General features: G+C 38.2%; 6 protein-coding genes across 9 annotated transcripts in view; 2 read left to right on the forward strand and 4 right to left on the reverse strand.

Annotated features, from left to right (window-relative positions):
- Positions 1-4,366: 4,366 nt before the first annotated feature.
- cpne9 (copine family member IX) lies at positions 4,367-49,295 on the reverse strand. Its single transcript, XM_056257941.1, has 21 exons — positions 48,750-49,295; positions 42,003-42,043; positions 38,190-38,236; positions 35,556-35,659; positions 35,429-35,468; positions 35,288-35,290; positions 34,770-34,846; positions 23,507-23,570; positions 18,378-18,481; positions 15,928-16,032; positions 14,415-14,456; positions 14,149-14,224; positions 13,488-13,541; positions 13,322-13,383; positions 8,988-9,034; positions 8,663-8,844; positions 8,277-8,404; positions 5,881-5,983; positions 5,726-5,783; positions 5,566-5,639; positions 4,367-4,886 (listed from the first exon to the last, which is right to left on the reverse strand). Exons 1-21 carry the CDS (start codon positions 48,824-48,826, stop codon positions 4,704-4,706), a joined length of 1,671 nt encoding a protein of 556 aa, XP_056113916.1. The 5' UTR covers positions 48,827-49,295; the 3' UTR covers positions 4,367-4,703.
- A 2,697-nt stretch (positions 49,296-51,992) lies between these two features.
- Positions 51,993-95,809, reverse strand: cmtr1 (cap methyltransferase 1). Of its 2 annotated transcripts, none has more exons than XM_056257942.1 (24): positions 95,645-95,809; positions 90,475-90,607; positions 90,227-90,378; positions 89,971-90,129; positions 89,801-89,893; positions 89,457-89,528; positions 89,241-89,335; positions 89,100-89,172; positions 88,816-89,014; positions 87,522-87,640; positions 87,336-87,432; positions 85,809-85,941; positions 57,520-57,699; positions 57,351-57,407; positions 57,182-57,239; positions 56,925-56,993; positions 56,013-56,144; positions 55,745-55,870; positions 55,481-55,572; positions 54,826-54,894; positions 54,419-54,466; positions 54,142-54,254; positions 53,935-54,043; positions 51,993-52,530 (listed from the first exon to the last, which is right to left on the reverse strand). In XM_056257942.1, the coding sequence occupies exons 1-24, from the start codon at positions 95,792-95,794 to the stop codon at positions 52,395-52,397; spliced, it is 2,664 nt and encodes an 887-aa protein (XP_056113917.1). In that variant the 5' UTR covers positions 95,795-95,809; the 3' UTR covers positions 51,993-52,394. The 2 variants fall into 2 exon arrangements, with proteins under 2 accessions (XP_056113917.1, XP_056113918.1); XM_056257943.1 differs by lacking the exon at positions 95,645-95,809 and adding an exon at positions 91,902-92,076.
- Positions 95,810-101,385: 5,576 nt separating this feature from the next.
- Positions 101,386-116,905, forward strand: si:ch211-225h24.2 (uncharacterized protein LOC564539 homolog). The gene is made up of 4 exons (XM_056257964.1): positions 101,386-101,704; positions 108,043-108,090; positions 112,355-112,470; positions 116,238-116,905. The coding sequence occupies exons 1-4, from the start codon at positions 101,618-101,620 to the stop codon at positions 116,668-116,670; spliced, it is 684 nt and encodes a 227-aa protein (XP_056113939.1). The 5' UTR covers positions 101,386-101,617; the 3' UTR covers positions 116,671-116,905.
- A 4,872-nt stretch (positions 116,906-121,777) lies between these two features.
- On the reverse strand, positions 121,778-133,848 carry fbxo25 (F-box protein 25). 2 transcript variants are annotated; one of them, XM_056257962.1, is made up of 11 exons: positions 133,739-133,848; positions 133,246-133,394; positions 132,305-132,408; positions 131,225-131,274; positions 130,991-131,083; positions 129,962-130,055; positions 129,627-129,811; positions 128,103-128,285; positions 126,582-126,725; positions 125,792-125,818; positions 121,778-122,715 (listed from the first exon to the last, which is right to left on the reverse strand). In XM_056257962.1, exons 2-11 carry the CDS (start codon positions 133,371-133,373, stop codon positions 122,626-122,628), a joined length of 1,098 nt encoding a protein of 365 aa, XP_056113937.1. In that variant the 5' UTR covers positions 133,374-133,394; positions 133,739-133,848; the 3' UTR covers positions 121,778-122,625. The 2 variants fall into 2 exon arrangements, with proteins under 2 accessions (XP_056113937.1, XP_056113938.1); XM_056257963.1 differs by lacking the exon at positions 125,792-125,818.
- Positions 133,849-136,865: 3,017 nt separating this feature from the next.
- fam110c (family with sequence similarity 110 member C) lies at positions 136,866-140,307 on the reverse strand. The gene is given in 3 exon segments (XM_056257884.1): positions 136,866-137,876; positions 137,879-138,007; positions 140,301-140,307. Coding segments are annotated over 3 exon segments (1,092 nt in total). The 3' UTR covers positions 136,866-136,920.
- A 1,585-nt stretch (positions 140,308-141,892) lies between these two features.
- The window catches only part of acp1 (acid phosphatase 1), a 19,544-nt gene continuing 17,257 nt past the window's right edge, over positions 141,893-144,179 (forward strand). The window contains exons 1-3 of one of the 2 annotated variants that reach the window (XM_056257966.1): positions 141,893-141,972; positions 142,910-142,983; positions 143,562-143,675. In XM_056257966.1, the coding sequence (XP_056113941.1) occupies positions 141,930-141,972; positions 142,910-142,983; positions 143,562-143,675 (231 nt within the window). In that variant the 5' untranslated portion in view covers positions 141,893-141,929. Of the gene's footprint in view, positions 141,973-142,909; positions 142,984-143,561; positions 143,676-143,727; positions 143,842-144,179 lie in introns of both variants that reach the window. The other variant, XM_056257967.1, reaches the window with a different exon arrangement.

The raw sequence follows: 144,179 nt of genomic DNA on the forward strand, positions 1-144,179 counted from the left end.
CCTATGACCGTTTAAAAACGCAGTACAATGCTAAATAAATAAATGTAAACTATCATACTGTGCTTCGGTGTTTGTTAAGGCTGTTTATGCTTTAGTACAGCTGCTTTGTCATGTTCTCACCTTTCACCAGAGGTGGGAGTAAGTCACACATGTGCAAGTCACAAGCAAGTCTCAAGTCTTAACCTTCGAGTCTCAAGCAAGTCCAAGTAAATTTTTTATAAAAGCAAGCAAGTCAAGTCAAGTCACTGCCTTATGTCAAGCAAGTCAAGTCAAGTCGTAGCTTGGGTCACAAGTCACTGGCAAGTCATACAAACGTTTGATGATTTCACTGAATTTATATATTAAAATGAGTTAAAACTACATAAGTTGTGGACTATGCATGGTTTTATTTGCAGCATATATATTTTTAAATATGCATTTCCACATACAGCTGAGTGGTTACTACAATAAAAATCTAAAAAATAAAAAATAAATACAATTTCAAACTATAGGCCTATAGCCTAAAATGTAAATGTAACTGAAATTAGGCCAACATTAAAGCATGAAAAAATAAATATGCCTCAAACATTGCAGAAGACCATTAAAAGGTATTAAACAATTCACAATTCAAGTATAATGGTTCCTATGCCACCAAATGGCATTCTTCAAACTGGCATCCCCTTTATATAATGGCGGTGTATAACAGCCGTTGGCATTTAGCCTATTATGAAGTTAAAACCGCCAATAGGTGGCGCCAAATCACCGTCTTAATGTACGAGTCATAGAAGCAGTCAACTGATTTGTTCAAAATGACAGATTCGTTCTGGAACTAAGCAACTAGGTCACTGAATCACAAATACGCATAACTCTTTCTGTGGCTTGTTTGGAACTATTGTCATTGGAGAAATAGAGCAAAAACAGAAAATATTTGGAATATTATGTCTAAAATGTCACATCACAATATTCACTCTTTGTTTACTGAACTGTTTTATAAAATCATCACATTTGCAATCGCGCCAATAATCTGGAAATATTTTTTTATATATGTTATAATTATGAAAATAACTCATACTAGGGCCATTTTTCCACCACATTTTGAATTTTGGGTGCATATTAATTCTGCTGGCCTTTTTTTTGCCCCCTGATAACATTAAGAGAAACATAAACGACAAAACTAACAGTTTTCTATATTGTTTTTCGTCATTGGAAAGAACAACATTTTTGGCTTTAAAGCATGATTTAAAAAGAAATGTGGCAAATGTTATACAAAACATACACCATCATTAATTATCATTTGAATATTGACAACATTAAGCTACATTTGAAAACATAATTGTGTATAAAGAGGCATGCTGTTTTGACCAATATTATTCTCTCTAGATTTAAAGATAGTCAAATTAACTATAACAAACAGGTTAAACAAGCCATAGCTTACTTTTAGACGTGGTGAATGAAGTTCGACTGTTCGAGGTTGTGATGGTCGTCCGATATCCCTTGCCAGTTATTATGCGTACAACAAATCTTCTTGCATGAATATGGTCATTTTCTAGTGTTTATATCCAAAAAGATACGATGCAGGGAGATGTTTTTGTATTTAGCGCGCTCACCGCGATGTAGGCTATTTTTGGGCTTGTGCAGCGTCACGCAATCGCGCAGAATCTGATGACTGACGTCAATGGTTCCGTTGCTTTCATTTTGTTTATCAATGGATGTTGCGATGATTTATATAAAAATGTATATCAAGTCATTCTCGAGTCATACAGTTCAAGTCAAGTCAAGTCTCAAGTCATTGGATCTCAAGTCAAAGTCAAGTCGAGTCATTTTCTTAATTTAGTCAAGCAAGTCTCAAGTCCTTAAATTTGCGACTCGAGTCTGACTCGAGTCAAGTCATGTGACTCGAGTCCCCCATCTCTGCCTTTCACCTCTGCAAACTGTGACATATCCATCCCTTCCTACACACACGCAACTAGAAGGAAAAAAAAAAGTTCAGCATATATTCGCCACCAGATGCCAGTCAAGAGTCAAAGAACTACATTAGAATCCCAAAACAATGAATAGACGGCAAATAGAATTGAACAGAGACTTTACTGTTCTTCTCGATTACTTGGATTAAGTTGGTGTGAATATTGTTGGGGACAAAGACATTTCAGTCATCATTTACTCACCATAATCTCATTCCAAATCTGCTTGACATTATTTCTTGTGTGGAACACAAAAGGAGAAATTCTGAAGAATGTCCTAGTTCCCCATTTCCATGCAATTACACACCTATCCATCCATTCATCCATCCATCCATCCTGTGAATAAGCATGATAAACGCTTCAGAAGTCATCACAGGACATTCATGCTTTATTAAAAACACAACAAAGAGATATAAAACAAACATCTTTGCCTCACACATGTCGATATACAATCTTGGCAGGAATGTTTTACATGGTAGCACTTTGGCACAAGCAGCTGTGTTTACTATAGCTGTCTTTACTATGAAACAAATATCATTCAAATCTACAGTTTAGCAACAGTTAGAACATTTCCGATAGATTACTGTATATATAAATATGGAGAAAACGGTATTCAACATTAAAGTATCTGAGCAATATTTTGATCACAGCAACAAAGATCATGGAGGAAATACAAACATAAATTGATGTCGAATGTTATTGCACTATTTATTATGTACAGCAGAATGAAAGGATGGAAAAAATAAAGCTCCAAACTTGCCAAACATTCAATGAGTCTACAATCATTTTTTGAATGGAATTTGAAACATGGCAGTGTATGCAAGGGTGAACCTCACGAAAAATGTCAAGAAACATCCAGGTCATGCGTCTACTCCAAATTCAAAAGAAAGGGGGGGAAAAGCCTATTTCTAGGAAAATTGCTTTTTATTTTGAATTGAGACATTATTTTCATGACAGTTAGGAGCATCTTTATTTCATTATCAATACGGCAAAGAAAAATGAACAACTGAAATTAGGCACGATATTAAATACTATTATTTTTTTTTACTATTAAAACAATTAAAACTTATTCATTTTCATGTTATGGTCGATAACCGATAAATGGCTGATATTAAAGTTCTAAATTCTAAAAAATAGAAATAAAACATTATATTAGATACTTAATATATATTATATTATAGATACTACAAGTCATTTTAGGCATCAAAACATTGTAAACAATTATAAAGTACATTATGAAAAAATGGATTTTTAGAGATTTGCTGATGATTACATTTAACAGTGTTATTAACATTTAGTGTTTAAATGATGTTTTTAAAAAATATAACTTTAGGTAAGCATTAAAAACAATAAAGGTAAACCAATAACTGATATATAGTATAGTGCATCCATAATTTAAATTGTAAAGTATTTTTAAAGTGCAATAGTAAGTGTCGGTAATGGTAGCATTCATTACCCCAAAAAAATAATAATTGGGTTCTGGGCAATCATGTCATAAAAATAATGTAACGATGCATGACGTCTTAATGGTCGATTTGGGGTAAAATATGACCCAGGCATTTCTCCATGAGATTCACCTGTAAAATCCACCTTTGTCCCAGCAGCTTCATTTAAAGAAATCCCTATCTCTTTCTGTCGTTCTGCTGATCACCTGATTTATCTTTGTCACGCCATCCGTCTGCACACTTCCTGTGCCCATTAACCTCTGCTGATTACACTCTGGATATTTCTTCCCTCAATCTTCCTCTCTCTGGTTGAATTGCACTGATTGGCACCTCAGTTTCTCCAGGTAATTAGCTGCATCCACTCGAGATGTGCGGAAGACTCCGAGTGCGCCGGTGTTCCCGCACAGGCATCTGTTTTTATGCTTATTAGCTTCTTTCATAATCGGGCACAAATTAGAAAATATTTACACACTCAAAAGTGTGCCAGCGCAACTAGTTCAGCCAGTGAGAAAATGAAATATATATATATATATTTTGGCCCAAGAATCTACGTGAAATACAAAGATGATGTGTGATGTTAAAGGTGACCTGTGCATGCGTGTTTGGGTATTACGGCGTACAGCACAGCCTGCCAACCACTTGCTCGCTCTGTCCCTCGAGTGTGAGACTCTGTGTAAATTTCATTAAGAAATGTCCAGATGATGTTTCAAGACAAAATATAGAAGAAAAAACTAAATATGATATTTTACATACAGTAAGTGAAGTCTGTTTTAAGGCAAAAAAAAAAAAATCTGCATAGTGACAATCTTCAAATTCTTATTATTCTACTCATAATTGCATTTATAAATGTACTATACAAGTATTTATTTAGGGTGACAAGATTTAGGAATGAGAAAATAACGTCTCAATGCAACAAATCTCAATTTATATTGTCTCAATTTATTTTATGTAATTTATATGAATTGTATTTTATGTCAAATTTTATGTATATTTGATTGTTTTCTCATCTTTAGATTTTTGGGTGAAACATGACCCAGACATTTCTTTTTAGGAAACTCACCCACTTTTTACGTCCACATCTTCCATTCCAGGCAAGCAAAAACTGCTTTGAATGATCACTGGCTGATTATAAAGTATTACACCACACACTTACATTAACGTGTTCCTGATTTCAGTTGATTATTATTGTAACTACATAATGTGCTACTGCTAACCTATGTGGAAAGTAAAAATGTGCATCCCCAGAGACGGAGCCGGGGGGGTTCAGACGTGAACATAGAGCTGTGTTTGAAGGAGAGGATAAAAAACTGCTCTGGGATCAGAGGTGGACGTTTATCTGTGGCGTAGGAGAGGGGGAGAGGGCTGGTCTGGGTTCAACGCCTCTGCTCTTCATGAACGACAGCAGCTGGTCAGGGATCTCGGCCAGGACATCTTTAGCCAGTCGGGCCATGCTGAGCACCTGGTTCCCGGATCGGTCGATGTAGTCCCGGAACGGTACAAACTAAACAGAGATACAGAGATGAATCTCATGAAAAATGTCTTTCTGACTTTACTAAAGAAAAAAAAAAAGAGGTAAAAATAATAAATAAAATATATTATATAATTTAATATGATATTTAACAATCATACATATTTAACAAGTATAAATAAAAAATATAAATAGATATCATAATAATAATTAATCTAAAATATCTAATAAATAAAATAATTCTAAAAAGATAAATAATTTCACAATTTTTTTTTTTTTTAATTTATCTCTAAAGCTTTAAACAGTTATGGGACACCAAAGTGTGCCATATTTGTGGAAAGTGTCACATATCAAAACCACTTATTCTTTATTATGGTAACACTTTACAAGGTTCCATTTGTTAGCTACATTACTTAACATGAACTAATGATGAAAACATTTCTAAAGCATCTTATATTAATCTTAGTTGAAGTTAATTTCCATATTTACTAATCCATTATTAAAATCAAAAGTTGTATCTGTTAATATTTTATTGGACCTGAGCTAACATGAACTAACAATCAACAGTTGTAATGACGTTGTTATTATTATTTAGCCTGACATGATTTAAATTATTCAAATGAGAAAAATGTATAATGTTAAATTTTCTCAGGGCCAAATAGACTTTTTCAATGATGAATATTAATAATCTCGAATAGGTAACATTATGTACCTGGACAATGTCTCTCTCAGCAACACGTCCCCTGGAGGACACCCTAACCTCATCTCCATCCAACTCCTCCATAGCTGTTACATTAACAAGAGAATAGTTACATCACATATCTTATTCTTGTTTTGAGACCATCTCTGTTTTTGCAGGGCCATAATCTCACCATCAAATTCAGCAGGGCCGACTCCCACGATTATGATTGACATGGGCAGGGATGCCGCCTGAAAAAAAGGAGAGGTAGTATTTATATTGGCCCTGCTAAAAAGATTATTGTATTTACAGAACATCATGAAGGTCTAACAAGCAAAAATGACTCACGGTGACCACGGCTTCTCTAGTCTGCACCATGTCGGAAATGACACCGTCTGTGATGATCAGCAACACAAAGTACTGAGAGCCATCTGTCACCTCTGATGCGCACCTGAGGATTTACAGTACAGTTAGACTTAAGAGCATCTATATTCAAAAAAAAAAAATTACTTCTCAGAAACTAAAAATGCTTCCAGGGAAAAGGATTTAATATATCTGGCTGCAATAAAACAAGTGCACTGCTACGCGGTTGCTATGGTATTATGGGTGATTGCAAACTGGACCAAGTCAAAACAAGGATCTATGATATTCTGATTCCTTGAAATGGGTTTGAGTTACGCACACACACAAATACTATAATACTTATTGATAATACTTATTCATACTTAATCATTTGGATATTATGATTTTTGTGTTATAGCATATCACTGGACATTTCCGATGAAATCCTCCTTATTTTATCTAAGCCCTTTTCTCAGCTTTTTTTTTATTTTTTATTAAATCTGTCTGTTCCTTACAGTCCATTGACCCTAATAACCACCTCCAGATATTGTCTCATTCACGACACGCAAGAAGTGGCGAGCCCAGAGAGGAGACTCACACCATGTTGAAAAGTTGACCACTTCAGCAGCGGGCGATCAATATCTGCCTCTTAAAGCACATCTGCCGTTCTGAGAGTTTGATTTTCTTTAGATTGAGAGATTTAACTGGATCTGAAGAAGCCTTGAAACTGACAAGGGCAATTAAAAGCTTCTTCACATGTGTGTGAAAGGTTCAGGTTTTTTGTCATGTTGTGTGTGATGACCGGTGTACTGATATGACACGATATACACTACCGTTCAAAAGTTTGGGGTCAGTGAGAATTTTATTTTTTATTTTTTGGAGGAAAGAAATCAATACTTTTATTTATCAAGGACAGTAAAGACATTTATAATGTTACAAAAGATTCTATTTCAAACAAATGCTGTTCTTTTGAACTTCCTATTCATCAAAGAATCCTAAAAAAAAAAAAAAAAAATGTACAACTGACAGACCAACAACTGTTTCAACATTGATAATAATAATAAATGTTTCTTGAGCATCAAATCCATATTATACTGATTTGTAAAGGATCATTTGACACTGAAGACACTGACACTGGTGATGCTGAAAATTCAGCTTTGATCACAGGAATAAATTACACTTTACTATATATTCACACAGAAAACAGCTGATTTACACTGGAATAATATTTAATACTATAACTGATTTTTGTTGTATTTTTAATCAAATAAGCGCAGCCATGGTTAGCAGAAGAGAATTCTTTTAAAAGTATTTAAAATCGTACCGAGCCCAAACTTTTGAACGGTAGTGTACGTGACATTTGAAGCAGACCAGAGATTAAGTTTTCAACTGAAACCCAACATTCGTCTTCTGTGGCAAGTTTAAAGAATACTAATTATCCATGTTTTTCTGCTTTATAATATCATGGTTTGATGACATAAATCACCCTTATTGTGTCATGACTTTCTGTGCAAAACATTTTTAATAAATGATCAAAATTTAAATTATTCATGCATGTTTCATGACTGAAATGTTTCATGTTAGACTTAATATAATTATTAAATTAATGTTCTGTAAATGTCATATAAATGTTTGTTTTTTTATTACTATTAATAATAATAATAATAATAATAAGTAGTATTAGTATATTCTATATAATAATATATAATATTTTGTATAATACTTTTAATACTATTTTTGTTAAATATTGGCTTTCACTATGAATAAATTCAACAATTGTCACTCAACCACTATCTGACCCTTAGAATTAAACGGCTTGTTTTTGCTACTGTACTTTTGACACTACATGTAAATGACCTCTGTTGTAAAAGGCTAACCTCTTCGTATTTGAAATAGTTTAAACTTTCATTCATCCCATTACATTTAAACGTAAAATGTTATGGTGCTCATGGCTTCACATCACAATAACACTGATTTTTAAATGACCCATTTTTGTAGCTCAGTTTCAATAAATAATCGGTGACTGGAGAGGCCGCTTTGAACGCTGCTTGCATAGTGCATCAAAGTCCCTTATTCCAAGCAAGCAAGAAAAATCCTGTTTTCCATGATAGGTCCCTTTTAAAAAGTTTCTGCGTGGTAAACATCAGACCTCGGCTGCATCTGAGCAGCAGGTACACTGTGTGAAGTGTTAGTCAAGCACAGGATTCTGGAGGAGTCTTCGGAGAGCGTGTGTGCGCGTAAGTGCATTTGTGTGGAGTGAGAGGACAGGCTTTAGAGTGAATAACAAGTGGATAGCGACAGGAAGGAGTTCACCTCACAGGGGAGACAGAAAAAAGACCAGGGCAGAGAGACAGAAAGAGAGCTCAACCTCGTGTCAATTGCAGGAGGACTGTTTAGCTTACTGTGCCACCTGGTTGATGACAGGGGCAAAGTTGGTGGGGCCGTAGAGCTGCACTTTACGAAGACAGTCATAGTACGCCTCCAGCACGCCTTCGATGCCGACGCAGTTTGCATTCCCACAGTCGGAGTTCTACGAGGTCAGAATACACATGCATTGGAGAGAACCTCCACAAGTTCATATATAATACATGAGGATGTGTGCAGTGTATAGAAGAAGGAAAAAAACATTTTGTGTTCCATCAAAGGAAAAATAAGTCATACCGGTTTGGAACGACGTGAGTGTAAGTAAATGATTTTCATCTGAATTTTCACTAATCTTTAACCATCCAACATTACTGTGGAGTTGTGTGTGCGTTTTAATGATGGCTCTTTTTGAGCCGTTACTCACCAGGGGAAAAGCATGAGAGATCTTGCCATCAGGAGGGAGTTTAGCTCCAAAGCCATAGGCAGGGAAGAGTTTGTCACTGTCATAATCCTGGACGATCTCCCCTACGGCTTTAAGGGCCATGGCGTACGCGTTCAGCTGATACGGGTTCATGTAGTGGAGCGATGTCGGCTGTGATGGGTTTCCTGCATTCAGGTATCAATCAATACAAGTTTAGACACAAGTGCAAAGACATTGAGGCCAAATTCTAAATCTAAAATGGACATGTGACCTTTGCATGCCACACAAACACAAATGGTTGCATTTCAGTCAATGGAGATGGTCTTACCATTAGAGGCGGTGAAGTCTATTGCTACAGTGAAGTTCAGCTGTGTTCTGTTTTAACATTAAAGAGTCACAGTCAAAAGATGTAACCAATGCAGTATACAATCATATGGGTACTTGACATGATTTGCTAATTTACATGTTTCAAAATTTCGGGGTCAGTAAGAGATTAATACTTTTATTCAGCAAGGGTGGATTCAATTTATCATGGCAGTAAAGACATCATCAAAAAAAATCATTCAAAAAAATTCTATTCATCAAAGAATCTTGACATTAATTATAATACCAAATGTTTCTTGAGCAGCAAATCAGCATATTAGAATGATTTCTGAAGGATCATGTGACACTGAAGACTGGAGTAATGATGCTGGAAACTCAGCTTTGCATCACAGGAATAAATTACATGTTAAAAAATTTAACTACACAGTTATTAAATTGTAGCAATAATTTACAATATTTTATAAAAGCACCAAATAAAAGCAGCCTTGGTGAGCAAAAGAGACTTGACCACTAGTGAAAATGCTTATTTTTTCATATTACAAATATTAGCTAGTTAGAGCTGTGAGAGTGAACCTCACTCTCCGGCCTCAAGAGGCGCACTGGAGACTGATGCTGGAGGCTGCAGTCTTTAGCATCCTTTTTAGTGTGCCTGCTTCCCATGCCTCCCATGCCGGATCGAAACACGCTCAGATGTGTGTTTCTCGAATGCATTGTTAACCAACTATGGTCGCAAGTTCCATCGTTATCAGCATAATTCAACGAGTCGATGTTTCCCAAAACCATTTTCCATTGCATAAACATCCGCAAACAGCATCGCAAAGTTGTGTGGTTGGAACGACAGCTCTGGCCCTGTGGTTAGAAGCATAGTTTCTTGTTTGCATGACATGCGGATTTAAGTCCTTATCTGCCCCATTTCTGCCTGACGCACCTCTCCCAGTGCCACAGAGATGGCTGTAGGGTCATCAGCCGGGGACCACCCTTCACTAATGTTTCGCTCCTTTAATCCCGGAACATCTCAAGGTGGCGGCACAGCGAGAAGGGACGTATCCCAACCGCCCCCTGCAGCCAGCTCTAGGATCCTTGCTTTCCCCATGCTCTAATCCTTCCTTCGACGCTAAAGCCAAAAGCCCCCTTGTTCTGCCTCCTCTGCTAGGAGTTTTGATAGCCTAGTGACTACAGAAATCGCTGGGTAGATGTTCCAGTGTAGCCTCTACAACCCACTTCCAGCTAAATAAGCAAGCTGACATCCAGTACAATTCTATGGGCTCTATCTTGCACCCGGCGCAAATGAGTTTGTACACTGACGCATGTATCATTCCTATTTTGCACCCGCGCAAAGCGGACTTTTCCCTCCACAGACGCACGTCGGTAAACTAGGAAATGAACTTGCGCTCCCTGGGCGGATCGGCGCAAAAAGGAGGCGTGTTTCGGCGCAAACATTCCCTAGTACTATTTTGCAGTTCCAGAAAACAATTCCGCCACTGACCAGAAAAAACCTAGTCTAAAGTCAGTGGTGCGCTGCGCGTTGTTCATAATGCTATTTTAAGCGCGCATGCTTGGCCATAATGTAGCGGGTGCACAACGCGCATACACTTTGATTCTCTCATCAACACGGATGCAGCAGTTTTTATTTTTGCAAATCATACATTATAACAAGGAAATATATTACCACACGAGGGAAATCATTGTGGTGTCCATGAAGATGTGAAAAAATAGGCATAAATCTAGCTTACACATTTACCCAAATTTTTCAGGCAAATTGTAGTAATGACGGATCAGACCTGTTTGCCCAATAGTGGCAAGACACATATGTATATAAGGACATCTGACAAATTAGTTTGTCCGTCAAGAACCAGAAAAAAAAAATCTGAAGACTGCGAAATCACCTTTACCATAATGTAAGTACATTAAAAACCTTACTCTTTAACTTACCAGTTAAGTTGAGCTTTCTCATATTTTTTTCTATTGATTTGGGTGGGTTTGTCCCATCCCCAATGTCAATTCTATTTCTTTTATGGCCCTGACGAGGACATCGATCTCCTCGGCTGTGAACCGCTCCTTGCGCGCGCCTGGTAAATGCTCCATAATAATAGCAATCCGCCATGCAACATGCGCACCTGCTCTTAAAGGGAATGTGAGATGACGCTCTGATTGGTTTATTTCACGTTACGCCCAAACCACACCTATGAATAATGAAGCTACTTCAGACCAACCCCTTTTAGATTTGCGCCAGGCGCAAGAGGCATTTATCCCGCAGGGAAAATAGCAACAGCGCCGGGATCCGCCCACAAAGTTACTTGCGCTTTGACACTTGCGTTTCAGATCGTTAAAATAGGGCCCTATATCTTTAATTTCGAATATACACAAATTTCATTTACGTCTTTTAGTCTGTCAAGAGATTTAAAGCAGCGCGTTATGCTACATGCTCTAGTACGTAAGAACGAGCCTATGATTGAATCTGGATATGAAGCTAAATAACTGAGAAAAATTTTAATTTCACAACTGATAGTTAAGCAGCGAGTCCCCCTTTTGTTTTAATAACAGCAGCAGTTGAGCTGACATGAACAAAACCTGATCCATATTATCCATGCTTCGAAGGAAGCAAGACATCTGACCTTTAGTACAAAGGAGTTCACATGCTCTATGTCACACATTTGATTAGTAACCTAGAAATAGTCCAGAATCCAAATATTACAGTTTTTCTGAATTGCTAAAACACATTTCTCGAAACCATCACCCGCTTTCTCAAAACCTTCAACACAAAACCAAATCTTCAAACTATATTCAGAGAACATCTGACTCAGATTCAGCCTTGACAACACTCTCCACACCTGGCTCTTTCTCGTCGTCCTCCTCTTTCTCCACCTCTTACACATACTTTTCCTCCTCTCCTTTTCAGATTGTTTCCATCTATTGTTCGTATCAACATTCAGTGCATCTGTGCACTCTGAACTGGCTTATTTTGCACAGTTGAGTTGATCACATCATTAGAAATAAGTGTGAACAGTTGAGTCGATGTGTGTAAACGATGACAACTGTGTTTTAGTTGCATTTAACTTTTTCCTGCCTGTGTTTAGCGTTTTGCAACACAAGTGCATCACAGTGCGATATGTGAGTGAGAATGTGTTTAGGGTTTTGCAAAAAAGAGTACATGAGATTTGCAAGTGGTGTCTAACTGCCTGAACTTGTTGAAGGATTTACAAAAAGAGTTATTTATTCAACAAATTGGTTTAGGCTATGTTGAGAATTTGGTTCAGAGAATACGGTTTAGTGTTTTAACAATTCAGAAAAACTGTACATGGATTTCCATTCATTTAATTCATTTCTTTGTTTTAAAATGTTTAAAATATTAATACTTTATTTCCATGATTAAATTCAATAGATTTTCAATGTGGACTCTTTTAACTTTTGGATGCCACATATATACAAATTTATAATAGACAAAAGCAATTATATAAATGAATATTTATATTGCTAATTAAAGTACACTACTTAAACTTACATTTCTATGACGCAAAATTCTGAGCAAGTTATCAAAATGCTTCTAACCTGGACATATCAAATGAATAAATAAATAAATATTCTTGTTTTTTTTAAATATACTGTACATAATGTTTTTTTTTTATCAAGTCAATGCATAATTAAAGGTTTAGTTGTAATTAAAAGGCAAGCATATGGTATGACATACTGGTATACTGAATCATTGCCTTGATTCAATTGTTTTGAAATGAGTATGTGATGTTTGCTTTAGCAAAAATGTACATTTTTATTAGAGCTGTCAATTGATTCAAAATGGGCTCTCCCCTTATTTTTTGCTATCTGCTCTCAGTAAGCATGGATTGGTGATGCAGTTTTCCTTTATAAAACATGAAGGTTTTACTTCAAGCTTGAATGGCTCTCCAGTTATGGAATTTAAGGGACATTGTGTGTATTTTTAGCATTTTATTTTAAATAATCACATTAAATTAACGTCAAATTGACAGCCTTAATTTTTTTTTTTTTTTGATAGCCTTAAACTATTTGCCTATTACTGGGATACATGGCACAAAAAAACGTATATTCCTATAGTGCATTTCATTAATATTTGTATCAGTATTCAACACACATGCTGGTAATGCCTGAAAAAAAAATTATGGTAACTAAACTGTCCTGAAAGCACAATGACAATAAGATCCACTTCTAGTTTATTGGTATTGTCTCGAATGCAAGATATTCAGATTGACTAACTATAATTCCACAAATGGTTTACATGCATGCCCGATACAGCTGCTCTCTAACCAGTTAATCTGCATCTTTCTCCAGACTAATTTATCCAGGGACTTTTTAAGGGGCACTCACCCGCCCCGAATGAAGTCCACAAATGTGTACTCTGATTCCACTTTGAAGGACAAAAGTGTTACCTAGAGAGAATGAAAAAAAGAAAGAGAGAGGATAGATAATGGAAGTCATTATGAAAATAAATCAGAAGAGGAGAGCGCTTGACAGGTAATTCATTCACACGTACCGTGCCAGAGTTGACGTATTTCTTTTTCCGGCCTTTCTTCTTAGGATTCAGAACCTGAAAGAAACAAAAAGACACCCATCAAGCATGGCTAAAAAAAAAATATGACATATTACTGAAGTGTCCTCATATGTTTGTTTGTTTTCTTTTATGATTCATGAAAATTTTTTGGCACTTTCATGAATACGGCCCACGTTGTTGTCCCATTACTTTTTAAGAGGCATTAGAGGAACATGTTTAGAACTATTAGATAAAATATTATCTAACAAAAAATTACCCTGACATGATAAGTAGCTAGTTTTCAACACATTAAATGTCTGTATTCCTCCTCTTAGCCTGTCTTCACCTTTTCGGTTGTATCTAACAATAAAAATCCTACAACGATGACAACATTTTGATAATCAATTGAAATTATATTCAAATCACTCTTTTTTGTTATTAAAACAATATTTAGCTGTGTCCCACATTTTCAGCACAGCCCTGTTACTGCATAATATACATAAACAATTAAAAACAAAAAATGCTTATTTATTTATTATATTATTTTTTACTATTTATGTTTTTTAAACCAGTCAAAATAACTAAAATGTGTCAAAGCGTTGTGTTTTACCAGAACTCAGAAATCGATTAATCAAAATTAATTTGTCAAAAATGATGTTTTTACCTCATAAACATTGAATTGGCTCTGTCCACGAGACAGCTCTCTATAGCTGGTTGTAAACTCGCCGATGAAGTCATGACTGAAGAAAAATGAAAGCGTTTACTCATCTGAGGAATAGTTAATGAACATTGCATGAGCATGCAGAGAAGAAATTATTTTGGCTAATGAAAATTTGACTTGAGTTATTCTTGTTATGCAGGGTAATTTGTGTTCGTAAACAGAATATTTACTACCCACAAGGGGAACACAAGCCATGAAGAACAACGTACCTTCCATCTCTGTCCCAGTCATAAACATCAATCTTCACTGTTCTGGAGAGATCACAAACAAATCAAACCTCACAGCAAGTCAATATCTAAAAGCAGACATCCTGAATTTTCTCAAAAGGTCAGAGTATAACGGGAGCCTGGTGAGTCCACAGAGCCAGTCCAAAATAACACCAGCACCGGCCGCTGTCTCACTCCAGCTGACTGCTGGGATTATTCCCACTGCCACAGTGACACAGCTGCCTGTTTCCACAGCTCACGGAACCAGCGGTGCTTGTTTCAACACCTCAGAGCTCAGTACACAAGTCTGAGGGATGCTTTAAAGGTGCAACAAAAAACATATTCCGTTCAAAAATCATAGACTCCTATCAAATAAGGTCAAAGATTATTTAAAAGTTGGGGACATTGATACAAAGGTACTGGCTCTCAGAATGCACCCAATAATCTAATGCATGAAATCATACTGATCTTTACTCATATCATATATTTACTGTATTAGGGCTGTCAAAATTATGCACCAACAAAAATGTAAATATGCTTAATGCTGTTTTTTCTAATTGTTATTCTTATGAAGACTTCAGATGCCCTAACACCTGTGAAGGGAGAACGCCAGCTCCTGCAAGGACTTCCGATGAAGCAAGATCTGAATCAACATGCACCAATGCTACATTTTTCTATATATCCTAATCATTTGTTAACAAACATGTATTCATTACTTCAATGAGCTCTTTGTTTCTGCCTTAACATTAATACATTGTTTAAATTAATATATTATTGGCTAACTGTGTGATTTGTATACATAGGACACAGTCACCTCTGATAACAGATCACTCTAAATTGTAATGTAGACATGCATTTTCTGTAAAGCTGCTTTGAAACGATATATACTGTTTTGTGAAAAGAGCTATACAAAACAAATAAATGTGAATTGAATTGAAAATGTGAATTATTTTTTAACAATGTTAGTGCATTTATCCAATGTGGTATTATATATCGTTCTGTTCTGTGTGATTTCAACAATCTGTACTTCTCATTAAATGAAGAAAGACATTCTGTATGGATAAAATATTTGTTAATCGAACCCAGATGGAAAGTTAAACTAAAGTAATAAAGAATTATTTGGGTGGTGAAACAAACAAGTGATCCAAAAATGAGTGGAGGAACAATGCACATGAAAAAAACATCTAAATGTCTATAAAGTGGAAAAAGTATAAGGTTTTAGAATTGAATGCGTTCAGTTTTTTATGCAGCTGTATCTGGGCAAAGAGCACACAAATTAGATATTATTAAAAAGGAACTAAATGTGTTGACTAGGAAAAACATTATGAGTTTTATTACAATGAAATATTTAATTGAAAGCCAAAACATTTTTATACAGGAATATGTACATGTTTAGTGAAATGAGTGAATATTTAATAACCAGACATGTATTAAGACATGTTTTTGTTTTCACATCATCTTAAAGTAGCCATGCAGCAGGGGTTATACTCTTCGTAACGGTTTTAAAGAGCCTCACCTGTCATAGTCTCCATTACAGAGAGCTCGCACTGGGATGGTGAAGGGCTGCCACACAGGGTTCAAAGTATTCTTTACCACCTCTGTTTTGTGACAGATAGTGAACCTACAAAAGAGCCAAATCAAAAAGGAAATCTTATTTAAAGGCTTGCTATGACAGCTGTATGGTTTTCTTTGAAGGAATATGTTTGAAAATGAATACCAACCAACTACAGGGCAGCATCAATACAAGTGGTTAACATCAAGAGCAGCTCATGGTGGGCATGAAGAGCCTCTTGGGATTCACAAAACTACCATCCATAACCCTCTGTTATCAGTCAATTGAGCTAACACTTAGGGATCATTTTGTGTTTTATGGGTTTTTATGTTCAGTCTGAAAACATTAAGCTAACACCATGTCCTAAGCTGGCATGAAATTATGAAGAAAGAAGTGAGAAATCTTTGTTTTTACCATGTTCCTTCTAGAACAGTTTCCTAAAAAGATGCAACCTTATGTTCTGTTTTGCTGTTTATTAATCGCGCAATATGTTCTGATTGGTTTCGCTTTAAACATGATTTAACTGTCAATGACAACAACAAAAAATGCATGGGAGGCAGTGCCTCCTCAAAAAAATAGGATGAGAAAATAGTTTTTTTGTAAAGTAACACTGTCCAACAGCGACACAAGTAGGTAAAGTTCCAGTGGGAGTCCGCATCTCTCTTGCCTCCCCTGAGCCCATTGACTTTTCACAGACCCCCTAAAGCGTGTGGAAGGTTTAGTGGGGGGTAATTGAGAATGAATGACGGAAAGTCATGCGAGAGGAGGCAATACCTCCATTGTGCTATGATTGGATGTGATTGGTTATGATTGGCTATGATTGGTTCACACGATAAATCCCGCCTCTTGTTTACGTGCATGTTCGCGAATCAGTCTGAATGATCAAAATGATGGTGTTAATGGGAAGACTAATTAAAAAGTAAGTAAACAATTCAGCCACTTAGATACCACTGTTTTGTGTCACGTCAAAATCAAACTCGGAATGGCCTGAAAACATGATGAAAGTGTTTTTTTTGTGTGTGCAATCAGCTTGGTGAAATTAAAGACAAATCTTCGTGTCCGTTACCAGTGTTTACCGAGCATGATGACTGATGATCCGAAAATATGTTGACTATTAAGAAAAACAGCTGAATGTCAGTTTACAAATAAAATATATTGCCTTTAAATTGTTGCTGCCTTTAGTTATTATTTTGGAATAAATGTAAAAATGCTCAAAAGAATAACTTGATGAGATTTATACAAACCACTGCACGCCACTGATATACACCCAAAAGTCTGCAAATTCTGTCATCATTTACCCATTTACAGTGAAATTAATTTACAATGAAAGTCAATTGGGACACACCAAAGTACTTCTAAATATCTTCTTCTGTAGTCCGCAGAAGAAATTAAGTTATACAGGTTTGGAATGATAATGGTGATTATATGATGACAGAATTTTTTTTTTACCTGATATGACCCTTACAATGACTTTTGTTAGTGTAATATAATATAGTTGTTTGGCTGATCATTTTTACGGGAATGGCCATAACCAGGGTTTGGAAATTAGTAAGGTCTGGGGTATTTTGTCAACCTTATATGGGTACCTTTTAATTGGGTACACACTCTCCATTCTGTCTGTTTTGGGGGGATAGACTATCTAAGTAATTTTATTATTTGATTATTATCCATGCAACAATTCTTATTACTGTAATAGTTTTCATTAACAAGCATTTCTATACGGATGATAAGTAATAAGAACATTTTCTTAGCATGACTTTGTGAAAGGTTAACTACTAAACTGAATGGAATAGCATAGCCTTCTTCATGGCCAGTGTTTGCATATTTGGCATATTTCATTATGTAACATACTTGTTCTACAGATCTGTGTACTGCTGTTAACTTGGCTGCTTATACAGTATAAAGTCGAAATCGGTGCGACCTGACTAGAGAAAACAGAGGGGAAAAGGCTGTTGACTTCCCTTTGGGACAAATAGTTAGGGAAAACTTCAACACCCATAATGCACTGGTTATGTTGCAGTCGATGGCCACTCCCACCAGTCTGCTATGGATACACTTACCAGAGTCAAATACCGCCTTGCTCTAGTAGGAAATACTTCTTTGCAAACTTTTAGACATAATGGTGTCGACATGTATTGTTCCCAGGTGCAAGAATTCAAAGAGTAAACTTTTAGCGGGAATGAGTTACTTTTGGTTTCCAGTGAAGGATGCGGAAAGTTATAAGTAGTGGCTAAAGGCTGCAAAGAATCATAAATATAAAATCTGAAAAACATCTGTGTTTGTAGCCAACATTTCAAACTGCATGACCATGGACACAATGTTTTAGGCCAAACGGGGGTGGAAAACTGAAAAAAAAATGATGTTCATTAGTAATAGGAAGCACATTGAATACTCCTTTAAGCACTCATACTCACGTGCCATCTTCATTGCTGCGGTAAAACACCAGGAAGGGGTCGGACTTCCCGAAGAAATCCTTTTTATCCAACTTGTTAGCACAGAGTTGCATGGTTGCAATGTCCTGTTATAAAAAACTTTGATTACTTTGGGATAGATGGGAATAGAATATTCCTAGAGCAGGGCTCAACATAAAAAAAAAATCCCCACTGGCCCCCAGGGCCAGTAGATCAGAGTTTTACTGGCCCCTTCTATATTTTTACTGGCCCTGAAAGAAATAGAATGAAAAGCACTTTTCCATTAAACTGTATTTATTGTATACATTAGGATTAATTTTTCTTGGCCCCTCACAATGACAGTAAACTAATTATTACATTACATGAGTGATGAGTTACATAGGCTATATTTTCTATATTATAAAACATAGGCCTACTTGTAGGTTTAAAATTCCACATATGGCACATTTATTGTCTCCAACAACAAATATTTTAGCAATATGTATCTTTTAGTCAGAATTATTGCGCTACTCTTCTATTGTGCTCGTCTGTTAGGCGCGCGCGTGCTGTTACCAGTTATTTTTAAGTGCTTAATATAAGCTTGTGTCATGTTTAGGACAAATTGTACTATGTTGTTTCACTGCAGGAGCTCACACTGCGTACTCCGCTATTTTTCAGATGTGCTCGTATCAAACTACTGTATCGATATAAACAGTATTGCCTCATTCCATATCGTTTAAAAAAAATCGATATATTGTACAAACTCGATTTACCGGCCCAGCCCTATATGAATGTCCTCTTTCTCGTATCAGCCTAGTTCTTTGACATTTTAACACGTTATTACCTGAAGTAACATTGACACTCTTCGCGCCACTGTATATGATTGCTGTTTGTTTTGCTGATGGCCATTCACTGGCCCGCGCGGGCCAGTGACTGGCCAATCAACTAGCCCGACATACTCATTTACGGGCCCCGGGCCATCGGGCCATTGCTTATGTCGAGCCCTGCCTAGAGCTACCAAAAACAAACAAGGTGCACAAACAAGAAAACAAAGCACATGCACTCCTGACTCTGAGTCTTCGATACTAGCACTATTATATCCAACAATGCATTTTAATTGCTGGCCTCAGTTAACATCTCTCCAGAGCAGGAGTTCAGGATACAACAAAGACAAAATACTAGGACAAGAAATCCATTCCACAGAGAGGACACACTTGTGTTAGAGGAGAACAGCAATTGATTCATACATAGTAATGTTGAGCGGAGGTCTCCAGTGTTTAGCTATTTATTGGTGCTGTTCTCTTCAGAATACCAGATCTCTGGGGAGACCCTCAGGACCAGGAGGGAAGTCACACATGCAACAGATTTAATTGGATCTTGATAGAGAGAGAGAGAGAGAGAGAGAGAGAGAGAGAGAGAGAGAGAGAGAGAGAGTCTAGGGAGCACTCAAGGAACTACGGTCTGTGTGACACACTGGACAGACAGCTCATCTGCCTTTTAAAACGGCCCATCCCTCTTGGGGAGGAAGAAGCTGTATTTGAGGTGAACTGTCACGGCTTTCTGCCAAACACTCCCTGTAGTTACATACTATTTCAAGGACACAGAGGGACGAAATTGTATATATATACATAATTTGAGCCATCTGAAATTATATTTATGTGGTTTTATGGACTGGCCCAAGGCACTAACAGACAAATTGTGAGTGGAATGACTGAAAAGACAAAGGGAAGGGACAAAATAGTGAGCCAAATGCTGCACTTGGCATGATTTTGCGGTCTTGCATTGATCATTGTAAGTCTTCAAGGGACATCTTAGCAATGGACATCTTAGCTTTTCAGCAATGTATATGCCAGAATTAGCCCAAAGGCTATTTTTCATCTGCTGTCCCCCATCAGGTCATCACAGTACAAAGTGACGCAGCTAAACATTGAAATTGAATACGATACAACACAATTTAAAAGACGCCACAGTTTTCAGCAACATATTATAAAAGACACCACAGTTAGCAGACAGGGCATCTAGTACGGCGGACACACACATATACACAGTAAAGTGCTATTCTATGTACATTAAGTACATTTTAATTATGTTAAAGTACTATTTAATGCAGTATGCTAGATCTGGTATGGAATACATACATATAGGCTACTTAAACAATACAACAGTGAACAAACCCATACACATAAAATACAACAAAGACCGCTAGTGGTCACCAATTTGATGTGTATAGAGCCATTGTTTGAGTTGATTCTTAAAGCTGAGGTAAGTCGGACATTCTCTCACGGCAGCCGGTAACTTTTTCCAGATCTCTGACCCCTTAATTGATAATACATATTGTCCAAATGTTGTACGTCTGTAAGGCACCATACAATCACCGCTCGTGGATGCCCTGGTTACAGTTCTTCCACCACCCGTTATTTTCTATTTAATATATTAACTTAGTGGGGGTGGGGCAAGTCCATGTAGGATCATCTTATATATAGCACAGGCATATTTGAACTTCAGAAAATTTTCCAAACTTAGCAGGTTATATTTCTGCAGTATTAGGCAGTGATGATATGAGAGCGGTTTTCTATCAAAGATTTTTAAAGCTCGTTTGAAAAGTGACTTGGTTTGAGTGTTGCGGCGTTTGTGAGTGACCAGTTTGTAAAACAATATTCAATATGAGAAAGGATCATGGAATGAAGAAACATTCTGGCTGCTTTGCATGAGAGTGATGGTCTAATATATCTAAAGTTAGCAAGATTAAAATTAACAGTTTTTGAGAGCCTTTTGATATGATTTTTAAAGGACAGTGTGGGATCTAATTCAATGCCAAGGTATTTGAATTCGTTTACAATCTGTAGTTCTTCTTTTTTTAAGATTATATTTGAGTGTGTCATTTCAATCAGCCGCTTAGAAAACATTATACAAACAGTTTTTTTAGGCTTCAATAGTAGACATGATTTTGTGAGCCATTCCTGTACACGGATCAGTGCAGATGTAAGAGATTGAGAGGCTTCTTGAACAGTTTTGGCATGTGTAAAAATGACTGCGTCGACTGCATAAATTAAAATATTGATGTTTTGGCATACTGTAGGCAGGTCATTGATGTATAAGGAGAACAGAATTGGTGCGAGTATGGAGCCTTGAGGGACTCCTACTGGACATTCGAGGTGAGGAGATTTAATATTGTCGACAGAGACACAGTACATTCTGTTGGTTAAGTACGAGTTCATCCAGCTGATGGCTTGTTCGGAATTGAAGTTTGTTAATCTAGACAGGAGTATTTGATGATTGACAGAATCAAAAGCCCTTTTCAGATGCAGAAAAACAGCACCAACAACAGAATGAGTGTCTAACGAATGTTTGACCTTTTCAATAAAGACATTAACAACTGTTTCAGTTGAGTGATGGGCATGAAAGACAAATTGAATGGGATGCAGAGGGGAGCCACATTTATTTAGATGCTTTATTGATTGTTTTGCTATCCATTTTTCAATAACTTTAGATATAACAGGAAGAATACTGATTGGTCTATAACACATCTGTTTAGCTATGCATTTACTGAATGAGCACTGTGCCACTGTTCGTCCGACTATTTTTACTGTATTTTATTTTATTTTTTATTCTAAACTGTTTTAATTATTCTTATTTCTTTTGATTATTTTAATTTCTTCTATGTAAAGCACTTTGAATTACCATTGTGTATGTAATGTGCTATATTAATAAACTTGCCTTGCCTATAATTATTGATATGTAATCTGTTCCCTGATTTAAAAATTGGTGTAATCGTGGCCACCTTCCAATCTGGTGGAACAACAGACTGTTTAATTGATAGATTAATCATATGTGTAATAGGGCATACTAAAGACTCTTTGTGCAGTTTAATGAAATTTGTGTCCAATCCAAACTCATCCTTAGCTTTGGAATTATTCAATTCATCAATGATAGAGGCCACATCTGGTTCTGTAATTTCTTCTATCATAAATATAGGCTGTGTGTAGTTAACAGGAGAAGAAACACTTTCAGATGGGGTGAATAATTGAGATATTTCTTGAACAGAATTTTTGAAAAACGAGTTATACTCAGACGCCAGGATGAGGGGATCTTTCACCAATACACTGCCGTTCAAAAGTTTGGGGTCGGTAAAATAACTTCTACTTTAATATATGTTAAAATGTAATTTATTCCTGTGATGCAAAGCTGAATTTTCAGTATAATTACTCTAGTCTTCATTCTTATATGCTGATTTGCTGCTCAAGAAACATTTCTTATTATTATCAATGTTGAAAACAGTTGTGCTGCTTAATATTTGTTTGTGGAAACCATAATATATTTTTTAGGATTCTTTGATGAATAGAAAGTTCAAAAGAACAGAGAAGACTTAAAATAGAAATCTTTTGTAAACTTATAAATGTATTTACTGTCACTTTTGATCAATTTAATGTATCTTTGCAGAAAACTTACTGACCCCAAACAGTGTATACTGTACAGTATGTCAATTCTAATTTCTGTAAAAACATATATTTACTCTATTTTTATTTAAAATGAACATACAGTAAAATAAAGTGCAACAAATATGATGTATAAATACTTTAATATATAAAACACTACTTTTTTTTTAAATATATATTTTGTAATGCAAAACAAATCATAATGGTTTTTGTTTATATATATTTAAAATCAACACACAGTAAATTAAAGCGCAAAAAAATACTTCCATGATGTATAAATATATCACATAAAATATATTTACATTTATTTATATTTTTTTCTAAGCAGTAATGTGAATTAGGGAAGGAAATGTGCTCATTACCATATCAATGTTGTAATGACAACAAAACAAATCTTAATGGTACTACAAGCTTCCTTTCCATTTTTTTGTCTTCGGATTTTAAGATGAAATATGTCACGTAATGAAATATAATGCATTATTGACAGGTTTCATAAGATTCACAGAGATGCTTCTTCATGAGTGACTAGAGAAATCCATAATGGATTAACTTGGAAAATCTAGATATCATTTTGCTTTTTCTGTCTCTCAGTACCTAACATTAGCAAAAAAAAAGGCACTTCACCTCTGATATTTAAATACAATGCTTTAGGCATTCAGGTTGATGAAAGACAGTAGACGATGTGTGTGTGTGCATGTGCGTTAGTTTTGTACTGACCCGGCAATTGCTGAGTTCCTCAGCTGTGAAGATAATGTTCCCGCATTTCTTCCCTGGAATGCCCCTGAGAAAAGATAGATAAATGCTTTTAAACTTTCAATAAAATGTGGGCTAACGGTTTAAAGACAAGAGTTCAAGTAAAACCCTCGTGAAGACTGGCAGAGTTATAAGCACTCTGCGAGCCCACTCAAAATCAGGACAAATAAGACGACTCCATTTTTGTGTGCTTTTCACAGAGTTGCTGGAGCGCTTTTTGCTGCTAAGAGCTTTCTGTGGAACAATTCGATTGCACTGGCGGTAATGGTGGGCCACTTCAGGCGCTGAATAGCCCACATCGAACCTCTGAAAAGAACATGATTCATCTGAAAAGAGGGAAAGTGTAGGGAATGAGGGGGGAAAGGTGATGAGGGTTAGCTAGAAAAAAAGATTAAAGGCTGAGGGTGAGGACTGAAAGACTGTTTGAGGGAAAGTAGAGAGATTCTGTGAGGGAAAGTGATGGAACATTATAAACACAAAGACACACACTGTACGCACATTGATTTTGGATCTTAATACATGAAGTTCGCAAACTAATTAATTTAAACTGACAAACTTCTGAGTGAAAGAGGATATTTAATGATTTTTTTTTTTTGATTTTATCTATAAATTGACTGGTTTGTGAAAACTAAGCACTGAAAAATAAATGGGTTTGGTGATGTTGACTGAAGAGGAAAGTCATTTCAGAGGTAGAGAAAGTTTTAATATTACACTTTGATGAAAGACATTTTTTTTCTTTAGAATAGCATGCAGCGATGAATCGTTCAAAATTTTCGTTCAATAGAGTCAATTTTGATTTCATGCTGACTCTAAGTGGAGATGATGCACAAAAACGATCCGATAGCATATACTGTAGTCTGGGTAGTCTACAGTATATTTGTCATAAAATTATAAAATGAGATGATTGAATGCAGCTCCAAAGATCTGTCTCCATGGCCACAGACTCTCTTTCATCAATTTAAAACCCCATTCTGTGGTCTCATGTCATCTTTGCATTTAATTGGCTAAAACGGGATTCCCATGGGAACACATACCACCGCAACAGCTGAGTGGCAGGTTAGTCTGATACTTTAGTACAGCCTTTGACCCTCTATCTATTCACACATACACACTTGCATAAACTCACAATGGTACACACACATTGACCTCCTGACCACCTGCAGGGAAGAAATCCAGTTAAAGCTCAATGATGCCAAATAGAAATTTCGACTGAAGGACATGTTAGTCAGGCAAGCGTCCCACCACGCTTCTCATCTCCCCCCTCCTGAGACACATGTCAGATCTAGACATGCAGGTAAGACTCAGTGAGGCAGATCTGCCATGGAGAAGGCTAGAGGTGGCATGGAGGCTGAAAATGACTCTTGCAGTGGGAAGTGTTTTATCAAGTTATCTCCAGTTGGCTGAGCTGTAATGAATGCAATTATATAATAGTTTTTAAAAATACATTGCTGTATATTACTTTCTTGAAAATGTAGCAGTGCATTGTGAAGCAATAAAAAAAAGAACACCAAGAGTGCAACTCTAAAAAAAGGGTGCCTTTTGTTTCCCTAATTAATGTGTAAGTAATGAGATTAGTAATGAGATTAGGTGCCAGCAGCCATATCACCCTGTAGCCCAAGACTGGTTGCCCACTGAAGCTAAGCAGGACTTTGCCTGGTTAGTACCTGGTTGGGAGACTCCTGGGAAAACTAGGTTGCTGCTGGAAGAGGTGTTATTGAGGCCAGCAGGGGGCGCTCGCCCTGTGGTCTGTGTGGGTCCTAAAACCCCAGTATAGTGATGGGGACACTATACTGTCAAAGAGCACCGTCCTTCAGATGAGACGTTAAAACCGAGGCCCTGTAGTCATTAAAAATCCCAGGATGTCCTTTGAAAGAGTAGGGGTGTAACCCCGGCATCCTGGCCAAATTTGCCTCTTGGCCTCTGTCCATCATGGCCTCCTAATCATCCCCATATATACTCATTGGCTTCATCACTCTGTCTCCTCTCCACCAATAAGCTGGTGTGTAGTGGGCGTTCTGGCACAATATGGCTGCCTTCAGTAGCGGAGTGGCAATCGGGAGAGTCGGGAGTTTTCCCGGTGGGCCGGTAGTGTTTCGAGGCCGCGAGGGCCGGTCTGATAAAATGTATTCATTGCAAGTTCGCCATGCGCACTTGGGGCCAAAGCGAGGGGAAGAAAACATTTTTTTTTTTCATTTTCTATAACGGAGCGTATATTTGCACTAAGTGCCAGTCCCTGAACTGTCCCTGAACTGATTATGGTTGATTTTATGCACGATTCGCCATTTTACAAGGTACCCACTGAATCCACGCATGAAGTGTCTCCCGGTGAATCAGCGCTTCACGCGTGCTCCGCCGAGCCTGCGCCTCACGTGAGCCCTGCAGAGTCCAGTGAGTCAAGTGAACCGAATCCCGAGTCAAGTGAACCGAATCCCGAGTCAAGTGAACCGTCAAGTGAACCGAATCCCGAGTCAAGTGAACCGAATCCCGAGTCGAGCGTGCCAGGTACCGAGCCAAGTGAGTCAAGCGCCGAGTCAAGTGCATCTTCCAGTGAATCAAGTGCATCGTCCAGTGAATCAAGTGCATCGTCCAGTGAATCAAGTGCATCGTCCAGTGCATCGTCCAGTGAATCAAGTGCATCGTCCAGTGCATCGAGTGCCGAGTCAAGTGCATCGAGTGAATCAAGCCCTGTGACGCGCCGCCGCAGGAGGAGGAGGAGGACTCGTTCGGCTCGCCAGGCTCCGGTGAGCGTACCCAGACTCCTCGCCCTGCCGGCCCCGCCTCTGCGCCTCGCCCTGCCGGCCCCGTCTCTCAAGCTCCATGAGACTGTCCCAGAGCTTCACGTCATCCACGACAAGCCAGAGTTTCACGACAGCCTTGACGATCTTGTTCTTCACGAACATACAGTCCCAGAGCCCTTGTCAGTCCCAGAGCCCTGTCAGTCCCAGAGCCGTGTCAGTCCCAGAGCCCTTGTCAGTCCCAGAGCCCTTGTCAGTTCCTGAACCGGTTCTTGTTCCAGCCCATGTCCCCGTAGGTTCCTCCAAGTATTTTTTTTTGGGGGGGGGGGGGGGGGGGGGGGGGCAGTAGGCTCCACGAGGGGACCATGAATCTTGTGCTGCTATGGTCTCCCGAGGGGTCTTCTCTGCCATGGCTGCCCGAGAGGTCTTCACACCCAGGGAAGCCTGAGGGGGCTCCACCCTGGCCTTAGTCTCGTCCTGCTCCGCCCTGGCCTTCGTCTCGTCCTGCTCTGCCCTGGCCTTCGTCTCATCCTGCTCCACCCTGGCCTTCGTCTCATCCTGCTCCGCCCTGGTCACCGGCCGAGTCTGGTCCGCCCAAGCCCGCCTGGGCTACTTCCTGGTCCCGTTCCCCTGCACGGGCCTGGCCCTCCATCCCAGCCCCCGGTGACCTCCCCCAAGAGCTCTTAGGAGCGTCTGGAAGCCGCTCCTTTGAGGGGGGGCTATGTGATGATCTGCGGCTGGAGTGCCCGCTTGAGCCTCTGGGGGGCACTCCTTCCTAGCTTATTATTTCCAATTATGTTTTACCCTGAACTGATTATGGTTGATTTTATGCACCTGTGTTTTATTATCTTGTTTAGCACACCTGTCTTAAGCCTGAGTTATCCCTGTGTCCTTGGCGAAGTCTTGTTTTGCCCAGCAGACATTTCCAAGTATCCCTGAGAGTTTCCAAGTATCCTTGGATTTCCTGGTTCCCTGATCTTTGCCTGTTCTTCTGGTCTCCGAGTGTTTGTCTGCTGCCTGCCTCGACCTCAGCCTGTTAACGACCACGAGTTCTGGATTGCCCCTTTAATTCCTTGTTTGCCTATGTCTTTTGTCAGCTCTTCTTTGTGTTTAAATAAAGTGCTGCAAATGGATGCTGGCCTTTGACTCCTCGTTACAGAAATGTAGGCTAAAATATACTTTTGAAATATTCATTTTCATTTATATAGTACATTTATAGGCTAAATGGATTTTACGTCATAGGAATAATTATATAAATAATTATTACATTATTATAATAATTGTTTGGCATCCTAAAACATCATCGATAATGTAATGCAGACTGAGACTGTCATAACTAAAACTAAAACTAAAAACAACCATTTATGAACTTTACTCCAGCATAGTACAACAAAGTTACTTTTAAATCAGTAATACTGTAAATGCCATATTAAAATGTCCCTGGACAAAATATACATTTGGCCTGCCTAAGAGGGGACCTACAAGACATTGTGCCCAGGGGCCTCTTAATCCGGCCCTGCCGGCGACGAGGGCCGGTGGTCTACGAAATTTCCCGGTAGATTTTTTGGTCCCACTCCGCCCCTGGCTGCCATCGCATCATCCAGGTGGATGCAGCACATTGGTGGAGGTTGAGGAGATTCCCACCTTCCATGTGAATCGCTTTGAGTGCAGAGAAAAAAGCGCTATTTAAATGTAACGAATTATTATTATTATTAGCTGATGCCAACTTTGATTATGTGCCATTAAACATTTTTATAAACACACAAACAAAAATATAGTAACTTTCTTATATATTATATATTAAAACAAAGGATGCGTTAAATTGGTCAAAAGTGACAGTAAATGCTTTTACATAGTTACAAAAGTTATTCTTTTGAATTTTTTATTCATTAAAGAATCCTGAACAAAATCTATCATGGTTTCTACAAAAATATTAAGCAGCAGCACAACTGTCTTGAACATTGATAATAATATTTCTTGAGCACCAAATCAGCATATTCAAATGATTTCTGAAGGATCATGTGACACTGAAGACGGGAGTAATGATGCTGAAAATTATCACAGGAACAAATTACAGTTACAACATTAATGTTTTACTGTATTTTTGATCAAATTAATGCAGCTTTGGAAAAAAAATAGAAAAAAGAAAATTTTAATTAGAAAACAATTCATTTAAACCGTAATGATATTTCACAACATTAATGTTTTTACTGTATTTTTGATTAAATAAATGCAGTTTTGGTAAGAGACTTGTATATATATATATATATATATATATATATATATATATACAACTATATATATTTCAGTGGCAGAGGACTGTAAAACTGTAAAACACTATTACGATCAACCATGTTACTTTTGGAAAAGTATTATCACAACAAATAGAAAATAAATTTCGAAAGTAGTTTCAAAATATAACAGCTTCATAAAATGACCCAAGATAACAAATGCAACATCCAAAGTAGAGAACAAACAATACCGTACTGAAAAACACAAGCTACTTAGGGGAGTTTGGGAGTCCAAGGACACCACTAGAGGATTTTTTTGCTGCACAAGTACAAAGACCAAGTAGGAGAGGGTTCAGCTTGTCTGAAGAGTTCACGTCTTGCCCCAGGCATCAACTCTTGCTCAAGGTCACACGTGGCTCATCATAACCGTAGACTCTCTCATTACTCAGTACCAACCAATGTATAACTCAAGACAGCTGTCAGTGTCACTCTCTGCATTCAATTTCCTGCTGCTATGGAAACAACTTATAAAGGTGAGCCGAGGAGGTTTTCAATCCCAACTTCTGCTGAAAAAGAGGGCTTCATCACTGCTATAGAACACAAGAGAACAGGAAGTGCCACTAGTGTAAGTATACTGGAGCCTCCAGAGAGGAAAAGAATGAGATAAAAAAAAAAAATTTTGATTGACAGGAGGGAAATGAATGAGGGAATAAATTAATAACATTTAATGAATGACATTTAACATTTCAAGAAGAAATGTCTTTGGATTAAGAGTTATTGCACTCAAATACCTTGCTTTCATTTAAACCACATTGTGAAAATAAACTATTCATGGTCACAGGCGAAGAATACACTCTTTTCCAGCTGGGCTGTCACCTCTCTAACACAGCATATCTGACAGACAGAACAATAGCTTCTCAAGATTTTATCGGAGAGCTTCAAACCCCCCCCACCACCCATTTTACTGTGCCAGTGCCAAAAACATCCTCCCTGCATGTTTAATCAGAGTCCTCGGCAGACAGGATAAATCCGGGCGCCATTAGAACCGAGACGCTGAGTTCCTCTTACAGGACACAGACACAGACATGTCACAAACGCATCTTAAAAAACACAAAAATATCATTCCACTTCAAATTAGTAATAGCTGACAAACGTGAAACTGTACCCACATATCAATTGTATTCACATTTTACATCAATATACCAAGTGCTTACAGCGTGTGTCAGAAATGCACACAGTGCTATGAACAATAACAATGGCGTGACTCCTTATCCTTTGGAAGTGCATGCAAAGTGGATTTGCTTCCACAGCTCAGAAAACAACATCTTCTCGACATGTTAACAACACTAACTAAATGGAATCATAAATTATACTTTAACTAGATTTTTACATTTTCTACGTAAAATTTGACTGTGCTTACCCATGTTAAATTTGCCACCACAATGGCTTGAACTCGCTCCCAGTGTTTTGAACGGTTTCTTCATTGTTGCTAAATGGTTGCTATGTGGTCCAAGTCAAAAGAGCAAGACTATGATATTCTAGTCTCTAGATAGATGCAACTGGAGTATTGGATTTTTCTCTATTTTATCATTCAACAGACAAAAATAAGTTACTTAGAAAAGTAATAAAACGCCTCTCCATAACAATCTCATCAATCTAAACTCTTATTTATGGCACAAACAGTACAGCAAAACTTATAATACTTACATTTATTGGTTTGTTCATAGAGCATATACTGTTAATTATTTACTGAACATCAGTGTATTTTATCATATTGCTGTTATTGCTTCGTGTCATGAATAAAAATGGCCCTCAACTGTAAAAAAAAACAGTACAATGCACAGCCTCTTGGGGCTTATTACTTTAATTTGTCATACAGCTCTTCAACGGGCATGTAAATGTGACAAAATCATGCAGCTAAGCTTTGTTGTTCATGTACATAAAATGGTATCATCAATATAATGGTGCCTCATAAAGGTGAATTACATGAATTTTAAAATACTCGAGCTTCTAAAAATACAGTTCGAGAGACCAGCACGCTGTGTTGCTGAAGTACGCTGCAGGTTCAGCCGTGGGAACAGACTGTAGAGAATGAGTAAGCCGGCCAATTAGGCAATGATGGTGGGGATTTAGTGAGCATGCATTAACTGTAGGAGAGATACTGTTCGGTCAGGGCAGGTTAATAGCTGTCAAAAATGCCCTGCTCCAAACAGCACTCAAAACACAGATTGTAGAAGTGCATATCAGAGCAATTAAGCAGCAGATAAATGTCTGTCGGAAAGTAAGTATTGTAGCGAAATGCAAATATATTCTGTATCTGAAGTGCCGGATCCAGATAAGGACGGTGATCATGTGACCGTTAACTCGATTATGCATAATGAATTTTAAAGGCCACACTGTGTTTACAGGTCTCTGGCTTACGGATTCGGCGCACACACCTCTGGCGCAGGAGTCAGGAACTGTGCTTAAGTTCTAAGCCCATGGTTCCCTGACTGAGCCCTCCTAATAAGCCAGAGATTCATTTGAAGGTCAAACGCAACAGCTGTGTCCACAGATAAAAAGATCTTGAGATACGCTTAAACTCACCCACTAAAATAGCATCACCAGAAAACAAAGTAAACAGAGATATTCATGTGATTTGGGACTTGTTTTAACTTATATGGGGATTTCAACCAGAAATGCAAATTCTGTCATGCATTTCTTTCTTCTGCAGAAGAGATTTTGAACTGTACTTTCATTGTACTTAAAAAATATATATATTCTACATATAATACATATACAAGTTTAGACTGACATGGGGTTGAGTGCATTATGTTTGGATGAACAATCCCTTTAAGCTGCTAAAAATATGAGCAAATTGATCTGGGTGCACTAAGTTTGAATATGCAAATGTAGAGAGGAATATTTTTGGGAGTGACGACTTTGTGTGGCTTTGAATATACAGTAGTGCAAAATTTACATGGGCTATTCTTAGAATATATAATTTTGTGTTCCACCAAAAAAATAGTCATACAGTTCTAAAGCAACATTAGGGTGAATAATTCAAGACAGAATTGTAATTTTTAAGTGAACTATTTATCTACTCACAGTTATTGGTAGCACTGTACAGTAAGGTCATTTGTTAACATTAGTTAATGCATTAGTTAACGAACTAATTATGAGCAATATATTTTATACAGCATTATTGAACTTTTAACAACTAATATTAACAGATACCACTTTTGATTTTTGAAAACTGATATTTTCACTACAGAACAGATGTCTCAAAGTGTGTAGAGTACCAAAAATATAATTGTTTTCCACGCAAAAATCCATTTCAGCTACTGATGTCTGTGATAGCCATCATCAGTACACTGACTGTGGTGTGTTTGGCAGTTTATCTGGACACACTTCACCCTCATACATCTCAGTGTAAGCCTGTGACAGCGCTGCTACTATGATGAATGTCTCCAACACTGAGGGTATTTTCACAGAAAATGTCATGCTTTCTTTTTAGCTAATTAGAACCTCAGTTTGTGTGTGCGCACGTGTGGCGGGGGTAGAGAGTTAAATTGTGAATTGTGTATGAAATAGATTGATCGAGTGTGTATAAAAACACATGGGCGTAACATTAGGTAATTTGTTTTTCAGCAGTGACCAATGACAAATTACCCACCTTCTGATGGAGTAATTCTTCCTACCTGCGTGGCGAGACATCTTTTTGGAGCTTATTTGAAATATTTTCAATACTCATACATAGCAAACAGATTGCATTCTGCGAAAATTTAAAGCCCTGAGCCGAAATATTGACACCCAGTCCTGTTATTGTGCACCATTTTACATTCTCTCATCTCAAATATTCCTGGACCAAAACCAGGTTGTCTATAAATATTTTGCTCAGCCTGACAGTATATGGCTCTCTTCTTTCCACGCACATTTTCTCCACAAATCCACCACGCTCACATGTGGAAATGAGGCCGGAGAAAAATCAAGCCCGAAGGGCCCCGAATGTGTGGCGGAACCTCAAATCCCCATCTCTGAGCATCCTGTGGCATCTCTTATCCTTAGGACTCCCTTGGCCTTATCTTGCGAAAACAGAGGGAATTAGATGTATTTGCCCAAATGCAGTGCTATGTAATTGAAAAGCCACTAGTCTTGGTGGGTTGCCATAGAAACCAGCAGGTAATAGAGTAGTACCTCTTCCTCCACACTTCCACCCCAGTGTGTTACAGTATCTGCCCACTAGCTCTTTAGAGAGACGGGCTGACCTACTAAAATATGCCTATTGCCGCCAACCTTTTTCCTAATCCTCTGCTCGCCACTTGCACAGCACAGCAGAAAGCGTGACACAAAGGCCAAAAGGAGATGGCCCATTTAGTGTTTTTTGCCCCATGCCGTGTCACCATCAGACGCATTTGCAAAAAGCTCGCTGTCTACCATGCTGTGATACAGAGCGCGTGCACAGCGACCGCCGTGTTCTTCGAGGAAGAAAATCAGCTGTTAGAGAGGACTTACAAACTATTTTTCATGTCATTCAGGGGTTTAGTCACACAGTCTAGCCATATCTTCAATATTTTTTTATTTTGCTTGTTAAAGTGGCTTAAAAAAGCTTATAATATTCCGATTATTAAGGAAAAGCATGTGAATTTCACATGTGAACGCACTAATCACATGTTTTTGCTTCATATGTCATCCATTATTGTTGTTAACTAAAATTAAAACTGTTATAATCGTTTAGGTCATTGAAATAAAGCTAATTTAATTTTATTACATGAAAAACCTAAACTTTGAAATGTTCCCTTGGCAACTAACTGAAATAAATAAGTTGAAGTACTAAAATTACTAAAACTAAAACTGAAATAATAGAATTATTTAAAAAATAAAATCTAAATAAAATTAAAATAAAATAAAACTGCAAATATAAAAATAAAATCCAATTTAAAATATTAATAAATATTATAATAGTTCATAAATAATGCAAAAATTACTATGATTTCATCAAATTCTGTTTTAAAAAAGATTTTAATGTGTGTGTGTGTGTGTGTGTGTGTGTGTGTGTGTGTGTGTGTGTGTGTGTGTGCGTGCGTGCGTGCGTGCGTGCGTGCGTGCGTGCGCGTGTGTTTGTTTGTGTGTGTACTCTTGTTTTTATTACATTGAGAGGACCAAATGTCCCCACAAGAATAGTAAAACGTGAAATCACCTACATTGTGAGGACTAGCCAATGGTCCCCACAAGGGAAATTGATTAATGAACATACTAAATGATGTTTTTTAGAAAATGTAAAAGAGCAGAAAGTTTTCTGTGATGGGTAGGTTTAGGGGTAGGGTTAGTGTAAGGGGACAGAATATACAGTTTGTACAGTATAAAAACCATTACGTCTATGGAGAGTCCCCACAAAGATAGTGGACCAGACATGTGTGTGTGTGTGTGTGTGTGTGTGTGTGTGTGTGTGTGTGTGTGTGTGTGTGTGTGTGTGTGTGTGTGTGTGGCTGACAGGGTTGATGAATTTATATTTACCATAATTATTTAAAAAATCAATATTATTTTGACATTTTAAAATTAACCTAAAAAATGTAAACTAAATAATGCTAAAATGACTGCATTTGAGGATTTTCTGAAAATCGCATGTAATTTACAAAATCATATGATTCTGTAAAAATTCATGTGGTTCTTCCATAAGGCCAAATGCAAGCGCAAATCCCTTTGAAGGCATCATCCAGACATCCTATTTTGTGCAGCTGAAATAGATCATTGATGTGACCCAGATATGCTGGACAGTGGCAGCCTGTATCTTAGCATTAAAATGCCACAGTCTCTAGATACAGAGTGCCATCCTTCCTCAAGTCGTAGCTTAATTAGTTTCCCTTTTTAACCCCCCGCCAAAGCTTTGGGATCTATTCGCATGCAGAACTGCTCTGGATTGATATAGAAGGTTTGCTTTTGAGAGACCCCAAACAAGCACCTCGACCGCGGTTAAAAGCATCGATTTTCGAAGTGGCGTTTTTCAAAGAGCTAGAGACCGTAAAAGGATTTTGATCCACGAGCTGCTCGAAAAAGACCAATTTATAAAGCCTTTTCTCTTATAATCGTGGTGAGAGGACTTGCTATATAAATGAGCTCAGCTGGACCATGTGGGCTAGATGAACTTATGTCTTCCATGTGGTTAAATCTGCGGCCTGAATAGAGACCCCATAGGATTTGGAGAATTTTTACAGCACTGTTTCCATGGTACTATATCTTCTTCAACGTCGTATCAAGGGTGAAAAATAATCAAAGACTTACGAAAGCACCCGCTCGAGTCTTGACCCAGAGGACCCAATAATCTCTCCTAGAGTGCAGAAAGTCTGGCCGAGGAAGGACTGTGAGAGACAAAACAATGAAGGTACATCACAGTTATGTGGGTTCCCTGCTCCACAGACACAACTCAGCAGTGACAGTCCTGTCTGGAAAATCTCAGAAAGATGGTATGAGGACTCACCTTGGATACTGTATGTCACTGAGTATTAAGACAGGTGAGGCCTGGCTGATGAAACTCTAAGCAATGGAAGGGGTGAATCAATGACATGGAAATGCATACAAAAAAGCGAGCAAAAAAAAAAAACAGGACGAGACTTTGAGAACTACGACAGACTGTTTCATGCAGTTTTAAAAGGACACAGAGGGACTGGGCTTTGAACATGACAACACTTTTTCTTTTTCAAAGAATGAGAACTGAAAAACAAATCACATTCCCTTTGTAACTATTTCTGACATGACGGAAAACAAGCAATGGATAAATCACACTCATTTACAGCTTGTACCTTCTGTTGTCCATATCCATCGTAGCAGAAAAGAGATCAAATCAACAGAGTAAAACTTGTGGGCTATCGTATAAGCATCGTGGTTCTTGTCTATTCATTAGAATGCAGGAAACGGCATGTGAGACATTAAAGTTTGCTTACATGTTTTGAGATGTTTGAGCTTCTTGAATCCACATTGTATCTGTGTCAAATGAGCAAAAGATTGAAAATATTATCAAGGGATTTTTTTTCCGAAACTAAGGGCAGAAAAGTTCCGTCATCCACTTACACGTCAAACCGAAGGTTCTGCTTTTCTTCGAAGAAGTAATCCAAGACAAACTTCCTTACAAAGTCTGGGTTTAGAGTGTTGTCAATCACTTCTGTTCGGCCAAACTAAACAAGAATAAAAGATGCATCATTAGATAAAAAATGTTCATGGCAAGATAATGAAACAACATCTTTAGAATCAAACTACTGTAATATTGCAAAGTATTGTCTATCTATCCATCTATCTATAACATCATTTCACCTTCCCAAGTACAAACATGTTGCATAAAGGTCATTCTCTAAAAATTGGGTACAACAGGTCTTGAATCATTTTTTACCACCCAAAAATATTAGTGAAAGAACATGCTTAATCTTGTCAGAATGTCAAACTAAATATTCTCATGTTTATTTTTTGTTGTTGTGTGTGTATGCAATTATATTTCTAACCCTGTTGCAGTTGAATGCAGTTTAAAACCCTGAATTGTGTCATTTTGTTATATTATTAGAAAAAAAGTAAATGTTTAAAGAGTACTTATTTTATGATAATTAAAAACAAAAACAGAATGGCTTGTTTACTTTGTAAAAAAAATCTTGTTTACATTAAAGAAGAATATATATTTTGCCATTTATAAACACCACTATTCCACCATTGAAACATGACGGTTGAGATGAATAGAACAGAACACCGTAAATGAAGTTAATATTATTCACTCATCATCATGTAAAATCTGCACAGAAGGAATCACTGATGTGCCAAAGCATAATAACAGTTGCTATGATCATATTTTCATGATCAGAAGCAAAATCAGCCCTCAGACTTCCCTTCTCTCCGCAGACTCAACAGCAGCCTGAGCTCTGCATGAATGTGGGGCAGGAATAGCAGCTCAGTGTGAGCTCGTACAGCTTCCTGCCAACGTACACATCCCTGAAGCAATCAGACAGTGATTCCCATTGGGCAGGAGTCCTCGGCGGAGCTCACCGACGGCACAGAGTAATGAACTATTGATTCCTAACTCAGATTCAGACCCAAGATCATGTTCTCAACACCCCAGACACATAATCCCACCTATCAACTTAGTATCCACGCTTTCCATTATCTGCTCCTGGAGAAGTTCCTGGAGCCGATCGGTCCTTGACTAAAGGTTCAGTGACCGCTGGTCGCTGCATTATCTGTTTAGGGGAGCTGGCTGTTTATAATGCAGTTGCTATGCTTGCTTTTGGAGGTAGGCTACTTGTAATGTGAGTGGGCTGGGCACTTGAGTGTTGATATGCATGCGGAGAAAGCCACTGGTCCAGATACACGCTAGCTATTTAAAAGTACAGTGAATATTTCATGATGCCATCTGGAGAGCGAGATATCTCTAGAGAAGTCCAGAGCGCTCGCTGCATTCCTCGAGTTTTCAATGGCAAACTACTGTTTTTTTAGACTGGTGATTCTTTGAACAAAAAATAGTTGCATTACAATTCTGCCAAAAGGGTCGTCTTAGGATGATTTTAAAACATTGAGAAGCAATCTAAAAATCACACTGAACTGTCTTTTTTTTATCATTATTTTATAAAAACTTATTTTGCAAACTGTCCATTAAGCAAGGCATAATAATTTCTGTAATTTCTACTCCATTGTATGAATTTTCAAACTTTATTATTTCCATCGAGTTGAATTTTCTTCTTTGGTAAATTCAAAGTGCGTCAAAAAATGAAAAAGTGCGAATTTAAATTGTTTTGTTTTTTTAAAGCAGACTTAAGTGCTTATGTGGCTAAACAAACTATGTTCACAAATTTCTCCCAGAATTAGATTATCTTTCACATTTTTAAAAAAAATTCTTATACTGACCAAGGCTGCATTTATTTGATCAAAAATAAAGACAAAAAACTGCAATATTGTGAATTATTTTATTATTGTGAAATATTTTAAAATACAATTTATTCCTGTGATGCAAAATCAGCATCATAACTCCAGGCTTCAGTGTCACATAATCCTTCAGAAATCATTATAATATGCTGATTTGCTGCTAATGAAGCATTCTTATTGTTATTATGTAGAAAACAGTTGTGCTGCTTAATATATTTGTGGAAACCACGATACAGGTTTTTAAGGATTCTTTGATTAATAGAAAGTTCAAAAGAAAAGTATTTATTTTAAATAGAGATCTTTGTAACATTAAAAATGTATTTACTGTCACATTTGATCACTTTATTGTGTCCTTGCTTTATAAAAGTAAAATCCAATTTAGTAGATAGGCCTAGTAGTAATATTGAATGTTTGCATGTTTGTTAGGTTCTGTAAGTTTATGGATACTGTTTCTAAAAGAAACGGTCTCATGAGATTTATCTGGAAGGCAAATAATAGAATGCACATCATAAAAAGAAAAGAAAAACAGAGCATCCACACAAGCGCAGATAAGAGGAGGATGGAGGAGAATATCGACTGATAGACACAGCAATCTGATAATAAACCGAATTGAAAGAAAATAAAAAATGGTGGATACAAAAGTACAACAACGAATCACATCAATAAAACTGTAAATTGTGTCCTGATTGTAGCTTGTGTAGTCGTGGCCAATGGACCATGTTAATTGATAATACAGTTTTTCAAGAGGCTAAAACACAGCATGCTGAGAACTATGTTCTGTTCATGTATAAAAAGCATACTAACCTCTCTCCACTCTTTAGTACCAATTCCTTGAACATACAACACAACCACTGTGAAGAGAAAATGGAAAAATAATGGTCAAACACAGAAAGAAACAATCAATAAATAGATAAAAACACTTGCAACCTGTGCACAGTCTGTTTCCTTAAATGAAACTAATGGAGGTGCTTCACTGAGAGCTTCATCCTACCATCTAATTAGAAAATGGCTTGGAGAAGTGCCTACTTCATGGGATGTGACCAGTATGGAGTATTAGTCCCAAATCCAGGCCCTTTAAGTGGAAGTGTGCAGCAGCATGTGTGAGATCTAATTCATCAATAACTTCACTGACTCATTCAAGAGGAGTCCAAACAGGATATACCCTGACCAACAAACAGACTGCAGCTCTATGGGTGGTCATTTGAGTAGATGTCAGAAATGACTTGACAGGACACCATTCAGTCCAGCAAGATCTTGAGGAATACAAAAATGGCACAAAAAAAGGACTCGTCCCTTGCTCTACAATCTGCTGACAGACTTCATTCTCAGAGAAACTGTGATATTTGTGTCTAAATTGGATGGATGGATGGATGGATGGATGGATGGATGGATGGATGGATGGATGGATGGATGGATGGATGGATGGATGGATGGATGGATGGATGGATGGATGGATGGATGGATGGATGGATGGATGGATGGATGGATGGATGGATGGATGGATGGATGGATGGATGGATGGATGGATGGATGGATGGATGGATGGATGGATGGATGGATGGATGGATGGATGGATGGATGGATGGATGGATGGTAACCATTCACATAACTTCGGAAATGACTGTCTATCTATTTTGCATTACTAAATTAGGTCAAATAATGTAAACAAGTTCCGTATTCTGTTAATTATGTCAGTTAACACTCATTCCACCCCAATGGATTTTTTTCCCCTGAGAATAGCCCTGGAATTTAATCACTCTGAAATAAGCCCAAAATAACATTTCTTGTTTTACATGATGCAAATGTTACTCGAAACAAGGCATTATTATGAATGCATCTCTCTGTTGCACTGAACAAGATTAGACTGACCGCATTCATTATTTTCAACTCCTCGAAAAATCTGCAGTAACAACACTGGGGCGGCGATTTCACATAAATTACATGGAACAATCATCAGAGCACAAAAAACATTTCAGGAAGAGTAGAGACACCTATTCAGGTATGACCTTTGCCAGATCAACCGAGGAACTGATTTAAAATAAATCTCAGTGCAAATTATGGCAACTCAGATGTCATTCAAGCGTTTGATTGCTGTGAGCATTAGGGTGAAGGATTAATAAATGTTATAATTCGGGATTCTCTGACTAAGGCAGGTTTAAAAAGGCAAGTTGAAATAAGAGTTTTTTTCTCCTTTTTCAACTTTCCTTCCAAAGTAGTCCCTTTGATTTGTCTTGAAAAAGCAGAGGGGGGAAAAAGATATGTCCTAGGGGTACAACACTTTCAGCAATGGCCTCACATGCCAAATAGCCATGAATAACTCATCCGAAACCTTCACACTTGTTTTCAAGGCAACAGAAAAATAATTCATGTGAATAGCATTCACAGCTACGCTATTGACATCAGTTGGGAAGAGAAAATGCTTCGTGTTTCTGCTCAGTGGTTGGCCCTCTGAGAAAAAAAAAAAACTCTGAATAATGCAATATTAAAATACGGCCACGTTTATATTATCATGCAGGACGACCATTTTATTACCCTTAAGAATAGTAAATACAACTCAGTCAGAATTATTAGGCTATATGCTCATTAGTCAATCAAGAAGGTTTAAATGAATATGTAAATGCAGAATTTTAAATGCTAGCTATATTAAAGATTTTTGCATGCAGTCTTTTGAGCCAAATTTGAAATAAAATAGCTTCCTAAATACTGGGCAGTAAACAATGTGTTCTGTCTATTATTTCAAACAAATAGTACGAACACATATCGCAGTAATTAAACCTAATTTAATCCATAATGGATAATTAAATCCAATTTTGTGTAAACTTTGAATTTAATAATCAGTCATGGAAGGGATTTTAAATATAGACTGATATAATATATATATTTAAGCAATAAGGTTCGAGAGGCTGTATCGTGAATAAGTCACCTTATTGCCTGCAACCCCCTCAGCCGTGACTTATTCACGATACAGCACTAGCCTCGAGTACCTTATTGCTTTTATAAAACGTTTACCACACAATAAAAATATTAAAGTAAAAAAAAAAATTTATTAGTGCAACTTTCATGAAGTAAAATCACTAAAAGCCTTCCTTCCGCTAGAAAAAAAATAGTCCCTGACCGTGAACAGCAACAACGTTCCAATGTGTAATATGCATGAAAGCTCAAATAAAAACAACATAGGAACCGGTCTCAAACATTGTTTCATTTTTTTTTACAACACAGAATGTAATATTTCCTCACACAAATATAGCTTATCTCTCAGCACGAGACAATTAACGTTCATTTTCCGTTTATTCCGTTAATTTCTCTCTGCACTTATAAATAAACCTTACTAAATATTTACAAAAATAAAAACACAAGGGCACATATTTTGATAGGTAGCCTATTTTAGCTATTTTATTAATGTTATTAATTTAGTTGCTAGAATGCTGCCTAACAAGAGATACATTTTTTTTATTGTTTATTTAAATTTATTTGAACATCTCTGTTTATGTTGATATGGGTGGTTGCTACGGGTGTTGCGCAGTGATAAATAGAACCGCGTTGGGTGAAGCGGTCATAGCCGTGTTTTATCATGAATAACGTTAAAGCACAGCTATTGACCAATCAGAATCAATGATTGGAACTAACCATTTTATAAATATAAACAGTGTCTGAAATCGAATACTTCCCTATTATATAATATGCGAAAAAACAGTATGCCAAAAGAGTAGTATGTCTGAAATACACAGTATTCGAAAAACGTAGGCACAAAGTACCCGGACGACCTACTAGTTCTGCCGTGATTCTGGAGTGCACATTCATGGGCTGCGGCTGAAAACTTAAAAATGCTTTGAGTCATGTAAGCTTCACTTCCTGTCTCCTAACACCGTGTCCTAACCAGACGCCATGCGATAAGATTCCAGCGACAAATAATTTGTCTGTCCACACTAGACGCGACACGACTGCGAGATGCGTCAAAATCACTCAAAACCCACAGCCAATCAGAACAGCGTGTGGGCGGAGTCTTGCGGCAAGTGCACAGCACCAGAGAGTAATCTTGACGCACTCGCAAGAAAATGGATAAGTAGGCGACATAATCAAATTCACAAATATTACACCATTTAAACGCATTCAACCAGATTGCTTTCATAGAGGTTTTTCGAACGCATTCGACCACATGAGTGTTTACAAATGTAAACATTATGGGAAGCGGGCTAGCCAGACGGCATTTAAAAACGGCCGAAGACAAAAAAAAACGTACCAAGCACAATGTTCTCTCACGATTCCTGATTTCTAACACTCACTCACATCGTTCGACGTGGTCTTGTGGCTGTCAGAGCAGAAACGAAACCTGCTGCTCTCTGTATGTTTTTCCGTCATCTTCTTTCACATTCATATGTAAATTGCTTGAGCTTATTTCGCCCATTAGATCGAAAGATCTGAAAAAGCCCCTACATTTACCCGCCCATAGACCCTCCCTTTGAAGAAATCAGGACAGAAGTGGTTGAAAGTGGACAAAAGAGACAGATTAAAACACCAGGTGTAAACAGGAATGTGTCTCCCTAGTCTACTTGTGATCAGATCGACCAAAACGCATCTTCATACCAGGTGTAAACAAGGCCTAAGGTCAAGACTCACCTGGTGCTGACCTTGAGAATGTGTCGACATCCAGCAAACTCCTGGAGAAACAGAAAAACAGAGATGCTAAAGCACAAAACAGACGACAAAATAATTGCTGGCAATAAAAAGCCAAGAAAACCAATCTAGATGATCATTTTTGTACTGTTTTATTGAACAGATGGTTGCACAGAAAAAAAAAGCAGCTTCTATGTTTGTCCCATATGAACAAAGAGACTCATTGATGCTCAGGTCAGAGCAGGCTTGAATTTCCTCCTGCCGAACATCAATAATGACGGTCATGAACATCAAAATGAGTCAACATTAAAATCAAAATTGACCCCTATTTACATTATTATTCTTTTTAAGAATACAGTTTCCTTGTATTGAGTGTATTAAGTGATTGACATGATAGATACATAAATAACACACTTTTAAGACATTTTAAAGAAAATGCATTATCATCAACATAACGAACGATTGCTTTTTTAATGCATGTTCGTGGTAATGCATGATTCATTGAGCATGTAATTCTAAAGAAAAATGTTTGTCTTCATAATCTTTTACCAAAATGTAATAACTTGCTCTTACTTTAGCCACTTGACTTCATACATAAAAGCCAGCTTTCACAATCTTATCAATTCTCACATGATAAAAATCGAGTCTCATCCGACATTTTTCACATTGCGTATCTTGTTTTAATTCAAAATGCAGCACACTACAGAAGTTAAATGGGTTGTGAAAAGCATTTCACATTGACCTTATCTCTGTCAACTAAAAGATATTTCAACAAGGACTATTGATTTAAAGTAATGTTTCATAACTGCTCCGATGGCAACAACATCTATTTAAGGTTTGAGTTTCCATCCATCAGTCTGTTATTGGTCTCTGACGGTGCCTTTAAATTTAAAGACCAGACTGTTTAAGACAGGCATGATGGATGACCAGTAACAGGAACCCATAGATATTCTCTCAAAGGAGAATTGTGTTTGTGGAATAAATAGATAGAGGAATAGAAGAAAAGGCTAGGGAAGTACAGCAGAGAGCGCATTAATCCATCCGACCGAGCAGAGAATCGATTCCATCTCTAGTCTGCAGGATGCGGCTCTGAGCAACAGGAGGTATTGCCTGACATCTGGTGTGACGCCAGCTGTGACGTTTTAAGCCCGAATAAACGGGTCCTGAAGCTCTGGCATCTCAACAGGGAGCGCTTTCACGTGCGCCATACTGAGGGGGATCCCTTGACATACCGTGTGGCTTGGGTTATGGGGTTTTAGGTGACGACCTTGATCAGAATAACACCGGAATAACATACTTCTTTATGGTTGGGCATATTAGCCGACAGTCTCGACACACATCACATTAGCTGAACACATGAACTTGGACGTAATACAATCACCAAGAAATTCAGCAACCTCCAAATCAGGTTATGACGATCAGCTGATACATAATTCAAAGTTTGACACATGCAAAAAGAGCCCGGTAGACCTATATCTGTATCCTGCTCACTTCGTTTTAAACAAGACCTCGTGAAAACTAAACTCAAAGGAAAACAGACTGACAGTATACAGTACAGCATTTTTCTTTCAGATGCTGCCAGGTTTGAGTCATGCGTTAAATTAAATATACAGAGGAAATTCCTTTGCTTCTCGAAATATGATCCCAAAGATTTACAAGCTTACAAGTTTACAAATTTATAAGGAATTTACAAGCTTTCCCTGACAAACACAACAGATCCTTTAAGATCTCCGGGTCTGAGAGTCTTAAACGCATTCCCTCTGGTTTCCATCCAGACTTTTCCTTATCGAGTGACACAACGGCATCTGCTGCAATCTGTGTTGACAGTGACAAACAACCTTGATGAATTGGCTTCCCTTGTGAACAGCTTCCACAATTTGCCAGCATTATGCAGTGACAGAAAGACACTCTTTCACTAACTTGTTGCTGTGCAGAGTTCATAAAAGATTAAAGTTTCCCTTTGGAGTTTTGCATACTACTCAAAGCCATCAAAAATCTAATTGCTGTTTGCTTTCCATGGTAATTCCAAGATAGAAGCACAGTCAGTTAGTATGCATAACACTAATTAAACATGGACAATGTATGTGGAAACCAAGCGTGCCGCACAAGCCCTGAAAAGTGAAGCCAAAACGTCTCGATGGCCCCCCGGTGGCCGGTCCTAGCATAGGTCATAAACCCCGCCTCCCCATGTTATTCAACGGCATGTGAGACCAACTAAACAATTAAATTACACTTCAAATATCGTTTTTCCAAATATGGTTTCTGTCATTTACTGTATTTTTTATCACGCTGATGTAATTTCAAGTGTTTGTTATTTTATGCGGTGGTGTGACGTCATGATTGACAGCTGTGATTGACAGGTTCTCTGAGCGAAGTAGTCACTGAAGCACCAACAGACTTTTTTTCGGGATCTTCGGAGGACTGAGGAGATTGGAGCTTTAAATTTAATATATAAATTTCTATAATGAATTTTTTTTAAAGCGCCGAAGCGTGTGCTTGCGATTGAGTCTGCGAGAGTGAGGGCGGGGCCTTGATTTCGCGGCTTTACTTCCTGCTCACTACTCCGCAGGTCTGGTCCCGAAATTGCTACTGCGCAGACTCAAGTTCCAAGATGTCAGCGCCATATCGGGATACTGGCGGCTTCAGTTCTGCCCAAAGGAAGAGAGCGAAGGGGCGTCGTCCATCTTTTTTTTACAGTCTATGGTGGAAACCAAAAACAAAGGGTTGAGTGATGCTAAAAATTCACAGGGTGCGGGATACATTTTTAGGCAGCGGCTATTTGCACTAAGTGCAAATAGCAACTAGATATTTTCTTAATGATAAATGCTATTTACACGAAGTACAAATAGCGATAGATTCTATTCACATGGTGTAAAAATAGCAGTATTTTCTTTGCAATAAGGGTAAATAGTAGTTAGATGCTATTTATACTTATAAATTGTGGCAGATACTATTTGCACTTCAGTTTTGTTGTACATTAACGGTATGGAATAATAACAGTGTAAATGATTATATTTATTACAATTATTAAATTGATGCCGCCTTATTGGGACAATACAGCCCTCCCTACACCTACCCCTAACCCTAACAGATAAACACTTTAATATTAAACACGCGGTAAACACTTTATTTCCACTTTTTTCCACATTTTCTTCATTTTTATTGAAAATAAATGCCTTTCCGATCTGATGTATGGAGCCCCGCATATAACATGCACGAAAAAAAGTAAATCGTGCGCACTATTTACTATTTCATTCCCTCGATTTGCTATATCATGCGTACGATTTACTAATTTGTTCCCTCGATTTATAAATCGTGCGCATGATATAGCAAATCAAGGGAACGAATTAGTAGCTAAATTACGAGCACGATTTATAAATCAAGGGAACGAATTAGTAAATAGTCTGCACAATTTAGGAAATCGAGGGAACAAAATAGTAAATTGCATGATTTAGCCTACTATTTTTTTCCTGCATGTCATGTGCGGGGCTCCGTAGATATGTGATGGGACAAGGAGTAGAGCGAAGAAAAAAAAAGGGAAAAAAAAAAGCAAAAGGCGGATTCGAACTTCAGTCAATTTGCATCAAAACTTTCTGCCATGCACCTCACCCCTACACTATTGCTACTGTTGACAATCTAGCGCCTTCCATAATTTTGTCTGGGCCAACCAGTGGGCGAAGTTAGTGTAAATAGCCTCTGCCAACAAGGTGGGATATTTGCACTTAGTGTAAATAGACACTCCGAAATTTTTATGAGTGGGCTTTCTCATTCCTAAGTGTTTTGAGGTCGTCGCAAAAAGTATTTTAATTGAAACTCCACCCTGTAATCATAATAAAAGTTGTTGTTTTTTTTACTGCCTGTAGTGTTTATTACATCTGAAAACTGCAGTGAATTTTATGTATAGGTATGTTTTTGCAAAAAGGAAATTGCAAAAATTTAGGCGAGCCTAGGTTGTAAAATTAAAGCTGCAGTCCGCAGTTTTTCCTCTGTCGCCATCTCTGTTCAAAATCTGCAATTGCAGTTCTTTGTGGAATTATCAACTTTACGTGAGTTGTACTTCAACACGGCACAGCACGGATGAACACAATGTTTGAGGAGAGTGTGCAGCTGTCAGTCACCGCGCCGGTGTGGATACTGTCATTCAGAATCACAGATTATTGTTTTTGGAAGTATGACCAACATAATAATTTTCACCGTAAAATGTCATCTGAACAAGTAACATCCACTTTTGTTCTGCTTTTGACATTGCAGTATATTGCGCTGATTAAATCTAAAAATCGCTTATCATATCACGCAAAACCGTGCAAATTATACTTTGTTCTCAAATTGTTAATGTTAACAACGTCAGCATTTCGTGACTACTAATGTCCTTCCGATATTATCCTTGATTTCGCATGGTTCCGGTTGCAGTCTCTTTTTTTCTGTAGCCACTCCGAAGTCCGAACGAAGTCTTTTGCATTTTACAACGGGTGAATCTGTTGTCACTGGGTGATTGTCGTTTGAACCTTTCTGGATCCGCCATCAAATTGATAAGTTTAATTATATCAAGTGCTGTGAGAAAAGGCTATAAATCTCCACCTCCAGCATCCTCACTCACAATATAGCCTACTAGCCGAGACTCCTTCTTTATGTGTACAGATGTGACGTAATGACGCAAAGACATGCTCGAATCTCCCGCGGAAATCCACCAGTGCCACTGGTATTAAAAACATTATTACAAGCTTACCGCTTTGAATCGAGCTACGGCAAGCAGACAGTTTTGAACACTGGCTGGTTATGTATTTTCTCAAATATGTATTTTGGATCATTTTTAACCCAAAAAAAGCTACGGACTGCAGCTTTAATTATTTTACCCAAAATGAAAACCCTCATCATTTCCTCTCAATTTATTTTCAACCATTTATGAAATTCAACTATTTCACTTACTTTCATTGTCCATAAAATTAAGGAAAGTGGGGTCTAAAACAACACTGGACACTACTGACTTTCAATGTTTGGATGAAAAAAAAATCACATTATGCAGAAGTCATACAGGTTTGGAACAACATGAAGCGGAGTCAATTCTGACAGAATTTTAATTTTTTGGTGAACTATCCCTTTTAAGACTTCACTTAGAATCTGAACATGACACTTTTATACTTTCAGCCATGTAATGTATTAAGTCCACAAACTCATAGCCATTTGTACCCTGTCCTGCTACACTTTTTTTTTTACCACAGAGATGTCATGCCACGAGGCGCTGCCTCAAAGGGAAGCAGAAACCCACTGGGCACTTAGAAGAAGCGCATATTTCATTGCTGTATTTCATTTTTCATAAGTCCTGATCTGTTGCATTCATATCCCAGCAGGCCACAATGAAATATGTACCATGAGGAACCACTTGCTCCATTTTCTTGCCCCCGTCTTCCACCTCAGCCAAATTACTGCTGAAGGCTCAGCGGGCAAAGCCTGACGGCCACAGATGTGTCTCATGTATAAAGAGACCTCCCTAGGATATCTGGGCAAGCAGTGTCTGAAGTGAAGGCTTTATGCAAACACACAGACAGCATCAGCAGTCAACACATTCATTATTCAGGAAAGAGTCTGTGCTGTTGTTTGTTGCCAGTGGTGTCTGTCCAACAAGGAGAAAACGGTCCAGAGGGACACAGTGAGGGAAGAGGTCAGCCAGGCATTACAAAAAATGTTGACCTTTATAAACACAGATTGAACTGTGTTTGATTAAGTTATTATTTATAAAAAGCAACACATAATAAGCATGTTGAGTAATGCAAAATACTCAAAACATGCAGCTAAACATAATCCTTTCTTAAAGACTTCATTTTTATGTCAAAAGTATAGGTTATCATGTGTGTGAAACACAAATAGACATTAAAAATAAAATAAGACTGAAAGACATAGCCTAATAATCAACATAATAATATCTAACTCCTTCCAGACATCACGTACGAACAAGAAAATGGTCGAACGCACCTACGATGCCCAAAAAATGCTGTCTAGGCAGGGAACTCATTAGATTTTGAGACACAAACTGCAAGTCATGAATGCTAATAGACAACATCATAAAAGATATGCGATTCCCCCACAACCCTTACAAAAAAAGTACCATGGTACTGTGATGCTGTCAAAAACAATGTAGCCAAAAATGATAGATGGACCAAATGTAAAAGTTAATGACATGGATATAATTTTTTACTGACCACTATTCTGAATATTATGAAGACTTATCCCACAGATTTGTTATGCAAAAAGTACCAAAAAGTATCATGGTACTATTTTTTTCTTTCTTTCTTCTCAACATGTTACTGCCGTGTTTTTGGACATGTACGTACCACGATATTACCATCTAATACCACCACTGACTGTACCACTGTACTGCCACAGTACTGTTTTGTAAGGATATGGTTGTTGGTGCCCCAAATACCATGGTTCTTCTGACCATATTCATGTGCCATGGTATTTATAGCCTACGCAACTCCACTTCGCCCCAAGCAAGAGTGATGCTGGTCTCATAGATGCACAGACTGCCCAAAATTTTTCCAATTGTTCATTTTTTGTTGACTCGTTAATCGACTGTATTTGTATTAAGACGGTTAGTTTAAAGGCACCTTCTAAATGACTACATACAATAGTTTATATTTTTCCCAATTAACAAAAATATATCGGGAAGAAAGCCAGAAGATAAAAGACACGATGCTTTTAATACTCAATCACTGAATTGTGAACATTAACAATAACAATTTTCGCTCTTACCTGCACGAGACGGTGATTTCTATTTTGGTGGCAGGTACGCTGCTGTTTAACGGATCAAACTCCCCGATCGATGCCATTGCAGCTCCTCGGGAGTTTGAGATAAGTCTTCAAATGACTCCAAAATCTGGGTCTCACTCGTCTCTGGCGTCACACGTGTAATATAACCCACCAAACTGGCGCATAAATGTGTCTTTACTTACAATTTGGGCAGAGCGAACATCATCGGTCCGTTTGAGTCTGACCCGCTCGCGCACCTGAGGAGGAGAACGCGCGCGCTTGATCGGCAGGTAGAGTCTGACTGGACCTCCTCTCGTCCTTCCTCAGCGCGGACACTCCGACTCCGCTTTGAAAACTTAAATTGAAAACATCAATTTTTAATAGTACAGAAGCCATTCAATATTTAAGAGATGTGGTGTCAAATATGGATCTGAAACCTTTGGGGACGTTTAATCTATTGATGTGGGGAAACGATTTTCAAACATCCAGTTTCCCAAACGCCCACGGCTTTTAAAATCCGCTTGATCCGTGGTAAACGTCGATGTTCCGCAGTATAAATAGCAAAAATACTCAAGTATTTCCCCATCACATTCCAACAAAAAAAGAGTAATGAATCTGCTGATAAATCGGAAAGCACTAAATGCCTTTATCTCAAAATCTAGTGAGCTGCCTACACAAAATAGCGTGTTTGGCCATCTGATGTTCGATTTAATCGTCTTAAAGCATCTTTATGATGCTCATATATTGCTGATATCTACTATTAACAAAAAAGTATCAAAAATATTCTTTAAGGTACCTTAGTATTATGGTAGCCTACACGAGAATGGTAATCATTCGCTGTACAAATTAGCACCTTTGTATTCAAAATATAGTGACCTGCCTAAATAACATTGTCTTAACGCACATGATGCTCTTAAGTGCTACAATAACAAACAAAAAAAGTACTATTCATACTATTACACGAAAATAGTAACTATCCACTTTATCAAAACTATATTAAATCACGTTTTTTTAATAAGCAGAATTGTATATTAATAAATAGGATAGGCTATTGTTTTGGTGATAAATCAGAAACTATGTTGGTTCCGTCTTAAAATCTAGTGAACTGCCTATTTAGACAGCAATTTTTTTGCATCAAGTTGCCCAAAAATGCCTAAACTTGTTTTAAATTAAATAAAAAATGGAATGGCAAATTAAAAATTAGGTAATCTTTCAGTAGACAATATTACCATATGCTATCATTACCATGCCTGCTACAGTACTTTTTTGTTAGGAAAAATGTACTTAACATAAAGCCATTCAAACTTTCAAAATGTGAAATTCAAAAGAGCCATGGTATATTTTTTTCTGTCCTTTCTTTTGTAATTGAATCCCCTTTGGACAATTTGATTTGAGTTTCCAGCCACCTTCGAAGTGACCAGACTTTTAACCTAAATGTTAATAAAACTCTAGTGCCCTACGGGAAGATAGAATAGTGTTATATCTTCTGGACACTTTCCCTAACGGCTAGTGATGGGCAGTATTGCTGCGGCGCTTCTCAATTGCTTTCGGGAGATGGCACATTGAACCTCTTGGCCAAGAAAGAAAGTGAAAGAGAGAGTGTGAATGGGGACAGGGGGTAGGGAGGTGGGGAGAGGGGGTGGGGAGGTGGGGAGGGGGGGTGGGGGGCAGAGTTTGCATACGTTCCCATCTGGTTACCCAGCCAGCGAGCGAGCCCTCGGATGAGAGGAACCTCTCTAATGGAACCCATCTACAGGGAAATTTAATTGTCCTTTGAGGTGAATCTCTGCTTAGCTTTCCAGTCACAAACTCAAAGCAAGAGATGGATAGGAAAACAGGGTGTGGGAAACTCTCATTACACCTGCATACAAAAGACTGCCTGTGTCCCGCCGTCCTTGAGATGCCAGAAACCTACAGCTTCGGAGAAGAAATAAGAATACACAACAAGCTGCACAATATGCTCATTAGTGATGTGTCAGTCACAGTGACAGTTCATGTATTGTTGTTCTAGAGGAGCAAAATACAGATATAAAATCATATTGAATATAAGACATGACAAAATAAATTAGACCTGCCATAAGGATGTTCCATCATTCCCTCCTCCTACATCGCAGTCCCCTAGGGTTCAGAATTTGAACAAACTCCTAAGCCTGAAGTATTGAACTTTGTCATGAAAATACAATCAGACAGGTGGCCGGTAAAACCGGCAAAAAGAACAACAAATAAAATCCCATGGAATTACATTAAATGAGGGAAATATCTAGAGACCGGAATACCAGCTACACCATAACAACCAAAAAGCAATACACCATTAGAACCCATAATATAGCTACACCATTCTGAAGGTGACTTTTGCAAGAGCAACACTCACTTTTCCTTCAGAAAAATCTAGTTCTCTTCTGGCGTTTGTAAGTTTTCATTGTTCAAACACTTCATCAGACAGTCTGTTCTTCCAGATTGTGTGGATTCTCAATGCAAGCAGAAACAAATGGAGCGTCTTATCAGCAGAGGACGCAGCTCCAAATCTTCTGTCACAGATTCCTTTTCATACAATGCAGAATGAAATCAAATGTTACGTACTTGGTCTTCAAGATTTTGTCGCAAACTTTGTCGAATTTTATCTCCTAATATTTACTAAAGTGGCACACATTTACATGAGTGGAAAAGCAGAAGTAATTGTAAATAAAAAAAATAAAAAAAAAATAAAAAAAAGCTTTTCTATATAACAAGGCTTCATGCACACACACATTCAAGTTGGCATGAAATAAAAATTCACCCTGTCTATTTCCTAAATGCATGTTAAAGATCTTATTGTGAACAATTGATCTGTGCATGTTTAATTTAAAAACACTAAGTTGACAAAATATAGACATTTATCAAATACTATGATTATATTTCACATTCATCTGCCTCGTCTTTAGTGTAACACCCACATCTTAAAATCCAATCAATGAAAAGAAACTAGACTCCGCCCTTCATTTTAATCTTCGATAAATGTGCATCACAATACAGAAGAAAAATATTCCGTTTCATTGCGACTGTAAACCCAAGCGAGACGAATAATCAAGCGGCCCAATGGTACTTAAGGAATACACTTCCTCAGTGGTTTAATGTATTTATGATCACAAACAGACTTAAAATTGAAATGCTTTTCCAAAACCACCATGGTAAGTAATAGCCAGTCGAATCTTTTTAAACATTAAATCAAAAATAGGAAAACAAGGCAACAGTCCAACACATGCACACACAGAGCGAATGCAAGCTTTCATGCTGGTTTACATGGTTATCTTCTGGTTTGAAATTATGCAATAGAATCTGTAGCTACACATCTGACCGATTAGTGGAGGAATAATTAATGGGAGGAAGCAGGTTTTGAAGTTTGGGAGAAAAACATGTGGACAAGGAAAAGGCATCTAAGTTTTTCCTCTAAAGATAATGGACACACAGACAGATACACACCACTGAGCACCAAGACGCCCTGCCTAACACAAAGGGCTGTTTTTCGAGAGAGCCTTGAAGAGTGAAGAAACTGAGTTTGAAGGTTTCTCAGTGAAAGCTACAGTGCCCCCTGGTGGCGAGGAGAATGTACAGCCTATGCTATGTCCCTTAGTGTGGCATGACAGTGTGACTGTGACATGTACGTGTTTTTTATTGTTGACAGTGCTGATGGATAAAGGAGAGAACGTCGTCTTTAGACAGTTTGTCGGGGTTGATCCGTGTCTGGGAGTCGTGAACTCGGACGCCTTCCTCCCAAGCCCAAAACAGCCGGTCTTTATGACATGCACTGAAACAGAACAACAGAGAGAAACAAATGAAAAATACGATTTTATGATTGAGAAACATCTATTAAACTTCAGTTCAAATACTTTTATTCAGCAAGGATGCATTAAATTGATCAAAAGTGACAGTAAAGACTTTGAAATTCTATTCCAAATAAAAAGAATCTTGAAAATAGTATCACAGAAATATCAAGCAATTGCTTTCAACAAAATAATAAGACATGTTTTTTGAGCAGCAAATCAGCATATTAGAATGATTTCACAATAATAATACTACTTGTAGAGTATTTTTGATGAAATAAGGGCAGCCTTGAGACTTCACCATTAAAAAACATTACCAATCACCAACTTTTGAACATTAGTGTATGTATTTAATTTAACATTAATTATTTAATTATTAACATTAAATATTAAAGGAATGTTAAGCTCTAATGACTGCATCTGTTGTGTCAGAGAATTACCAGAGAATTTTGACAAGAAAAAACTGTTTACAGTAATGCTCTAACAATAGAAACCTGAGTGGTGCAGGTATGAGGTCAGAAGCCAGAAGACTAATTCGCCGCTCGAAATCCTTCAAGATTTTCCTATTGGGTTTTATAATGGGTTTTTGGGGGGGGGGGGGGGGTTCGGTTTCATACGATTTGTGTGTAAAATAAAGTCTGTGGTAAACATAACTTGACTATACTTTGACTTTTGGTTGTAGAAAAGTAATTTACACCCATAGGGAAACCCAGAATTTTGAAGCGGTTATGTTTTGAAAACGTATGTTTCTAATAAGTAACAAGGTAAGGCAGCTTGGGGTGTGAGTGTTTGCAGTTAATGTTGTAGAAAGTTATGTTTACCACAGGCTTTATTTTACTCATAAATTGAAAAACCCCATAGGAAAATCTTGAAGAAACTAGTGGCAAATTATTCTTCTAGGTTCTGACGTCATACCTACACCACTCTGAGCAAGATTTTGCATGAGACTAGTGTGATAAAATCATTAACCGAACTTGTTATAAGTTAAACTCAATTTCAAAACTGTCATGACCCTGTAAAAGCAGTTGTCATGATGACAAATATAATACAAGCATTACATTGGTAAGATGTACCGATGTAAGTCCCAGTGCTAAAAGAAAAACCCGGAACACTCCTTTGATAAAACTGCAGAGCAATAACCAACCAAACAGTATCTAAGAAAAATGCAACACGAATAGAAAAAGGCATTAAAAAGGATGTTGAGGGTTTAGAGGGAAGCTCCTTTATTTGAAGGTCAGATGCTACATAAAAACTAGAAATATTTGTGCAACATCCTCATGAAAATTCAGACTATGTAATGGAATTTTCCTGCTAAGGGCTTCAATCCAAAACCGGGTGCCAGTGTAGTGCCAGTTAAGCAGGATTACTTCATACACTTTAATACTTACTGGAACGGTGCCACAGAACCAGGAGGCAGTGCATAAGTCGATTCTTTGGTCTGTTTATTGTAGAAAAACTTTCTTTTAGAACTTTTGCTGAATGCCATGGTCCATGGATCTGTCACAAAGAAAAAGAGAAAATAATAATAATGATAAATTCATCTTTAACAAGGCACTCCACTTATATTATCCTGTTGCTCCATCCCTCTCTCTTACCATTGACAGTTTTGATGATGTAAAGGCCGCTGGGAAGGAAGTGACGGTCATCTCTGCCTGTGTACGAAAGTCTTGGCATCCCTCCTGAGCTCTTGGTTACCTTCATTTCCAACCTGAAGGGAAAAAAAGACAATGAGTGCGTGTATATGTATATGTATATGATATATATATATATATATAAATATATATACACACACACAGTATATGGGTGTATATATATATATATATATATATATATATAAATCGACATGTATGTGATTGATGTGGTGGAACACACCTCACAAAGATCTTCTCCATCTCCTCTAATCTATAGACTTCCTTAACTCTAATAAATGAAAGAGAGAGAGAGAGAGAGAGAGAGAGAGAGAGAGAGAGAGAGAGAGAGAGAGAGAGAGAGAGAGAGAGAGAGAGAGAGAGAGAGAGAGAGAGAGAGAGAGAGAGAGAGAGAGAGAGAGAGAGAGAGAGAGAGAGAGAGAGAATGAATGAATGAATGAGGCTGAAACAGCAAGCATACTGATTTGCAATATCATCATAAACATGAAAGATCCTGTCTAGGCTCTAGTAAAACACAGTATCTTCATTAATTTTACATACTGCACCCTCCGGTGTTCATAGGACTTCCTGGCCCCCAGGGTTGTCACTGACATGGCAATTAGAACAACCGCAAAGAGAAAGGAATATTACCGGATCGGGTTCATGTCTGGCCTGCTGGGTTTGGAGACAGCTTTCACAAATTTCTCAGCCATCTGGATTCTGCAATTTTTTAATATATATATATATATATATATATATATATATATATTATAAATATAAACACAGATTATCAGTCAGGTTTGCATTTAGATCATAATAAATCCTAATCAACAGCAATCAAATTGATTTGTGAGGTCAAAATGAGTGATCATGGACTACTGATATTGGTCAATCATATCTCTAAAACAGCATTTTCTATAAAGCTGCTATCAAACAATGTATTATGAAAAGCGTGCAAGGGCTATCTAGAGGGCAAGATAGCCAATAGGCAATATAATGCTAATAATATATATAAACATATTATAAGAATATAATAATTGGAATGTTAGCAAGCAATACATACAAAAATTGCTGCCATTAAATTGACATTTATTTGAAGTAATCCTGAATTATAGCAATGTATTAAAATCAATACAGCAATGAACAGCAATACTGTTTACATATCAGGAACTATATATTTTGATTGCACTTTATAAACTTGCCCAATAAAATAACTTTTTAATGAAAATGTCCCACATATTTTTATTTTGTATTAAGTGTAATGATTTCTACATGGAATAATTTAGGAATGGGTTCTGCAAAAGACCTCGGGTTGAAGTGCTGATCTCTGACGTCAGTGCCGTTGAGAACAAGAGCATCGAGAATGTGCACGGCATTGATCCTTCGCTGGGCTTTTCCCTGTAAGAACATATACAACAACTTAATATATAACTTCTTACTAATATCCACGTATCATTATTTTACTGGAATGACATAAGAGCTCCTTCCTCTTCCACTAATCATTTAAAGCTGTTATTCAACACTGTTCTCTCTACTCCCACTTATAATTAAAGGGATTCTCTCTGTTCACCTCTCCCTTCAGCTCCTGAACGATCTCTACACTCAGTAATGTGTCTCTGGGCAGCTCCAGTTTGAAGTTCTCCAGCTTCTTCCAGCGTAACGGGGCTTTGCCGTCCCACGTGTAGATCTGAGATCTCTGCATACAGAAACAGTGTAGGTTTTTCACCCTTTAAGCAATATATAGCGATGTATGACTAAACCACAATAAATATAGCTTATATAACATATAAATACAGCTTATATTATATAAATATCATATACAAAGATATATTCCTTACCCCAAGTCCCAGGAGAAAGAGTTGTTCTCCTCCTCCCACAATACACCTGTAGTCCAGTACGTGCTGCAGTTTATCCAGATTTCCTGAGTTCAGTGCAGTTGGTCTAGAATTAAAACTGTCCATTTCTGACCCCTGAGATAAAAAGACAATAAGCATAGAGAAACATTTACATTTTTTATATATATATTTTAAAAAAACTACTACATACAACTTTAAGTCCTCACAAGGACATATACATTAATAACAAAAAATACATATATATATATATTTTTTTAAATATTCAAAGCAATTACAATTAAAATAAATCTTTGTGCATTACATATATGAACTGTATTTGGCTACAAAATCTTTCAATGACATTAAAAAAACAATATTAAAAAACGTAATTATTTGTGCAAAACATATAAAATGTATTTTAAAAATACTAGTAAATCTCACAATGACATAAAAATAAATAAAGCTTAGAAAAAAATAAAAAACAACAACAAATAATATTTTGCACAAAGAAAAAAAAAAACGTTTATTTTTTTAACTAATTAAAAACATACTGAAATAGAATAATCTTACTACCAGCATAATTAACATCAGAATAACTTAATCAATACCTTACAATTTAAACAATATATCAATAATAAATCGCATTAAATTAAAACAACTGCAAAACTGAAAATGTCACAATATGAAAACTTTTAAATCATGGTTCAAAAAAGACTTTCGTTTTTGTTATTTTTCTCTTCACAAAAATATAATTTCTTTATTTTTTCCTTTTATTTTGGGGTGAACTATGACCCTGACATTATAGGTTGTGTGTGATTCACCGACTTAGCGTTACTTTTCTAGAACATCACATCCCCAAGCACAGAGAATAGCTACATCCCCAGCTAACTCCTCAAAGCCCACACACACTCTTACCTTCATGAGCTCATAGAACTTTGCTTTCGGATCTGACGATGGATGAGTGACTCTGGCTTTATCGGGAATCTGCACAAAGATGAAGACGTTCAAGGTCACAATCATTCAAATCAACATCATCCGCTCATTCTTAGATTTCTATGCAAAACAATGTTCTTTTAAATCTTTCAGACAACACCACAAAGCCCTTAACTAAACTTCAGTCCACTTTGAAGTGTTAGGTGAGTGATGTCAATCCATTTAGTGTTTGGACTCACCTCCCACAGTTTGAGACATTCTTTGCGGATGTCTGCTTGCTTGGTCTCAAACAGTGTTCTAGAGAGACACAGAGCCTTGTCAGTAATGCTTATACAGACGCAGACACAAATAAAAGACAGTTTGAAATGAATGCACTGAAACACACCAGAGGAAGAATGTGTGACTCACGTATCTCTGACGTACGCGTGGATCTTAGCCAGCGCTTTGATCTGTACCGCACAATGGCTGCAAGACAAGGGATCAGAGTTAAAAAAATAAACGTAAGCATGAATGAATGCATCGAGGGAGCCAGAGACAAAGAGAGGGAAAATAGAGGGTCAGAAAGTGATGATGATACCTTTCATTTGAGTTGATCATGAATTGGAAGAAGTCAGTGTCTCCTTTAATGATGTCTAGAGGGACGACTTCAGTAACGTCTCTGTCTGAGTCTCTGAATTGATTCAGTTTCAGGTTGATGGTGAACATGTATTCTCTGACAGCATCAGTGCCTGGCTTTAAACCCTTGCACACCACATACCTGCACGAGGAGAACATTAAAAAAACAGTGATTATTTTAGATTAAAAAAATTATGTTAAAATCCTTCATCCTATCTTATTATGCAGAGACAACTTTAAAGCTGCCGTCGGCAACATTTTTTTGATCATATTCAGTGAAATCGACACTATAATCTGACAGAACAACATAAATAAAGTGGTTTTAGAAAAAAACCCGAGCTTCTAACTCCACCTGGAGCTTGTTATTTGTTTTAGAAAAAGATCCACAGCTCCCGGTTCTTCGGGTCCAATCAGCGCAGGGGGGTGTGAGATCTGACTGTCAATCACAGATCGGGCACACGCCACCCCTCGCGCACGTTACAATCACATGCACACGCCTGAAGTTCGCGCAGTAACGAAGAGTGATGGCGGAAAATCAAGTAAGCTCATTTAGAGTATAAATGACATTAGCAATTGCAATCTATCGGTAGATTAGCCAGGACAGCATACCTCCAAATACTCCATGGTGTTGATGGATGCTGATGAGACGGGCGCGTTCCAGGGCTCTCAAGTTTTGAAGACAGGTAAGAGTGACACCCAGCCGACGGGGGGTTGGATACATTTTTGTCATTGGTTGTTGCGTTAAATCTTACCCAGATACAATAGTGCTATTTTCTGATTGGCTATTGTGTAGCTCGACGAACAACACCAGAGGAAACGCACTTGATTCATGCCGGTTCCACAGTGAGAGCGGCGCGGCCAGAGTTTTGGGCGCTGCGGCATATTACATAATATTACAAATAGTTTTTCAGCGTGAGAAATACAATGTGTGGCGGGAGAGCGTGACAAAAGACCGAAATGAGTGACTGTCACGCTCAATGCGTGACATTTGAGAGCCCTGGCGTTCACTGAAAATCTGGTGCACACGCACTGACGAGCATGAACTGGGTGGGAGGGTATCCGTTGATAGTGGGGGAGGGGCATGAGAGTTGTAAACATTCAAAATTTTCCTAAATCCACTCAATCTGCCAGACTTGCCGACTGGAGCTTTAAGTACTACATCTAAATTATATAAACCAGCATTAAATAATTGCATTAACTATTGGCAAGATTTTAGAAAGGACACCTAGCCTTGTGCAATGATTAAACAGCTATTTGGCTATTAACCTATAGTCAGAAGGGCCTATGTGACATGAGTAAAAAGGAAAACTTTTTTTATTTATAATAATATGCACAATGAGATCAGGAATGTGCATTAGGCACATAAATAGGGCCAATTTGGATTTTCTTTCAACAGCTTTTTTCCATTTTAACAGTGTCAAATGTATTTTATTTTATTCTGTATTCTGTATTCTATCTTTTATTATTTTATTATAACTTATTAACAAAAAAAAATATTAAGGAGCAAAAACGTTGCAGTTTTAAACGTCGATAATAATAATAACTAGAATGTACATTTCCAGAAGAAAATGTGAAGTGGTGCTTGCAGTGGCAAAACTCGCCGCTCGGTTGCTAGAGTGTAGTACATTATTGCATACGAGCCAACAACCATATCTGTACGATATTGTGGAGCTGAGATATGGCTTATTCATGTGTTTGTATGGTTACTAGGGTACCCTATATGGTTGCTATGGTGTGCTTATAGAGTTTATGAGATGATATTTAAAGAGTAGTTGACTGTCTGAGTCAAAAAAGGCAAACTCCATGTTTCCTCTATTTTCTGGAGCTGAGATATGGCTTGAATATGTTGTTTTATAGTTGCTAGGGTGGCATAAGTGGTTGCTAGGGCGGGAATATGAAGTTATTATGTCACTACTTATTGGCTGCTTGATAGGCCGAGTCAAAAGAGCCCAACCCCAAGTCTCTGTGACCTTCTAGTCAAAAGATATGATCTCACAAATGTTGTCCCAATGTTAAGTCTATGGGAATTTTTTCGTCCGATTTATCGGCTGCTGAACGAACATCGTACAACCGATCACTTAGAAAAGTCATAGCACACCTCTCCTCAATGAGCCGGTCGATTTGACACCTCATTCATGGGTCTACGACAAAAAATGCGGGAGGAGTAGCGTGCCGAAGTTTTGTCTTGGTGAATAGTAATCACAATACTAGAATGTACATTTCCAGAAGAAAATGTGAAGTGGTGCTTGCAGTGGCAAAACTCGCCGCTCGGTTGCTAGGGTGTTGTTGGAGTTTGCTATGATGATGCAAGGCAGTTGCTAGGGTGTTCTGGGTGGTTGCTAGGTGGTTGCTAGGGTGTTCTGAGTGGTTGCTAGGGTGTTGCTAGGTGGTTGCTAGGGTATTCTGGGTGGTTGCTAGGGTGTTGCTAGGCGGTTGCTAGGGTGTTCTGGGTGGTTGCTAGGGTGTTGCTAGGTGGTTGCTAGGGTGTTCTGAGTGGTTGCTAGGGTGTTCTGGGTGGTTGCTAGGGTATTCTGGGTGGTTGCTAGGGTATTCTGGGTGGTTGCTAGGGTGTTGCTAGGCGGTTGCTAGGGTGTTCTGGGTGGTTGCTAGGGTGTTGCTAGGCGGTTGCTAGGGTGTTCTGAGTGGTTGCTAGGGTGTTGCTAGGTGGTTGCTAGGGTATTCTGGGTGGTTGCTAGGGTGTTGCTAGGTGGTTGCTAGGGTGTTCTGTGCGGTTGCTAGGCGGTTGCTAGGGTATTCTGGGTGGTTGCTATGGTGTTGTTAGGCGGTTGCTAGGGTGTTTTGAGTGGTTGCTAGGCGGTTGCTAGGGTGTTCTGGGTGGTTGCTAGGGTGTTGCTAGGCGGTTGCTAGGGTGTTCTGGGTGGTTGCTAGGGCGTTGCTAGGGTGTTCTGGGTGGTTGCTAGGGTGTTCTGGGTGGTTGCTAGGGTGTTGCTAGGTGGTTGCTAGGGTGTTTTGAGTGGTTGCTAGGCGGTTGCTAGGGTGTTCTGGGTGGTTGCTAGGGTGTTGCTAGGCGGTTGCTAGGGTGTTCTGGGTGGTTGCTAGGGCGTTGCTAGGCAGTTGCTAGGGTGTTCTGGGTGGTTGCTAGGGTGTTGCTAGGGTAATTTGGGTGGTTGCTATGGTGTTACTAGGTGGTTGGTAGTTGTCAAAGATGGTTACTGTTGAGTTTGTAGCATTTTATTGGCATGATTTAGCACTTAGCTAATCAATATTAGCATGTAGCTATTCACTGCTAGTATGTGTAGCATGTAGCAAGTCCTGTTTGCTAGCATGAGTCAAAAGACCCAACCCCCATCTCTATACGATGTTCTGATGCAGAGATATTGGTCTTGCAAAACGGTTGCTAGGGTACTCTGTTTGGTTGCTAGGGAGTGGCTTGGCAGCTGCCAATCATGAAGCTCCAAAGTCAATGTGAATGTATAAACCAACCCCCATCTCTATACGATGTTCTGATGCAGAGATATTGGTCTTGCAAAATGGTTGCTAGGGTACTCTGTTTGGTTGCTAGGGAGTGGCTTGGCAGTTGCCAATCATGAAACTCCAAAGGCTTCTTGTCACTATGAATGATATAAACCAACTCCCACGCCTTTGTGACATTCAGAATGGAAGATATCCCTCATTGGATTTTGGTTGCTAAGGTGCTCGACAATGGTTGCTAGGGCGTGGCTAGGAAGTGTTGAGGTGATTCATGATTGGCTGTTTGCTGCCCCGAGTCAAACGAGACCACCCTCATGTTTCTATGACAATTCAGTCCAGAGATATCCCTTCGATCTCTTTCAATGGAAGTCTATGGGAGTTGTTGCTAAGGTGCTCTAAATGGTTGCTAGGGCGTGGCTTGATAGCTTCACAATGATCCTGAGAGACTGATTGGTTGTCTGAGTAAAATGAGCCCGCCCCCTTGTCTCTATGACACTGTGATCCAGAGTTATGTTCAATATAAAAGCGGTTTCTATGGTGTAGGACGGCCCATTTCATGGGCCGTCCTACACCATAGTAAGTCAATGGGGAAACTTTGGGCAGCTCCTGCCCCCCAGGGGTGCAACTTTTACCCCATTGTGTGGTATGTTCTTACAGAGTCTGTCAGCCTCTTCAAATGTGGCAAATTTCACGTTTCTGCGAAATTCACACTCTGAGCTATGACTCGTCAAAGTTTTTCGCAATGTTAAGTCTATGGGATTTTTTTGGGCCGTTTTTCGCCCCTGGGGCGACCATCGTACCCCCGATCTCTTAGAAAAGTCATAGCACACCATTCCCGAACAGGCCGCACGTTTTGACACCTCATTCATGGGTCTGTGACAAAAACTGCGGGAGGAGTAGCGCGTCAAAAAGTGGCCAGAAGAATAATAATAAGAAGAACTAGAATGTACATTTCCAGAAGAAAATGTGAAGTGGTGCTTGCAGTGGCAAAACTCGCCGCTCGGTTGCTAGGGTGTGTATAGCTAGTTTTTAGTAAGATGCTAACAAAATAAGCATAATGATAGCATGATTAGCATGTTGCTAGCATCATGCTACCGTGTCTTTAGCATGATGCTAACATGATTAGCAGGTTGCTAGCATGTTTGTAGCTAGATGCTAGCATGATTAGCATGTTGCTAGCATGTTTGTAGCTAGATGCTAGCATGATTAGCATGTTGCTAGCATCATGCTAGCATGATTAGCATGTTGCTAGCATCATGCTAGCATGATTAGCATGTTGCTAGCATTATGCTAGCATGATTAGCATGTTGCTAGCATCATGCTAGCATGATTAGTATGTTTCTAGCATCATGCTAGCATGATTAGCATGTTGCTAGCATCATGCTAGCATGATTGGCATGTTGCTAGCATAATGCTAGCATGATTAGCATGTTTCTAGCATCATGCTAGCATGATTAGCATGTTTCTAACATCATGCTAGCATGATTAGCATGTTGCTAGCATCATGCTAGCATGATTAGCATGTTGCTAGCATCATGCTAGCATGATTAGCATGTTTCTAGCATCATGCTAGCATGATTAGCATGTTTCTAGCATCATGCTAGCATGATTAGCATGTTGCTAGCATCATGCTAGCATTATTAGCATGTTGCTAGCATCATGCTAGCATGATAAGCATGTTTGCTAGCATGTTTGTAGCTAGATGCTAGCATGATTAGCATGTTGCTAGCATCATGCTAGCATGATTAGCATGTTGCTAGCATCATGCTAGCATGATTAGCATGTTTCTAACATCATGCTAGCATGATTAGCATGTTGCTAGCATCATGCTAGCATGATTAGCATGTTGCTATTATCATGCTAGCATGATTAGCATGTTGCTAGCATCATGCTAGCATGATTAGCATGTTTGCTAGCATGTTTGTAGTTAGATGCTAGCATGATTAGCATGTTGCTAGCATCATGTTAGCATGATTAGCATGTTGCTAGCATCATGCTAGCATGATTAGCATGTTGCTAGCATCATGCTAGCATGATTAGCATGTTGCTAGCATCATGCTAGCATGATTAGCATGTTGCTAGCATCATGCTAGCATGATTAGCATGTTGCTAGCATCATGCTAGCATGATTAGCATGTTTGCTAGCATGTTTGTAGCCAGATACTAGCAAGATTAGCATGTTGCTAGCATCATTTAGCACTTAACTAATCGATATTAGCATGTAGCTATTCACAGCTAGCATGTTTAGCATGTTGAAAGTCCTGTGTGTTAACATGAGTCAAAAGACCCAACCCCCATCGCGATACAATGTTCTGATGCTGAGATATAGCTGTTACAAAATGGTTGCTAGGGTACTCTGTTTGGTTGCTAGGGAGTGGCTTGGCAGCTGCCAATCATGAAACTCCAAAGGCTGCTTGTCAGTATGAATGATATAAACCAACCCCCATCGCGATACAATGTTCTGATGCTGAGATATAGCTGTTACAAAATGGTTGCTAGGGTACTATGTTTGGTTGCTAGGGAGTGGTTTGGCAGCTGCCAATCATGAAACTCCAAAGGCTGCTTGTCAGTATGAATGATATAAACCAACTCCCATGCCTCTGTGACATTCAGAATGGAAGATATCCCTCTTTGGATTTTGGTTGCTAAGGTGCTCGACAATGGTTGCTAGGGCGTGGCTAGGAAGTGTTGAGGTGATTCATGATTGGCTGTTTGCTACCCCGAGTCAAACGAGACCACCCTCGTGTTTCTATGACACTTCTATCCTGAGATATCCCTTCCATCTCTTTCAATGGAAGTCTATGGAACTTGTTGCTAAGGTGCTCTAAATGGTTGCTAGGGCGTGGCTTGATAGCTTCACAATGATCCTGAGAGACTGATTGGTTGTCTGAATAAAATGAGCCCGCCCCCTTGTCTCTATGACACTGTGATCCAGAGCTATGTTCAATATAAAAGCGGTTTCTATGGTGTAGGACGGCCCATTTCATGGGCCGTCCTACACCATAGTAAGTCAATGGGGCAACTTTGGGCAGCTCCTGCGCCCCAGGGGTGCAACTTTTACCCCATTGTGTGGTATGTTCTTACAGAGCCTGTCAGCCTCTTCAAATGTGGTAAATTACACGTTTCTGCGACATCCTCGTTCCGAGCTACGACTCGTCAAAGTTTGACGCAATGTTAAGTCTATGGGATTTTTCGGCCGGTTTTTCGCCCCTGGGGCGAACATCGTACCCCCGATCCCTTATAAAAGTCATAGCACACCATTCCCGAACAGGCCGCACGTTTTGACGCCTCATTCGTGGGTCTGTGACAAAAACTGCGGGAGGAGTAGCGCGTCAAAAAGTGGCCAGAAGAATAATAAGAAGAACTAGAATGTACATTTCCAGAAGAAAATGTGAAGTGGTGCTTGCAGTGGCAAAAGTCACCGCTCTGTTGCTAGGGTGTGGTACATTATTGCATACGAGCCAACAACCATGTCTGTACGATATTGTGGAGATGTGATATGGCTTATACATGTGTGTGTATGGTTACTAGGGTACCCTATATGGTTGCTATGGTGTGCTTATACAGTTTATAAGATGATATTTAAAGACTAGTTGACAGTCTAAGTCAAAAAAGCCAAACTCCATGTTTCTACTATTTTCTAGAGCTGCGATATGGCTTGGAAATGTAGTTTTATGGTTGCTAGGGTGCCCTAAGTGGTTGCTAGGGCGGGAATATGAATTTATTATGTCACTACTTATTGGCTGCTTGATAGGCCGAGTCAAAAGAGCCCAACCCCAAGTCTCTATGACCTTCTGGTGAAAAGATATGATATAACAAATTTTGTGGCAATGTTAAGTCTATGGGGCTTTTTTTCGGCCAATTTATCGCCCGCCGGACGAACATCGTACAACCGATCGCTTAGAAAAGACATAGCACTCCTCTCCTCAATAAACCGGTCGATTTGATATCTCATTCATGGGTCTACGATAAAACTTGCGGGAGGAGTAGCGTGCCGAAGTTTTGTCTAGGTGAATAGTAATCACAATACTAGAATGTACATTTCCAGAAGAAAATGTGAAGTGGTGCTTGCAGTGGCAAAACTCGCCGCTCGGTTGCTAGGGTGTGGTTCATGATTGCATACGAGCCAACAAAACATGTCTGTACGATGTTCTGGTGCTGAGAAATGGCTTATTCATGTGTTCAGGTGGTTACTAGGGTACTCTATATGGTTGCTATGGTGTGCTTATACAGTTTATGAGATGATATTTAAAGACTAGTTGACAGTCTGAGTCAAAAAAGTCGAACTCCATGTTTCTACTATTTTCTGGAGCTGAAATATGGCTTGCAAATGTTGTTTTATGGTTGCTAGGGTGCCCTAAGTGGTTGCTAGGGCACGGCTATGAAGTTATTATGTCACTACTTATTGGCTTCTCTATAGGCTGAGTCAAAAGAGCCCAACCCCAAGTCTCTATGACCTTCTGGTCAAAAGATATGATCTCACAAATTTTTTGCCAATGTTAAGTCTATGGGACTTTTTTCTGCCGTTTTATCGCCCGCCGGACGAACATCGTACAACCGATCGCTTAGAAAAGACATAGCACACCTCTCCTCAATGAACCGGTCGATTTGACACCTCATTCATGGGTTTACGACAAAAGGTGCGGGAGGAGTAGCGTGCCGAAGTTTTATCTGGGTGAATAGTAATCACAATACTAGAATGTACATTTCCAGAAGAAAATGTGAAGTGGTGCTTGCAGTGGCAAAACTCGCCGCTCGGTTGCTAGCGTGCGGTTAGCTAGTTTTTACCAAGATGCTAGCATGATTAGCATGTTGCTAGCATCATGCTAGAATGATTAATATGTTGTTAGCATTATGCTAGCGTGATTAGCATGTTGCTAGCATGATTAGCATGTTGCTAGCATGATTAGCATGTTGCTAGCATGATGTTAGCATGATTAGCATTTTGCTAGCATGTTGATAGCATGATGCTAGCATGATTAGCATGTTGCTAGCATGATGCTAGCATGATTAGCATGTTGCTAGCATGATGCTAGCATGATTAGCATGTTGCTAGCATGATTAGCATGTTGCTAGCATCATGCTAGCATGATTAGCATGTTGTTAGCATCATGCTAGCATCATGCTAGCATGATTAGCATGTTGTTAGCATCATGCTACCAACATGCTAGCATGATTAGCATGTTGTTAGCATGATGCTAGCAAAAATAAGCATGTAGCAAACATGTTTTAGGTAGATGCTATCATGATTAGCATATTGCTAGCATCATGATTAGCATATTGCTAGCATCATGCTAGCATGATTAGCATGATGCTAGCATGATGCTAGCATGGTTGCTAAGGTGTTACTAGGGGGTTGCTAGGGTATTATGGGTGGTTGCTAGGGCGTTGCTAGGCGGTTGCTAGGGTGTTCTGGGTGGTTGCTAGGGTGTTGTTAGGCGGTTGCTAGGGTGTTCTGAGTGGTTGCTAGGGTGTTGCTAGGTGGTTGCTATGGTATTCTGAGTGGTTGCTAGGGTGTTGCTAGGTGGTTGCTATGGTATTCTGGGTGGTTGCTAGGGTGTTGCTAAGCGGTTGCTAGGGTGTTCTGGGTGGTTGCTAGGGTGTTGCTAGGCGGTTGCTAGGGTGTTCTGAGTGGTTGCTAGGGTGTTGCTAGGTGGTTGCTAGGGTATTCTGGGTGGTTGCTAGGGTGTTGCTAGGCGGTTGCTAGGGTGTTCTGGGTGGTTGCTAGGGTGTTGCTAGGCGGTTGCTAGGGTGTTCTGAGTGGTTGCTAGGGTGTTGCTAGGGTGTTGCTAGGCGGTTGTTAGGGTGTTCTGGGTGGTTGCTAAGGTGTTGTGGGTGGTTGCTAGGCGGTTGCTAGGGTGTTCTGGGTGGTTGCTAGGGTGTTGCTAGGGGGTTGCTAGGGTGTTTTGGGTGGTTGCTAGGGTGTTGCTAGGCGGTTGCTAGGGTGTTCTGAGTGGTTGCTAGGGTGTTGCTAGGTGGTTGCTAGGGTGTTCTGGGTGGTTGCTAGGGTGTTGCTAGGCGGTTGCTAGGGTGTTTTGAGTGGTTGCTAGGTGGTTGCTAGGGTATTCTGGGTGGTTGCTAGGTTGTTGCTAGGCGGTTGCTAGGGTATTCTGGGTGGTTGCTATGGTGTTGCTAGGCAGTTGCTAGGGTGTTTTAGGTGGTTGCTATGGTATTCTGGATGGTTGCTATGGTGTTACTAGGTGGTTGGTAGTGTTCACATTTGGTTACTATAGAGTTTTTATAATGTTCATGGCATGATTTAGCACTTAGCTAATCAATATTAGCATGTAGCTATTCACAGCTAGCATGTTTAGCATGTTGAAAGTCCTGTGTGCTAGCATGAGTCAAAAGACCCAACCCCCATCTCTATACGATGTTCTGATGCAGAGATGTAGGTCTTGCAAATTGGTTGCTAGGGTACTCTGTTTGGTTGCTAGGGAGTGGCTTGGCAGCTGCCAATGATGAAACTCCTAAGGCTGCTTGTCAGTATGAATGATATAAACCAACCCCCATCTCTATACGATGTTCTGATGCAGAGATGTAGGTCTTGCAAAATGGTTGCTAGGGTACTCTGTTTGGTTGCTAGGGAGTGGCTTGGCAGCTGCCAATGATGAAACTCCAAAGGCTGCTTGTCAGTATGAATGATATAAACCACCCCCCATCTCTATACGATGTTCTGATATAGAGATGTAGGTCTTGCAAAATGGTTGCTAGGGTACTCTGTTTGGTTGCTAGGGAGTGGCTTGGCAGCTGCCAATCATGAAACTCCAAAGGCTGCTTGTCAGTATGAATGATATAAACCAACTCCCATGCCTCTGTGACATTCAGAATGGACGATATTCCTCTTTGGATTTTTGTTGCTAAGGTGCTCGACAATGGTTGCTAGGGCGTGGCCAGTAAGTGTTGAGGTGATTCAGGATTGGCTGTTTGCTGCCCCGAGTCAAACGAGCCCACCCTCATGTTTCTATGACAATTCAGTCCAGAGATATCCCTTCGATCTCTTTCAATGGAAGTCTATGGGAGTTGTTGCTAAGGTGCTCTAAATGGTTGCTAGGGCGTGGCTTGATAGCTTCACAATGATCCTGAGAGACTGATTGGTTGTCTGAGTAAAATGAGCCCGCCCTCTTGTCTCTATGACACTGTGATCCAGAGTTATGTTCAATACAAAAGCGGTTTCTATGGTGTAGGACGGCCCATTTCATGGGCCGTCCTACACCATAGTAAGTCAATGGGGCAACTTTGGGCCCCTCCTGCCCCTCAGGGGTGCAACTTTTACCCCATTGTGTGGTATGTTCTTACAGAGCCTGTCAGCCTCTTCAAATGTGGCAAATTTCACGTTTCTGCGACATCCTCGTTCCGAGCTACGGCTCGTCAAAGTTTTTCGCAATGTTAAGTCTATGGGATTTTTTTGGGCCGTTTTTCGCCCCTGGGGCGACCATCGTACCCCCGATCTCTTAGAAAAGTCATAGCACACCATTCCCGAACAGGCCGCACGTTTTGACACCTCATTCATGGGTCTGTGACAAAAACTGCGGGAGGAGTAGCGCGTCAAAAAGTGGCCAGAAGAATAATAATAAGAAGAAGAAGAAGAAGAAGAATAATAAGTATGTGAGATAACAATAGTGTTGCTTTGCCATAGGCAAGCACCACTAATAAGAATAAGAATAATAAGTATGGACAATAACACTAGTGTTGCTTTGCCATAGGCAAGCACCACTAATAATAATAAGTATGTGAGATAACAATAGTGTTGCTTCGCCATAGGCAAGCACCACTAACTAGAATGTACATTTCCAGAAGAAAATGTGAAGTGGTGCTTGCAGTGGCAAAACTCGCCGCTCGGTTGCTAGCGTGCGGTTAGCTAGTTTTTACCAAGATGCTAGCATGATTAGCATGTTGCTAGCATCATGCTAGCATGATTAGCATGTTGTTAGCATTCTGCTAGCATTATTAGCATGTTGCTAGCATGATTAGCATGTTGCTAGCATGATGTTAGCATGATTAGCATTTTGCTAGCATGTTGCTAACATGATGCTAGCATGATTAACATGTTGCTAGCATGTTGCTAGCATGATGCTAGCATGATTAGCATGTTGCTAGCATATTGCTACCATGATTAGCATGTTGCTAGCATGATGCTAGCATGATTAGCATGTTGCTAGCATGATGCTAGCATGATTAGCATGTTGCTAGCATGATGCTAGCACGTTTAGCATGTTGTTAGCATGTTGTTAGCATGTTGCTAGCATAATGCTAGCATATTGCTAGCATGTTGCTAGCATGATTAGCATGTTGCTAGCATGATTAGCATGTTGCTAGCATGATGCTAGCATGATTAGCATGTTGCTAGCATATTGCTAGCATGATTAGCATGTTGTTAGCATGTTACTAGCATGATTAGCATGTTGTTAGCATGTTGCTAGCATAATGCTAGCATGTTTAGCATGTTGCTAACATGATGCTAGCATGATTAGCATGTTGCTAGCATGTTGCTAGCATGTTGCTAGCATGTTGCTAGCATGATTAGCATGATGCTAGCATGATTAGCATGTTGCTAGCATGATGCTAGCATGATTAGCATGTTGCTAGCATATTGCTAGCATGATTAGCATGTTGTTAGCATGTTACTAGCATGATTAGCATGTTGCTAGCATGTTGCTAGCATGATTAGCATGTTGCTAGCATGAAGCTAGCATGATTAGCCTGTTGCTAGCATGTTTGTAGCTAGTTGCTAGCATGATTAGCATGTTTCTAGCATCATGCTAGCATGATTAGCATGTTGCTATCATGTTACTAACATGATTAGCATGTTGCTAGCTTGATGCTAGCATGATTGGCCTGTTGCATAGCATGTTTGTAGCTAGTTGCTAGCATGATTAGCATGTTTCTAGCATCATGCTAGCATCATGCTAGGGCGTTGCTAGGCGGTTGCTAGGGTGTTCTGGGTGTTTGCTAGGGCGTTGCTAGGCGGTTGCTAGGGTGTTCTGGTTGGTTGCTAGGTTATTGTGGGTGGTTGCTATGGTGTTTTGGGTGGTTGCTAGGCAGTTGCTAGGGTGTTCTAAGTGGTTGCTAGGGTGTCACTAGTCGGTTGCTATGGTATTCGGGGTGGTTGCTAGGGCGTTGCTAGGCGGTTGCTAGGGTAATCTGGGTGGTTGCTAGGGCGTTGCTAGGTGGTTGCTAGGGTGTCCTGGGTGGTTGCTAGGCGGTTGCAAGGGTGTTCTGGGTGGTTGCTAGGGCGTTGCTAGGCAGTTGCTAGGGTGTTCTGGGTGGTTGCTAGGGTGTTGCTAGGGTAATCTGGGTGGTTGCTATGGTGTTACTAGGTGGTTGGTAGTTGTCAAAGATGGTTACTGTTGAGTTTGTAGCATTTTATTGGCATGATTTAGCGCTTAGCTAATCGATATTAGCATGTAGCTATTCACTGCTAGCATGTGTAGGATGTAGCAAGTCCTGTTTGCTAGCATGAGTCAAAAGAGCCAACCCCCATCTCTATACGATGTTCTGATACAGAGATATAGGTCTTGCAAAACGGTTGCTAGGGAACTCTGTTTGGTTGCTAGGGAGTGGCTTGGCAGCTGTCAATCATGAAGCTCCAAAGTCAATGTGAATGTATAAACCAACCCCCATCTCTATACGATGTTTTGATGCAGAGATATAGGTCTTGCAAAATGGTTGCTAGGGTACTCTGTTTGGTTGCTAGGGAGTGGCTTGGCAGCTGCCAATCATGAAACTCCAAAGGCTGCTTGTCAGTATAAATGATATAAACCAACTCCCATGCCTCTGTGACATTCAGAATGGAAGATATCCCTGTTTGGATTTTGGTTGCTAAGGTGCTCGACAATGGTTGCTAGGGCGTGGCCAGTAAGTGTTGAGGTGATTCAGGATTGGCTGTTTGCTGCCCCGAGTCAAATGAGCCCACCCTCATGTTTCTATGACTCTTATATTCTGAGATATCCCTTTGATCTGTTTCAATGGAAGTCTATGGAACTTGTTGCTAAGGAGCTCTAAATGGTTGCTAGGGCGTGGCTTAATAGCTTCACAATGATCCTGAGAGACTGATTGGTCGTCTGAGTAAAATGAGCCCGCCCCCTTGTCTCTATGACACTGTGATCCAGAGTTATGTTGAATAGAAAATCGCTTACTATGGTGTAGGACGGCCCATTTCATGGGCCGTCCTACACCATAGTAAGTCAATGGGGCAACTTTGGGCCCCTCCTGCACCCCAGGGGTGCAACTTTTACCCCATTGTGTGGTATGTTCTTACAGAGCCTGTCAGCCTCTTCAAATGTGGTAAATTACACGTTTCTGCGACATCCTCGTTCCGAGCTACGACTCGTCAAAGTTTGACGCAATGTTAAGTCTATGGGATTTTTCGGCCGGTTTTTCGCCCCTGGGGCGAACATCGTACCCCCGATCCCTTATAAAAGTCATAGCACACCATTCCCGAACAGGCCGCACGTTTTGACGCCTCATTCATGGGTCTGTGACAAAAACTGCGGGAGGAGTAGCGCGTCAAAAAGTGGCCAGAAGAATAATAAGAATAAGAATAATAAGTATGCACAATAACACTAGTGTTGCTTTGCCATAGGCAAGCACCACTAACTAGAATGTACATTTCCAGAAGAAAATGTGAAGTGGTGCTTGCAGTGGCAAAACTCGCCGCTCGGTTGCTAGGGTGCGGTTAGCTAATTTTTACCAAGCTGCTAGCATGATTAGCATGTTGCTAGTATCATGCTAGCATGATTAGCATGTTGTTAGCATTATGCTAGCATTATTAGCATGTTGCTAGCATGATTAGCATGTTGCTAGCATGATGCTAGCATGATTAGCATGATGCTAGCATGATTAGCATGTTGCTAGCATGTTGCTAGCATGATGTTAGCATGATTAGCATGTTGCTAGCATGATGCTAGCATGATTAGCATGTTGCTAGCATTATGCTAGCATGATTAGCATGTTGTTAGCATCATGCTAGCATCATGCTAGCATCATGCTAGCATGATTAGCATGTTGTTAGCATCATGCTACCAACATGCTAGCATGATTAGCATGTTGCTAGCATGATGCTAGCATGATTAGCATGTTGCTAGCATGATGCTAGCAAAAATAAGCATGTTGCAAACATGTTTTAGCTAGATGCTAGCATGATTAGCATATTGCTAGCATCATGCTAGCATGTTTAGCATGTTGCTAGCATGGTTGCTAAGGTGTTACTAGGTGGTTGCTAGGGTATTATGGGTGGTTGCTAGTCGGTTGCTAGGGTGTTCTGGGTGGTTGCTATGGTGTTGCTATGCGGTTGCTAGGGTATTCTGGGTGGTTGCTAGGCGGTTGCTAGGGTGTTCTGGGTGGTTGCTAGGGTGTTGCTAGGGGGTTGTTAGGGTGTTCTGGTTGGTTGCTAGGGTGTTGCTAGGCGGTTGCTAGGGTGTTCTGGGTGGTTGCTAGGGTGTTGCTAGGCGGTTCTGGGTGGTTGCTATGTTGTTGCTATGCGGTTGCTAGGGTATTCTGGGTGGTTGCTAAGGTGTTTTGGGTGGTTGCTAGGCGGTTGCTAGGGTGTTCTGGGTGGTTGCTAGGGTGTTCTGAGTGGTTGCTAGGGTGTTGCTAGGTGGTTGCTAGGGTATTCTGGGTGGTTGCTAGGGTGTTGCTAGGTGGTTGCTAGGGTATTCTGGGTGGTTGCCAGGGTGTTGCTAGGCGGTTGCTAGGGTGTTCTGGGTGGTTGCTAGGGTGTTGCTAGGCGGTTGCTAGGGTATTCTGGGTGGTTGCTATGGTGTTGCTAGGCGGTTGCTAGGCTGTTTTGGGTGGTTGCTAGGGTGTTTTAGGTGTTTGCTATGGTATTCTGGATGGTTGCTATGGTGTTACTAGGTGGTTGGTAGTGTTCACATTTGGTTACTATAGAGTTTTTATAATGTTCATGGCATGATTTAGCACTTAGCTAATCAATATTAGCATGTAGCTATTCACAGCTAGCATGTTTAGCATGTTGAAAGTCCTGTGTGCCAGCATGAGTCAAAAGACCCAACCCCCATCTCTATACGATGTTCTGATGCAGAGATATTGGTCTTGCAAAATGGTTGCTAGGGTACTCTGTTTGGTTGCTAGGGAGTGGCTTGGCAGCTGCCAATCATGAAGCTCCAAAGTCAATGTGAATGTATAAACCAACCCCCATCTCTATACGATGTTTTGATGCAGAGATATAGGTCTTGCAAAATGGTTGCTAGGGTACTCTGTTTGGTTGCTAGGGAGTGGCTTGGCAGCTGCCAATCATGAAACTCCAAAGGTTGCTTGTCAGTATAAATGATATAAACCAACTCCCACGCCTTTGTGACATTCAGAATGGAAGATATCCCTTTTTGGATTTTGGTTGCTAAGGTGCTCGACAATGGTTGCTAGGGCGTGGCCAGTAAGTGTTGAGGTGATTCAGGATTGGCTGTTTGCTGGCCCGAGTCAAACAAGCCCACCCTCATGTTTCTATGACACTTATATCCTGAGATATCCCTTTGATCTCTTTCAATGGAAGTCTATGGAACTTGTTGCTAAGGAGCTCTAAATGGTTGCTAGGGCGTGGCTTGATAGCTTCACAATGATCCTGAGAGACTGATTGGCCGTCTGAGTAAAATGAGCCCGCCCCCTTGTCTCTACGACACTGTGATCCAGAGTTATGTTCAATATAAAAGCGGTTTCTATGGTGTAGGACGGCCCATTTCATGGGCCGTCCTACACCATAGTAAGTCAATGGGGCAACTTTGGGCAGCTCCTGCCCCACAGGGGTGCAACTTTTACCCCATTGTGTGGTATATTCTTACAGAGCCTGTCAGCCTCTTCAAATGTGGTAAATTACACGTTTCTGCGACATCCTCGTTCCGAGCTACGACTCGTCAAAGTTTGACGCAATGTTAAGTCTATGGGATTTTTCGGCCGGTTTTTCGCCCCTGGGGCGAACATCGTACCCCCGATCCCTTATAAAAGTCATAGCACACCATTCCCGAACAGGCCGCACGTTTTGACACCTCATTCATGGGTCTGTGACAAAAACTGCGGGAGGAGTAGCGCGTCAAAAAGTGGCCAGAAGAATAATAAGAATAAGAATAATAAGTATGCACAATAACACTAGTGTTGCTTTGCCATAGGCAAGCACCACTAATAATAATAATAACAACCATTATTGACAATTGAGCACCAATAATAATAATTGATCATTGAGCACCAAATCAGCATATTAGAATCATTTCTGAAAGATCAAGGATTCAACTTTACAGGGCATAGATTTAGTAAGGATTAGGCCTTAGTTCAATTAGGACATTTAAGAACCTTTTATAAACGTGTAACAGTTCCAGAGTGTTTTCACTGTTACTGGCTGACTACAGCTGTTTTGTCATTATCTTCCTGGTCACCAGGGGGACACGCCCTCAGGTAAGGGGGTTAGAATACCCATAAAGAAGAATGAGTGATCTATACTGAACAAAATTATAAATGCAACACTTTTATTTTTGCCCCCATTTTTCATGAGCTGAACTCAAAGATCTAAGACTTTTTCTATGTACACAAAAGGCCTATTTCTCTCAAATATTGTTCACAAATTGGTCTAAATCTGTGTTAGTGAGCACTTCTCCTATGCCGAGATAATCCATCCACCTCACAGGTGTGGCATATCAAGATGCTGATTAGACTGCATGATTATTGCACAGGTTTGCCTGGTCACAATAAAAGGCCACTCTAAAATGTGCAGTTTTACTGTATTTGGGGGGGGTCCGGAGGGATCTGAAAACCAGTCAGTATCTGGTGTGACCACCATTTGCCTCACGGAGTGCAACACATCTTTTTGTGTTTCACATGTGTTTCATTTTGTCTTTGATATCGGACAAGTGTTACATAAAATGGCGCCCAAACAGGGACCATCCAAAGCCAACCAATTCATTTGAAAGAATCTTCATTTATCTGTCTGTCTGTACTGGTGTATTGTACAGACAATTGTATTTCCGTTTCATACTTAACTGATTGTGGTTGAGCATTAATACCTTTTACTTTTTCAGTCATTCATGTTGCTTTAATACCAACGTATATTTTTATCCACTGGTTTACCCATATCATCCCAAAATGGATGCTGATCCTGCCGAGACAGTGGCTGAGGGCCCAATAGAGCCAGATTATGGTTCAGATGCTTTCACTGTGCGTCGTGAACCCCTGCAAGATATCATACAGTCACTCAGTAGTCTCTATTTGGATTCCACATTGGAGGGTGTAGAGGAAGAAGAGCTAGCTGTGCTACCACCGCCACTAGAGGAGGATGAGAGTCTGATATCCACAAGATCGCCACAAGGGTAAGCCAAGTTGAACAAGAAGTGATTGGGTTGGAGAATGATATCAATTGTCGCATTGAGGACTTTGAAACACAGGTCGTTGATGGATTTAAAACCCAGCATGACCAGATGTATCATTTGGAATCTCAAGTCAGTGCTCTAGAAAGGTCGCACAAGAAGCTGGCAGAAACCATTCTTGATGGGACTAAACAAGAATGTCAGAGAGCTCCTTGAGCAGAATATGCAATCACTGGGAAATGCCGTTATGGACTGCCTTAGACGCAGAGATGAACAGTTAAAGGCCAAGGTACTCCCCATTCCATATGCCATGTCCACTCCCACTGTAACTTCAGCCCCACCTTTTGACACTGGTCCGCGATCAGTTCACTTTAGTGCTCCCATCAAAATTGAATTTCCAAAGTTCAGCAGTCAGGAAGGAGAAGAACCGATAGCCTACCTAGAGAAGTGTGACGAATATCTGGCCATCCACTCTCTAAGTTACTTACCAACACAGCAAAAGACTGGTGGATTGCTGAGAAAACCCGGGTAAAAACTTGGGCTCAATTTAAGACCCTCTTCTTGCGATCGTTTTTACCTGATGACCATAAAGTCGAAGCTGAAAGAAAAATCAGGGAGCAAAAACAGGAAAGAGAAAATATACACACTTTTGCTTATCGATACAGTTGTGCCTAAGACTGAAACCTTCTATGTTTGAAAGAGAAATTCTACAAGCCACTCTCCGAAACTGCAATCCTCGTATTTCTAGTGTACTAAGGGGTACTGTATCCATAGTGGACGAAATGGTTAGAGTTGGAACATTGGTTGAGAGAGACCTCAATGAAGACAGAGTATATTGGAGACAGAGGCAGGCTGAGCAATCACGAAAACCTGCTGTGGCTGGTCGAGGTCATCACGATAGTGAACCTATTGCTCTCTTGGATGGAACTTGTGAGCGTTCTATAACTCCTCTGACCTTACCTCTAGTTATTCGTGGTTATTCCCTTGAAGCTTTAATAGATGCAGGCAGCACTTACTCTTTGGTACAAGAATCCCTTTGGCATCGTATCAGGGAAAGAGAGGAAGCTTGGCAGTCTGCTAGAGGGCAGACGTTCTCCCTTGCCAATGGACACCTTCAGCATGCCTTAGGAAAGGTCACATTAGAATGTACAGTGCATGACCATGTTTATCCCTTTAAAGCTTACGTCATGAGAGACCGTGATTTGACTTTTCCGTTGATAATAGGCCTTGACTTCTTGAATGTCTCTGGTATGGCCTTAGACTTCTGTGGGGCAACATATTTTTTACCCGAAGAGGATAAGGTGCATCAGTTTTCCATCTCTTCATCTTCACATAATACTGTGTATTCCTTCCAACTGCAACCAGATTACATTTAGAACTACCTGCGGTTCAGATCAATGAGGCCACAAGAACTATCATTAAAGACCTTGAGAGTTCAGCAGATGCCTTACCTTCCCAGAGACGTCAGTTAGAAAGCCTTATCTTTGATTTGCCTACAGTGTGTACGGATTCACTGGGAAGAACTTCCACCATCAGGCATTGCATGAACACCAGTGATGAAATTCCAGTGAGGAAACGGGCATACCCTAACCCAGTTCACAAGCAAAAAAATTATTGAGGATGAGGTGTCGAAGATGCTGGAAAAGGGAATCATTCGTCCATCCACTTCCCCGTGGGCTGCTCCTATTGTACTGGTGCCAAAAAAGGATGGTAGTTTGCGCTTTTGTGTAGACTACAGGTCCTTAAATGTAAAAACTCCACTAGATGGTTTTCCTATGCCTCAGGTGCAGGACACTCTGGCCTCTTTGTATGGAGCCTCAGTTTTCAGCAATTTAGATCTGAAGAGCAGTTATTGGCAGGTCTGTATGGAGGAAGATAGCATTCCCAAAACTGCTTTTGTCACCAAATCTGCACAATATTCATTCGTCTTCCTTTTGGTTTGAAAAATGTTTATTTGACTTTCCAGCGATAAATGAATACCATCTTACAAGAGCTCATCGGTAGATGTTGTTTTGTCTATATAGACGATCGTGTTGTACTCGGCCAATGTTCAGGAGCACTTTGGGCATTTAAGACAGCTGTTCACAAAGCTGGAAGCTTTAAAAAATGCAACCTGATAAGAAAGTCCCTTTCGTTTCTGGGTCATGTCATCTCAGAAGGAGATGTAAAGACTGAGCCCTCTAAGGTTGAAGCTGTCCATAATTTCCCAACTATCAAGAATGTGAAGGAAGTCCAGTGATTCCTTGGCTTGGTGGGTTGGTATCTTCGCTTCATACCTAACTTTTCAGAGCGTGTAGCACCTCTTCATGCCCTGAAAAAGAAGGATGTCTTATGGGTATGGACTCAGGAGTTCCTACAGTCATTTGAGTGGCTAAAGGAAGAACTGCAGAAAACTCCTATACTTAGACCTCCAGGTTTCAGACGGCCCTTTAGAGTGCAAACAGATGCCAGTTGGTTTGGGAGCAATATTAACACAAGTAACTGAACAAGGTGAAAGTGTAGTAGCGTATGCTTGAAGCCAAAATTGATGATGCAAATCCAAACCGCACCCGTTATGTCATTCAAAATGACTACTTATTTAGGTGTACCATCGACAAAGACGGAGGTCAAGTTTTCCAAGTGATCATTCCTACACAATACAGAGTGCAGTGTCTTCAATTCACCCATGCAAGACCCCTGTCCGGACACCTGGGACGAATGAAAACCTTGCGCAGATTGCTGGAGGTGGACTATTGGCCAGAGATTCGGAAGGATGTCTGGAAGACCTGTAAAGAGTGTCAGACGTGTCAGCAGTATAAGCCGCGGATCACCAAACTTGCAGGCCGACTTCAATCAACTCCCATTGTTGAACCAGGCTTTATGTTAGGGATTGACCTAATGGGGCCTTTTCCCAAAAGTACTCGCCTGAATGAATACCTGCTGGTGACTGTGGATTATTGCAGCAAGTGGGTGGAGTTATTTCCTTTAAGATCTGCAAAGACACCCTTGATTTCAAATGTCCTTACGAAGGATATCTTTACCAGGTGGGGTACCCCAGCATATCTAGTCTCAGATCGAGGACCTCAATTCACATCCCAACTGCTTAATGACACCTGCAAGCAATGGGGTGTGGTCCAGAAACTCACAATGGCTTACCATCCTCAGACTAATTTGACTGAGCGAATTAACCACATCCTTAAGTCCATGTTAGCCTCCTATGTGCGAGAGAACCATCGCCAATGGGATAGGTGGACCCCCAAATTTCGGTATGCACTAAATTCAGCATGGCAGGAGGGCACTGACCACACACCTGCTGAAATCGCAATTGGCAGAAAACTCAAAGGTCCTCTCGAGCGTTTTGTCCATAAGCCTCCAGACCCTGACCAAGCCGCTTATAACACCATTGAGAGACAGGCCTTATTGGAATGTGTCGAAGAAAATGTGAGTAGAGGCCAGGAAAGACAGGCCAAGTATTATGATCTCAGAAGGAGTTCAGTCCAATATGAAGAAGGAGACTTAGTATGGGTACTCACTTACCCGTTGCCTCGAGCAAGTGATACTTATTTGGCAAAGCTGGCTCCCAAGTGGCAAGGACCTGCTAAAATTATGTCTAAACTTAATAAAGTCAATTACAGAGTGCAAATGGTCCAGAACCCAAATAATGTTTTGATCTATCATGTAGAGAAGTTAAAACCCTTTTTTTGGGGCTGTCTAGCCTTTTTCAGAAGGGAGGGGTATGTAACAGTTCCAGAGTGTTTTCACTGTTACTGGCTGACTATAGCTGTTTTGTAATTATCTTCCTGGTCACCAGGGGGCAACGCCCTCAGGTAAGGGGGTTACAATACCCATATAAAGAAGAATGAGTGATCTAGCTTTTAAGCCATGTGGTGGCTCGACTTGGAGATGGCTCACTCTTTTAAATAAAGAGGGGTTTTGAGTTGAGGCTCAACTTTTATCCCTCTTGTGGTTATTAACCCTCTGGGGACCAGAGTGTTTTTGGGGCCCTTGGGATGTTTTGACATGCACTGACATTTGTGCTTTTTTCAGTTATTTATAAACATGTTAATGGCAAAGGTGTAAATTCACTCTATATAGCACAAACTTGGCATCCATGATATCTGAGCAACATGTATGTACATGTTTGTATTTTTAATAGAATAATGTTTATGCGTGGTTATTGAAAAAAATAAAAATAAAAGTTGCTGAAATAAGACCACAAAACACATATTGATTATTTCTTCACAAGACTTTTGAAAATTGTATCACATAGCCTAGAATATTTGCTCCAAAACTATGTGAGAATCATCCTGACTACTCATTCAGATAAGTCAATAAAGTCTTTTACATTTTTAATGACGTGTTTTGTTTGAGAAAGCTTTATGCAGGAGGCTTGATCTCTCATTAATATGTATGGCATTCCACACCTGAGAAAGACAAAGACCCTCCCATAATGGCCCTATTAGGTGCTATCAGGCCATATCATTACAGGAGCCTTGCACAAAGAATGAGGAGATTTAAAAAAGAATGGCTTTTAGATTGTTTGGATTTATATAAGGAAAATACAGGGTGCATACGTCTGGACACTTCTATCACACACCCTTCACCATATAGACATGGTTTTATTTCAGTTCAAAGTTAGAGTTGGAAACATCTTGAAAAGAAAATTGTCTTTCTCCATAAATGTCTTAGTTTGATCATACATATTTCAAAGTTGAGGATTCATTATTTTGATATAGCTTGAACAAACACTATAACATCTTAGTTGATTAGTTTATTGACAAAACATAGGCCTACTATATATTTAACATATGAGCAGAAACTCCTAAAAAAGCTTATTTGATGTCTATTTTAGAGTAAAAACTTTATCCAAAACGAGAAATGTTGTCTGTTATTTAGTCTGTAACAGTGCGTATCTGTGCGTTCATTCATTCATTCATTCATTCACACACACACACACACACGATTCACATTTAACAGTATGCTATTTTTCCGTTTACAGACACTACGTTATTCTATATCGCGATTAGAACAAAGCACTTGCATAAAACACTTACTTCTCAGCTGAATCTGTTCATCCTCGCAGTGAAAATAAATCCAGTGGTAAGTGTCCCAGGATTGTTCCTCATATAGCCGCGCAAGACGACAGTAGATTAATCTGACTAAAAAATAATGTGTGTTTTCAGAGTTTATGGGCGTTAACGCGTCTCAATGTTTTGCTTCACATATTTGCGTTTGAATAGCGCGTGCTCTCCGTGGGCGTGTCACATTACCAGGGATAATCAGCTGAGAGAACGATAATGAGACGGGCTGACACGTCTCTCTTTTTATATAGATGACATAAACGGAGAATAATAATTTTAGTTTTGAATCGGATCATTTAAAAGTACAAACTCAAATGATTTAAAAGATATATTGCTTATGGCTGGGTGAATAGTTTTAGCTGAGTTGTGTTGAAGATTAGAGACGTGCTCCAGAAAAAAAGTTCACGGTGACCGAGAGGCAGAACGCACACCCTGTTTATTTTCTTTATTTTACAAAAGCACAATATTTTATTTCGATTGTATGTGGGCACATAAAAAAAGTAGACATTTAACAGATTATTTTCTCATATTTCTTAACTCTATATGAACAGAAATGATGGTAGTACTTTAAGTCTATTTTTCTGCTATGTGAAAAAAAACGAGCAAAACGCGCCCGCGCGTTTCTGGTCCCCAGAGGGTTAATTGAGGAACAGTGCGTTTGCAACACTCAATGTAGGCCATATATATTTCCTCAATTGTGTTTGTTTGGTGTGCTACCCAGAATCATTGTATTCAACACGGAAGCAACCCCAGCATCAAATTTTCTTCGGTTGGATTACCTTGGTGGATTCTATTTTTCTTTTTTCAACTTTGCCTTTAAGGACTACAATTTTTGTCTGAGTGAGTTCTTTGCTGTGATGAGACTGTGGTCGCAACTGAAATAACTTTGAACTCAACTATTGTGCATTGACAATCGGATTGATCATCACTAGATTACAGGTTCATTATGTCCATTACACACACATTTTTAGGCCTGAGCTAATATTGAAGGACTCATTGGACCTGGTTTTGGGTGATTGTAGGGTATTATTGCTTTATGGTGTTGTGATGTATTATTTTGATATATGTATTCATTTTGAGCTAGTGTTTGGCAATTATATTTGGATGTGGTTCCCCCTTATTTTTTTGTGTTTCATTTTCTCTTTGATATCGGACGAGTGTTACAAATGTGCCTTGGTGTTCATCTCGAGACAAAACAATGGCACTGACATATTTTAAGATTTACAGGTCCTTCTCAAAAAATTAGCATATTGTGATAAAGTTCATTATTTTCCATAATGTAATGATAAAAATTAAACTTTCATATATTTTAGATTCATTGCACACCATCTGAAATATTTCAGGTCTTTTATTGTTTTAATACTGATGATTTTGGCATACAGCTCATGAAAACCCAAAATTCCTATCTCAAAAAATTAGCACATTTCATCCGACCAATAAAAGAAGTGTTTTTAATACAAAAAAAAGTCAACCTTCAAATAATAATGTTCAGTTATGCACTAGAGTTGTTCCGATTCCGATACTAGTATCGGAAATGCCGCCGATACCAATAAAAATTCTGGCATCGGTATCGGCGAGTACTTCTATCCGCGTACCGATCCGATACCATTTTCTTAAACAATAACTAGTTATGCACGCTAGCTTTGCGTAACGCTGCAAATCGGAGCTCAATTCTTCTTCGCTGCTCTAAACAGTGGTTGCTTGTGGCGACACAGGAAGTCGTGCTGTTGCCACACAAGCAACCACTGTTTAGAGCAGCGAAGAAGAAAACGCGCGCGCGCCCAGCAGTATGTCAATATAAATAGTCTCTGAGTATGTCCGCAGTTTTTCCGACTGGACAACCAGCTAGTAAAACGGCGACATGTCTCATATGCCATACTGCAATTTCGAGGGGTGGAACAAGTATTAGCAACTTCAAGTAACACCGAGTAACCCCGCAGAACACGATTACACAAAGGCAAGGGCAGAGAAGGATGAGCCGCGCCAGAATCAACAATCTCTGAAAGCTTCATTCAAACGAAGAGAAATGTTGTCAAAAGACAGCCAACGAGCGATCATAAATATAACCGACAACATGTAAGTTATTAAGTTTATTATTCTGGATGACCAGCCGATGTCAAAACTGAAATGCCGTTTATTTAACAAAACTAATTTTTATTGATTCCTAGATTTATTTGTTGCACTTTTTTTATACAGTTATACACTCACCTAAAGGATTATTAGGAACACCATACTACTACCGTGTTTGACCCCCTTTCGCCTTCAGAACTGCCTTAATTCTACGTGGCATTGACTCAACATGGTGCTGAAAGCATTCTTTAGAAATGTTGGCCCATATTGATAGGATAGCATCTTGCAGTTGATGGAGATTTGTGGGATGCACATCCAGGGCACGAAGCTCCCGTTCCACCACTTCCCAAAGATGTTCTATTGGGTTGAGATCTGGTGACTGTGGGGGCCATTTTAGTACAGTGAACTCATTGTCATGTTCAAGAAACCAATTTGAAATGATTCGAGCTTTGTGACATGGTGCATTATCCTGCTGGAAGTAGCCATCAGAGGATGGGTACATGGTGGCCATAAAGGGATGGACATGGTCAGAAACAATGCTCAGGTAGGCCGTGGCATTTAAACGATGCTCAATTGGCACTAAGGGGCCTAAAGTGTGCCAAGAAAACATCCCCCACACCATTACACCACCACCAGCCTGCACAGTGGTAACAAGGCATGATGGATCCATGTTCTCATTCTGTTTACGCCAAATTCTGACTCTACCATCTGAATGTCTCAACAGAAATCAAGACTCATCAGACCAGGCAACATTTTTCCAGTCTTCAACGGTCCAATTTTGGTGAGCTCTTGCAAATTGTAGCCTTTTTTTCCTATTTGTAGTGGAGATGAGTGGTACCCGGTGGGGTCTTCTGCTGTTGTAGCCCATCCTCCTCAAGGTTGTGCGTGTTGTGGCTTCACAAATGCTTTGCTGCATACCTCGGTTGTAACGAGTGGTTATTTCAGTCAAAGTTGCTCTTCTATCAGCTTGAATCAGTCGGCCCATTCTCCTCTGACCTCTAGCATCAACAAGGCATTTTCGCCCACAAGACTGCCGCATACTGGATGTTTTTCCCTTTTCACACCATTCTTTGTAAACCCTAGAAATGGTTGTGCGTGAAAATCCCAGTAACTGAGCAGATTGTGAAATACTCAGACCGGCCCGTCTGGCACCAACAACCATGCCACGCTCAAAATTGCTTAAATCACCTTTCTTTCCCATTCTGACATTCAGTTTGGAGTTCAGGAGATTGTCTTGACCAGGACCACACCCTCTAAATGCATTGAAACAACTACCATGTGATTGGTTGATTAGATAATTGCATTAATGAGAAATTGAACAGGTGTTCCTAATAATCCTTTAGGTGAGTGTATATTGTAAATCTAAAATACCTTTTTTCAGTTTACAGTATTAGATGTGTGGCTGCATTTTAAGTTCTTTTTCACTTAAGAAAGATAAATAATATATTGCTGTGAAATGTATGTCAGATAATAAAAATACTCTAGTTCACTCTATGTATTTGTTCATGTTTAATTAAGGGATAAGTCTGAAGCACACCATAAAATAATTCTATCAATTCATACAGTGCTAGTATGAATTGCAGCTCTATAGATACTGTTCAGACCCAGGTATCGGATCGGTACTCGGTATCGGCCGATACCCTGAGTCCAGGTATCGGAATCGGTATCGGGAAGGGAAAAAGGGTATCGGAACATCTCTATTATGCACTCAATACTTGGTCAGGAATCTTTTTGCAGAAATGACTGCTTCAATGCGGCGTGGCATGGAGGCAATCAGCCTGTGGCACTGCTGAGGTGTTATGGAGGCCCAGGATGCTTCGATAGCAGCCTTAAGCTCATCCAGAGTGTTGGGTCTTGCGTCTCTCAACTTTCTCTTCACAATATCCCACAGATTCTCTATGGGGTTCAGGTCAGGAGAGTTGGCAGGCCAATTGAGCACAGTAATACCATGGTCAGTAAACCATTTACCAGTGGGTCTGGCACTGTGAGCAGGTGCCAGGTCGTGCTGAAAAATGAAATCTTCATCTCCATAAAGCTTTTCAGCAGATGGAAGCATGAAGTGCTCCAAAATCTCCTGATAGCTAGCTGCATTGACCCTGCCCTTGATAAAACACAGTGGACCAACACCAGCAGCTGACATGGCACCCCAGACCATCACTGACTGTGGGTACTTGACACTGGACTTCAGGCATTTTGGCATTTCCTTCTCCCCAGTCTTCCTCCAGACTTGATTTCCGAATGACATGCAAAATTTGCTTGCATCCGAAAAAAGTACTTTGGACCACTGAGCAACAGTCCAGTGCTGCTTCTCTGTAGCCCAGGTCAGGCGCTTCTGCCGCGGTTTCTGGTTCAAAAGTGGCTTGACCTGGGGAATGCGGCACCTGTAGCCCATTTCCTGCACACGCCTGTGCACGGTGGCTCTGGATGTTTCTACTCCAGACTCAGTCCACTGCTTCCGCAGGTCCCCCAAGGTCTGGAATCGGTCCTTCTCCACAATCTTCCTCAGGGTCCGGTCACCTCTTCTCGTTGTGCAGCGTTTTTTTGCCACACTTTTTCCTTCCCACAGACTTCCCACCGAGGTGCCTTGATACAGCACTCTGGGAACAGCCTATTTGTTCAGAAATTTCTTTCTGTGTCTTACCCTCTTGCTTGAGGGTGTCAATGATGGCCTTCTGGACAAAAGTCAGGTCAGCAGTCTTACCCATAATTGCGGTTTTGAGTAATGAAACAGGCTGGGAGTTTTTAAAAGCCTCAGGAATCTTTTGCAGGTGTTTAGAGTTAATTAGTTGATTCAGATGATTAGGTTAATAGCTCGTTTAGAGACCCTTTTCATGATATGCTAATTTTTTTAGATAGGAATTTTGGGTTTTCATGAGCTGTATGCCAAAATCATCAGTATTAAAACAATAAAAGACCTGAAATATTTCAGTTGGTGAGCAATGAATGTAAAATATATGAAAGTTTCATTTTTATCATTACATTATGGAAAATAATGAACTTTATCACAAACACAATATGCTAATTTTTTGAGAAGGACCTGTAACTTTCAGTTAAAACAGCTCAAACATGCATTTTAGTCTGGGACTAGGACTTACAGTTTCCCTTATCTGTGAAACTGTAAAAAAAAATATATATATATATATATATATATATATATATATATTTTTTTTTTTTATATATATATCTTAGTTACCAGTAGTGTCAAAATAAATTAAATGTAGCAGTATAGTTTAGGCCAATTTCTGCAAGGGGGGAGAAAAACATATATTGATATGATGAACAGAGAGACCCAGGTATACAAGTTACAATACTGACTGCTGGCAGATCTTTCACATCCCCAAAGGTCTCTCTCTCACTCTTCCACAGTAAGTAACACACACCTCTCTGAATTGGCAGGTCGGCTGGTGACGGGTTTGAAGAGCGAGACCCTCTCAAAGCAGAGGTACAGCAGATAAATCAAGCCCACGCTGAAAGGTGTGAACAGGTCAAACGACTTACACACAAAATGGCCTCCTGTAAAACAAATAATTTCTGTTGAGATATGGTAGCAAAAAGTCAAGCGTTTAAATAATTAACATTAATCTACTTAAATGGTCCATATAATGGAATACAACCAGTCAACGAGGTATTTAACATAGGCTGTTTTTGTTACTGTACCTTTAAGATTGTTTAATTGAAAGGGTAAGAGAAACAATTTTATAAAAATTATAAAATTATAATACAATTTTAAAGTATGTCTCTTTAATGCTATGACTGTAAAAAGTATTTCCATTGATTTGATACACCTAAAATTAGCTCTTTTCTCAGTCACATAATTACCTTCCTAATTACAGGATTTCAGAATAAATACACTTGTGCCTGGGCACATCCCTAGATAAATCCAAACAGATCTGAGACAAGGCTGTATAATAATATCAAAGCAAGAACAAGAGTCATTAAATAATCTTCAAAGCCTAGAAAAAGACATTATTAAAGAGATGGGATTATTTAGAACGGCTGTTAAAGAACTGGCTGTCCTCCAAAAGTGAATGTCTGGGACTGAAGAAAACCATGAGTCCTTTGGTAATCCAAAAGAAGACACAGTGCTCCATGACACAGATGGAAGGATGTACTGTTGATGTCGAACATCCCTAGTGAAAAGTGATCAGGCTTTAATGATACTTTTCTACATAAGGGGCATGAAGACTCATGAGAGAGGAAGAAAAAATAGATTGAGCGAAACAAAAAACATCCTTGAGAAAAACAAGGATTTCAAAAGAGCACTTTAACCATCTTCCAAAAGGAAAATCATACACCAAAGGCCCAAAAAAAACAGTGCCTCCATTCAAGCATCTATGGAATAAAACTTCTAATCTCAAATGGTAACAATCCCCTTTGAATTACCCTTTAACATTCACATTCAATATGGCAACAACCAAATAGTGAATTTGCAGTTAGAATAATTTGCAAAGAGAGAGTTTACAGTTAGTTTGTGTGCTTGAACTGAATGCGATGGAGCAAAAAGATGCAAAATAATGACAAACTTATTAAAGTATTTCTATTGAGCACAAACGATGCAATCCGAATAACAAAATTACTCTTATGAGCTGGTTATTTTATTGAATTGTTCAAAAAGACTCAAACTCTTCAAATCGGTAACTTTAAAGAGTTAATGATTAAAAAGTTTTCACCCCCAACCCCTTACAATATTATTTTTAAAATTATTATTATTAGAAATAATATTGTAAGGGGTTGGGGTGAACACTTTTTTTATTTGAATAATTTTGCATTCAAATCATTTATTAAATGTTGCATTTTCTTTGTGCTAATCATTGCAAAATGTATCACAATAAAAAAAAGATAATTTCCAAGGGAGTGAATACTTTGTATAGGCGCTTTATTTATATGAACAAAAACACACACAATACCTGGTCTGACGACAGACATGGCAGTGAGGAACTGACATAGAAGGAGCTGTTTGCTCAGAATCTCCTGAATGTTCTCTTGGCCCTCCACAGAAAACCCCTGATGAACAACACACCATCAGAATATATCGACCAATCACACAACAACAACATTTACATTTAAACCTATTACAGAAGAGAATGTCTTACCCCATCTGCCATTAAGAAGTGTAGGCCCCGCCCCTCAGTGCTGTCTAGGACAAAATTACGAAACGCACTGATGTTCTCCGGCCGTGTGATGTCACCATCGCCATCAATCCCACCCTCACCTGTTATGAGAAGTTAAAAAATGTATTCTTAACGATTTAATTTCTATCACTAAATTAAACATTTAGGTATTACATTAAAGTGCCCCTATTATGCTTTTTTCAGATATTCCCTTTCACGCAATGTGTAATATAGCTGTTTGTGAATGTAAAACTCTGCAAAGTTTAAAAAAAAAGAGCAAAGTGGATCTAAATGGAGCTATTGTCTCAAATCGTCAGTAATTCCAGTCTTACTTCCTGCACAAACCTACATAGGTTTGTAACAAATCTGCATATTGCCCACCTATGGTTTTCATTGGCTGTCCGTGATCAATGTCTGCTTTTACCCTCAAACACTGTAGTTATAGCTGAGAGTGGAAGACACTTTTTTCTGCGTTGCGAAAGCAAATCCACTTTGGTGCACACCCAAAGGATGAGGAGTCAGGCTCGAATTGATACGGTAAAACTGAAGCCATCGTCACTGTTCGTATCACTGTGTGTACAAGTGCTGAGAAAGCCTCTGCAGCTGAAATTCAGATATGGTAATGATGTTTTATTTCCTAAACGTTTTGTGAGCAGTAGACCAATAAAAACAGAATGGGCCGTCTGACCTATCAGAGCAGATTAGACCAATCACAACAGACTGGGCCATATAACCAATCAGAGCAGAGTCTGCTCTCAGAATGGAGTTATTACATTGCAGCATCAACTCTTTTCTCACAGTGTCTGAAATAGTTTGATAAAGCATTCAGACTCTCTTAAAGGGATAGTTCACCCAAAAATGAAAATTCTGTCATTAATTACTCACCTTCATGTCGTTCGAAACCTGTAAGACTTACCTAATTTACCACATTATTTACAAAATATTAATCTCCAACGCACAATCACGCAACAACGTCCACTAATGTGTTGTGGTGCTCTCATGAACGCACGTTGGATAGGCCTAATTATTTTGTAAATAAAATGGTAAATTAAAAATCAATAGGGGGTATTCTTCCTTTTTCACATTTCAAATTACCATGGATGCATGTAAACCTATTGTTGGAGACCTTCAAATAAAATTAAGAACTTTTGAAATAGCATAATAGGGGCACATTCATATTTTATATTAATATTTAGCCATACTGTAAAAAATATAATTTAAAAAAATCTTCTTCTTTTTTTTTCATGTTTAAATGGTTAAAACTCAGGCAGCATACCGTAATAGGCCTCAAAGAGCTCGCTGGGAGCAGCATAGAAATCTTCCAGTTTGAAATCGTTGGATCCTTTAAGCGTCATCCCAAAACCTTTCGCATGCCAGCCCCTCCGCCACAACACATACTCTGAGAAACCTCCCGGACCCGCGCATACATCTCCAAAATACAGCAACTCACCCTCCTTATCACGAGTCTGAGGCTTCTACACACAGACATTCAATTCAGAAAGGAAATTACAGAACACATTTCAGTCCCTGATGCCATAGATTGTGTAACTGTGGTCTTACCCCTTGAGCATCCTTTGGGTTAGTGAACATATAGTCAAAAACGTGATCCATGTTTGCCATCTTCATAGCAGCTCTGAGGAGAAAACCGAAATTTAGAAAAGATATGCATCTATTGTGTATGCATGTGGAGACACAACCCACCTGTTGAGAAAGAAAGCCCCTCGGATAGTTTCATAAGGGTTCGATCGAGTGCGCGCTCGCCTCATCTCCTCGCCCTCCAAGTCATCAAACACAGACTGAGAAGAATTACAAATAAAAAGACGTGTTACATTATTACAAGACACAGAGCACAATGTATGTCAAAGCACATAAAACAAATCATCACTAATTACCAAAAGAAATGTTTGAAACACTCACTTTGCAGCGGAGAAGGAGATGCAGCAGATTCTCTGAGCAAAATTCTGTTTCATCATTAATTTTTAATTTTCTCTAAGAAAATAAGCATAGATATATATATATATAGGTATGCATATAAACATGAGAAGCTGACAAATAATATTTCAATAAACTTGAGATGAAATGAGGTTTTTTTAACATTAAATTATGTAAACGTATTCTAGTAGACCCCATAAACTAAATTATGAATGTGTAAATGAGCATAATAGGACCACTATAATCCTTTTTATCATGGAAAGTAAAAGAATGAGCATTTGATCTTAAACTAATTATTTCAGTTCATCAGGTAATATGTGCTGCAATACCTGTCCCACAGCCATCCAATCCCTCAGCTCATCTGCATCTGGGATCTCCGGAGAACTTTCTGGAAACCACGAGACTTCTTCTATAGCACTTGGCTGAGAGAAAAGATGTGCAATGAGGGAGAAATAATGGTCCTGTTCTTATAAGAAACATTTTGGCAATGATGCAGTACCTCTGGCTCATCTTCCCAGTCTACATTGAGGTCACCCTGGAAGCCCTTCAGGGTCAGACCCAAACCCCGCCTCCCACGCTGGGTTGATGCTTCTACGATCTCTTTTCGTCCTTGACCATACTTTCCCAAACCCTCACCTTCTCTGAAACCCATTTTGGCCTGAAGGAAAGAGAGGAAGACACCATTTTTAATGTGTTAATATGCATTTAACAGGCTGACAAGATGGTTAAAAAATGACAGGAGGTGCTGATTTTACCATGAGTTTCTGAGAGACTGTGTTGTACATAGAAAAGTTGGAAGAGGCATCGTAAGAGGCATCGCTGCCCTCGGCATTCTGGGAATCACCAGGTCTGGAGAAACTGGGCTTGTGATCCTCAACATCACTGAGAGACTCACTCTGACTCGAGTCTGGGAGACAAACATAAATAAACATGCTTACATGAACTTACACTATAACCAAAAGTTACAACAGTGTGAGGTGCCAGAAGGAAACTCCTCTCTAACCCTGACTGGTGGTTCTTTGAGAAGACTCCTCATCTTCATCAGAGGAGTCCTCACGGAGAGTCTTCCTCTTCTTCAGAGGCTCATCTGATGCTGGTGCCCCCCTCTTCATCTTAAATTCAAGAGGTCCAAGAACCTGCATTCATTCAAAAACATGACAGCACTACATAAAACGCAAACCAAAGATTGTTTTTATTCAACAATCATCAAGATTTTAGGTTAAAAATTAAATTCATGTATAAAAGAAAGTGTATATTTTTGAAATTGTTGATGTTTTTTTACCATTTAAATGACCTTTTGCCTTCCCTAGTTTATTTTCAAGGAATATATCACTAAATATCCCCACTTGATTAATGGTTGATTAACCCCGTTGGCAACCAAACAGTTGATATGACAAAAAATACTATATAAGTCAATGGGGCCCATAAACTGTCTGGTTACTTACATTCTTCAAAATATCTTATTTTGTGTTCAGCAGAAGAAAGAAACTCAAACAGGTTTGGAACAACATGAGTGTGAGTAAATTATGACAGAATATTCATTTTTGGGTACACTATGCCTTTAATTTAAGTCAACGGCCAGAAAAACAATATATGTTCACCATGTTTTTTTAGGAATAAATTTTTATATAAATAAGGTTAATTAAATATAAACAAACCCCTTATGTAAAAACAAGAATATAGAAATCAGACTGGGGTATAAATAAAACTGGAAAGTTTGGTGTAAGTTATACTGAAGTGGAGATTTCTGACTAAGTGAATGAGAACAAAACTCATTTTTAGAAAGCAGCCTTTACTGTAATTGAAATATACAAATCAAATAGAAATAAACACTTAAATGTGTTAATTATTAGACTGTAGTGTCATATATAAACACAAAATATTTGGCCTTTTAAGTCATCTTTACAGGGAGTACCGTTTGTAACACATGTCAACTACTCAAATAAGTGAAGAAAAAAACTCAAGCTCATGACCACTATAATTATAAAGTGAATTTTGAGCGGGAAATCGGAAATTCTTTTTTTATTCTAACATTTAAAACAACATAGAAATGTGACATTAATAATGCTATATTCTTCATAATATATACATTTCCTAAAACATTTCGATTTTGATACTTTGATGGCAACTACAGGTTTACAACTTTACTTCCATTAACATATAAATTAATTTAAAATTAATTTTCAGCTGCTCAATAACTCAAAACAGCCTCGTTTGTATTAATCGGTTTAAAATGCCATAATGAAAATCATCACACTAAGGTTTTCTCGTCCTTGCTATCACATACCAGTAAATATTAGGATTTATTGGGGGATTGTACGTTGTAAATGGTCTTGTAAACATCAGTGTGACATAAAAACAAAGTGAAAACACTCAGCTCAGTAGGTTTCGATTTCACAAGAAATTATGCTGCGACACTCGTAAACATACCTAAAAGGAAATATGCAGCTATAATCCTGAGTCACCTCCGAGATGTAAACTCATATTTGTATCCAATCTGTAAAATGTCTTGACAATTTCTGCTTTATGTTCTATTTCAAATGTCAAATCTGGCCCGCGTTCCACTTTCAGTGGGTCTTACCGTGTTGCTGGCGCATGATAATTACGTCACAAATGTGGTTAAACAACAAATGCCTGAAAGATAGCTGTGCTGACACAAACTTCCAGTGGCGAAAACGTGGTTCATGAATATTAATAAGACTATGCAATTGTCGCTTGATATAACCTTCCAATAACGTAGCGTAGGCTTGGCTTGTATACAGTCGTGGTCAAAAGTTTACATAGCCTACACCTTGCAGAATTTGCTAAATGTATATTATTTATAAAAAAATAAAAAAAAAGGTTTAAACAGTCCCTGATGTTCCAGAAGGAAACACGAGCAATTCAAACTTTTTAAATTTGAAGATCAAGGTAAATTGTATTATTTTGTCTTCCATGAAACATGCAAGTATCTTCAGTTGCTTCCGAAGGGCAACTAAAAGAAAAAATAAGATATTTAAATTAAAAAAATCTTCTGATATGTTCACCCCCGGGATGTCTTAATGCATCATGTTTTCTTCTGGACTATCAGATCGGTGAATGTTTGAACCTCAAGTTGTGTTTGAGTCTCTCAGTTGTCCTCAGTGAAAAAAAAAAAAAAAGGATCTCAAAATCGTAGTCACTGCTGGAAAGGGTTCAAATATGCAAAAGATGCTGGAAACCTGAAGAATTTGCAGGACCTGAAGGATTTTTCTGAAGAACATTGGGGAGTTTAACTGCATAGGACAGACAAGAACAACCATCACAAAACAGAAAACAGCTGAGTATCATCCAGGTAAGGACACACAGTTTTTTTCTTTTTCTTTTTTTTTGTCCTGTGGACTATAGCCTATATTAACATCCTTTATGTACAATATCTTATTCAGGACATACTAAATAAAAAGTAACTTGCATTTTGTATGATTCCTCTTATTTTGTTAAAATAATTAACATTTAGCAGATTCTTCAAAGTGTATGTAAACTTTTGAGCATGACTGTATATCTTATATATTCTTCGTCCTGTTCCTCTCTTCATTGGTCCAGCAGGTCAGGTCAGACGTCCTGAGCATTGTTTTCTAGTCCACAAGGCACAAACATCACTTAAGAGGTCACTAACCTGATCTGTTTGCAGTATCATGTTGCCTTTGGATAGTTCAAGGTCTGTTTAAGCCTTATTAAGGTGGGACATTATACCTGTCATTAAGGGCAGATCTGTCCTGAACTAATTGGTTGCACCAATTGTGCTGAAAGCAGCCGAAGCTTTAAACGAGCTGTTCGAGGGCTCTGTTCTTTATTTTCTTAAGAAGCTTTGATTACTGGGTCGCGTCATCCGTTACAACAAACAAGGAAACAATGAGATTGTGACCTAATCCAATGTTCTGCATCCTAAATGTCAATCAGGAAAGTACAATTGTTCAAGTTCTTTTTGAGTCGAGAACCTGTAATCGCATCAGACCAATTTGTGAACCGATTCTTTAAAGACACATGAAATCAAAATTGACTATTCTTTTTTTTTTATGGAATATTGCATTATTTTTTATAAATGATTTATCCTTGCACGTCATTATTTTTTAACTCATGTACCCTTGTAATCTTTAATGAAATTAACTTTCCCAACTGCAGCGACATCTCTTTTCTGATGATGTGTTTACTGGTGTTAGGGAGGGACAACCTGTCACTCACAAGATCACGCCAATATCAAACCACAATGGTCCAACGATCCAATCAATTCCCCATGGTCAAAATCAAGTCCCGACCTACATTTATTCTTGTTTGGGAATCCGTTTTACTTTGAAATACGTCACAATAAGGGAAGAAAAGACTATCACAACTTCCATTTCATGCTGTTTCACTTTAAAAGAATTGGCTCGTTCACAAATCGGACATCGCATCTCAGTCTGAGCAAGTCTCGATTTCTTCGGTTTGAACATGGAGCGATATGTTTATGAAATGTAGTATAGATACTTGAAAAATGTATGCGACTCAAGTACACTAGTCATTTTATACAATTCATTAATTGCTATTTAGCATTGGCCAAAACAACAGACTATAACAGACTTAAATATCTGCCCTGGATTCCAGATCTACTCCAGTTTTATCAGAGCAAACATACACACACCGTCCCATCACAAAAAGATAGACAGGATTTTATGCAGACATGTGACTGGTTATATAAGGACCCAAAGCTTTATAAGTCTGCAGGTGTCTGAAGAGCGGTTACAGATCCGTCTGGTGTGTGTGTGTGTGTGTGGACGACGGGAACTTTTTGGTTCTCTGGCCAGAGAGAGTCCAAGAGCTGCTGCTGAGATGTTCTTCCGCATTCCTCTCCTGACACCTGGATACATTCGATACCTGCAGGTAAGTGTCCTGTTTCTAATATCTAAAACAAACTAAAAAGGCCTTCTCCAAACAGTGGCTTATTTTCTTTATGTTTGAGGTCCTGGAGATGACTTTAAATGTAAGCAGACTTTGACTTTGAATGTTAATTTTAAAACTAACTTTTTAACATTGTCTTCCGACCTAATCAACAGGAAATACATTTTCATCATTTTATTCAGCATAGTAATATTAGTTCTAATAAAATAAAATAAATGAAACCCTACCAAAATTATTTTGTATAAAATACAATACAACAAATATACATGAACAACTAGCTTGCAACTTTTACAGTGTATACCAGAGTCTTAGAATGTAATATTTCATGATCCATGTTAAACATACTGTATATCAAACATTATCAGATGTACTAATCCATGAGAAATTTTGTAAATGTTTATATATATATATATATATATATATATATATATATACTTCAGACCCAAACAAACAGCATTTATATGTTGTATTCTTTATGATTATAGTTTAGTATATAATTAAGCATCATTGTTAAATAATAAAATCTTAATAAAATAATCAAAGTGGCTGAGAATATAACAGATACATTAGGGCACGACAACACATTACAGTAAAGCAGTTAAAGATCAGACCAAATTAGACCAAAAAATATATTTTTTTTATTTAAAAATATCCATATATTTTAATAAATGTATATAGCACATCTATTTATATAGCAAATGTTTCAATATTTTCCATTTAAAATCATTTCATCAAGGAAAACAACACTGAAACAACATGAACATTTACAGTAATCTGATAATATTCTGCCGGTTGTTTATCTGTGAGATTTTCATGTCTAAAAAAAGCCTTTCTGGATCAGAATCACGGCCTGTCTGGTTCTGGTTAAGTGGATACCGAGCCCAATGGCATGAGACGCTTGCTGCAAATCTCTAAAACTCTCTTTAGCTATTTTAGGAAGCAGATTCAGCCGCAATTAACTTTGATGCTTTGGTGTTTGTTTCCATTAATGATGTGTTTACATGATATAAATGATTCTCCACTGTGGTTTTTGAGGAAAAATTCTAATTGAAAGCACAGTATATACGCTGTAATATACTTGACTGTTTACAAAACACCTTAAATCGTATTCAAGGAAACTGCCTAATTATATTTGTTTATGTTGATAAGCTTAATCTTCTTATCAGTCTTAATCTTGATCTAGGAAGTTCAGTAATACTTCTGAAACTTGTCTGATATAACAAGCTTCTGAGAACTACATCCTTGATCGATTATCTCTTAGAAGGGCCATAAACACTGACCTTAGACCTTTTGCTTTTAGACTCAGGCGGCACGGACCGGTCTGCAGAGGGAAGGGCCCGTTGTACCCCGCTTTGCCATGCTGCTAGGCCTTCTGGGTATCGGGATGTCAGGATACAGCTCTCGACAGCTGACTCTATACCACAAGCCATCGGCACATCTCCTGCGGTGAAACGCAAAGCAGAAAGCAAAGAGAAAACGCATCTATTTTGTTTAAAGGTGCGTTCTTTCTTAAACCGGCATCCTTTTTCTGTTTTCGAACAATCCAAATATCGTCATTAGAGTTTTCCCACATCATGCTGAAGCTCATAGTCTTGCTTTGGTTGCGAGGATGGCCGATCCTCAACCAAGCCCTTCCAAACTTGTTCTTTAGCAACATCAACACAGCGAATTAAACGCTTTTACTCTTTTTAAAGTGCCCCTATTATACTTTTCGGATATTATCTTCCATGCAGTATAATATAGCTGTTAGTGAATGTAAAAGGTCTGCAAAGTTTCAAAGATCCAAGTGCACTATAAATGGAGTTATTATCTCCCAAAGGAAAGAACCAATTGCCTGAAACGATTCGCTACTTAAGGAAATTTATTTTAGTATAAAATGTGATTTGTACCTACTAGCCTGTTGCTTAGTTTATTATATTTAGCAGACTGAATAGGTTCTGTAGAGTAAATATGCTTCATTGTATCACTCGAACCTGGGCGTATCACTGATAGCTTATTGCAATTTAAAATGTTATCATCAAACGTGATGGCAAATAGGCTTTCCAACATATGTACATAGTATAATAGTAAGAAATGTATCTCTCTCTCTCACACACATGTCCCGCGTTCTACTGTTCCCACACATCTACTGTCCTGCAACCAGGTGGTCACCCTATGCTGCAATGTATATTATGAGGAAAAAAGTGTTTTTTGACCATGGATGCATGTAAGCCTATTGTTGGAGACCTTCAAAACTAAATTAGGAACCTTTAAAATAGCATTATAGGGACGCTATAATCTAGTTAAAAATGCATCGAGGGTACATGACAGCACCCTTCTGAATCATAAAATGACACAAATGGAACATTCAATGGTCTTGTGGACCTCATGGATATCCTTCAGTCCACCATTTGGGACTTCAATCCACCATTTAGCCCTGTAATACATTTTTGACATAATGTGTCGTGTATTTTTTTTTTTTATCCCAAATATGTTTGTGCACCTAAAGTTCAACACCACAGTTTCCACAGTCATTACAATCCAGCCAAAATCCATGCAGCAGTCAGACTAGCACAAGCATTAATGCTAAAGTATGACTTCAGTTTTTATTGATTTCGGAAAGTAGTTATGAGAGGCATAATGCTGTAATTTCAGAAGCTCATGAGTCACTATTTACAGGATGGGGCTTTATCCTTAAAATACATTGAACATGTAATATTACAAATTTCTTCTCTGGCTGTCAGGATGTGATTTATTCTATTTATATAAAAAGAAAAACACTTACAAATTATTTATATATTCTTACGTACATTTTATTATCGACATACTTGTGTTTTTGAGTTCTAATGTACATATGTCAATGTAAATACATTTATTTAGTGCATGTATTTGTATTTAAAATGTAATTGTGTTATATAAACTGCAAAGTACTGTATGTATGAATTCTTTAGTGTTGAGAGTAGGACAGTGTTTCTATGATGGGCCTTCAGCTTTCCTTAATTGTGATCCGCACATGGCTTTGTTCTTCACATTTGGTCTAGGCACTCTGGTTTGCCAACCTCGGTGTCACCCAGAAAGCAGACGCCAATGTGCAAAATGCCCATGAAGGACACTGACCTAGCAGAAGCTCTCTCCTAACTAGGAATCTGATCAATACGATCTCTTAAAGTGTGTTTATTTATGGGAAAATGTACTTGATGTCTCACCGACAGCAAAATGTCATTGTTATTGTGAATTGTGTGAACTTGAGCGCTGAGTCATGTCATGATATCATGACGTCTCAGACAGGCATTCAAGAAGAGGAGCTTATGTTCTTAAAACGGTCTAATCTGCACCTTCTTATCCAATTACTGCTGGCTGCTAATAAAATGTCAAAGACCTTTATTTAGAAAAAGTCGCCAGCAAATGAGCAACCATTTCAATTGGGGACATTGTTTTGAGTCTTTGTGCGCGCTCTGACTGATTGTAGTGGGTTTTTTATTGTTGACTTTATTGACTATAATGACTGTTGCCATTGTGACCATTTTAAGGCTCTTTGCACTTTGATGGCAGGAATGATTGTATTTTAAAAGCTCTTTTTGAATGAAGAGAGAGTTGCAATATATCTCGATTGTGTATTTATTTACAGAATAAAATATTCAAGCATGTAAAGAGACATCACATGCATGGTTTTATTTGTTTTTAACGACCCTAGAAGTTCGATTTAACCATCAAAAATTTGAAGAAAATATTTTATATTGTTTTAATATAAATATAAGGGAAGAACAAAATGTTACACTTGGTTAAGGTATTTATCTGGCAAGATTATTACTACAGCTACAGGTTTTATTTTACTATGCAAAAAAAAATGCAGAGAAAAACAAAAAGCTCACAGGAAAAGGCATACATTGACTACATTATCATTTATTAATATTCCGTTGGTTCTCTCTTGTTTTTGCCTGTGTTCATAATTTCTTTGTATTACAGCCTGGGGGGGGGGAATGATGTCCGCACAATTTTCCATGTTTCATTGATTTAATAGAACTATTGATTCCAAGTACAATTATGCAATATTTTCACAAAATCTTTTAATAATATTTCAATAAAGGGTGAAGATGTGTCAATTTTCCTTTTGGCCACTACTGTACCTATTTAAATGAACACATACCATGGATTTCTATTGATTTAATAGAAAGCAAACTTAAAAAGAAGTATTATTAAAATAATTCTTTTAAATTTGAAGTAAACATATTCATACTTTACTTGAACAATATTGTACGCGCAAAAATTATGACTGAAACTTCAACACTCCAAAATGATTTGGTTTTGAAGTCATGCAGTAGAGGGCCCCACTGCACCAAAACCTCCCAAAATAGCCTAAACATTTCATCCACCAAAATCTGATTACAACATACTAAAAACAGTTTATGTTTGTGGTTATGTAAGACAGAGAAACGCTAAATAAGAGTTGTTTATGAGTGTCTGATCTTCCAGACGATCACCTGTGGTCTTTAGTGCCTATGTTGCAAATGCATTGACCCAATTCAGCTATTAAGCTCTGCAAATCCTTACCAGAACCAACCTGTCGGAATTACTTCCTCTTGCATACGACCAATCAAAAACATACATTCAAGCTGCAAATAAATACAGTACACAGACCTACAATCTACCATCTTTGCACTCACTTATTTGTTGTGTTAAGTTAATAATCTGCAACTTTCACAAAGGCAATCTGTTTATGTTTGCCTCCCGGCCAATACAGATCATTGTTCTTTTGCCATTGCTCTTTATGTGTGTGTAAATAAATAGCTGTGTACGCAGAAAGAGAGAATAGGGGTAATATGAGTCAGCGTGTGACCAGACTGTCTTACGTCCTTGATATGGGTGAGGGCTTTTATAAAAAAAGGAGATTTATAAATGAACGGTGCTCTTTCTCACAACTCACACACACAAAAAATCCCACAAAAAATTATGTTGAAACATTATGTATCTTGTTAGTAGCTCAGAAGGAGACATGCATATACAATATACAATACAGCCTCAGTTATTGTACATTATTTGTTATCTTCATGATCCAATCAATTGACAATGAATGAAATCAAATCCAGTCCTGCCTTTTTCTTGTTCAATAGCTTGTTTCAAACTAGCAAATGCTGTTTCACATTGATTATACTGACTGGAAAACAACATTCTAAAATGTTTTCATGCTTATAATGAGGCAAAAACAGTAACATTGTGAAATAGTGAAATATAAATAGATACAATACATATACTTTTGTATATCTACTTATTTGTGTGTGTGTGTGTGTGTGTGTGTGTGTGTGTGTGTGTGTGTGTGTGTGTGTGTGTGTGTGTGTGTGTGTGTGTGTGTGTGTGTGTGTGTGTGTGTGTGTGTGTGTGTGTGTGTGTGTGTGTGTGTGTGTTTAAAACAGTTGTGCTGCTTAATATTTGTGTGGAAAGCATAATACTTTTTTACAGGATGCTTTAATAGAAAGTTCAAAAGAACAGCATTCTTATGAAATCGAAACCTTTTGTAACATTAAAATGTCTTTACTGTCACTTTTGATCAATTAAATGCGTCCTTGCTGAATAAAGGTATTAATTTATTTATGAATTATTTATAAAAATTCTTACGGACCACAAACTTTTGAATGGTCAGCTCATGCATCTGGTTTAAAGCATGCATAAATAGTCTCACAGATCATATTTGTGCACATCATAATTAGACCAGACTCTTATCACACCGAAGCTCCACACAGGTTCTGTGTTTATGTATTTACTGTAAACATGCCTGTCTGATCTGTAGTGTGTGTGTGTGTGTGTGTGTGTGTGTGTTCTCAGATAAGGTCATCAGCTTCTCTGTCTTGTTTAGAAGCAGTGTAAGCTGTTGTGTCTCGAGCGAGTCTCGATGTAAGCCAGAACCCAAAGTGGGAAACAGTAAACTTCATAAACGTGTTCATAACTTTCAATTTCATAATCTTCTTAATAAAGGCCCATGCATGGGAGGCTTTAAAAGTGTTTTTAAGACCTAAAGTACTCTGTTTAAACTCTTTAAGAAGTTAACAAAGAATATATTCTTCACATTTAAAGCATGGGAACATTCACATCACATGAACACATTAATGCATTATATACCTTAGATCCGACTAATACAGCAAGACTAATACAGCAAGACTAATACAGATTAAACTTATTAGATGGAAACCTTTACACTGAAAGTCAAATGGACATGCATGCTTCTTAGCACTTCACACAGACTGTTTTATTCAAATTGAAAGGGAACACATTCAAAGTAGCCTATAGATACAATTTCTTGAATTTTGGCCACCTTTATTGTCCCAAGAGTTGATTTTTATGAAAATTTACAGATTTCAAATCTATAAATGTCAAATTAAAACTGTTAGTTTTTACACAAATTATGACTGTCCTGCATTTCTTTAGTTCTTTCCACCACAAAGTACTTGTTTAGAAGAGACAACAGATCTTGAGATGCATTATATATATATATATATATATATATATATATATATATATATATATATAGCTATGAAATTAGAATAGGGGGGTCAGCAATTTTATTTCAAAAATGTTCAAAAAAAAATATTTAAAAAAAAAACACATGAGAAGAAACACCCATAATGTTCTCTAAAAAGTATTTGGACTTCAAATGTATGAATTTAATTGTGTTATCACTAAATGCATTTATAGAAATATCAAACCAAGTTTTTTTTTTTTTTTTTTTTTTTACATCAATCCAAGTTGCAGCTGTAAAAAAAAAAAAATATATTAATCAACTAAATCCAGAGGGATTTTAGTGGAAGTATATGGAAAAAGTTCCAACGTCTAGTTCTAGGTTATGTTTTATTAATTGCTTAAACATTTTGTTTGTTTTTTGCCACTTGGTCTGCTTAGAGTAAATGAAAAACTTCTACACTAGACCAAAACTCAGGAGACATCATTTAACTGTTCAAAGACCTCCTGTCCCGGTAGGAGGGTCTGAGGGGGGCATCGCCCCGCCCCCGTTACCATGACAACTAGTTGATCACCGGCAATCTGATCCATAATGGGAGGAGCGGCTGTCCAGGTGCTGCAGCCCAACAGAACCGAACTGAGGTCTCAGACTCAGACGATCATCAGGAGGAGATAGTGGCCGGAGGAAAGAAGCGAGCGTGCGAGTGCAGGGCGCGTTCACAGTCGGGTTATTGTTCTGATTTAACCGCGGTCTCCTCACGAAGAGTCCCCACTGGCATCTCATGGGTTTGGAAATACTGCGCTTTTGATATACAGCGGATATAATGTTCAAGAAGAGCAAGAGCAAAGTTCTGGTGGATGAAGCGTCAGAGGAGGACGACGTGGCGTGGCATCACGAGCACGCGAGGAAGGTGAGGTGGGATGTTGCCCGTGGGCTTCAGTTCAAACTTGAGAGATCAGATGTGATCGTGTCTCATAGTTTGGTTGTTTCGTGTTTCTGCATGTGTAGTAAGTGAACTGTACTGTTATAACGCGTATGCGCCCCCGAGTGAGTCGTAAAGTCAGACTATGACAACAGGAGCGAAGCCATTAGTTTAGGAAATATCTATAATTTAATCTACTTGTTTTGAAATCGCTTTTGTATGACAATATGAAGTTTTTGAGGGTGATAAAAAGGTTATTTCAGTGTATGGATAATATTAATACTGGAAAAATTGTGTATGCATACAAGTAACTTATTTGAGACGTAGCTTAAAAGTAGCCTACTGAGTAAGTGTGTTACAGTGTGTTTACTTGCTTTTTTTGCGTCATAACTCGGTTATTTAAATGTCATATTTAATAGGATTGCCATGCACAGATTAGGCCATATTTTGGTTTAGAAAACAGAATGGAATCAGTTGGCCTGTATTAATCAGAATTTTGGCTCATGGAAACATCATAATTTAGAATTCTACATCATAACTGAATGTTTCTTTGTATGCTTGTCATCGGCCATTACTGTTAACTAGGAATATGAGTATTCATATGAGTACTGTCAATATGAGTATGGAATGTAATAGGACTATGGATATAGCAAAAATGTGCATATGAGTATGATATTATAGAAGAATATAATCCATATGAGTATGATGTTATAGAAGAATTACAGTCCACATATTCTCTATGAGTGTCATTATGCCAGGATAGAGTTCATGATCAGTCATCTATGGAAGCCCATTTCTCCAACAGAAGAAAAAAAATCATGTTTTTGTAAATCAGTTGTCATAAAAAGTCAAAATTATGACATACTGTCATATTCATGAGATTAAAAGACGAAATTATGACTTAAAAAGCCATAATTATGACATTAAAAAGTTGAAAAATGTCTAAATAAATGTTGAGATTGACAAAGTAAAAATGTTGACTTCTCTCATAATTGTTATTCTTTTATCTCATAATTATAACTTTGTCATAATAAAACTTTAAAACGTAACTTAAAAGTTAAAAAGTCAGAATTATGATTTAAGTCATATGAGATTTAAAAATCTTAATTATGAGATAAAGACGGAGACTATCATAATAGTGATTTACCAAAGCATGATTTTTTTTCTTATGTGGTGGAAATGGGATTCGATAGTCATAAGTGAGCACATAACATGATGTTATGTATTCCTGTTCTGATTTTCATGGATAAGAACATAAATTGATCTTAATTAAATGTGGTTCTTGCTGTGGCTGAGTTTCAATACAGATTCATGGCATTCAGCGCCGTCCTCCCTTTCAGATGTAATGTTCTGTCAGCTGTTAGTCTGCAGGAGTCCGATAAGGTCCCTACAGCGTAACAGCAGGAGACGGTTGCAGATAAGCTTTCTTTCACTCCCCCACAAACTTTTTTTTAATGTAATTTCAGAAGCTTGCAGTGAAAAGTTAAAGCTTCTCACTGTGTTCTGTGGCCAGTGTGATGGCCTTGACTAGGCCTCAGTCACATTCTTCCCAACATAATCTGTTCCACAAACATGTTTTGGATCTGAGGGTACATTTAAACGACAAGATGTACTAAAAACAGAAAAGTTTTTCGCATACAGACGACAACGAGGTCAAAATGATCCGTTCACACTGATCTGTGAAAACAACTAAAAACCCTGTATTATTCATGCCAGGCCAGTAGTTGGCGATGTCACTTTGTAAAGAAAACATTACGTGCCTATAGACTGAACACGAATACATATGCGCATGACGTCACTGTTTTTGTAGTTTACACGTCGGAGACTATAACGGTACTGTTTTCAAAAGCTTGCACTTTGAAACACGTTTTCAAAAGTTTGTGCTTTCAGGCCATTAAAACGCTGTTGTCATGTAAATGAACGGTCAAAAGCTCTGATACGCTCGTCTGATAGAGAGAGACATTATGACACACTAACCTTGCTGCTAGACCAAACTGTCTGATGGTTTTTGACCAGGGCTGGGTTTCCCAAAAGCATCGTAAGCTTAAGTTGGTCGTAGAATGATTGCCACCAATGGTCTCTACGATCAACTTAGGCTTGGAATGTATGTTTTTGGTCCACATCTCCTACTTTGTGAAAGTTGTCATTTGATAGAAGACCTGCTTCAGATTTTTTTTAAATAGGCCTACTATATGCACCAATCAAATATATTACCCTAACTGCTGCTTATTAAATACATTTATGTGACAATTGAGGTGATGAGGGGAATGGTTATCAGGTGTACAGAAAAGTATCATAGAACCATGGTATTCTCAGAAGTGCCATGCATGGATTACCAAGTAAATACCATGGTTTATTTCAAAGTACAATAGTATTTAATATAATGTCCATATGTATTTCAAAATACCATAGTAATGATCTTATTCCATCACTGTACCATGGTACTGCCGCAGTACTTTTTTGCAAAAAGATTAGTAAACACAATGGTAATTTATGGTTTTAATTAATGTATTGAAAAGATAAAGGAGATTTCAGCAATGTTAAACAGAATGAATGACCAAAAACACAGTATTACTATATAAAAAAACAACAACATTGTACCATGTACAAAAACATGGAAATACCATGGTACTTTGATATATATCGTGGTACTGAATGTTTACATTGGGATTTACAAAAAAAGCCCCTGACTACACACCTATGGTGCTACCATGATTTTTGGATGTGTACTATGGTTTTCTTAGTTACCTCGGAGCATCATCATGTAATGGTATATGAATTTCTGGACCATATTAGTAGTAACATCGTATTACCATCTGTACTTTTTCTACTTCAAAGAAAACCATGGTACTACTATCATAGTACATGTCCACAAAATTCAGTATTGCTTAGGTAAATATCCCAATAACCATTATTGCCATAGCACCATGTGCAAAACCACTGTACTGTGCTTAAAAACATAAAAATGCCATGATATACCATACTGGCTGCCATTTGTATTTACACACTTTTTTTTTTTAGACCATGGAATTTCCTTGGACTAGCATAGTATTTCCATATGATACTGTACCATGGTATTGCCACAGTACTTTTTTTGTAAAGGCATGCAAGGTACAGAGCATATACCATGAAATCGCACTATTGCTATGGTAAATGACCATTATTTCCACAGTACCATTTCCAAAAACATGGTAGTAGTTTTGTTATTCACGCTTATTGCTCATTCAGTGGTGGTACTAGGCTTGTGGTCGTGGAAGAGGGGAAGTAATGTTCTTATGTTGTTCAGTCTACAAAGGGATATTTCAGTGAGATCCGCTTCCTTCGGCAGCTAGTGAGTTTGTTCACCCAGAACTTGGTATGTAAAGCAGGAAGCCCAACGGATGAGGACAAACGAAACCCTAAACTTCCATACAGCTCCAGTTCAGTTCAGGTCCTCTAGTAGAGTTTTGATTTTCCTCCTATAAACAGGTTTTCATCGAGATGAATGTCCTCTCTGTTCCAGCAGTTTATATCAAGCTATTTCATGAGCGTTGATTTTATTTTAAACCATGTCAGGTTGCCAGTTGGTAAACATCATTATTTTGAGGTGCCGTCTTGTTGATACTGTGGTTTGTGTTCCTTCATAAATCAGTTTAAGGCCGAATAAATGGACTCCTCTACTCTGACCCCATGTTCTTCAATCATAAGCTTTTTTTTTCAGGAAAGTCAGGTCTTAGCTGTCCCTAATATGCCACGATCATAAGAAATGACAAAGTCCAGAGGGTAAAGAACTTAAAATATCCGAAACATTCCTCACTCCTTCATTTATAAATGAGCACTCGGGAGAGTATTCGCACTGTAATCAGGCCAAGTGCTTTGGTAAGTTGGGGTGGAGGGATGTTGCATTGATACAATGAGTCAGTGGGAGTAAAATGGAGGAGGCAGAGGATTGTGGGTAGGGGGAGGAATGAGATGGGCATTGCAGAACAGGTTGATCTTTCTCTCTCTTCGTAGTATGAATAATCTTCAAGTCATATCAGAATTATAATGTTTGCTCTTTGAGCTCTGACTTTTTGTGTTGGTGGAAGAGTTGGGGTATATATTTTATGTATTTACAATTTTATACACTGCCCAGCCTAAAAAAAGTTGGATTTAAATAGGCAAAATTATTATTTTTCTAGCATGTTATATTTTTGGGAACAGTTCTTCTAACCCTAATTGGAGTGTGTAGCTTTTCATTTCTTAACCCTTAATGCATGAATGTTTCGCCAATCATTATTACATATTCGGGTCTTTAGCGACCCGGATCTATATCTAACACGAATGGATCTCTACCTGTCGGCTGTCGCGATAATATAATATAGAGTAACAATTCGCCTTTGGCTAAGCCCCGCCCCCCTTAGTTACTGTTGCTACGTCCGACAAACAAACTTCATCTGGGCTCTGGTATCAACATGGCTTATGCTGTGACAGCTCTTCCTGCTGAAAACTTGATCAAACTTTTATAAAGCAGCAAATGTGTCTGATAGAAGTAGGCAAAAGGGGCTCCAATATACGTTCGAAGGCATACGTTCATGACATACAGGTGAAACGCAAGGAACAACAAGGCATCCAAAATAGAGGCAAAAGCATACCGGTCACAGTCAAAATATTAACCACCGCATATCCTTCTAATCGAGACGGAGGCTGGGACTAACAATATCTGTTCATGCAAAGCTGGGTAGATCTCTATTCACTTCTATAATCGTTATTACGAAGCAAACGGACTACGCGAGTATAACGTTGTATTTATTAGCAGCGTGTGCTAGACGACACTTGTCAGGATTTGACTTTGGTTTTGGGAAGGGAAAAAAACTGACACCCCCCTCCAACCTCTCTGGGAAACGCGTATCTGTGTTACAAATGCCCCAGGCACAACATTTAACCATATTTTTGATAAAGCTACGACAGTAATAGCCTGCCGAGACCAAAAATATGAGACGCCTGTGTTAAAAGGCAATGGAGCACTGTGAAAAAGTGTCGGACCACTGTGGGAGCTCGTTCTTGGCTGCGCTGTGATTGGTCAATCTACATTCTAGGGTGTGGCTTAGCCAAAGGCGAATTACTGAACAATAACATAAAGCATATTTTGTTACATTTTGGAACTTGGAATGGTTCAGTTTGCGCAGATGTTTTATACAATCATTACTGTCCTCGTAAAAGCTCATTTCCCAGTACATTAGCATCTGGCTCATATTCGCAATGTCAAACATATTCTCAAAACTATCATTTTCAACTTAAAAATATCTTAAAAATCAATATTTTGACCCTATACAATTTTTACAAAGCTGAATTTTCAGCATCATTACTCCAGTCTGCAGTGTCACATGATCCTTCAGAATCATTCTAATAATTTGCTGCTCACGATTTTTTTTTTTATTAATGTTGTAAACAGCTGTTTAATGTTTTTGTTGAAACATAATTTTTCCCCCCGGCATTCTTGGATGAAAAAGAATTATTTTGTAATAATATAAAAGTCACTACTGTCACTTTTGATTATTTTAATGCACCCTTGTTTTTAATTAAAAGTAATTGTTTCTTTCAAGAAGTCTTACTGACCCGACTCCCAAGGCAAAGACGGCAGATTTCTCCAGTATTTATAGACCTCTGAATAATAGACCTCTATAAACCACTGATTTATAAGTGGTTTATATTTATAAGTGGCAGCCTTAGGTGACAAACCTACATTTCCCATATTTCATTATGGCAGATGAAGCATCAAAATGACTTGTGTGCTCCCCTTGATGAAGTATAGCAATAAAACTTACACCGATTTATAAGGGTGACAGTCTCGGGTGACAAACCTACATTTCCCATAATTCCTTATGGCAGATAAAGCATCAATTACACACCTAATGTGCATCCTTTGCTCTTCACTTTGTTGCACTAGTGTTAAAAGTTTCCTGTCTTTGTGGGGAAGTGCAAAAGAGAGGTGAGAAGGAACTTTCCGGGAGGCGGCACTAGTGCAGGTGGAGCAGGAAGGAAGGGGAAGAGGTCAGACCCTTAACAGGAAGTTGAATGCCAGAGCAGTTCTGATAGATCATCCAAAAATAGTAATGGATTACATTTAATAATGATATATCTGATTATCACCTCAGAATTGAGGGATAATCTAGGAGTCTTCTTCTTCTCACCATTATGACTGCGTTTGAGCTAATTTTCAAGACCTCCCCAAATAAGACCTTGTTAGCATGCTAAAAATATTCCTTGCATTTTTCTGTGTGTTTGTTTGTTACATTACATTAGCATGTGTTTAAGTGTGTGCGCATGTTCTCATTGTGTTGTGCTCCTTGGCCTTTGCTTTTCAGGATAAAGACTCCGAGGGAACAGAGGAAGTTCTGAGCCCCTCAACAAAGGTAAACACACACGCATAACGCCTTGTTGCTTTCAACAGAAATGCTTAAATTTGTTGACGGTGTCCGGAACAATACCATAGCAACACAGTCAGGATGTGATGCAAAAAGATATAAAAAAACTGAATTGCTTTTTTCTTTTTCTTTTTGTTAGTTCTTTGTGAATGGGTGCAATTAAAGGCAAGATTTATAGTTTGATAGTACAGTGTAGACTATAAAGTGTGTGCGTGTTGTGCATAATCTGTTAAATGTTCAGAGAGGATGTGACACATTCTTTCAGAACAATCTGGACAATAGCAAAGCAGTCTTGACTCTTGAGACTAGCAAACATTCAGTGTCCTGCTTTCCTTCAATGGACTGCTGGTAATGTCATGTCAGATTTTATATTATCAAATAAACTATTCTGCGACCAGAATTAAAAAGACAGTTTTTTACATTCTGTGTACATTTTTTGATGTTGGCATGAGCAGCTGGTAAATGCAATAAATAAAATATTAGTTTATCCATTGACTGGTATTCAAAAGTAACTGTGTATTATGATGACATTTGTTTTCCAAGTTAAAGGGGCACTTGGCAACTATTTCAACTTAATAAAACCGTTTAGAAATCAGTTGAATGGTTTAATGACCTGTTCTGGAGAGAATGGTGACTTTCCCCGCTCCCCCCAGCGTTCCCGGGCGGAAAACCAACCTTGCAACATGGGGACTAACGTCCCCGTAAGTTGGAAATAGGAAGTCTCGTGAGAAGCGAGAACGAGACTCGGTAGACATAGCTCCACACAATAAAGTTGGCCGGCTCCGATAATAACAAATGCACATGGGTAGCGGTAGAAAGCGAGGGGAACGCGCGGCAAGTGAGTTTTTTTATGACAGTGTTGTGAAAATATACGCCGCACAGCTGTAGGGGGAGCTCGATGAGAAAACATGCGACAACAAAAGTGAAAATCAGCGAAGAAATGACTAGAGTTGCCAAGTGCCCCTTTAACATAAATCACAAATGGTTCATTTCTGTAAGTAACATTTTTAAAAAGTATTTAAATGACCAAATTCCAGGTGGATAACTACACAACCCATAATCTTGAACAGAAAAATCCAACAATCTGCTGCAAACAAATCAAAGGTCAAAAGAGGTCAGCAGTGATAAATATATATGGGATTTATGTACGTGTATTTATGCAATAACAGAATATAAAACTATTCCGAGAGTTGAAATAAATACAGTACATGTCAAAAGTTTAAAAAAATTGTTTTTAAAATATTATTTTTAATCAAAAATACAGTTAAAGCAGTACTATTGTGAAATATTATTTCTATATTTTAAAATGTAATTTATTCCTGTGATATCAAAGCATCATTACTCCAGTCTTCAGTGTCACATGATCCTTCAGAATTATGCTGATTTGATACTCAAGAAACATTCATTATTATCAATGTTGAAAACAAATTGAGCTATACTTAACATTTTTGTGGATACCATTGATACTATTCAAACATTTGTGGTAAGGTAAAAAAAATAGAGAAATGAATACTCATCAAGGACAAATTAAATTGATCAAAAGTGACAGGGAAGACATGTGTAATGTTACAAAGGATTTCTATTTAATAAATGAAAAAGTATCACCATTTCCACAAAAATATTAAGCAGCAGAACTATTTTCAACATATTGATAATAATAAGAAGAAATGTAACCCCTAGCACCAGCAGCAAATCAGGATCTGAAGGATCATGTGACTCGCGCAATGATGCTGAAAATACAGCTTTGCCATCATAGGAATAAATATTTTTTAAGATGCTGTATATTTCATGATTACTTCATTTGCAAGTCTTAATAGGATCGTAGTTTCACATACTTTTTGCTGCAAATCAATAATTTCTGGTTGGAATTAGAACTCTGAGTTCAACGACGGCCCTGGATATATAGAGTTTTTGCCATTGAAGATTTGTAGGAACTTTAATTTAGTTTTATTTTTGGAATTGACGATTTAGGTGTTTGATTTAAAGAATTGCATACGAAACTGAGTGCCCAGGAGCAAAACTGGCAGCATTTAATGTGCACTTTACATTAGTTGAAATGAATGCTCTGTTTGGACTTGGATGTTCTGTCTTCTGAAAGTTACAGTATGTTTTCATTGCACAATGAACTCTTTTAATCTCAAAGGATCATCATGAGAACCCTTTAACCCTTTAAAGAGGCTAAACGAAAGGGAATTTCACAGAGTTCTGCTGTGTGTCCTCCAGCGACGGCAGGAGCTCAACCTCAAGTTAAAGCGACAGTTGTTTATTTCCGTGCTTTAACAAACGAAGCCGAGATAGGGAGGACAGGACAGATGAAGCGACAGACGGAAGCCAAAAGAGAGTGTTGCGTTTTATTTGAGGCCGATCCTAATGTCTGTTTATCCGATGGAATGAGTAATGTGCTCTAAGACTCCTAATGCTCATAAATGCTAAATAAATGTGCTGGAACTCCTAATAAGAGCCGGCCCCGGCGTAACAAGCGTTTATGTGTTTGCGCATAATAGATGGCATGTTTTAGCACAGTGGAGTGACAGAACACAAAGGTCTTTGGTTTGAAACAAGACAGGGAGTGGCGAATCAAATTAACCACGTGCTTTTACCTTTTTTAGTGTTTGGTAATTTTGTGGTGAGTTTAATTCCTTCAGACATGCAGCAACAAATATTGAATATCTGTATAACACACACAAATGAATACGACTGAACTTGTAGATCTTTACATATCAAGTAAAGATGCTTTCGGGTGAATCTCACAGAGAAATTCTTGTCATATTTCACCCTAAAATAAATATTTAAAAAAATTTAAAATGAGAAATTATGTTTGCATTAAAAAAAATGAATCCCGTTTTAGAACCATTAACATTATTTGCATTACAAAATTTTCATGACTGTAAAGTGTAAAGTCATTCCCATTACTGTAATAATGTAATGAAAATCATCCTATCCGGATTATATTCAATAATAAAGTTTACTTGTTAAAACTTTCTTCATTGGATGTTAGAATGTTTTTCTTTTAGCAGATGGTTTTTGCTATTTATAATTTACCATGTAAGCAAGCATATTTTACACTTGGTTTTTTAATGTTTGGCCGATATTTCCCCAAAAATCGAATTCGATTACTCTAATGAAAACTATCCAGTGCAACAATAACACCATGAAGCACTTAGAAATGTTAATGAGCATTTTTTGTGGATTACAGTAATGAGCAGGGTTACCAAAACTGAAGCTAAACAAACCAACAAAAAAAAGTTGACTGAAATAAAATAAAATATAGAAAACTTCAACTTATTTTATTTCAGCTATTTGCCAAGGCAATATTTCTCATTTTAATTTAGTTTAACTTGATGTATTAAACTAAAACTGAATTAAAATTAATAAAACCTATATAGAACATTTTAAAAATGTCAACTGATTCAAAATATTAATAAAGACTATAATAGTATCACAATGATAATAAAGTAACACTGGTAATAAGATTTTTTTTGTGCTTTATTGTCATTGAAATAATGTAAATGCTCTCTCTCTCTCTCTCTCTCTCATTTATATATATATATATATATATATATATATATATATATATATATATATATATATATATATACATCTTTTTTCATCCAAAATATAATTTCTTTAAAAAATTATTTTAGATTTTGCTGTGAAATATGACCCAACAGTATGATGATAAAATAGTTATCTTCTTCTTTTTTTGGTCAAAGGGAAGGACATTCTGTACAAGTCAGAAAAACGAGAAAGTTGTGAAAGAGAGCTAGAAATTGTGTCAAAGGTTCTTTCCTATATAATAAGCTGCAAATCCAGGCCGGTATTTGAAATCCTGAGGGTCATTCTGGACGCAGGCAGGAGGGAGTCTGAAGGAATGTGTCAGATCACCAAATGACCCAAAACACACACACACACACACACACACACGCGCGTCTGCTCAGATATCCGTCCCTGCAGCCCACTGTAATCAACATAGGCCTTTCCTGTTTTTACTGCGTGATGCCTTCTGTCCATCAGATCCAGCTTTCTGCTCCTGGATTCGAGATGAAGTGTGTCTTTGTGATTAGTTGTCTTTGTGCCAGGCCTAAACCTGCAATCATCCCTTCCCATCTGTATATCCGTCTCACTGAGAAACCAAAGCTGAGGCTTTCTGACACATCACACACAAGCAGTCATTTTACTGTGCGCTGAACCCTGTTATGATTAAACAAGCCATTTCTCTATGGTTTGTGACTATGTTTTTGACTTTTTGTAGGATTCAAAGTTAAAGAAGGTTAAGTCAAAGCGAGAAAAAGGAGACAAAAAGTTGTTTCCGTCTCAGGACGATGAACACATCTTGCTGACAGGAGTCACTGTCTCTCACAGAAGAGGGTAAGACTGGCTTTATTTACTAATGTTAGATGAAGTTGGTGAATGTTTTGGGTAACACTTCAGTTTAGGGTCAAATTTTCTCTATGAACTAGTTGCTTATTAGCATGCATATCACTAGGATATTGGCTGTTTATTAGTACATATAAAGCACATATTAATGCCTTATTCTGTCTATAGTCTATATCCCTTAATATACCAATACCTAAACTTAATTACCACCCTACTAACTATTAATAAGCAGTAATTAGGAGTTTATTGAGGGAAAAGTTGTAGTTAATAGTTAGTTAATAGTGAGATTTGGACCCTAATCTAAAGTGTGACCATGTTTTGCCAGCATCAAAGTTCAATATGTATTTTTAGATGATTATACCCAGTAAGTAGGGCTAGGTAGGATGACCAAAATCTTATAGTATACATTTATGAGTAATGTTATATTACAGTAACATTTTATTTTTCCACAGCTATTTTTTGCTGAAAGGTTAACCTAAAAGTTTATGCTGATGGATGGATGGATGGATGGATGGATGGATGGATGGATAGATAGATGGATGGATGGATAGATAGATAGATAGATAGATAGATAGATAGATAGATAGATAGATAGATAGATAGATAGATAGATAGATAGATAGATAGATAGATAGATAGATAGATAGATAGATAGATAGATAGATAGATAGATAGATAGATAGATAGATAGATAGATAGATAGTTTACTTTGTAGACAGAAATAAAATGCTTAAAATAGAACAAAGAGCTTTCCAGATTATTTGCTTCTTACAGACTTCTCTGCATTTCATGTGTTTGGTGGGAAAATTCAAAGCCACATTATCTAAATCTTTTGGTCTGCCTTTAATTCCTGCCGTTGGTTGAGCCAGAAATTGACACGTTGGACAGCTGAAGCAAACAAAGCCATGTTGTAAAAGCCCCACAGAGCCGCAGTGTTTACAGTCTTTGGGGAAATGAACCAGTGGCTTACTTATCGACTCTACTGTTAAGATACATTTAATCCAACTTTAATATGCAAAGTTGTACACACAGCACCTTTGAGTGCCTAGAAATGAAGATATTCATACTATATGAAATAAAAGTAGAAGTAAATACATCTTTAGCAATGGAAAATTTGACATGTAGGGTTTCGTGCATAAACATAGTGTAACTTTAAATAAGCCACTTAACCATCAAGTGTCTGAAATGGAAACCGCACCCGGGAGCCTGGCCTCTGTCCTTCCTGCTGAAGCATACGTGTATATATATATAATGTATACCGGTATGTGTGTGTTTATGTACGGTGTACATTATTACTGTATTTTTGATCAAACAAATACAGCTTTGGTGGACATGAGAGGCTTCAGAAAACATTAAAAATATATCATTATATATATATATATATATATATATCTAGATATATATATATATATATATATACACACACACACACACACACTCACTACCGGTCATAAGTTTGGAAACATTAAAGTTTTGTTTAACGTTAAACAAAATTTTTTTGAAAGTAGTCTCTTAATCTCACCAAGGCTGCATTTATTTGATCAAAAATACAGTAATACTGTGAAATACTATTACAATTTAAATAACTGTTTTTTTGTTGTAATATTTGTTCAAATGTAATTTATTCCTGTAATCAAAGGTGAATTTTCAGCATAATAACGTCAGTCTTTGGTGTCACATGATCCTTCAGAAATCATTCTAAGATCATTTCTTATTATTATCAATGTTGAAAACAGTTTTAGCAGCTTTTTTTATAACACTGCCACTCAAAACTTTGGGGTAAGTAAGATAATATATATATATTTTTTTTAAATAATACTTTTATTTAGCAAAGGCAAATTAAATTGATCCCCCAAAAAAAGTCAGTAAAAATATTTATGAAATTAATAAATATTACAAAAAAGTTCTGGGGTTTTGGATCTTTTTTTTTTTTTTTAAATAAAGATATTAATACTTTTCGGAAGAGGCATTCAGTTGATTAAAGTGATATCAACTTGATATGTATTATTATGTTACAAAAGATTTCTATTTTATAAATGCTGTTCTTTTGAAATTTCCGTGCATCAAGGAATCCTGAAACAAACTGTATCATGGTTTCTACAAAAAAATATTAAGCAGCAGCACAACTGTTTACAACATTGATAATAATTCAGCTTTGCATCACAGGAATACATTACATTTTAACATATATTCAAACAGACGGTAATTATAATATTAAATTTGAAATATTTCACAATATATAGAATACATATATAAAAAAGTAATGTGTATGTACATATGTTACATACACTCACCGGCCACTTTATTAGGTACCCCATGCTAGTAACGGGTTGGACCCCCTTTTGCCTTCAGAACTGCCTCAATTCTTCGTGGCATAGATTCAACAAGGTGCTGGAAGCATTCCTCAGGGAGTTTGGTCCATATTGACATGATGGCATCACACAGTTGCCGCAGATTTGTCGGCTGCACATCCATGATGCGAATCTCCCGTTCCACCACATCCCAAAGATGCTCTATTGGGTTGAGATCTGGTGACTGTGGAGGCCATTTTAGTACAGTGAACTCATTGTCATGTTCAAGAAACCAATTTGAAATGATTAGAGCTTTGTGACATGGTGGAAGTAGCCATCAGAGGATGGGTACATGGTGGCCATAAAGGGATGGACATGGTCAGAAACAATGCTCAGGTAGGCCGTGGCATTTAAACGATGCCCAATTGGCACTAAGGGGCCTAAAGTGTGCCAGGAAAACATCCCCCACACCATTACACCACCACCACCAGCCTGCACAGTGGTAACAAGGCATGATGGTTCCATGTTCTCATTCTGTTTACGCCAAATTCTGACTCTAACATCTGAATGTCTCAACAGAAATCGAGACTCATCAGACCAGGCAACATTTTTCCAGTCTTCAACTGTTCAATTTTGGTGAGCTCTTGCAAATTGTAGCCTCTTTTTCCTATTTGTAGTGGAGATGAGTGGTACCCGGTGGGGTCTTCTGCTGTTGTAGCCCATCCGCCTCAAGGTTGTGCGTGTTGTGGCTTCACAAATGCTTTGCTGCATACCTCGGTTGTAACGAGTGGTTATTTCAGTCACTGTTGCCCTTCTATCAGCTCGAACCAGTCTGGCCATTCTCCTCTGACCTCTAGCATCAACAAGGCATTTCCGCCCACAGAACTGCCGCTCACTGGATGTTTTTTCTTTTTCGGACCATTCTCTGTAAACCCTAGAGATGGTTGTGCGTGAAAATCCCAGTAGATTAGCAGTTTCTGAAATACTCAGACCAGCCCTTCTGGCACCAACAATCATGCCACGTTCAAAGTCACTCAAATCAACTTTCTTCCCCATACTGATGCTCGGTTTGAACTGCAGGAGATTGTCTTGACCATGTCTACATGCCTAAATGCACTGAGTTGCCGCCATGTGATTGGCTGCTTAGAAATTAAGTGTTAACGAGCAGTTGGACAGGTGTACCTAATAAAGTGGCCGGTGAGTGTACATTATTATTATTGTATTTCTGATCAAATAAATGCAGCTTTGGTGGGCATTAAAAATATATCATTATTAATTATAATAATTATTACTTTATATTACATTTTTAATATCTGCTCTGAGATCTATTGAAATTTGCGTAAGTTGTTTGCTCAGCTATTTAATGTTTTTTTCAGTTATGTAAGCAATAGCAACAATGATAAGAAGTTGTTTAAGTAGAACTTTTTCAGTTTACAATAAATCATTCTCCTTCTTTCTCTTTCTCAGGTCTGCTAAGAAAACCTGGGAGGACGACAAGAGCAAACCGCACACAGAAAAAGACAAAGCACACTGTCTATGGGACAGCATCACCATGACGATGAAGCAAATCACACCTACGAGGAAGATTGATAAGATGGAGGGCTGGGAACCACCTCAGCTGAATGACGGAAAGGAGGAGGAAAAACATGAGCCGGAGAAGAAGAAGAGTGACTCGTCCCCGCTGTCTTCCCCTTTGTCATTGTCTTTGCCGCATTCTCTAGGTTTGCCGTCCTGGGTTGGCTTGGGTTCGGAGGAGGACTCGTCTCGCTACGCTAGTCTGACTGAGTCACAGAACGGCGGCCCTGCCCAGTGGGCGGCCCGGGCAAGAGATAAATTAGCTGCCGTTCGTCGCAGAAGTCCAGCCAGCCTATCAGAGAGCACTTGGGAGGGGCTTAAATGATTTAATATTAATGTTTGTTAGAATGGCCACGCCCCCTTGTATACAACTCGAATTGGACAGCCCACAGATGGGAAAAGTAGGACCCTCAGGCCAAGAGTGCCTGCTCAAAATGCCTGTCAATCAAAAATATTTTTACTTTTATGATTTGATATAAAATACTTTTCCAACTTTTGAATGAAGCTCCTTCTGAGAAATCACTGGATGTATTTGCAGCCGGTGTCTGACGTCACTTACGATTTCTAGATTACTTTTAAAGGCCAGAAATGACATTTAAAGACATAGTTCTCCCAAAAATGAAAATGTTGTCATTTACTCACCCTCATGTTGTTCCAAGCTTGTAGCGAGTTTCTTTCTTCCGCTGAACACAAAAGAAGATATTTTTATGAATGTTGGTAACCAGACAGTTGAGGGTAGCTATTGACTTCCACAGTATTTAGGTTCCACTCATATAGGTTTGGAAAAACATGAGGGTGGGTAAATGATGACAGAATTTTCATTTTTGGGTGAACTATCCCTTTGGTACAGTTCAGGCAAAAATGAAAATCTTGTCATCATTTATTAACCATTGTGTCATTCCAAACCTGAATGACTTACTTTTCTCACTGGAACACAAAAGAAGTAGTTTAGCCAAATGCCCCAGGTATTGTCCATACAATGAAATTGTAGCTGCTAAAAGGACAAGAAAGTATGATAAATATAGTACAAGTGACTTGTGCACTATATTCTAAGTGTTCTTTATTTGTACGATACATTTATGTGAGGAGCAGACCTAAGAATAAGTTGTTGTTTACTGCAATGAACATGTCCCAGGTCATTTTCATTGTATGAAAAAGAGCATTCAGGACATTCTGCTGAACTACTTTTTACAGAAGAAAGTCAAACAGGTTTGTAACGTCATAAAGGTCAAGAAATGAAGTTAGAATGCCCATTTTTAGGTAAACTGTGCCTTTAAATCCACGTTTTATTCGTGGCGACTGGTTTGAGCGAGGCTGCAGTTCCCACCTTCACAGACAGATGGTGCATCGCGTCTCAATCCCCTTAAACACTAAGTGCTGACTAGAGATCAATGCGTTGTAATGTTTATATGGTGGTTCATTGACTCTGCTATGTAGTTAAAGATTGAATGTGAAATGAAGTAGAAACGCCTTCCACTGAGTAGATTTAGAATCGCTACTGCCTGCTGATTCACAATCATAATGTAGGCTACTTACTGTATGCCTATGCAATAATTTCCTCCTCGCTAAAATCCCGAACTACTTGCTATATTGATCATGCCAATGATTGTTCAGTGCTACTTTTCTGTCTCAAGGAAGATAACTTACTGTGGCTTTATACAACATACATGATTTTAAAGGGTTAGTTTACCCAAAAAATGAAAATTATCCCATTATTTACTCGCCCTCAAGCCATCTAGGTGTAGCTATATGACTTTCTTCCTATAGGATGGCTTGAGGGTGAGTAAATTATGGGATAATTTTAGTTTTTTGGGTGAATTAACCCTTTAAATTGACTGTATAATTGCTCGGTCCTGCCCCTGGAGATTTTGACTAATCAAACATACTTAAACCAGCTAATCATTAGTCTTCAGATTCATTTGAGAAAAACAAGCTCTGAAGTAGGTTGGATCTCCAGGAATGGGATGAGCATCCAGATCCCGTTAATAAGACCTCAAGAGCTGTGCCGTTTTATCATGGAGTAGGCCACATTTTTCTTTGCTGTGCCTCGATTTAAAAGTTCCAACTCCCTCAACATGGTAAAAATGACAATCATCATTTATAAGTCTAATATGCAATGTATTTTATATATCAACCTTTTACCAATGCCAAATAAACAGCCTATAATATCTTTGGTTTGCTAGAAGAATGTGTCTTATTGCTGATTTTAGGAGATTTATTTATAATCCGATTTTGAGAGTAAGTGAGTTTGCTGCTCTGTTGTTCATGTTAGCTTTATATAATTAGTCCACAAATGTGATTACATATTAGTTTCAGATTTTTCTCTTTCTATTTGGAGCCTTTGCAAAAGTTATTTTGATTTTATCTTGATACTACTGAATGATTTTCTTTTTCTGTATTATTATGATTTAAATGACAATATCAATATTTTGTAGTTCCAAGGGTTCACATAAGCGTGTGAATCTAAATAAAGAGTTACACTTTATACTTGGGTCTTGTTTTGTTTATTTTTTTTCTCCAATGTTCACTACTGTTCAAAAGTTTGGACTTGGTAAGTTTTTTTTTTTTAATGTTTTTGAAAGAAGTCTGTATTTGCTCAAAATACAGTAAAATAGCTATATTGTGAAGTAATTAACTGTCACCTGCAACCTAAATTTACTTCACTATATTACTATTAAATCCTAATCTAGTCATGACAAACTATATATCGTTGGAAAGGTCTAAGACTCCTTAATAGATATTTTAGCGCTGTTTTTTTTCTTACAAATTATGAATGAACAGTAATATATGAATTTATGACAAGAGTGCGCCTCAAAAAATCGACGTCATTACAGGAGTTTCTGACCTTTGTCACAAAAAGTCGACGCAGACACTTTTAATAATTGAAACTTTGGTTTTTAGTGCTAAAAGTTCATAATAAAACATAATCTAGTATTTGTCAATAAAAAAAGATAAAATTATATTTTAAAAAGTAAAGTAAGAAGTCCTCTAAAAAGTATAATATATATTATATATATATACATTTTTTATTATTATATCACATATTTTAGTAGTTATCATAAACTAGGTATCATTTGAAAGCTTACAAACTCAGAATTCATCCTGTGAAACCCGTTTTGAAATTGGACTTTCCGTTACCATAGAAACGGTATTTTTTATTAGGCCCCTCCCCTTTTGGGCATCATCTTTCATAATTTATTATCAAAACCTTTTCTAATCTTGACAAAACACATATTGTCAGAAAGGTCTGAGTCTCAAGGTTCCATATTTAGTGACAGAAGTGATATTTGGATAGAAATTTAATAATTTGTTATGGCAGAATACATACAATTAAATTCAATGGAATTCAATGGCACCCGGTGGCTATTTTTGGCACTACGCCTAAACAAAATCTCATTGGAACTTCAATTTTTGTGATATCAACTTTAAATTTGGAACACAACTTGGTTAGATATATAGCTTTCATTTTATAGTAATTTTATAGTAAAAAATATTTTGTAAAATAGTTATTTTATATTAAAAAAATATATTAATAAACTATATTTGATTTACTGTAAATTATAACTTCCATAACTTTTTCATACTTTAATTTTTTGAAGTGCTTCCACTTTAGTAATAATCTGCTGATTGTTTTCTTTAAAACAAGACCAAACTTAGGTCTATATTCCAAAGCATTCTTGAATTACAACCATTTAAGTTTGTATAGTGCATTTTAATGTAAATTATCAAAAGGGGGGGTGACAGGTAAAGGGTTAAAATAACTTTTATATTATTTTGTAATTTAAATTTGTTTAATGTGATTTATTCCTGTGATTACTGGTCTCCAGTGTCGCATGATCCTTCAGAAATCGTTCTAATATACTGATTTAATGTTCAATGTTTATTATCAATGTTGAGAACAGTTGCTTAATATTTTTGTGGAAAATGCATTTTTCAGGATTCTTTGTTAAATGGTAAGTTTAAAAACGGCAATTATCTGAAATGGAAATCTTTTCTATCATAATAAAGGTATTAATGTCACTTTTTATCAATTTAGCTTTTCTGAATAAAAGTATTCATTTCTTTCAAATAAAAAAAAAATCTTACTGACCCCAAACTTAAAATAAAAAAAATTGATAGCCATATTCTTTTATTTTTATGATGACATATTTATGCCGTATTCTTTTTTATTTATTTTTTGTCTGTTTGAACCACCTTCCTAATCTCATAACCAGTTGCACCTTTTGTAGCTTCAAAAAACACAGTTGATAAATTTGAGGTTCATTCTCATGTCGTGTGTGTTACCAATGAGGTTCAATCTCGTGTTACGCAGCACGTTTGAGCTTCAGGAAGAACCAATGAGGTTCAATCTCGTGTGTCAAGCATAGACAGTATAAGAAGTGGACAGAGCCATCTCATTGGAACTCAGTTGAGACAGTTGAAGCCCATTTTTAGCGATTTTTGAGCACTTCCGTTCCTGACGCGCAGACTCAAACCGACTCAAACTAAGCTTGATGACGTGAGCAACCTGTCTGACAGACGTTAATCTTCTAGTAGCTGTGCGTGAAAATTGCCAACGTTAATCTTGCAGAGACGGGGAACTTGAGCAAAGAGTTCTTTGGCGTGAGTGAGCAGGAGTAAGTATTCCGTTGCTTTTATGGACTCATTATCTATGGGCTTCTCCCTTGACGGGACGTCCCCCGATTGCCTGTGAGCTTCTCCTCCTGTCTGTACGGTCATTTCTGTACAGCGCGACAGAGAGTCGAGTGGTTATGACGCAATCGTTAGCCTATTTTTACAAAAACTGTTTCTACGGGGCCATAATGTAACATAGAAGGTAATGGAGCCCTTTATACATTGTCGTGTTTCTTTAGAAATAAATAATGGACAAATGGAGTCTTTAAACGCCTCAGATGTAAAGTTATTCGCTGTCAAAGTGACGCCAAAATGAATGGGAGTCAATGGAAATGCTAACGCAAGTGAAGTTCTGCTACAAGATGGCGGCACCCGGCCGGCTTCAACTTCCGGTCGATGGATTACCCCCTTGGGTGTCAAGCAGGTTCGGTTGAGCTTCTGTGTATGTTCGCTGATCAAAGTTTAATAAAAGCCTAATTAAATCTTTTCACTGTAAAGCGATTGTGTCTCTTCAGAAAATTTGGACTAAACCATAGACTGTAAAAAATGGACTTAACCAGTTGGACTTTTACGAACTCTTTATGAACTTTTTGAAGCGTCAAAGTTGTAGTTGCGTAGCTGTCAATGGAGGGGCAGAAATCGCTCAGATTTCATCACAAAGTCTAGCTCTTTATTATCAATGTTGAGGAACAAAATGATTTATAAACGATTTATTTAAATTTTCTGTGCTAATTTGTGAACTAAAATAGCTGATTTAATTATTTTACAATTTTTGAAAGGAGCTGAGGAGACTGCTTTCAGATAGATGGAAACAAATGTTTTTGGTTTTTTTTCAAAAGTTTTAATTTTAGATAATATTTCTGGCAAATGCTTGATAGTACCAAACACATCCTACAGTTCAGCAGCCATTTCAATAACATTTATATTAGAGTAATAGTAAAGGAATATTACAAAGTTCAGAGAAAGGATATAAAATACATTTGTTCATAAATAGCAAAGCTTACATTAGATTTTCCATCTGCCCTCACGACAGACTTAACAAAAGTGTATCGTAAAAAGTTGTTTTGTGCAGCAAATGCAAATGTAGACTTTAGTGTTGACGCATCAAATACATACGCACAGCACGACAAGACAACACAAGAACTCACATAAACATTAACCTACGACTATTTCTGACGTGCATTCCATCGGTACAGAAATGAAAATACATCCACGAAAAGACAAGATAACCTCCGCTCAGGATCTCCCACGCTTTTCCCATCAGTTCGTCTTTCCCAAAAGCAGGTTTGTTTCGCTTTTTTGCTTTTAACACACAATCCTTCCCATATCCCGCCTCTTTTCGCGTGCTCGAAGAACAGATGAACACAACGGGGAACAAGAAAAAGAAATTAACACTAATATTATGACATCTTTCCATGATAAGCCCTTAAAATTTGAGCGAGGCAAGAGAAAATTCGATCATTCGTTACATTGTCAGACTCAGAGGATTGAACTTTCACACTTTTTAATCATAAAACAACCGTCTGGGAAACGTAAAGGAGAAGAAACATGGTTGACACGGTTGGAGCACAGAGTGGAAAAAGGTTCAGAGTCTTGGTTAGAGGTGTTTGTTTGCAGGTGTTCCAGAGGAGATGGGAAGGCGAGAGGTCCGAGAACATTCTGAATTTCAGAACTTAAAGAGGTCTATGAAGTGCTGGGGAGAGACGGGGGTGAGGCAGCTGTCGGGATCGTTGGCCGTGCAAGGATGTCCCGAGTCCTGCGATGGAAAGAGAGGTCGGTCAAAATCAGGAAAAGTCAGTGCTTTTTGTCCATGCAAAAGTTGCAGCCACGTTAGCTATGTTTCCAAACATTGAACGTATGCATAAAATAGGAATATCGCATAAAACATTTGCGAATAAAGCACTGTTTCCATCCCATGTGATCAGGAGAACAAAATCGCCACTTACTGGGAAATTGGCGCAAAATGTCAGTAATAAAAATGAAAGTTGCTACAATCGAGGAAGCCACTGTGGCTCTTATCGTATATCATAAATGACTTGCTGAAACGCCATAAACACTGTCATGTTATCTTGCGTTAAAGGAGAACCCCGGTCAATTTTAACATTGAGCTAATTTTTTTGTACATTTGGAGTGCTGTCAGTACAGACAAAAATCGGTGTGGCCTACACCGTGCTATCCTCTTTTTAAAATTCGCACCCTGTTGACTTCAATGGGGCAAGTTCTAAACCTGTAGATGTGAAAGATATTAATAAAAATGATGTTAATTCAGCCAGCTCGCATACCTGTATTTACTTCCTGTTTTCGTTCGAAGTCCACAGTAGTCGATTGTTGAGTTCGCACGCGCGCGATCATTGGTAACTAATCAAGGGGGTAATCCACCAGCCGGAAACTAAAGTCTCCCCGGGCGCCGCCATTGGCTAACAAGCCTTCACCTGCTGTTAGCATTCCATTGACTCCCATTCATTTTTGCGTCACTTTGACAGCGAATAACTTTACATCTGAGGCGTTTAAAGACTCCATTTGTCCGTTATTTATTTCTAAAGAAACACGACAATGTATAAAATGCTCCAATACCTTGTATCTTATGTTGTGGCCCCGTAGAAGCAGTTTTTGTAAAAATAGGCTAACGATTGCGTCATAACACGCGACTCTCTATCGCATAGAAGAGAAATGACCGAAATGACAGAATTAGAAGCTCACTCGCAATCGGGGGACGTGGAGGCATAAAGTCAAGGGAGAAGCCCATAAAGAGTCATAAAGTTGATCCTGCTGCTAGCTCATGAACAGCTAAAACTCACGATCTCCGGCTCTGCAAGATTCAGAAGGGAATGATTCAGATTCCTCTTGGCACCGCTACTAGAAGACGTACAACTGTCAGTCAGGTTGCTCACGTCACATCTACGTCTTCAAGTTCAGTTTGAGCCTGCGCAGTTCGCTTGGCAATCAGGAAGTGAGTGCTTCTATTTGACTTCACTTTTCTCCGTTGAAGTCTGTGGGGTCGCTGTGTCCATTTCTTTTACTGTCTATGTAACTAATATAACTAACGATCGCGCGCGCAAACTCGAAAATCGACTACTGTGGACTTCGAACGAAAACAGGAAGTAAATACAGGTATGTGAGCTGGCTGAATTAACATCATTTTTATTAATATCTTTCACATCTACTGCAGTCAGATTGACCGTGGTCACTCTTAATAACACCACTCACATGGCTGTGCACTTGTAATGACAAATCAAGGATGTTAAGAGGCTAAAAGCAGGTTTAGAACTTGCCCCATTGAAGTCAACAGGGTGCGAATTTTAAAAAGAGGATAACACGGTGTAGGCAACACCGATTTTTGTCGTTTTTGTCTGTACTGACAGCACTCCAAATGTACAAAAAAAAATGAGCTCAATGTTAAAATTGACCAGAGTTCTCCTTTAAGATGCCTGATGTTTGGGAATGCAATCATGTGACCGTTCTGGGAGGGAATTAAACCAAATCAGACAGACTTTGGATCAGGCAATGAAATCGGTCCACTGGTTAGTCCAGTTATCTGATCACATCCTCTGTTGAGGCAAAGTCACATGGGTTTTTATGTTGCGCATCAAGGGAATTATTCGGTAAATGTGTTTCCATCATAGTTTATGAGCATGTCTTCTTATATCGGATAAAAATATTATCTGCTTCAATTGAGCGCATAAGATTTTTTGAATTTATGCTCATCTTGGCGTTTCCGTCCAGCATTTTTTTTTTTTTTTTAATTCGAATAAAAATAGGTGGATGAAAACATAGCTACTGTTAGGCTGCTAGGGTTCCTCTATCAATGTAAGTCTATGGGATTTTGTTGCCTTTTTATCATCCGTCAGACAAAAATTCTGATAGAATTCTAATATTCTGATTCGTAATTCTAATAGATTAGAAAAGGTCAAACACACCTGAAGTGTAATACTCAGTGTTAGTGATCTGTTCTAATTCCTAACTCTTAAGTATAAGCAAAAATTATAGTTACTGAAACTGTAAGCATATTTGAGTGATCAGCAGAGATGAGCATTAACGCATGTGTCCACCAAAGCATTTTTTTGCCAGTTGAAAACTGGCTCTTCTGAAAATGCCTTGCTGTGTTTTTTTCAGTTGAGATGCTATGTGCTGATGCGTAAAATCCGTGGAACTGTTACTAGTATCTGATTTCGCAAATAGTTTGTTTCTGAATATAAAAATGCCGACACAATGTAACACACCTGCGCTGGCACTAGTTTTGGATGAAGAGATGTGCTTGTTGTTGTCATTTGTTATCGTTGAACAAGCAGAATGTGACAGTTGGTCAGTGTGGTATTTGTCCCGCACCTCCTCCACTGTGATTGGACGGCTGGGTAAAAATTGACAGTGATGAGCGCTGCGTTTTACTCAAAGTTGAACTCTCTTTAACTCTGCGACCGGTAAAAAAAAAAAAGAAAAAAAAAAAGAGCACTCCGAGTGAAATAGACACTCAGCACCTCATCACACTGCTGCCGTTTTAAAAACGCAGTGCTCCCATAAAAACAAAAAAAGCTTTGGTGGACACACAGCCTTAATGTAAAACGTTGATGTGGAACATACAAGAAAGCAAATGGGAAAAAAAGACATTCTACAAAAAAGATAAATACATCTACTCAAATATTAAGAATACAAACGAGACAGATCAAGTCCAGTTGATTTGAATGGATTGAAGTGTAAGAAAGAATAACGGGCCGAAACAGAAAAAGACGACAGGTGGAGAGAAAAAGAAAAAAGGACTGATGAAACAAAACAAATTTTATTAACAGACAATGATTTCAAAAAGCTGACACATTAATATCAGATCTAGCATGTACCTTAAAGATCAAAGCCAGGTGCCTGTCCTTTGGGAGATAAGGGACCAGGAGGAGAACAGGAAAATAATCAAAGGTCAAAGGGTACAAGAAGAAGATCTAACCTAAAACTGTTGAAAGTAAACTTTTTGAAGTGAAAATATGTATGGTAGAACTAACACTTCAGCATCTGTCATCATTTATTTAACTGAGTGTATTGTCATTTTTAGGTGAACTATTCATAATAAACTATCCATAATTATACAACCGCTGAAAAGTTTCGGGATTTTGGTAAGATTTTATTTATTTTTTAAAGATATTTATACTTTTATTCAGCAAGAATGTATTAAATTGATCAAAAGTGACAGTAACGACATTACAAAATATTTCAAATAAATGAATAAACAAACGTTATATTCATCAAAGGATGCTGAAAAACATTTACAAAAAACTGAATTAGAGTTTCCACGAAAATAATAAGCAGAACAACTGTTTTCAACCATGGTAATAATAAGAAATGCTTCTTGTGCTGTAAATCAGCATATTAGAATTTCTAACACTGGAATAAATTACATTTATTTATATTTTAATTTTTTTTTTTAATCACTGAAACAAACTGATGCTTATCTATTAATATGTGTGTCTATAATGGGTTTCTGACCACAAACTGCAGTTCTAGACTAGAAGATAACAACACTGGGCTTCAACAAGGGAAACATTTGAGAAGAGCACTTATATCTAAATATCATCCGGATGGATGTCCTACTGTTTATTCACAGACCAGAATGTTTGACATTTAAAAAGGATTTCTTACGTTCCAGAAGAGGATGCTACAGTGCCTGCAGAACTGCAGAGTGTCTCCGTACTGTTCTTTCTGAGGGTAGTATTTCTGAAGTGTGAAAAACATCAGCTTCCAGTCCACATGGCCCTTCTCTGACAGAATCAAGTGCCTGCAGAACTGAACACACACAAACACAGTGACTTCTTCTGTGACTTCTGCTGAGAAACAGACCTCTCTTGCACACCAGTGGTTTATAGGCCTGTGTGCATGATGCATAGACTGTGTAAAAAAGAGGGGCCGTGCATCTCTGCAACCGTCGTTGCCGATCACGTCGTTCAGAGGCCGAGTCTGCGCAGGAGTGATCCTGAGGTGGAGCCGATGTTGTGAGAAATCGGGTCTCCCTTAGGACCCTGAGTGGTTTAACTGACTTTTAATGGGTAGTATTTTTAGCACCTGATTACAATTCCTGCAAATTCACGTTATGATCTATATCGTTTAAAATGCGTTATAATTACCATTGATGTATTTTAAATTACATGGTTCATTTACTAGCATATAACTGAAGCTATAGGTTGTGAAATCAAGCATTTCTCATTCTTACTGTTTGAGAAATAATCCGATTAGCCTGCTAGCTTAGCTTATATTATTTTAGGTATTTTTTTGCTTCCAATATAGTTCCCAATTACATGTTTCAAATTAATGATGCTTGTGTGACCATAGAATGACAATTAATGTATTAAAAATGTTTTATATACTATACCACATTACAATTATTGTGTACAATTAATATTAAATTACTTTTACAGAACATATGGTATGTTGCAACAATCCTTATCCTTCTATACCTCATTCCTTCTATATTTCAAGCATGTTTTAATGTAATAAACATCATACAATAGGGTTATAAATTATAATTAGTCAAGACATTGCGACAACAACTTTTGATCAGGCATTACCGCCTGGGTCCTAAAGGAGACCCAATTCCAGGGGGAGGGGGGGGGGGGGGGTGGCAGCTGTCAATCATGACGCTAAACCCCATTTTATAGCATCAAATAACTAACTAAAACCAAACTTACTGGGAAAACGAAGACTTGAACATGCGTCAAATGATGAGAACTGCCTGAAATGACAGAAACCATTTTGGAATTGTTTGTTTGGCTCGAATCCCATTCAATTATAAGGAGAGGGTGGGGTTTAATATCTATACTGCAGCCAGCCACCAGGGGGCGATCGAAATGCTTTGGCTTCACTTGCCAGGGCTTGTGCGGCACACTTGGCATGATGCCTCTGTACTGCCATCTTGTGCTCAAATTAAGCAGCTTACTCAATTTTCAGCCATTCTGAATCTCCAAAATGATTCATATAAAAGAATCTCAGACAAAACCTCATTCATAAGTGCCTAAACAGACGTTCATATCTGGGTGATACTTCAATTGGGGCCACCTTTGACCACTTGAAATCTTGAAAAAATAAATCTTGATATAGTACTTGAGATGCTGTGTGTGATGGAAAAACATCCAATTATGAGTGACTTAATAAATTCTTATTCCTCACCTGTTTCTCAGCAAAATGAAACTGGCACAGTTTTTTCCACAGTTGCCGGTCCTCACTGAGCATGTGCAGAGTTGGTGTGGCTTGTCCCAGATTGATGATGTCACAGGCATCAGTAAACTTGTACAAAATGTTGTTTTGCATGAGCAAAGGGAGGTCGCTCAGTGTCATCCCATTTGAAACTTGCTGCAAAGAAACATATTTAGCGTTATCTATGTAAATACAAACAGAAGGTTGTTGTCAAGTATAACCACAAGAAATACAACAGATTGAACAGTTCACTTTGGTCCTAAAAGTTAATCAGACAGCAATCTTAAATATACTTTATTTATATAATTTAATAATATATATATATATATATATATATATATATTTAAATTATATAAATAAAGTATTTTTAAGATTGCTGTCTGATATATTTATATAGGATAGGGTGACCTGACCATACGTCCTCTTTTTCCCAGACATGTCCTCTTTTTGGACCAAAAAATGCATCCCGCCGGTATTTCTAGATCGCCCAAAATGTCCGGGATTTGGCTTTTCTATGTTTACATGCACACCTTTTGTTTCAATCGGACAGAATTCATTCAGATTGATGAATCTGAATGTACTGTTTACATGAACGATAAACGTGATCGGGTTGATGTGCGTTATTGCATTGCTTTAGGTCCCGCCTTCTCGCACGGCACCATTGGTCGGTCGGTCATGTACGTAACGCAAACATTGGTCAAACTGCATCTCAATCATTACCCTCAGCACCACGGCAACAGCCAAGAGACACAGAGCAGCGCTTGTTTGTCAACAGTGGCACATGACTCCTGAACAGCGTAAAAAAAAAGCCCAAATGTAAATTCACAGATGATTTACAGAGACAATTCCTGTGTTTTCGTCTCGGTCGGGATCCGTGTGAAGCAGAATGCACGACCTGCAAAGCTGGCACGTACGTGTCATAAAGGTGCTAGCGACCTCGAAGCCCACATAAGGAAAGTATACAAGAGAACATCTGGAGGACTGAAATTATTTTTTACTGAAATAGTGGGGGTTTTTAAGGCAACTGATTTTATTTTATTTTATTTTAACCAATGGTCATGAAAAGAAACAGTGTCGAGTAAAAGGTGTTAAAAGCTAAACTATTTTTTTTTTGTGTCATTATTTTATTGTTGCAGGCCAAAAGTTGAATGGAAAGATGTATTACTACTTTATGTATTAAAGTTCAATAACATAGTTGCAAGGTTGTGAATGCATTTGTCAAGCATTTGTTGATGTATTCACCCCCTCCCCTCCCCCTTTTCTGAAGACTACAATATGGTCACCCTAATATAGGATAAATGATATCCTATAGGATATTATTTATATGAATTAGTCATCCCACAACCAACAACATGTGACTGAAACTGACTAGTCCATTTATATAAATGTATTTTTTTATCTTTCATTTATTTATTTTTGATCAAATAGATATAGGTAGATTTTTGAAAAAGATTTTTGCACTTCCCTAACCCATATACACACTGTGAAAAAGACTACCTTTGGAATTTGCAAATTGTTGAGCTGCTGTTGCCAGATTAAGATGGTTTCCAAACGGCAGACCCAAATGTTGATGTTGCCGACCAGCACAGACTTCCCAACTTCTCGGATGAGGATGCAGAGGGTGGAGCTTAGATCATGCAGCAACGCCTTGATCAGTCGAGGGTTCTGATGGTCAACCAGAACTGCCAAACAAACCAATAGCGAAGGAATCATTGCCCATTTTTAATATCATTTTGTAGAGATGCACATATTTCAGGCCAGTATGGCTTCTGCATGAAAGTGTTCATTCACAGAAAAAGGAGTCTGTGAATAATGCTGAAAGACCAGCTCACCTTTTCTCACAATCTTCTCCAGGACATTAAAATAGTTTTTCTGAGCAGCTCCACTCAAAGACGTCAGCTGGGACTTGGCAATCAACTGGAGAAGCTAAGAGTGAAAGAAACAGAGAGGGTGAAGTGGGAGAAAATAGGCCTTTATCACAGTCCGTGTGTCATCCTCACATCCGGCTCCGATTAGTAGCGTAAACTAATTTCCTGCATTATTGTCAATGGACGGACGCCAGTTTTGAGAAGAAAATTAAACTACCGGTAATTTAGTGGAACTTAACAATTAACAATAAACGTCAATATTTAAAACTGTTTATCTAGACTTACATAATACCCTAGTATGTATGTCATCTTTCATTTGATGTAACATTATCCGAGAAACTGCCAGTCATGAGATAAACGAGCAGCACGCAGCTCAAGTTACTGCCAAAGGAATAATCGGACTGATTTCATTTTATTTTTAATGTTATTTTGTTTATTTTTGCATTACATTACCACCCATTTTTGTCAACAGTACAAATCCAATCATTGCACTTAAACACGGAGGGTATGACACGTTTACGATGATCAAATCAGTTATAGGAAAACCTGCTGGAAATATTCCTTTATTTAAACAACTTCAATCTGATCTAATTATTGATGATTGCATCGTAAAGTAAGGGTTGTCTGATTTTAATGCTCTTCAATGTGATCGGTTGTTTGTATTGTATTATTGCAGCTCTGTAATAAAATAAAGTGATCAGACTCTGATACAGTATGGCTTGCTTTAAATCACTGAATATGCGTCGGAATCAACACCATTTTTCTTTGTTTCACAATACTCAATTAATGATTGTAAACTGAGGATGGTGTCTTTAGAAGAAGTATCTGTGCTGAATTTTACATAAAAAAATCCCTATGAGCCATTTATACAGGCTTCAGCGGAAGGTTTTTCCGCTTTTCGAACACGGAAGTGTGATAAAGGCCTGTGATTTCAATAGAGAGAGGTATTCAATTGTATTCAGCAATTGTTCAGCAGAGATCAGAACATCTTACTTTGACAACATAGTTGAATCGCCGCACATCCTGAATGGCACTGGAAAAGTCCAGACGATTGAAGGCCTCACCAAGCGTACAGTACCCATGTCTCTGGAACAACAAACACACGGTGCGCATTGAATGAGATTGGAAAAGAATAATGGCAGAACTGTAAATTATAAACAATGACATTGTTTATTTGCTACTTTTTGAGTCTTGTACGCATTGATGCTATGACATAATTCATCTCACCTCTCTCGTACTCTCCTTCTGAACGTAGATCCACCTCTCCTGGAACAAAACTAAGAAAAAGGATAAAATATACTTAACCCATATATTACATCCTTAAAGGGATAGTCCACCCAAAAATAAAAATTACGTCATCATTTAGTTTACAAACTTGTATGACTTTCTTTCTTCTGTTGAACACAAAACAAGATATTTTGAAGAATGTTGGTACAGTTTTGATTCCCATTGACTTCCACTGTATGGACAAAAAATACAATGGAAATCAATGGAAACGGAAACTCTTTGGTTTGTCAACATTCTTCAAAATATCTTCTTTTGTGTTCAGCAGAAGAAATGCATACAGGTTTGGAACCACATGAGGGTGAGTAAATGATGACACAATTTAAATTTGTGGGTGAACTATCCCTTTAACTGCTTAGGTTTTTATTTGCATTTATCTGTAAGTGGGTTGGATGTGAAAAAAAAATACTACTTTTAAATTTGTAATTACACAGATCTCTGGAAAAATTTATTCTGATTGGTCCAATATAGCATTCTGTGGTCATATATTTTGTATAATGACCACTAAACCCAAAAAACTAAGTATGAAGTAATTAAGCATTATGTAAAAATATGTACTATTTACCAATTATTACACAGCTCTGGAAAACTTAACTCTGATTGGTCAATTGTGTATAATGACCACTGAACTTTATAATGGCCCACTGTTCCAGAGATTCTAGCTCTCTGTTAAAGGGATAGTTCACCCAAAAATGTAAATTCTGTCATCATTCACTCACCCTTATGTTGTTCCAAACCTGTACGGGTTTTTTCGTCTGTTGAAGATATTTTGAAGAATTTTGGGAACCAAACAGTTGACGGTAGCCATTGACTTCCATAGTATTTTTTCCTACTATGGAAGTCATTAGCTACCGTCCACACAGTTTGGAACAACTTGATGACAAAATTATAAATTTTTGTATAACGACTGCTAAACTGCATAATTGCCTATTGTCCAAAGAAACTCTAATTCACTTTGAAATTTGAGATTATTGTTGTAATTAAGTGTGAGTGTGATGCAATTAAATATGATGTAATATTTACACTGTGACTTAGTGTTGTTGTTGAAAAAGTCCTTTTTTCTCTTCTTGGCAGCTACTTCACAGACATCTCCCATGTAGACGTTCTCCTTGTTGTCGTTGTCCAATCTGGAGAGTTAATAAGGCAAAGTTAATCACGACAATCCCAAAATAAGCTTTAGGCATTACGTTTACATTAAAGGCATCTTGCAGAGGCTCCTATTCAGAGCGACCTACAAAAAGTATTATATCATGTGATCAACAGATGGCAAGCATGCATTTAGACCATTAGACTTTGCAATTTAGATGCTGCTAGGAGTACTATTTAGTAGACATAAACCTGACAGAGAATACAATAAAACCTAGTGCAAATAAACAAGCCAATGCAAGTTCTTTTTAATTATTAATCCAAATATTGGTGAATGAGGCGAGTCCTAAAGATCTGAAGACGTTTTAGCTTACACAACGCACACAGGTGAGTGTTCGGTCTATCGTCTAGTGAAATTTAACACACAGACATACGATGCAGATTCACACTAAAGCTATCCAAACAACTACTTGGGTCCCCACATAGCAGAAACCAGACAACCACGGACGTTTCCTCAGTCTGACCAACCTCAGGTCGGTTTCCATGACAGCACGGTCAGACTAAGGATCGTATCAGTATTTTGTGTCTGAATACACACAAAACGAGTCTGTTCTTCACTACTCCAGACAATAACCACAGGCGGTAACAATAATAACACATTTCTAAACACGGATACCTGACTTCCCACACATGACGCATACACACTTCCTTTTTAGTTTGTTCCTCAATGCTTTCTTTGGGTGGTGTAGCCTTGTGGTTAAAGCTCGGAGGTGCTTTAAGGTGAAAGGTTGCAGGTTTGAACCCCAAAACTATCACCCCTAGATCAAGATCCAACAATCACTCCACATTATATGGATTTATTTCATAGCATTTCTTACTCTTCCAAGCCAAGTTCATTGATGTTATCTCCCAAGTTGTGGCTGAAATATTCAAAGCGTTTCCAGCCATCCTCAGTTTTGATCCAGCTCCAGCCTGGTGATCTCCAGTCTTGGCCCAAGAAAGGCATCTTCTTCCACCTGCTCCAAAAACCAGAATACAAGAGACTCTTGTGATCTGATCTGACAACACACAATAACAGTCATTCTAAAAAGACTTATTTCACAATCTTGATGTACAACATTATCTTTGAAAAAAACAAACATTTTCAATTTTGATATTAATTTTTAAATTGCATTTAAACTCTGGCTTCTGTACCAACTAGCAGCCTACGTTACTGTCAACAAATTTTCTCAAATGCAAAGCCTGCCAAGAACCGTATCTTTCTAAACGTCGATAAAACACTAAAGACAGCTTAAATCTCTACCTCTATTGCTGTTTTACGCGCAAAGTCATGTATTTGCATTGATAACGGACGTATATTTAACTTTACTTACAGTGATTCCTTTGTTATGGTGATAATTTTCTGCTTTTATTTGAATATTGACGGAAGTAAACAGTCAGAAAAGCGGAGTGTAAGACACGCCTCCCGTCGATCGTGATTGGCCATCGTATTTGTATTTATTGTGTTGCTACCCGGAATTCCCAAGCTGATTGGTTCGTGACGCTGTCGATCACTCGCCAAATTATCCCGAGCGCTCTGTCTCTGCAGCTTCTTGCACGTGACACGGACGTTGCACATGTTGTCATGTTTTGATTTTGTAATGGGGGAAGGGAAATGGATAGAATGAGCGATGGAATAATAGACTGACCAATCATGTTGGATAATAACATCACAAAATAAACATTTCCACTGCTTGGTTTTGGATATAAGTAGCCTATAATATAGGCTAGGTTTATGTGTAACCCCCTCAGCCTGCAGTGAGAAGGCTAAAGAGCTTTATGAGAGAAAATATAAAAAGAAAAATCAAGTTAAAATTAAATTATTAAAATGCACAGCAGCTGGAAAAAGTAAAAATGTTCTTCTAATTTGTAAGGTAATTTTGTTTGTTGAATTAAATCTTTATTGTATTTTAACACTTATTTACTTATACTGCATTTTTTATATTGTATTCGATTTATTTACTTATGTAGCCTATTTGTTTGAGTTTCATTTACCTTGAAGTCTTACCCAAAAATCACAGTAGGCTAGTCAACATTTGAAGGGGATCAAAAACGTTTATCAAAGTCCTAAGACAAGAACGGCTATTGTTCAAAATTTATAACTTTGATGAAAGGTTTTGATCCACTTCAAATGTTGAATAGTTTTCAACACCTGACACATAGAAAAAAAAAACTTGTCCTGAGAACACATTGCAAATAAAACCTGCCTTCATTATACTGTACACTTGTCAATATGCTTTCTTTGTGTTCACTTGTTTACTCTATTACCAACAAATGACAGAATTGGATATGTCTTTATGTTTATATGGAGAACAGAATTCAAAACAATTTCACAACAAGATTTTGCAGCATAGGTGATGACTATACAGACAACAATTTATGGTAATAGAGGTTTGACTCAAAGCCCTTTCTGATATCCTTGTGACATGTGACTCATGTTTTTGCCAGGTAAAAACCCCACCTAGATGAAAGTCCAAACCGAGCTGAGAAGTCTAAGTTACAGTCCATCCATGCTGCATAAATAATCATTTGCATGCATTTACCAAGTAACTTATTTGTGTGTATTGCCAATGAAGAATGGTATCATTTTTAACTGTACCAATAAGGCTGACTCCTATATCATTTGAACAGAATGGACAACAGCTAAATTGTAACACTATTTGAAGAGTATTTCGTAATTCATGATTATCTCAACAGAGACAAATTCCAAAAACTCAGGACAGTCATATCTTTGTTTTTGATGCGGTTTCAGACAAACTTGTCAGTTTGGATTACAGTTGAATGAGTGAGCTAAAAAATTAGCATAATTCTCACATGCATTGAAAAATTACAGCTTTTCCAAAATCATTTAAAGTAGTGTAAAGGCCACGAACACTCCCTCTGCAAGATCTAACCTGCCATAGTCTGCTTTAGGAGGCCAGAGGGGTACGTTTTTGTGTGCATGCGAAAACACTGCATTCAACAGAAGACTTTTTTTTTCCAAAGGTTCAGTCATGTGCAAAATGATGAAAAGAAGGTTCAGTTAGTTAACATTCATAAAATGCGTTTTAAAGTTTTTTTTATCATTATAAATATGCATTTATGATAATTAAATTACTAGACCTGCATTAAACTATAACTTATCCAAAAGTAAACTGCATACACTCTTAGATAACAGTGCTAGAAAAGTAAGAAAGTAAGATTTTATACTGACTGGTATTCATATTTACACAGCATTTTTACATAATTGTGTAAGGTTGTTTGACTCAACAGTGCACACACACCTTATCAAGTTACTTCAAACACAAAACACTTTAAACTATTTACAAGGCATTGTGAGTCAGGGAAGACATGAGTAGACAGTCAGTATTAAGGCAGGATAAACAGACACCTAATCTTTGAACTTGAGTGACAGTGCGGCACTAATTATACACACCCACATTGGATGTGAATGTACTTGCTTTTTGTCCATCGCTTCCGCTGTTACGCAACAATGGACAAAACTGCTTGTGTGAAACCATATCTTTCCATACTCCAGACCAGGTCCCTTCTGCATTCCTGACTGGCTTGTATCATGGCCCGTTTGACTTAAACGACAATTGTTATCTGTAAACTGTGCAAAGGCAGTTTTCACAGAATTCAACGAAAATAAACTGCAATGGAATATAAAAACACAACTTTTATATATTATAAAATCAAGTGACAGGTAGATACAGTAATTAACCAGGATCAAGTACTGGTATATATACAGTACAAAAGGTTTAGCATTTAAGAAATGTTCATGTCAATTGAAATTACACACAGTCTGCTAACAAGCTGCTAACTAAAGACTACAACTACAAAGTTGTGTAAATGCTTGACAAAACCGTTCTAGTCCTTATATAGCAATTTGTTATGTTTTCAAAGAACAGTGGCTTCCAACTGTAGGTGTGTGTAATTTATGTAGTAAAACAAAAATGTTTATCAGACCTTATTTTACCCATCACAAATGGGGAAATAACATCCTAAAACCCTTTAAGAATTCAATTTTTAGAATTGGTGATTTAGCCGATTAGTTGAACATGAATGGAATGAACATGTCAGCCAAATCAGCCAGGCATATATACACTCCTAAAAATAAAGGTCCCGTGTAGACATTGATGGTTCCACGAAGAACCTTTAACATCCATGAAACCTTTCAATTGCACAAAATGTTCTTTATAGTAAAAAAATGGTTCTTTCTGCATAGCCAACTAAAAAAAATTTACTTTAAGAAATGAACACTGAACGGTTCTTTAGGGAACCCAAAACGGTTCTTCAATGGCATCTCTGCAAAAACCCTTTTGGAACCTTTATTTTTAGAACATGGTTGCTAGTTTTCTGGTTGGCTGAAACGTTCTAAAACTCTTTTTTTTTCTAATTCTAATGGTAACAGTTAAGGGATGTCACATAGGCCAAGCTAGTATTTTTTAAATCAAGTAGCATTTTAAATCAAGTGACAATATGCGTTGAGCAAAAAAAAAAAAAAAAAAAAAAACGTTTGCAGCTATGACCCATTAATCCAGATCTCGAAGAACCTTTCCCGACTCTGCTGCATTTCTGCAGCTGTAAAGCCACTTGATGATCCGAGCGTTGCGCTCGACAACTGACAACCCTTGACGGACAGTCTCCAGCAATTCCCCCTCATGCAGGCCGTCGCTGCTCCTCGAGAATGCGTCATCTGACGTCGAGACGCTGATGCTCCGGATTCTGGAGCTGAGGTCGTCAGAGCGCGCGGAAAAGTTCTCTTTGCCCATGGAATCAATCACGTCACCCTCGAGCCCGCAGAATTTGAAGAATACGTCAAAGTCCGCGAAGTTTTTCGAATAGCGTGAGCTGATGTCAGAGCTGGAGCGCGCCACCCCTCTCCGGCTCTTATGCTCCTGCTCTTGGGTTCTAGTGACTATCCTGTGAGGAGGAGGTCCTGGCATGGGTAAAGTGGACTCTTTCACGCAGTCCTCACGTGTGGCGCAAAGCGCACGCTCTTTTCTGTCGTTTACCTCAACGTCAGATTCACGCGCCTCGGAAAATGCGTTTTTCTTGTCTTTAAGAGAGAATAATGACTTTTTATTCAATCTCCTCCCGCCAGGCAATCCTCTCATGAGTTCACACTTCTGTCTGTATAATAAAATCGAGTCCGGTCGTTTCTTCGAGCTGCTACGTCTTACCACATTGCTGTCTTCTTCAGGCGACGGTATGTCCTTAACACCAACATTTGCGGGGGAACCGTGCCCGTTTGAAGACCCTTGACTGCTTACGGAGGCAGACCCGATGCTGACCACATGTTGGCTTTTTACATATTGAGGTTTAGTGGCTGCCAGCCTCTCCACCGCACTGACTCGTCCTTTATTCGCCTCGCTTTCTCGCTCCATCTGTCTTCTCAAAAACTCGGGCCCCTTCACAAGAATGCGCGACGCGTCCACGTCGGCCGTGCCTTGCGTTTTCTTCAGCATTATCCAGTCTAGATTAGTATTGTGTTAAATCCACAACAACTGTGTCGCAACTGTTGCAAAATGTGTTGAGGGGTCCGATATAGTATAAGCTGACGAAAACGCACAGTACTGACGCACACCTTTACCTGTTCATACTCACTTACTCCACCCACTATAACAGGTCAAGGCAGCGCGAGCTCGACACGAGGGATGTAAAGGTGAGGAATACTGTCAGGACACGTTAAATGTAACTTAACGGCTCCAAATAAGGGCTTGCAAATATGTTTTTTCAACTCTCTTTAGGAATATTGTATGAGAATAAATTAAACAGTTAACGAATTCAGGGGAGACTGGAACTAGGCATATACTGTAAAAAAAAAAAAAAAGTAGCTGCCTGCCTTAAATTTAAAAGTAGCAGTGTACCGGGAATATTTCCCATGGAGGGAAAAAAGTACAGTTCATCGATCTTTTGTGACAACATTTTTAAAGGATATCATACTTGACTTGATTCTTGTTTTTTCCCTCAACATCTGTTTATGCATTGTGTGGCCTGATTCAATCATATTTCCCCCTTTTGTGCGGGATTGTAGAGTCAAAGTCAAACAATGGAAAACGTTTTTTGACAGATCTGGCTTGCTGAACTTTTGTTTGGTGTATATCGTGTGTGGGACTGAAAAGTGTTATATATCATGTGTCAGTATAATGAAAAGAAGCAACACATGCACTTACACATAAAATGTAACTGGCTTACACTCCTATTCTAATTAAAAACATTCTACAAAATTAGATAAATGGCAGAAAGACATTCGGGAGATCTAGATGAATGCAGGATCTCCATAAAACCAGTAGATGGCAGCAGACTAGTGGAGACTACCGGTATGTACTGTGTGTGTGTGTCTGTGTGTGTCTGTGTCTGTGTGTCTCTGTGTGTGTGTGTGCGCGCGCGCACGAGATATCGCATGATGTGCACACTTGATGACCTTTAATTTCTGAATCAATAAAATAACTTCTAGTTGCTCTGACTTTCCTAAGCCGTCAGTCTATGATTTTCACCTGCAAACAATAAAACAACTAAAACAACTCATGGCCAGTAAGCAACCACCCTAGCAACCGCATAGCAACACATCAAAAACCACTATAACAACCTCATATCAACACCCTGGCAAGACTTTTCCCTGGCTGGATTCCTGTGGAGTGTTTGTGCATTGCTCAATGTGCAAAATGCTGACTTCAGAAAGCAACTTAAGTGAAGACCAGAATTCATTTCTTAACTCAACCAAGTCAGAACCAGGAATTTGTGCGGATGTAATTTATGTGTTTCAAGGGGCCTGCTGTGCAGTAAGCTGGAAAGTACCCAGGGTAATAGCAGTACACTAAAACCAATATATGGCTTCTCTGACCTCAGAGCTTCCAAAATTGTGGATCCAGATGAGATATAGAGTGAGACCCATTATCATGTCAGTCTGGTCTGAAACACATGGACATTTTTAAATATTCATGCATGCTGAATCACCTACAACCCTTAATAACAATAATTGTATACAGACTCAGTCAACACATTGATAGTGGTATGCAAATCCTAAAGCCCACAGTGAGAGTTACTCCAAAAACACAGAGCCCTTTTCATCAAATAGGAATTTTAACATGTAAAAACGCAACAGGACAAATTACAACCAAAACCACAAACTTCTAACTTTGTTTACACATCTCACAAAGCAAAATGTCCGTTCCACTTCCACACCTAAGGATTGTTCAAGGTTTTTCTGAACAAATATGAATGATTCCAGACATGATTTCTGATAGGAAACAGCAATGTGGTTGCATGACCTCCAATGTTAATCATTTAGGTCTGGAGTGAGTTATGATTGTGTCTCTCAACAACCTTACAATTTATGTCTTGAATAATGCGTCAGTGATGTGCACATGACCAAATTATCATCATCTTTTTTTTTCTTTTTTTTTTAGTTCACTTACAATTTAAGTGGATGAAGTGCAGACAAGAAAAGTTCAAATTGGGAATCAATTTTTTTAATTTACTCAAATCTGACAGGCATTTCCTGAAGACAGCATATTGTGTCCGTATGCAAGGCTAAGGATGTTAATGTGAAGACATAATTAATGAAAGTTCATTATCGAGAAGTAAACCTTAAGAAGATTTGTGTGCGGAGCAGCTGCAAACCAGCTGAATTTGAATTTGTGAATACAGCATGTATACGCTGCAGAGATCAAGATGTATAGATTAATATCTGTGGCTTGTGTGCTAACACTAAAAGTTTGGGGGAAAGTTGTGCTGCATATTCATTCTGTTCAGTCAAAACAGAATGACTATGTCAATGGATATCAATTTTGTTGTTGTACAGAGAAGCTTTGCTGGATTTCTCAGTAAGTTCATACATCACCTCCCTTAAAGTTTGGCACTGCCTGAGTCACTGACCCTGGAATATGGTTTTCATTATATCTCTCACCGGTCATTCTCTTTGACAGTGTTATGCATCAAAGCCAAAGAAGGAAAGCTGATATACCTGTAGAAATACAAATACTGACATTTATCTCCAAATTGTTATCTTTTTACTATGCATTGGAATCCCACTCACCTGTTCGGTTTTGGGTTTTTTAATGTTTTTGAAAGAAGTCTCTTATGCTCACCACTGCATTTATCTGATCAAAAATACAGTAAAACATATTGTGAAATTTGATTACAATTTTAAATAACTGTTTTCCATTTATGGAACTGGATAATATTCTGATTGTTCCAAACCAATTGTCCCAATTGACCAATTCCCACCAATTTATGTTGAAAATGTGATTAAAACAAATCAGGATTCTCTGATGGATAGGAAGTTCAAAAGAATAGCATTTATTTGAAATATTTTTTGTAACATTATTAAAGTCACTTTTGATCAATTCAATGTATAGTTGCAAAAAAAAAAGAAAAAAGAATTTCTTTCAGAAAAAAAAAACATATATATATTGACCGGTAGTGTAGGCTTATAAAAATACCAATTATTTATCAAATTTCCCATACAACACATTTAACACAGAGAGGGATTGTTCAAATTATTCTTTATATCTTTAATCCATTTTTAAAATCAACTTTTTCTTATTTTTCATTGCTTTTTTATTTTTATGTTCTTGAATGGACTTAGACATAGGCCTATATATTTTTTCATGAACACGTAAAGTACTTGTGTTAAAAATGTATTATTTTCTATTCAGGAGATTTTTTTCTTGCAGATGAAAGTTGCATCGACAAGGGCAGACATTCTTACTGTGAATGTACTTAGTGTTTATGTTTTTATTGAATAGCCTATATATATACTTTCATACTGATGTCGATAAAGTCATGGATTTAATTCCTAGTAGATACTGTTAAAATGTATATATTGAATGCACTGTGTGGGGCTTTGTTTTAAAGTGTCTACCAAATGAATGTATGTAAAAAAGAATAATGTAAAAGAACCCACATCGTATGCTTATAACATAACTCAACTCTCCATAGATTTGTGTTACATTTCTGCATAGATCGGCCCAAATCCATAGCCTATAGGCTCTCTGAGTTTCTTATGCTGACTTTTCCAGATGTGCATGCACATATATTTTGCTGTGTAGTAAATTCACTCATCTGGTGTTCACGATCAATACACTTAAGTATAATCTGGTTTTATAACAGAGAAAGTATGGCTAAGTAGGCCGGGCAGCTGAGTGAAAAATACTTCAATCTAAACTTGCTCTAAATATGGTCTGGAAAACAGGACTTTCCTACAACCTGACCACCTAGATCTGTAAATGCCATTCCTCGGGATAGTGATACCAATAATAGAATCGGGACTGATTAAGCTTATGCAAGCCTGAAAAGACACCAGGGAAAAGTTTCTTCATCATTATTGTGCAGCTTAGGCATACTGGCAAACCAGAACACAAGACATTTTCTCAGAACTATGCTCTGGAAACTTTGTGTGATGGCACTTTAGATGTAACCTTTGTGGTGCCTTTACTGTGTAAATAGGCTGCAAAAAAATAGGCCTACGTGATAGGCCTTTTTTGTTGTTGAATTTCGTACAGGCGGAAATTCGGGCAACCCTCAAGTAACCAATATGGCGGCTCCCGGTGGAAGGTCGGTGTTATTCGTGTGCTTGGGTAAGAAAGATTATAAAATATCGCCAAACCTTCTCTAACTTGTGATGTTTAGACGGGAAGCTGATAAGTCAAACCTTCATCACCGTTCAATCGATGATCACTCTTTCACTGGCCTCTTTCAGTGAATGAATCATGAGCCGTATAGTATCTGCATACTGATGCAATCACACGCAAATCTCATTTATTCAGACATTAATAAACACTTCGTGTTAATGTTGGCGCTTAAATCTATACTGTATGTATATTTTCAGCAATGATCACCCGTATGTGTATTCTCTTAAACATAGTTTAGGCTTTTTTTTTTACTTTCCCGGGGTGAGTCATGCTCAAAACATAAACTAACCCATTTACTAAGGTTTACACATTTTCTTAACGTTATGAGGGTCATTTTTATTATCCACTTTACAGTTTGCATAAGATTCTATGCTTTGTTGTCTACGGATTTTATTCATTTATTTATGTATTTATTTGGCTATTTTATATTTTATGGCAAGTAATCAAGGATAGTAGGCTAGCCTAACGTTACATACAATAAAAAAGTATACAATACTGTCAAAAGTTTGGTGTCAGAAATATTTATATATTTTTTGAAGAAATTAATACTTCAATTAGGCAAGAATGTGTTCAATTGTGTTAAAGTAAAGACTAATATTTCTGCTCTTTCTAATAATCGAAGAATCCTGAAAAAGAAATGTCACGGTTTCCACAAAAATATAAAACAGCACAACTGTTTTCAACATTGTTAATAAGAAGAAATGTTTCTTGAGCATCAAATCAGCATATTAGAATGATTTCTGAAGGATCGTGTGACACTGAAGAGTGGAGTAATGATGATGATGTGATACATTTTGTACATGTTTGTGTATATGGAAATTGATCACATGTAATACACATGGCTACTAAAGCAATAAAATTCTTCCCTTTCCTCAATACCCAGGGAATATTTGCAGATCCCCAATCGCTGAGGCTGTTTTCAGGAAGATGGCCACAGACAGTGGGGTGGTGGACAAGGTATGTCGCTGCTTGTGATGATGCTTTTATTGAATGATGTATCAATATTTGGTCTAGCTTACAAAGACTAGAAATAATCGCATGTGCTTCAGTGAATAGATTGAAACAGTGCATCATCTTCTGGATGAATGCAATGTATCTGGTCTTGAAGTTCTAGCAGGTATGTAACAAAGTGACAATGGCACTCCAGAGCAAAATCTCTGAAGTACTTTTAGCCTCATCTACCCTTTGGATGAGTGTATCAGTGTCATAATTATTTTTGTTTGCCAGATACACTTGCTTATATGGAGATTTGACTTTATTACTGAGATTGCACAAGGGACAAACATGACATTTTGCTGTTCAGAAAGTTTAACAAGAGTCAAAAGACGAAATCCAAAGAAATGGTTTCAGATGCATTCCAGCCTTAAAGTTTAAGGCCAGAAATATTCAAAAAAGAATACTTGGCCAACATTGTTCATGTAGTACCATAAAGTATATATGGACCTAGTTATTCAGATAAATGCTATTCTTATGTTCTGTTCTGTTTGCGTGTATAATTTCATCATCATCAGTGCTGTGTGTATGTGTGTCTTCAGTGGAGAATAGACAGTGCCGCCACGTCCACCTATGAGATCGGAAACCCCCCGGATCACCGCGGCCAGGCCTGCATGAAGAAACACGACGTGTCCATGAGGCACGTGGCGCGGCAGGTACGGCGGGGTCCTGAATAGCACTTAGAACCGTGTTCTCTGTGTGTTACAGTGGGTTATAGACTCTGGTGCCACCTCAGATTGGAATATTGGCAGCGCTCCTGACGCCCGTGGTCTGGCCTGCCTCAGGAAACATGACATAGAGACAGATCACAGGGCACGACAGGTACTGCAGATGTGGGATTTTGTCTGTACATGTGAGATCCACCTTATTTTGCAACGCGGACGTATGCTGTTTTCTTTGAATGTGTGAGATTTCTGGTATAGGTAAATAATTGGAGGAATTAACATTGAATTATTTGCACTACAAACCAGTGTGTTAATGAGAACGACAACAAAATAAAATACCATGATAACAATAACAGTTTGCAATATAAAGCAGCATAACAGACGTTTTAGTACAGCCAATATAACTGGAAGCGTATGACGCTGGAAGCCTTGCACATTCAAGTTAACGCTCTTACATTAAAAATAAGGTGGATAGATGGAGGAGAAAGAGTGCAA

Source organism: Rhinichthys klamathensis, unplaced genomic scaffold, assembly GCF_029890125.1.
Source record: "Rhinichthys klamathensis goyatoka isolate OS25496 unplaced genomic scaffold, OSU_Roscu_1.1 h1tg000147l_1, whole genome shotgun sequence".
NCBI classification, from domain to species: domain Eukaryota; kingdom Metazoa; phylum Chordata; class Actinopteri; order Cypriniformes; family Leuciscidae; genus Rhinichthys; species Rhinichthys klamathensis.

Coding starts and splice junctions, on each gene's coding strand:
- cpne9 (XM_056257941.1), bottom strand. CDS start 48,826: ATGGCATCGATCGGGGAGTTTGATCCGTTAAACAGCAGCGTACCTGCC. Junction 9,035..13,321: donor GTGGACTTCATTCGGGGCGG/GTGAGTGCCCCT, acceptor ATGTTAAAACAG/AACACAGCTGAACTTCACTG. Junction 5,984..8,276: donor GTCATCAACCAGGTGGCACA/GTAAGCTAAACA, acceptor GTAAATCCTCAG/GTGCGCATCAGAGGTGACAG.
- cmtr1 (XM_056257942.1), bottom strand. CDS start 95,794: ATGGCTTGTGGTATAGAGTCAGCTGTCGAGAGCTGTATCCTGACATCC. Junction 90,608..95,644: donor CTAAAAGCAAAAGGTCTAAG/GTCAGTGTTTAT, acceptor GAATGAATGCAG/GTTCTTGGACCTCTTGAATT. Junction 55,871..56,012: donor TCTTTCTCCTGGGACTTGGG/GTAAGGAATATA, acceptor TTCTGTATGCAG/AGATCTCAGATCTACACGTG.
- si:ch211-225h24.2 (XM_056257964.1), top strand. CDS start 101,618: ATGTTCAAGAAGAGCAAGAGCAAAGTTCTGGTGGATGAAGCGTCAGAG. Junction 108,091..112,354: donor TTCTGAGCCCCTCAACAAAG/GTAAACACACAC, acceptor GACTTTTTGTAG/GATTCAAAGTTAAAGAAGGT. Junction 112,471..116,237: donor ACTGTCTCTCACAGAAGAGG/GTAAGACTGGCT, acceptor TCTCTTTCTCAG/GTCTGCTAAGAAAACCTGGG.
- fbxo25 (XM_056257962.1), bottom strand. CDS start 133,373: ATGCCTTTCTTGGGCCAAGACTGGAGATCACCAGGCTGGAGCTGGATC. Junction 131,275..132,304: donor CAACAACACTAAGTCACAGT/GTAAATATTACA, acceptor CCTTTTTCTTAG/TTTTGTTCCAGGAGAGGTGG. Junction 126,726..128,102: donor TTCATTTTGCTGAGAAACAG/GTGAGGAATAAG, acceptor GTGTGTGTTCAG/TTCTGCAGGCACTTGATTCT.